This window comes from Equus przewalskii, chromosome 19 (assembly GCF_037783145.1).
Source record: "Equus przewalskii isolate Varuska chromosome 19, EquPr2, whole genome shotgun sequence".
Lineage (NCBI taxonomy): Eukaryota > Metazoa > Chordata > Mammalia > Perissodactyla > Equidae > Equus > Equus przewalskii.
In genome coordinates this window covers 33680445-33791819 of record NC_091849.1, presented here as the reverse complement: position 1 = coordinate 33791819, position 111375 = coordinate 33680445, and the positions used below count along the sequence as shown (strand labels likewise).

At 42.0% G+C, this 111375-nt stretch overlaps 5 protein-coding genes and 2 long non-coding RNA genes across 12 annotated transcripts; 5 read left to right on the top strand and 2 right to left on the bottom strand.

Moving 5' to 3' along the window:
• Positions 1–8316: 8316 nt before the first annotated feature.
• On the bottom strand, positions 8317–23539 carry LOC103540139 (uncharacterized). 2 transcript variants are annotated; one of them, XR_011529680.1, is made up of 3 exons: positions 22400–23539; positions 21086–21166; positions 8317–20742 (listed from the first exon to the last, which is right to left on the bottom strand). It is a non-coding gene; the product is annotated as an uncharacterized lncRNA (long non-coding RNA). The 2 variants fall into 2 exon arrangements; XR_011529679.1 differs by having other exon boundaries at positions 8317–21166.
• On the top strand, positions 22656–23842 carry LOC139077294 (uncharacterized). The gene is made up of 2 exons (XR_011529678.1): positions 22656–22821; positions 23535–23842. It is a non-coding gene; the product is annotated as an uncharacterized lncRNA (long non-coding RNA).
• Positions 23843–27292: 3450 nt separating this feature from the next.
• PSMB9 (proteasome 20S subunit beta 9) lies at positions 27293–53635 on the bottom strand. 3 transcript variants are annotated; one of them, XM_070585838.1, is made up of 6 exons: positions 53113–53321; positions 50961–51028; positions 50096–50227; positions 49321–49450; positions 48948–49089; positions 27293–29067 (listed from the first exon to the last, which is right to left on the bottom strand). In XM_070585838.1, the coding sequence occupies exons 1-6, from the start codon at positions 53170–53172 to the stop codon at positions 29051–29053; spliced, it is 549 nt and encodes a 182-aa protein (XP_070441939.1). In that variant the 5' UTR covers positions 53173–53321; the 3' UTR covers positions 27293–29050. The 3 variants fall into 3 exon arrangements, with proteins under 3 accessions (XP_070441939.1, XP_070441937.1, XP_070441938.1); XM_070585836.1 differs by lacking the exon at positions 27293–29067 and adding an exon at positions 48209–48389 and having other exon boundaries at positions 53113–53635; XM_070585837.1 differs by lacking the exon at positions 27293–29067 and adding an exon at positions 48209–48389 and having other exon boundaries at positions 53319–53445.
• On the top strand, positions 53409–61175 carry TAP1 (transporter 1, ATP binding cassette subfamily B member). 2 transcript variants are annotated; one of them, XM_070585832.1, is made up of 11 exons: positions 53409–54398; positions 54875–54989; positions 55151–55281; positions 56056–56261; positions 56669–56866; positions 57725–57853; positions 58013–58201; positions 58785–58958; positions 59192–59354; positions 59632–59768; positions 60553–61175. In XM_070585832.1, exons 1-11 carry the CDS (start codon positions 53801–53803, stop codon positions 60763–60765), a joined length of 2253 nt encoding a protein of 750 aa, XP_070441933.1. In that variant the 5' UTR covers positions 53409–53800; the 3' UTR covers positions 60766–61175. The 2 variants fall into 2 exon arrangements, with proteins under 2 accessions (XP_070441933.1, XP_070441934.1); XM_070585833.1 differs by lacking the exon at positions 54875–54989 and having other exon boundaries at positions 53611–54398.
• Positions 61176–61787: 612 nt separating this feature from the next.
• On the top strand, positions 61788–65464 carry PSMB8 (proteasome 20S subunit beta 8). The gene is made up of 6 exons (XM_008511507.2): positions 61788–62595; positions 63351–63498; positions 63656–63767; positions 64210–64339; positions 64734–64938; positions 65138–65464. The coding sequence occupies exons 1-6, from the start codon at positions 62449–62451 to the stop codon at positions 65224–65226; spliced, it is 831 nt and encodes a 276-aa protein (XP_008509729.2). The 5' UTR covers positions 61788–62448; the 3' UTR covers positions 65227–65464.
• A 1434-nt stretch (positions 65465–66898) lies between these two features.
• Positions 66899–77572, top strand: TAP2 (transporter 2, ATP binding cassette subfamily B member). The gene is made up of 12 exons (XM_070585834.1): positions 66899–67208; positions 67612–68112; positions 68203–68317; positions 70356–70486; positions 70766–70971; positions 74037–74234; positions 74389–74517; positions 75377–75565; positions 75750–75923; positions 76092–76251; positions 76617–76753; positions 77138–77572. The coding sequence occupies exons 2-12, from the start codon at positions 67620–67622 to the stop codon at positions 77315–77317; spliced, it is 2112 nt and encodes a 703-aa protein (XP_070441935.1). The 5' UTR covers positions 66899–67208; positions 67612–67619; the 3' UTR covers positions 77318–77572.
• Positions 77573–89929: 12357 nt separating this feature from the next.
• On the top strand, positions 89930–102324 carry LOC103544628 (HLA class II histocompatibility antigen, DO beta chain). Of its 2 annotated transcripts, none has more exons than XM_070585829.1 (5): positions 89930–90124; positions 99741–100010; positions 100479–100760; positions 101236–101346; positions 101854–102324. In XM_070585829.1, exons 1-5 carry the CDS (start codon positions 90034–90036, stop codon positions 101874–101876), a joined length of 777 nt encoding a protein of 258 aa, XP_070441930.1. In that variant the 5' UTR covers positions 89930–90033; the 3' UTR covers positions 101877–102324. The 2 variants fall into 2 exon arrangements, with proteins under 2 accessions (XP_070441930.1, XP_070441932.1); XM_070585831.1 differs by having other exon boundaries at positions 89941–90124; positions 100557–100760.
• The last annotated feature ends 9051 nt before the right edge of the window (positions 102325–111375 follow it).

Here is a 111375-nt window from a genome sequence, read left to right as displayed (position 1 = left end):
ATATTTTCTTGCTCTATTGTTTCTTTTTAGTTATATAAAAATCTTTTCTTTTGTTCTTATGCACTTTTATTTAAAATTTAAATCCTATTTTGTTGTGTGTTGAGATTGTCACCCAACCTTCTTTTGGGTCATATTTGCCACCTGGTAAATCTTTTCCTCCTTTTAATTTCAAACTTTCTGTGTCTTCCTGTGTTAAGTGTATTTATTGTAAATAACACATGGTTTTCGTCTTTTTATTTCCTCCGTTACGAGAGCCTCTCTGTTTTAATTGGTAGCTCCTGACATACACTATTTTTGTGACTCATTTTACATTTTGTATTTGTGGTATATTTTTCTTCCTTTTTCTCACTTTCCATTTGATAGACTGATTTTTTTCTGCTGGATTAAAAGTTTCCTATACTGATTCTGTTCTTACGATGGTTGCCTTTAAGACATATGCTCATGTTTACTTACCTTTATTAGTTTCTTAAATATCTTAATATTTACGTCTTGCCCCCAAATTCTTTAGTATACTCTTATGTCCTTTTGATTTCTTTTTTTAATGTATTTATTTTCAAAATTTTCTTCTAACATTATTGAATTATGATTGACAAATAAAAATTATGTATATTTAAGTTATACAATGTGACTTTTTTAAAGGTGTGCGACGTGATGGTTTAATATGTGTATACATTGTGAAATGATTACCACAATCAAGCTAATTAACACATTCATCACCTACCCTTTTGATTTTTTTCTTCTCTCAAATGCCAATCCTCCCACCAAGATTATTATCTAGATTTTAAAATCTGGGGTTACAACCCCCTCCCCTCCACTGCCACTGACCCCTTTTCTTTAACATCATCTTGGACTTGTTGACAAATCTCCCTTATTCCTATATGCCTTGTTGTAACTTCCTTGATTGGACTCTGTTATTTAAGCATTTTCTCCAAGAGTGTTTTTCATATGGGTCTTTGTGTTCTAAGGCTTTATATGCATGAGAATATATTTATTATGCCATCTCATTTGAATAGCAATTTAGATGTATATAAAGTTCTAGATTCAAGCTTATTTTCCTTCACTACTATAAACTATCACTTTTTTTCCTTCTTGTATCCATTGATGCTGTTGAAAAATCTGATGTCTATCTGATTCTTACTCTGTTGTAGATGATCTTTCCTTTCTTCCTGTGAGCTTAGCATATTTCTTTGTCTCATTATAATGAGCTAGGTGTGGAGTTTTTCTTATTGTTCCTGCTTGGTGCTCCTTGAGCCCTTTATTCTGAGGTTGTTCATCTTTCTGCAATATTGGTAAATTCATTACTCATTATTTCCTCAAATATTTATTCTTCTGTTTTTCTCCTGTCTCACTGCGAGATCTCATTATTTCTATTTCTGCCTTCCATTTTGCTGCACTCTCCTTCACATTTTTGATGTCTTTATTCTTTTCCGCTCTTTTCAGGGAGCCTCCTTCCATCTGATCTTCCACTTCACTAATTATTCTTCAGCTCTCTCCAACCTGCTACTTGTCCCATCTGTAGTATCTGTCATCTATACTGTTGTAGTTTTATTATCTAATATTATCTCTTTATTTTTATGAATTATTGGTTTTGCTTTATGTTGTTATCTTCTACTATCTTGTTAACTGTATTTATATCTCATTTTAAGGTCTCGGTTCATCTTTTCCACAATTCCACATTAGATAGTATTTAGTGTTCAATTTGTTATCTATGTTTCACAGTGGTTTTAGTCCTTAGCTTTCTAATTCTGTGGGTCTGTGAGCTCATGTCTCTATAGGGGCAACAGCTAGTTTGTGGCATAATGTGTAGTGGGAAGGATATGAAGATCAGGCCCTGGAGGTCTCTGTCCTTCCAGGTCCAGCTCTGGTAGAGAGCTCAGGAACACTGTGGACCTCCCTATTTGCAACTACTCTATCATCCAACTTTTAGGAAAAGTACAACTGGGAGTAGGCAGACTCTCTACCTTGCAATCCATCAGCTCTGAGAGTTGGGGCAGTGGGGGCAAGAAATGGAGAAGTGAATACCCTAAAGCTCACATCTAGTTTCATCAGTTCCTTGCCTAGCAAGGCACTGGCGCTTCTCTGATTCTTCTTTATGTGTGAAGGGGAGGCAATGATTGTCTCAAGGCAATTGTGAAGGAGATAAGAGTAGAATTAAAAAAGGTCTTTCTGCAGCCTGTCCTCCCACTGCTGCTTCCATCCCAGCATGCAACCCTCCCCACTCCCTACACACACACACACACACACACACACCCGGTTCAAGACAGCAATTCTGTTTCTCCTGGCGAGTTCTAAACACTTTATAGTTTTTGTTTTCATTGTTGCTAGTTCCCTAAATCCCTGCTTCCCTTTGTTTCTGTAGCCTTCCCAAAGTTAATTTTGTGTAAGGGAGCCAGGAGTCTGAACCCACCTATCTGCCATCTCAGCAGGAACAGGAAGCTTTATTTCTGGTTCTCAAAGGACAGAATGACAGGTAACATCCAACAGCTCACACTTGGAAGCTTCCTGATCCCCGGGGTCTTTCCCTTGTGGCCAGGACCAGTGCGCTCTCATGCCTGTTCCAAAGGTCTCTTTTCCTGGAACTAAAGGGGTGGTGAGAAGGAATTCTGACCCATCTATGCTCCAGAGACAGGAGAGGAAGGAGACTTGGAGATTCATGAGGTAGGGGTGTGCGTGGCACCGAGTAGGACAGACATGTACTTGTGTTGAGCACTGACTGTGTACCGCACTGAGCCCTTACTGGGTGCACCTTCAGGGGGTCTCACTTCACAGAATCCAAGAGGAATGCTTTCAGTGGGTCCTTTCCAGGAAGATATTGGCTAGTTTTGGGGGAGGCTGTGTGATGAGGCTACATCAAACTGCTGGATGGTATTAACCTTGTGGTCTTTAAGATGTATCAAGCTGTGTCTTCCTTTTCTCTAATTTAGAAGCATCCGTGTGATTTATGAATTCTTTCAGGTTAGCTCCTTTAGGTCACCCAGCATCGCTATTCAGTACCCTTAGAGTAGTTTGCTGTAGCTGTTCCTAGCTGGTCCTGTTTCTTCCTTTCTTCTCATTGGCCTCTACTCCCACTCCTCTCCTCAGCTGATCTTTTTTTTCCCCTGCTTTTTTCTCCCCAAATCCCCCCAGTACATAGTTGTATATTTTAGTTGTGTGTCCTTCTAGTTGCGGCATGTGGGACGCCACCTCAACACGGCCTAAGGAGCAGTGCTGTGTCCGGGCCCAGGATCCAAACCCTGGGCCACCAAAGCAGAGCATGCGAACTTAACCACTCGGCCACTGGACCGGCCCCATCAGCTGATCTTGACCAGGATGGCAGATGAGTCTTCCTATGTGGCAATGTTTGGCAATAGGCATACAGCAAATGCTTTTTGAATTATGTTCTTTAGATTTGAAGGTTAAAAAAGTTAGAGGGTTTTCCTCTTTACAGGCACCCATCCCAATTTCATCTCCCTGTAATGCTCAGTAGCTGCTACCGGGAAGTGCCATCGCCAGGCTGTGTCCTAACTCAAATGAGCTCTTGAGTGGGAGAAAATAAGATTTGTTGGTGGGCCTTTGGGTTAACAGCAGTTTTAAGCCAGTTTTTTTCCCATGGGAACACACACTCCAGTTTACTTTATCTTTACTGTTTCTTTGGAATGTACTGGGTTTAGATAAATGTGGAATGCCAGCTGTAGTACAAAGCAACACTTTTCATTGTAGAAATGGTCCCTGTTTGGTGAACTCTGTCTGTAAGGGAAGACTGAGAAGACATTTAGACTTTGTGGGCCTATGTGATAAGAAATGGATAAAAGCCTGTTGGGAAACACAGACCTTGGATTCCATGTATGGTGTTTTCTTGAAATGCAATGTGCTCCTTGGCTTGGAATTCACACCCACAGTCTGTTATAAGATATGGTTCCTGTCATGTGTGAGGCTTTCCTATCTTAGGATGGCTCCCACCCACCCCTGCGGCCTTGCCTGTTACAACCAAGGACATTCCTATGAGATAAAAGGGTTGAGAAGCAATACCTAGAGTATTGTAATACTCTATGTAATACTCTAGGTATCCTGATGATCTATCATCCTGATGAAGATGAGTTTAATGCCGTCAGACTGACAAGCTATGTTTCATGTCCTATATCCTGCTACAAAGGTAAGTAAACCAGGTTCCAGTCCATTATTCATTACTGCCTTTTGACTATGTATGTTAATCTGAACCCAAGACCACACCTGAGATGTACTGAGTGGGCATTGCAGGTTATTTTTTTTCCCTACAAAATAACTTTCTCTTCCTTGCTGAAATTTTATCGTAAATAAGCAAGTAATAAATAGATCAGGTAGTATTCTTTGACCAAAGCTTTAAAATTCTTTCACAGCATCCAAATTTCTGTGGACAGATTTGGAACACAAATGAAATCATGGTTCACAACAAAACATTACATTTGTATAATGCTTTGAATTGTCTGAAGTCTCATTTTCTCATCTGTACAGTTGAGTGGGTAGTGGTTTAACCCACTGAAAGAGGAAATACAGGGGAAAGGTGTTTTGGGAGGCTTTTAGGGCATGTTTTATTACATTTCTTAAGAGAGACGAGTCTCCACTATTTTCTCACTAGGGCGTCTCACCCTGCTCCGGGATTTCTTGCGTTCATGTCTGTTGGGGAAGACAAGAGAGCCAGAATATTGTCCACCTTATGAATAAAGGAGGAGCAGCCAGGCTACATGGAGTGGGTCAGGAGGAAAGGAGTCTCAAGGATGAGCGACGGTTTATCAAGTTAAGCAGCTTGAAATGCTCAGCTGGCACATGAAGGAGCAGCCATAGGCCCCAGGGTATCAGGACCACTGTCCACACCCAGTCCTGAGGGATCTGGACCATTTCACTGTTGGGAATGTGATCACTTCCAAAGGAAGAAGACGGACTTTGTTTCACATTTTTGATCACAGTCGGGGATGAGGGATGGCTAGAGTAGTGGACTAGCAGGTGAGCTCTTAGATCTGCTTTCTGATCAAATTCTTGTGGCTGGAGGCAAGACAGAACGTGCTCGTCTAGGACATTTACCTCAAAGTTGTGTCACAGACGACCAGTACTAGTGTCTTCTGGAGTACTTGATAAAAATGCAGATTTCTGGGCCCCCTTAGACCTACTGAATCAGAATTCCTGGGGCCGAAGCCTGAAGATTTGCATTTAAGCCCACTTCCTACTAATTCTTATGTAGACTAAGGTTTAAGAAGCATGGGTGTCTGGGTTAATTATGAGTTATTCTTATCAATGAAAAATTACACCAAATATGAATTAACCGGGGCAATTGGACATCTGTTTGGTTTGCGGATGCTGATGATGACTTTACCTAGTACTTCCCAGTTCCTCTACCATCTTTCAGTATCACTTCCACATTTACTACTGAAGTTTATTTCTCATTCAGTGTTCTTTCTGTCGGTGCAAAGGAAAACATCTTTGTTTTCTCTTTTAGTTTCAATTTTTAATTAAAAATTTCTGAGAAATCCTTACCTTTAATGAAAATGTTTCCAAAGTATGTTCAAAGGGTGGCCACTAGATAGATGGTCTGAATCTACAACATCAGGGACTTTGAGAAGTGTAATATGGAGTGAAAAGAGCAAGTTAGAAAATATCATATGATCTCACTTATATGTGGAATCTTGAAAAAAAAAAAGAAAAAGCCAAGCTCATAGATACAGAGAACAGATGGGCGGTTGCGAGCAGCAGGGGTTGGAGGTGGACAAACTGAACTGTCCATGGAGTTCAACAAATATTTGCTAGTATTTATATGTACAAGGTCCTTTGGACAGAGGAAGAGAAGTGGGACACCATTATCACCTGGAGGAGCATACACTCCAATTATGTAGACAAGAATAAATATACATTTGAACTGTGGTGTTCAAACTTTTTTAAAAGAGCATAAAGCCCTTGCTGTGGTCTAAATGTTCGTGTCGCCCACATATTAATATGTTGGAATCCTAATGCCCAAAGTGATGGTATTAGGAGACGTGCCCTTTGAGAGGTGCTTAGGTCATGAGAGTGGAGCTCTCATGAATGGGATTAGTGTTCTTATAAAATTTATGAGACCCCCACAGAGATCCCTGGCCCCTTCCACCATTTTAGGACACTGAGCGAAGGCGCCAGCTATGAACCAGGAAGAGGGCTCTCACCAGAATGAGACCATGCTGGCAACTTGATCTTGGATTTCCCAGCCTCCAGAACTGTGAGAAATAAATTTCTGTTGTTTATAAGCTACCCAGTCTTGGCACTTTGTTATAGCAGCCCGAATGGACTAGGACAGCTCTCTCAGGAAAACATATTCCAGCACTTATATACACATGTTTATTCATGCATAAATTTTCATAAATTATCCACATGTACTAGTTATATGATTTGATTATACACACTAACACACGCAAATAGAAAATTTAAAAGTTGCCAGAGAAATATAAATAGATATTCTATTATTTCCTTCCCATACTCCCAAGGATCTTTTGTGCATTCCCTGCAGTGCGCATACTCCATTTTGGAAACCAAGGCTTTGGAAAACAAGTCATGCCTGCATATAATCAAGCACTAAGTTTTAGGTTACAGACAAAAAGAACTTTAGAGAGAAATAAGAGCAAACCTGGGGGACTGGCCCTGTGGCTCAATGGTTGAGTTCGCGTGCTCGGCTTTGGCGACCCAGGGTTTCGCTGGTTCAGATCCTGGGCGCGGACATGGCACTGCTCATCGGGCCATGCTTGGGTGGCATCCCACATGCCACAACCAGAAGGACCCAGAACTAAAAATATACAACTGTGTCCCAGGGGGCTTTGGGGAGAAAAAGAAAAAAAAAAACAACCAAAAACAAACCTGGACTACTAGCCCTGGTAAATGAATTGAATCAAGTTCAGAAAACAAAATATATTCAATAAATAGATCAAATAATAGGAAACATTTGCTTTGGGTACATGCTATAGTTATTAAGAGGGAGACATAGTAAACACAGAACAAGAATGAATACCAATCGGAAAGAAACACAAGATAGAAATTGATAAAGACTACTTCCTCAGGCAAAATGTTTTCTTGCCCTCAGGTGGGTCTTTGCTGACATCTACAGGCTACAATTTGCCAGTGATTTTACTTAAGGATCTTAGAGTGTATGCTTCTTTTCTTTGTTTACTTAAAAAAAAGTTTTAAAATTTATTTATTTATTCATTAATTTAAATATTCATTCATTTATTTCTGTTTGTGAGTGACTCAATATTGGGAACACTTCTCTCTATGCCTTTATGGATTGACTGTGCTCCCGAAAGTCTTGAATTATATTTTAAATATTAATCATATTTGAAATAAGATTCATTCACCCCTAAGCTTTGTAGGAAAGAGATGGCATCTGTCTCATTCACTCTTGTATCGCTGGCCCCTTGAAGAGCATCAGGCTCATAGTGGATTTTCAAGAATGTCTTCTGAATGGTTGAAATATACTTGAAAATCTCAGCATTTAAAGGAACTTTGTGACAAATCATTTAACAAAGTTAAAACCAATTAATATTCAGTAAATTATTATTTTGGTGAAACAAAGCTTTTCATACGTGGACAACACTATTCTTTAAGCAAACCAATGGGGACGTCTGAGTGGAATAGTTTAATACAGATTTATATCTGGAAGACACCTCAGACCCAGTCTCATACCCTCTTATCACAGAAAAGGAAAAGCTAGAGCTTAGAGAAACCAGAGAAAGCTTGCACAAGGCCACATCACTACTCAAGGGCAGTTATTTTAATATGTAACAAATTATGTGTGATTGTCCTTTTTCAGAAGGAGTTATTACAGATTTTCTCAAAGTAACAAGCCTCTCTCTGCTATCCAGAAACTGTTCAAGCCCTTCCCTTCCTTCTGGAACACTTACTAAAAGAACTAAGGATTTTTTCCTTATCTATTCTCCTAGAATTTTTGGAGAAGCATAGCAACAGAATTTTGGAATAACTGTTGGTTCCAGGGCCCAGAAAATTTCTACTTTTCTCTATTCTTTTGAATTTCCAACTTCTCCTTTCTTTTCACCACTTAAGAGTTCTGTCTAGTCACCATGTCCTTTATTCTATTCAAACTCATGGGCTTAGCTTTTGAAATAATTTACTGTTTTTATTAAAAGTGATACCTGCTCATTACCAAATATTCAAGCAATATAGGGCAAATATCAGGATAAGAAGAAATAATCACCTTGAATTCCTCCACTCAGAAACAACTATTATTAACTTATTATTATTATTGTTTTAAAAGGTGACTATTACTCCAGGCACCTTTATATGCATAAATGTAATGAGGGATAGATATAGAGACAGACAGAAGTAAATGGGATGAAAGATTAATTTTTACTTGAAGTTATTAGGAAAAAAATGGAATGACACTAAAAGAATCGCTGAAGCTCAGAGAAATTTTTCTTCACTGTTGATAAAACTAGTTTCTAAATTATTCCTGAAGTTTGATAAAAATTTATAACAAAAATTAACCTAGTGAAGCTCTCACAAATGTGACCAAATCGACATGTACGTAAATGTCCACTGCAGCAAAAGTAAAGGAAGTCAAACAAAAGCAAGACAAACACACACACAAAACCAAAGCACAACCCAGAAACGGACACAGAGCCCTCAGTATTGGAATGGATCAATAAATTGTGGTTTGTTTATAAACCACAACTATAAATTGTTCATACACAAATATACATACATAAATAATGATACATAAATACATACATAAATAATAAATTGTTCATACAATGGTACACAATACAGTACTTTAAATGGATGAACTTAAGCTACATCTATCAACATGAATAAAACCAAAAAATATAATGTTAAGCGAACAAAAAGTTGAAGAATACACATAGATAATCTTTTATAAAACTTAAAACTCTATAAAATAATACTTTATGATGTTTAAAGATTCACAAATGTTTAGTAAAAGTATTAAAACATACATAGTAATGATAAAACTGACTTCATGCTGGGCGGTTACATCTGGGGAAGGGGAAGAGGAAATGGGTTCAGAGGTACCAACTGTACTATAGTCATTAATTTCTTTAAAAAAGATTTGAAACAAATAAGGTAAAATATTAAGATTTAATAAAGCTGGGCATTTGGGCAATGGGTGGTCATTAATCTTTGTGTTTAAAATATTTAATAATTAAAAAAACAAATCAGAGAGAGATTGGAAAACTAATGAATTTTTTAAAAATACTAAGCATAGGAACAAAGTCAGCTGTTATTTACCCAAAGAAGTAGACATAATTAATAACACCTGATTCTGTTAGAATTAGACAGAACTAATTAAAACTTATTCTATTATCTTTATATGGATGATGAGAATAAAAAGTTGATCAGAAAAGTTTGATGCTGTAATTGGCAGCATGAAGGACCTGGAGTATAATTTATGTTGTTATAATTAGTATTAAACATTTCTGAAATACATAAAATACAGGGAACAATACCCACGTATCTGCTACTCAAACATGGTTGTGCTGTTTGCACCTGAATTCAGTCCTACTTTTCTTTTCCCTTCTCAATGCAATTACTAGTTTAAAGTTAGTGCATATCATTCTTCATTATGTTTTGAGAATTGTCCTTGTGAAATATGTACATTTAGTTTATTTTAATGGTTGTATGATATTATATTGTATGAAAACAATCCCACAACTAGAAGGACCTGCAACTAAGATATACAACTGTGTACAGGGGGGGTTTGGAGAGACAAAGCAGAAAAAAAGAAAACAACACAATTTTATTTATTTGTTTATCCACTGGTGGACATCCCCTAACAGTAGATGCAGAGCATGCAATGATTGCAAAGAGGCAATGAACATCCTTACGTATACTTTTTAATGCACGTATATGAGAGATTCTCTAGGGCTCAGAGGCATATAAACAGAAGTAGAATTGTTGGGTTGTAGGATATTCGCAACTTCAAATTTACTCAACATTGCATATGTGAAATAAGTAGTTGAAATAAGTGGGGAAAAACTAATGAACCTTTCCACCAAGAGAGTATGCAAATTCTGATTTCTCTACATCTCTCTATCAGCACTTGGTATTGTTAGGCTACCTACTCTGAGGTAATAAAGTTACTCTCCTCTGCTTTCTTCCGATAGCTTTACTTTTTCACATTAGGCCTTCAATTCACCTGAAAGTTATTTTTGTGATGGTGTGAGTTAGAGATCTGATTTTTTTTCCTCATGAAGCTAGCCAGTTTTCTTAGCGCCAACTGACTTGTCCAGCCATTCTCAAAGTGTAATAAGAGGATCCTTGGGGAAGAGAGATGACTGAGATTCTTTTAGAGGGTCCACAAGGTCAAAACTATTCATAACACTAAGATATTATTTGTTGTTTTTCACTTTCACTCCCATGAGTGAACAGCAGAGTTCTCCAAAGGCTACAACGGCACGTGATGACATCATTGCTCTAACAGTTAATGGATTATGTGCTCTGGATTGTATTTTCTAAGGTAGTGAGTTTAGGGCATAAATACATACACTTTCAGAAATTAACTCACTTTGTTCTCAGTACGTCTACTGAGCTCCAACTAGCTCTCTTCAGCAATATCTGTTATAGTCTCTGTAATCTCACCATCTTCCAAGAAATTGCTATTTTTAAATCCCAAAGTTTTTCCTGCTTCTATACAGAAACACAACAAGAATTAAGTTTATCTTGTTTTGCAACAATTAAAACATTTTTCAAAAATACCTAAATTTTCAAAATTTTATATGAAATGTTTTTAGAATTGAATATTTTATTCTAAAATAAAATTTATTTATAATATATTTTCTTATATTTAAGGATGGATTGTTGGCTTAAAAAAGGGAGATTAGGAGACACATTTTCTTAATCCATGTTTATGTTGCCCATGTCTGAAGATACTAAAAAGATGAAACTGACTCACTACCAAGTCCTCTAACTCATTGAAAGGAAAAATATGTTTGAAAGAAACTCAGCAAAATTGTAAATATGAAAAAAGTTCAAAAGGTATCTTTCCTTCAGCTTTATAGACTTTAATAATTTATCTTATTGTGCCTTATGTTTTAGAACATTTTCAAAAACCAATATGGTTCCCCAGCGAGAGAAAGATAATCTGTGCATGACTCCACTCATATGAGGAATTTAAAACTATGGACCAAGAACAGTTTAGTGGATACCAGGGGAAAGGTGGGGTGGGAGGTGGGCACAAAGGGTGAAGTGGTGCACCTACAACACGACTGACAAACATTAATGTACAATTGAAATTTCACAAGATTGTAACCTATCAATAACTCAATTAAAAAAAAAAACCAATATGGTTCCAATTAAGTTGCAGTATGATTTGGGGTCTAATCATTCTGTGTTCAAAGAAAAAGGAATTAAATATTTTAAATGTAGACGTGACAAACTCTTTAAAAACTCCTTATAGGATAAGTTATCGTATTGCATTGGCTGGAGGAGCTCACACAATAGCAGAGAGACTAACAAAGCCTTGTACAGTTGAATGTCTGCTGGATCAAAAGTCAGTATAAGAAAGCACAGTACTGCCACTTTTCAATGACGCAGTAACTTGTCAAATTAAAGATTTAATTGCAAACATCAAGAATGAGCTAATATTTCATCTGAAAAATTGTACCTTTGCCTTACAAATGGACTGATCTGTAGATGTGCCCGGACATGCTGTTTTGCTTGTGCTCCTTTGGTGTCAGCACCAACTAATCATGAAGATCTTCTTCATTTGAATGCTTGGCAACAAACACAGGGGTGCTGAAACATTAACAGCATTGGATAACCTTTTTTGACTCTCATGGTTTCTCCTGCAACAACTGCGATGACATTTGTACTGGTGGTGCAAAAACAATGGTGGGTAATAGGACTGGTGCCTTAGCACGAATCAAAGTAACAGCATCAAATTGTGTTAGTCGTCGCTGTATTCTTTCCCAGTTTTCACACGTTCCCAGTTTCGCACATTCCCAGTTTTCAAAAAGTCAGTTTTGCTAGAGAATGTGCTTGATGAAGCAGTAAAAATATAATTTTTATTAAATCTCAACTCTTCAGTACACTTTACGAAATGCTCTGTGCTGAGATGAGAAGTACCCATAAAGCACTGTGAAATATGGTGATCGTCTCTAGGAAAAACACTTCGAGCTGCAAGCTGAACTTGCTACTCTTTTCAGAGAACACATTTTTTCACTTGGAGAAACAAACAACTGACAGAAAACTGGTTATTCAGACTTGAGTATTTGGCAGACATTTCCTTGAAAATGAACAAAGTGAGACCATCACTTCAAGGAAAACAACTGATTGAATCTGTTGCCAATGGTAAAATTTAAGCTTGCAAGTGAAAATTAGAATTTTGGGAAGCTTGTATCTGCTGCTGTGGGATACTAAGAAACTTTTCTGATGAGATCAGCTGCAATATTAATGAATTTGTGATTTTTTGATATTGTATAAAGTGTACTAACATTTCAAACATCTGCATAATTAAGTGAATGATGTTTTCTAATGTTACAGAATCCTGCCTGGATAAAAGATCCTTACAAAGTGCAAGATGGGCTAGTAGATTTCAATGACGTCCTGTCATTTACCCCCTGAAGTAGGAACTTTACTCACCCTACATTCTTCTCTCTCCCTCTACCCCATTCTTTTATTTCTCAATACTTAGTGTAAATTCCACCTCTCAGACAGCCTTCGGTATATTGTCTCATCTTCACTACAATTTCTGATGCCTTCATTCATAACTTTGGTAATTTCACCTGTTTCATAATAAATGTCAAATCTCTAACATAGCACACGAGGCCTTCCTTTATCTTGCCACTGCCCACCTTGCCTACCTCTCCCCATTTCACTTTATTCTCCAGTTAGCTGATCCTATTACAGTTCTTTATAAAAACGTGCTGATTCATGACTCCCTGCCTCTACATTCATATGGTTTCCTTTGCCTGGAATGTCCCCTTCTCCTGCTTACTTGGAAAACTCCAAGTTATACCTATCAAAATTCCATTCAGATGTCTTTTTCTCCAGGAAGCTTTTCTTGACCTGACTCATACCAGTAAGAGTTAACCACTTTATTTTTCTGGTTTACCTTGAATTTTTTTCTATTGTAGTACTTATCATTCTACAATGTATTTGTTCCTTGTAGAATTCTCGTTACAGAATTATCTTTTGGTTCAATGATGTTTACCTATATTGGACAATACCATAAGAAACAGGCCTGTGAAACTCTGTTGGGTTTCCTAAAACAGTATTGTTGGAGGTTATTCATTTAATTACAAGTTTTCTTTTTATAGAGACTTGAGAAATATATTTCTGGTCCTATCATCATATTAGTTATTCTATGGATTTATTTTATACCATAGCTGCTATTAACACCTTTTTGAGCTGGTTGCTGGAAAATTTTGAGCCAAAATTGTGACCCATCTCTAGCAAACCTAAGCTTTTGTGATCTACAATTAGCCTCATTTTAGACTCTACTGAGGCATCTTGCATCATGAGAACTGAAGTCACGTATAGTTGGTTTTCCCATCACGAAAGAGAATGGGGAAGCTGTATGGGCACCACTAAGGCTGAGATGTTTGCTTTTTCTGATACAGCACAACTGTTGCCTCTGGAGGATAGAGGGGTGATGCTTGGTGCTCGAGAAGCTCAGGGAAGCCCTGTGATTGCATTTGCTTGTCTATTATACACATTATTTTCCCCTTGGGAAGGGTTGGTGGATAATTTTCAACTTTCCCAAGAACCTAATTCTTTCTCCCATTGTTTGATATGAGATATTTTTTCCTTCCTGTGTAAAAACATGGGTTAATTGAGAAGTGAAAAGTGAGGTATCCAAGAGGATTGAGAACCCCAATCTCCAGTTGTTTTGGTGCAGAAGCTGCACATTTTTTGATAAAAGAAAAGGGCTCTGGAAAGATGATCAGGTGCACAGTTTCCACCGGAGGAAACACAGATCAGTTTGCATGTCTTTAGAATAAGAAATTAAAAAGCCTACAGCCTGATGCTTTTTTCTCCAGGATTGGTGTGATCATACTACGAATATCAAAGGAAAGGAGGCTCCTTTGGAAGGTGCCCCTAATTTAGGATGAGGTCTTCATTTGGAGGATATTAGAAAATAAAAAACAACGTCTCAGGGCCAGCTCCGTGGCATAGTGTTTAAGTCCAGCATGCTCCACTTCAGTGGCCTGGGTTTGCAGGTTTGGATCCTGGGCTCAGACCTATACCACTCATCAGCCATGCTGTGGTGGCAATCCACATACAAAATAGAGGAAGATCGGCACAGATGTTAGCTCAGAGCTAATCTTCCCCAAGCAAAAAAAGAGAAAGATTGGCAATAGATGTTAACTCAGGGGGAATCTTCCTCAGAAAAAAAGAAAAGCAAAACCAAACAAGCCAACGTCTCTCATGTTCAGTGGAGCCCTTGTTTTTATTGATTTCAGAAGATTATTACTAACTTACATGAATCCAAGAGAGGAGTCTCAAATATACTCGGGAAAAAAAGAGAAATTAAACCAAGATTCTTAATGTTTTATTTATTTTTTGCTGAGGAAGACTGGCCCTGAGCTAACATCCATGCCCATCTTCCTCTACTTTCTATGTGGGACGCCTACCACAGCATGGCTTGCCAAGCAGTGCCATGTGTACACCTGGGATCTGGGTGGGCGAACCCTGGGCCGCCAAGGCAGAACATCTGCACTTAACCGCTGCGCCACTGGGCTGGCCCCCTTAATGCTTTAAATGTTCATAACATTTAAGAAAAATTTCAGGCAGGGGTAAAATCAAAGTACAGGATCTGTGAACCTGGGTTCCACTGTCACCCTCTTTTAAGAGACTGTAGAGGAAAATTCGAATTGGTAATTTACACAATTAGGCTAAGTAAGTTAAAGTAACTAGCCTTCATAGGATGGAATCTTTTAATGATTTTCTACTTGGAAAGGTTGCCTTCCAAATTAAAAAAAAAGTATATACTTATTATAGAACCTTGATTCAGAAGTATACATTATACTCTGACAAGCGTAAGATGAAAAAGTACAAACCCACGTAAAAATAACTGTTCTTAATGAATGGTCAAACAGTAGTCTTGTTTTCTAATATAAATATTTCCTTTCCCTAAAAAGTTTCTGTATAAGAAAAGGGAAAATATAATTCTGTTTTAATGGCCTCAGTGTCTCTGCTAAATTACAAAATAAAAATCAAAGATATGTAGTTTGACTCTAGGCCAATAATTAGCGGTCATAAAGACTTTAAAAATCCCCTTGCACTAAGAATTTAAACCAGAACTTACAGGATTACTCAGTAAAATAAATTCAAGAGAACTTAATTTTAATCTGTTTAATCTAATTTAATATCCATTATCTGGGTAAACACTTTCATAAATTACATTGTTTTACATATTTTGAGTTTAAAATATGTCCCTGCTCTGATTTCACCATGTATAAAATAAAAATGCAATCATAGCATTTTAGTCCATGTAAAACTATGCCGCTATTTTTCAAAAAATAGACTTTATTTTTTTAAGCAGCTTTAGGTTTACAGAAAAATTGAGCAGAAAGTACAGAGAGTTCTCATGTGCGCCCCACTCTCCTCGCTTCCTCCAGTCTCCTCTATTAGTAACATCCTGCAAGAGTGTGGTGCATTTGTTATAACTGATGAGCCAACATTGATACATTATTATTAAGTAAAGTCTGCGGTTTACATTAAGGTTCACTCTTTGTGTTGCACATTCTATGGGTTTTGACAAATGTATAATGACATGTATCCACCATTATAGTATTATACAGAATAGTTTCACTGCCCTAAAAATGCCCTGAACTCCATCTATTCACCCCTGCCTCCCTCCTTCCCTGTGAACCCCTGGCAATCACTGATCTTTTTACTGTCTCCATAGCTTTGCCTTTGCCAGAATGTCATATAGTTAGAATCATACAGTATGCAGCATTTTCACATGGCTTCTTCCACTTAGCAATATGCATTCAAGTTTCCTCCATGTCTTTTGTGCAGCTTGATAGCTCACTTAAAAAAAATGCTGAATAATATTTCATCGTATGAATGTATCAGTCTATCCATTTGCCTACTGAAGGACATCTTGTTACCTACAAGTTTGGGAAGCTCTTATCTTTTAAAACCGAAATGCTAGATTAAATGGAATGTCCTAAATTTCATTCACTTATCTTATAGAGCAGACCATTTGTTATTTCTTAATGTCTAGGAGTGTGTGACTGCCATCATGGGTGGTCAAACGAATTGAGACACAATATAAATATTCAATATTGCAAATGATGCGCAACCCTCAAGTTACTCCACTTCCAATATCTGGTAAAAGTTAAGCTGTCATATTTCTCTGACAAATTCTTTTTCTTTTTGGGAGGAAGATAGCCCTGAGCTAACATCTGTTGCCAACCTTTCTCTTTTTGTGAGGAAGACTGTCGCTGAGCTAACATCTTGCCAATCTGCCTCTATTTTGCATGTGGGACGCTGCCATAGCACGGCTTGATAAGTGAGGTACGTCCACACCTGGGATCTGAACCTGCCAAGTGCAGGCCGCCAAAGCAGAGCCTGCGACTTAACCATTATACCACTGGGCCAGCCCTGACAAATTCTTAATATCAATGGTGATTACCTTTCTTTAATATTAACCTAATGTAAATTTCTAAAAAATCTCTAATTGACTTTGGGACCTTGGACTGGTATCTTCTGCCTAGATTGTTGCTGCATCTGAGCATGTGTTTCATTTCTCAGATGTCTGATGACATTTTTAATGACTCTCATGACTGGCAGACAACTATAAAAACAGTAAAGGGTGGGGCTTACACTTCTAACAGTCCTTGTGTCACCCTCTGGTGAGGATATTGTCAAATATTTAAATCTGGTTAATAACACAACTAATATTTTCCTATGGGAATTCAAAGATACACTAATAATAGTCATTGGACTGTCACAACAATTCACAAAGACTTAAAGTTTCTAAATGCTGAGGTTGCTTTCACAGTCCACTTACTGAGTGAGGAATCACTGTGACGTGTGAGAGTTAGACAATCTGTCTGGAACAGCTGGGCAGCTGGAGGTGATAACCGCCCTAAATGATCGGGGTATGGAACTGGCCTAACTTTAGGGTATTGATACTTGGTTTCACCTTAGAGAAAAAAATAGAAGTTCCTGCCTTGCATGTAGAATTTACTTGCTCTGCTTCATCCACCATGGCCTGTGTTTGTAACAGTGTTTGAAACAGTCTCCAAGAGTAGCAGTCTTCAAACTAGGGTTCTTGTATTTATGGGATATTAGAAAACTTTCCAAGGGGGATACAGGCACAGAAAGTTTGTTGTTTTTTTTTTTAAAATATTGGCACCTGAGCTAACATCTGTTGCCAATCTTTTTTTTTTCTTTTTCTCTTGCCCAAAGCCCTCCAGTACATAGTTGTATATTCTAGTTGTAGGTCCTCCGGGCTCTGCTGTGTGTGACGCCACCTCAGCATGGCTTGATGAGCGGTGCCAGGTCCACGCCCAGGATCTGAACTGGTGAAACCCTGGGCCGCCGATGAGGAGTGTGCAAGCTTAATCACTTGGCCACGGGGCTGGCCTCAAAAGTTTTAAGGGAATCTAGACTCCCAACATCCATGAGCACACATTTAAAAAACGATGTGCTTAATCCAACGCTTGTTGTTTGAAGCCACTTAAAAAAAAGTGATGTACTTATGACTGCTCCTACAGCACTCTTTCCCATCTCTCCTTTAATAATCATTTTTCTCCCACTTTACAAAAGAAAGGCATACCACTTACCTATCCCAAATATAATTATGGTGCTTTGACTTGGGAATAAAATATTCTGAGTACCAAAGAAAAGAAAAATTCAAAACCAGTGTCCACAAAGCCTCCTTTAATCACAGCTTTGCGTTGTTTTTCGTCATGTGTTTATTTCTGTTAAGAGCAATGATCCCCAATCATCTCCCCGCCCCGCAGCCCCCCACCCCGGAGACATGTGGCAATATCTGGAGACATTTTTAGTTGTCACAACTGAGAGGGTGGGGTCGGGGATTGGTGCTCCTGGCATCGAGTGGGCAGAGGTGGGGTCTGCTGCTAAACATCCTACCGTGCACATGACAGCCCCTACAACGAGGAATGAGTCCACCCCAAATGTCAATAATGCTCGAGGTTGAGTAACCGTATGCTAAGGGTGACATGTAGCATAAGAAACTACGGAGTTTTGGCCTATGTTACAATATTCTGGATTCAGATAATTCCTTGGCAGAGAAGCTGGAACGCTGACATTTTTTCATCTCATGACCTTGATGCTTTCTTTCCTGATAATTGTAAAGAATGAGCAGCTCCTTAGCATTGGCAAAAAATACTGACAGTGGTATTTTTTTAATTTCATTTAGGTGACAAACTCATGGTGAGGTTCCAATCCTTATCTGTCTTAGGATTAGAGTATTCTAAATTTATAAAAATCATGTAAAGAAATACTAACTTGCTACAAAGCACTCTAAGTACTAAAAACGTCCCACTCACTCGTGTCTTATCTCTACCTCACTTGCTTATTCTGCATGGTTTCAAGGCAGTGAAGACAGAAGTCTTGATATTTATTTCTGACAAATCTATACCACATTTTGGAGTAAAATAAATACATATTGGGGGTACTTTAATGTATGTTTTCTTGAACTTATTCAGACTCATAGAAGAAATATTTTCATTAATTTTTACCAAATATTACCAGACCATAGAAATACATTTTTCTACTTGGGCACAGGTCCATGATACACTGTTACTTCTCTGCTCATTTATTTATTTTTATCATATACTTACCAGATTCAGGTTAATCTGATGGAAATATTTTGTGGATTCTGCTCTAAATAATGCACATAGCAATCAGTAATAGAATTTCTGCAAACTTACATTTATTGATGATTTAATACTTTCTCTCCACTTTGCTGTTGATTTCCACTAAGTAGATTAAATTGTATTCTTAAAAGCAGAAATCCACTTATGTATGGATACAAAACAAAATGTTCCCAAATGCAGTCTTGGAGGTAATGCCCTGAACTTTAGAAATCCAGGTTAATTTATTTTGGATTAATTTCTCCCTCTTGGATGTTGACACACTGTTCTATATCTGTCAAATCATGATTATAAAATTAATCATTTTCTACAATGAAATGAAATTACAAGCACACACACACATTAGTTTAAAGTGTCCATCTCTTTGTCATACTTTTTAAAGGCACTTCCAGATGACATAAAAAATGGGGAAAAGTCTTTATTTGGAACCTATTGATTTTTAATTTCCAATTTTGTGGGTTTGTTTGTTTCTTTCTAACCTCAGTTTCATCTAATTTGAGTTTCAGAAACAAGATGCCTCTAAGTGAAAGACTAACAAGTATAATTATTAGTTTGGTAAGAATCTGTAAAGCCTCTTTGGTCTACTTCTAAGACCTGAGAAAGTGACAGAACATAACGTATGTGTACAAATATTTTTGCAAATCAGGTAGTTTCTAATTCTTTGTTTCAACAATATTGAAGAACTCTATACTTGAGTTGTGAGGTTATTAAAAATAGTATTTAATAACAGCTCACTATATAATTTTTGACATATAACTAAGAAGAAATTTTAGAAATTGGATGAAGTTGTTACAATAAAATTCTTTTCATTCCCATATTTATCCTGTTTCCATACTTAGTTATGTGAACAAGATTCTTTTAGTTCTTTCATGTTAAAAATTTTTTAAAGGAATAGAAATCACATAGACCCCAGCCTCATAATATCAATAAGTAGCTTTCATCCTCATAAAGTTGGCAATATAAAGCCCCTATCTATCTCAGTAAGAGATATATTTCCAGATAAATTTTACTTTTTAAAAATTTATTCTTTTATTTACCAAAATCTATATTATTTATATTGTTTGATCAACTGTGTATCTCTAATAATTGTAATATTATCTTAATCCAGATGACTTTTTAAACACTTAGAACAGGAAATAAAAAATTCACTTTAAGAACATATTTTGTTGCAAAAGATGGATCAAGAAAAGAAGTCCAAGAACAAAAATATATTACATGAGGATGCAGCCAGGCTTGAGAATTCAAAAAAAAAAAAAAAATTCTATAGGGAGAATAAAATGAAAATATGAATTCAAAGGAAAAAAAAGGAACAGTGTAAAATTTCCAACTGTTAAGAAAGAGATTGTGCATTTAAAAAATTAACGATGGGTGTCAAAATGTTATGGTATTTAGATTCCATTGGACATGTGATTAACAGTTTTATTTAAACGTGTTAATATATATATACATATAATATGTTGTAAATTACATTCTTTGCAATTCTTTGAACACATGCTGAGAATTTCAGGTCAACCTAAGCCTGTGGGAGGGGGCACATGATATTTCACAATGCTTTTAGGGGAGATGTGAAGGGAAGACCACTGAGCTATTCTTCCCCCATCCTGTGTTACCCTAATAGGAACACGGACATACAGCTGAGAAGAATCTAGGTGTCAGCAGAGACAAGAAGGGGTGAACTTTTTTTTTGTTCTATGCCAGAAAGCTCTCTCAAATGGAGGAAGGAAACACTAAGGGCGAGACACACTAGTCTTGACGCCCTTGGCATTCTGGAAGGCCTGCCCCACACCCCAAATTACCAAACCCAAAGCTTCCTTCAGCTCAGGAGATTGTTCTTTAATTTTCAGCAACTCTTCCCCACAGCAAAGAACCAATTTTTCCTTTGCCTTATAATTTGAATCCCTCCCTTTATTTACTTGAAGACGAGGTTGTTACCCTCTTTCGATACCTGTGAAGAGAGAATGACCTGTGTGAGGCCAGGGTGGAAGAGGGGGCTGCAAGCTCCCAGAGTAAACCATTGGCCTTATACTTGAAGTAGTATAAAAATTTAAATGCCAGCCCAAAGTAGAACCTGGAAACAATGGAAGAAAGGAGGCGGAAGTGCCTGGCATTAGACAATGCACTCTTAGAAGTCTGCCCTGCAGATTTTCCTCCCATGAACTCTAGTCTTGGGACAACACCAAGTTTCTTTGATTCCAAATTTGCTCCTCATATACACACAAGGTAGTTATCCCCTTGACTATCCAATCACACCATTGCGTAGCACCATTTACACATACATACACACTCACCTAGGGTTTTTTTGTTTGTTTTTAATCAAGTCTGGGACCTGGTTTCCTCCCATTGAATCACTGGTGAAAAATCTGGGAAAGCTAAGAAGAGAGTTCTTGGAGTGAATCTCTTGGAGACAAGGGAACCATTTCTCAGGTGCCTGGGTGCCCTTCTGGTTACTCTCCAGGCTCCTGACTTGCCTTCCCCAGCCCCCATGAATAAGCAGGGGAGATCCGAATGCAGACCAGGCACGTGGGGCTCAGCCCACAGGGGCTGGCCATCCCTGGTAGAACCCTGACCTTGGGCACTGGGCCTCCTGGAAAACCCATCCTGCTGCTTTTGCAGTTCTCCTTCTTGACTGCTTCTCAGGCTGAGTTTTCACTAGCCTCTTGCCTCACCTCCTCTGACCCAAGCAGCCGCAGGAACTCCCTTGCACTGTGCTGGCCCCCTAGACGTGACTTTTTGGTCACATCCTCTGCCTCCTAGGCTGAGACTTGCCTGCCTGATGGTCCTACTCTCTTCTATCCTCTATAACACATCTGTGAGTTACCATCTCTGGCCCTAGCATAAGAGTGGCAGGATATTGTGTACCTCACCTACTTAGAGTGGGAACCCACGAGTCAAGCTGAAGAGGCCTAGTATCCTCACTCCCTTTGTACTCAAGTTTTTCATCTATATTATCCAAACTCCACTCTAATAACGAGAGCACCAAGGAAGAGTAGACTAGCAACTGTCTCCATGACTATTATAAGGAGGGAGCAAGATGGCTTTGAGAAGGGGAGAGGAGACGGCTTATGATTAGGCTGGACTCTAGAGAATCCTGCTTAAGGCACCCTGGATGGCTCCTGATTTCCCTGCTCTGAGAAGAGATTCCCTTCCCCACAGTTCCGTCCGTATCCCATCTCAGGCTGAGAGATGCTGATGTGAGGCCCAGAGGGTGGTGCCTGAGAGACAAACCGGCGGTTGCATAAACCGAGGCCACTTCAGGTTAAAGGGGAGCGAGTTCTGTCTATCCAAACGAACACGGTGAGAACTGAAGGGATAAATGTACCACCCGAAGGATTCTCCTGGGACCCTCCCCAAGGACCTGGATTCCTTAAAGATCCCGCCAGAGCAGGAGCACTCGGAGTACGCCTTCCCCAAGCAAAGAGTCTAAAGGTCTGGGAGATCCCCTCCCTCCCTCGTCATGGACAAGACCCATTCTCAGTGCTCTGCCCCACCTAACTCCAGGGCCCCACGGAAGAAACGAGAGCGGAATCTAGAGGTCAGTGTCCCTCCCTCACTACCCCAGCTGGGTGATCCCTGGGGGACAGAATCACCGTCCCAAATCTCACCCTGCAGCAGCATCGTCTCCCGCGCGTTCTCCAGGTATTTGCACAGGCGCGGGACGCCCTCGTCCTCCAGGCCAGCGCTCCGGGACTTTGCACGGTAGGCATCTCCCATTGAGCCTGGGGTTTTGAGTCGCAGTGTCCGCTTCTGTCCAGGTCTCCAGGCCCGGGTGTGGCCTTCCAACGAGGCGCGGAGAAGCGGGACGCGCCAACCGGCCCCCCTCCGTTTCTGGCGCACCCAGAAGACAGGGTCCTCGGGGTCCGCCTCCGCGGGCGCGCCCGGCCCGCTCCGGCCCCACCCACCTCAGGCCCTGAGGCTATGATTGGCTGCGTGACCGCCAATCAGGGCTCGGCTGGGCGCGGGCCGCAGGAACGCAGCCGGACTCGCCAGTTTGAATGCCCGCTGGGTTATTCTCAGCGCTCCGCGGGTGAGGCCGGTTCCCCGTAGTCCCCTAGTGGGGTCCCGCGGTGACCCGAGCTGTCCAGCCCTCGGTCACCGCCCCCGAGGTTCCCCGGCTTGCCTGCGCTGTTCCCGCTCCCAGGACTGAGACCCGCTCCTCCTCTTCGCGCCTCCGGGCTCCGCTCCAGGCGCCGTCCTCCCACCCGCGGCGCCGGCGGCCAGGCCCGGGCTCTGCCACCGAGAATACCCGGACTGAGACCGGAGCGGCTGCGGGGCCGCGACCTGGCTCCCGCCTCTCCGGGCCTCTGCGCCTGCCTTCTTCCACCCTTCCCGCCGCTCCCAGCGCCCCAGCGGCTGCTACGCGGCGAACTGTTCCTCTGCAGGGAGAAAGGAGATGTCGGGGTGGAGGAGCGACCGACGGGGGGAGAAAGAGGGGGGCAGAGTTGGAGGCGGGCGGGCGGGAGTTCTCGGGGGAGGGGCAGTGTTAACAGCAGGAGCCTTTACCCCCCCCACGGTAGTTTCTCTTCTCTCGGTTTAATTCCGATGGCTTCTCGCCTCAGTTTTCCACCCACCTGCTCCCCTCTGCGCTGGCCCGTGGAAGGAGAAAGAGGGGGATTTCCGGTAGTGTTATCGGGTTCCCCAGATGCCACAGCATGAAACTGGAGCTTAGAATCTAAGTCTACTCCAGCTGACTTGGTAAATGCGAGTCTTGACTCACTCTGAGATCTTCCTCATTGGCAGGTGGAAAAGAGGGACGTCATTTGTCCCTAAACAGAATAACCTGAGACCGCTGGTACCATGGCTGTGGACGTGTCGGGTCGTGGGAATCCCTAGCGCTGGTCGCGCTCCTGAGTCCGCTTCCAAACCTCATTCACGACCCGAAAAGGATGCATGCATATATATGTGTGTGTGTATGCACACATATATATGCTTTAGCGGAATGGAATAAATAATATCTATAAAATAACTGTTATATGTATTAATATATAAAATATATCTAATTTATGTATTTTAGTGGAATGGAATCGAATAGAAAATACTGGCCTGCATCACAATGAGTGTAACTATAGTTTCTTGAAACGTTTGTTCCAGTTAAATATATTTGTGTGTGTTTGTGCATTAGCAGGTATATGTATATAAATAAGACATTTCTTTTCCTGCTTTGTGTCCCCAACCCCCTCCCCCCCCCCCCCGTACACAGTTGTATATCTCAGTTGCAGCTCCTTCTAGTTGTGAAGACATTTTGTTAAGAGTCTGAAAAACATTGATCTCTCTCCCTGATCTGCACTCTTGGTGCCCTTGCTCCCAAAGTCACGCAGAGGCCTTCTCCCCTGAACCTGCCATGCCTCCGCCCCTTAGACGCATCTCTAAGGAAAGGAGCCCTGAGCCAGAGTGACCTTCCTTCAGGAGATGGCAGGTGGTGGAAAGGGGCTTTGCTCTTTCCTTCTGAAAATAGCTGCTGGTTGGGTGATCAACTCATCGTTTTTTGGTTACACTGAATCCTTCATTTTAACAATCATCTGCAGAAAAACTTAAATTGACTGTTGAATATCTTCCCACAAAGGAAGCTCAAGCCTTGATTGCTACACCAGCAAGTCGTACCAAATGCTTAAGGAAAAAAAAAATTCTATTCTATTCTTTTTCTCCAGAAGTTCTTACGGAATTTAAAAAGAAAATATATCCCCTACTCATTTTATGAGGCTAGTGTAACCTTGAAACTATAAGAAAGGAAAATTATAAGTCAATCTTACCCATGAATATAGATATAAAAATCCTAAACACACAGTTCACATGGGCTTTCACACCGGGAAAATAAATCTCACACTCAAATAAAAGAAGAAATCATTAACTTCTTGAAGATTGTACAGCAACACTTCCTTTCCAAGAAAAAGAAAGGAGAAAATGTATACATCTAGAAGAGGAAAGAAAAAATCACACAGCATCCCTATTTCCTTTAAAAAAAAAAATCTTGAGGAGCTGCTTGGTGACGCAGTGGTTATGTTCACATGCTTCCCTTCCATGGCCCTGGGTTCACAGGTTCGGATCCCTGAATCGGCCCTACACTCTGCTCATCAACCATGCTGTGGTGGCGTCCCATATACAAACCAGAGGAAGGGTGGCAAGGATGTTAGCTCAGGGCCAATCTTCCTCACAAAGAAAAAAAAAATCTTGAGGTGGTGTGTTGTGGATATTTGTTACTGAGGAAAAGCAACCTATTTGAACCTCTGTGTTTTGCATCATGTACTTAAACCCAGGTTGGGTTATTCTCAGCATTCTCCATGGAGATACGATGCTCCATCCTGGCCTCATTTCTCACAAAGAATCACTCACTTTAAAACAGATGAAATTATAACTTGATCAAATTAGAAAAACGAATGATAGAACATGTAGTGGAATTACAATTCTTCTTCGACTCCAGTGGTTCTCAAAATGTGATCTCTGGACCAGCAGCTTCAGCATCACCTGGAAATGTATTAAAAATGCAAATTCTCAGGTCCCAACCCAGACCTACGGAAATCAGAAACTCTGGATGTGGGGCCCAGGAATCTGCAGTTTAACAAGCCGTGCAGCGATGCTGATGCGCTCAGGTTTGGGAACAGCTGCTCTGGTTCAACTGCTAGCCGTCTCACAGATAAGACCCCCAGGGGCCCACGGCAACAGTGACTTCTGGCAAAAACCTTTGGACAAAAATCAACAACAAAATAAAACCTCGTGACTTTCTTACTTTCTAATAGCTCTGGATTATCAGTACAAATAAGTCTTTTAACAACAAAGTTTTGAGCTAATTTGGGAAAGATCACAGAGGCAGACAGGCTCCTGCTGAGGCCCAAAAAGAGATTCATCTTACTTGGCTTTTTAAAATTAAACAAAAAAAATTTTTCTTTTAATCGTAGGCTCATTTTTAGGCTCAGCATGAAACCACCCTCCTTTCGTCTCCACTCTCTGCCTGGTTCAGTCATCCAACAGTCTCTCACACTTTGTTTAATACAAAATCCAGTGGAGCCATTTTATTCTGATATGAGAAGAGGGAAATGCCAATGATTCTTTTCTGGGTTGACAGAAAAAACTTACAAGTAATTTTACCTTCCTGCAGATGGACATGTTCACTCAACCTCATCACTAGAACACTAAATTATTAAGAAAGAAGAGTGGTCAAAATTATAGGCGTTTTACAGGTGAAGGGTCATTTGTCAGGTCCTGTCCAAAATCTTTGATGTCTAGGGTTTTGACAAATTATCTCTGATAGAAATACTATTTAAAAAGACACTTTTATGTTAAAAAAATAAATTCATTTTTCTCCCCAGCTTCAGGGGCAGGAAAGAAAATTTTTTCCTTCTCATCTTGCTGAGAATTTTGTCCCCAGTGTTTCAAGGCTAAGAGCTGAAATTCCATTATTGGCATTGAAAAAGAGGGAAACCCTTTTAGAAACTAAAATTTTATAATGTGAAATGAAAAATGGCATAATAGGATTACTTAGGCAGAAAACAGGGGACTTTTAACAACAGCCAAAAAAAAAAAAAAAAAAAAGAAAAGTTAGAAGGATAGGAAAGAAAGCAAGCTTTCATTATTCATAGGTGATATGATTCTCTACAGAGAAAATACAAAAGAATCTAAGATATAAGAATTAGTTAGAGAGTTTATCAAGGTGGATAAACACACAAAAAGTCAATTGCATTTTTCTATCAAAACAAAAAAGCAGATAGCCAGCCCCGATGGCCTGGTGGTTAAAGTTTCGCACTCACTGCTTTGGCAGCCCAGGTTTGTTACCCGGTTGCGGAACCACATGACCTGCCTGTCAGTTGCCATGCTGTGGCAGTGAATCTTGCAAAAGAAAAAAAAAGGAGAAAATGTGATAAAATGGTCCCGTTTAATAGCAAACTTATAGTAATCAGAATAAATTCTCAGAAAGAAAAGACATGCAAGATCTTAATGGGGAAAATTAAAAACATTGAAAGACATTGAAGATGTCCTGTATAAATGGAGAGATATACCATAATCATGGTTAGGAAGCCTCACTATTATGAAAATGCCAGTCTTCTCCAATATGATGTGTAGCCTTAATACAATTGCTAGAAAAATCTCTGGAGGGTGTTTCATGGAATTTAGACAAACTGATTCTAAAATGAAATGAAGTAGTACAAGGTTAAAAAGAGGCAAGATACCACTACAGAAAAAGAGGAAGCTGGGGGGATTTCCTGGCCACATGACAAGATACTTTAATGCCACTGTAGTTAAGACCACACACTACAGATGGTAGCAGGCTGTGTAGACAACTAGGCCAGCAGAAAAGGATGGAAAGACAGCATCAATCCCCCTTGTATATGAGGAGTGGGTGTTAAAGACAAGTGGGTAAAAGATGTACTATTCAATAAATGACTCTGGAATAACTGGATATACATTCATTATACATAAAAATAAATTTCACATGAACTAAGGACTAAAATGTTGAAGACAAAACATTAAAACTTTCAGATGAAAATATAAAAGAAATAAGCATATGACAAAGATAGGGAAATGTTTATTAAACAAGATACATACACAATTTTTTTTAAAAAACATAAAAATAAAAGGAAAGGTTAATAAATTTGATCAGGGGGGCTGGCCCCATGGCCAAGTGGTTAAGTTCATGAGCTCCGCTTCAGCGGCCTACGGTTTCGCCAGTTCAGATCCCAGGCACAGACTGCTCATCAAGCCATGCTGAGACAGCATCCCACACAGCTTGACTAGAAGAACCTACAACTATAATACACAACTATGTACCGGGGGGCTTTGGGGAGAAAAAGAAGAAAAAAACCCAAAAAAGAACACTGGCAATAGATGTTAGCTCAGGTGCCAATCTTTAAAATAAATAAATAAATAAATAAATGAATAAATTTGGTCACATTAAACTTAGAAACTTTTTGGGGCCAACCCCGTGGCTTAGTGGTTAAAGTTCGGCACCTTCTGCTTTGGAGGCCTGGATTGGCAGGTTTAGGGATCCCAGGCGTGGACCTACACCACTCCTCAGCCAAGCTGTAGTGAGGACCCACATAAAAGTAGAGAAGATTGCCACAGATGTTAGCTCAGGGCTAATTTTCCTCAAGAAAAAAAAATTAGAAAGTTTTATCAAAGTACACTCTAAAGAAGGAAAACCCAAGAGCCACAAACTAGATTTATTTGCATCACACATAACTTACATAGGATTATAGCCAGAATATTTAACAATAATCCAACAGAAAAATGGGAAAAGATGTGAATAGGCATTTCACAGAAAAGGAAATATAAATGACCAATAAATATGTAAAAAATTTTGCATATCCACAATAGTTATCAGAGAATTGTGAGTTAGAACTGCCTTTGAAATTACATTTTAAAATCACTAGATAGACAAAAATTAAGATGTCTAACATTATCAAGTTTACTTGGCAAGGGACTCAGGGTGCCAAAGTGAGAGAAATGAGCCAGAAAGAAGATGCTAGGTCCAAGGATTGAGGAAAGAGTACAGGAACAAGTAGGGCATCAAATTTGAAAATAAACAGTAAGTGAAAAAATGCCGAGAGGATTGAAATGAAATAACCTAGCAATTAAAAGTAAGTGACCCAGAGACAGAGACTCTTGCATTCAGAAATGGGCTTGGCTTGCCCATTAGTCCTAGTGGAGCAGTGACTCCATTGTTAAAATGCTAAGGATTTCCAGCACTATTTGCTGGGAACTCTGACCAATGATGAAGGAGCCTGACTTGAGCCTCTACTGGAATTGGCATTCGTTAGAATCAAAGAAAATGAAATAAGGCATGGGGGGGAGGGGGTAGGCTGAGAAGTAAGGGTCTTGAGCCAGGGTCTAATAGAGCACATTCAAGGATTAAACTGCTGTCCAGTCCTGGCAGATTTTAGATCCCAAGGGAAGTAAATCTGAGGAGTCATGGTGTCCCCCAGCCATAGTGAGGTGAATCTGGCCACCCATTTCAAAAGGCCTCTGCAAGATGATACAGGTGGTTATTAGAAACCAACTTTGGCCTCCAGGGAAAAGAAATAGCATATCACAAGTGAGAATATGTGAGTCTCACACCTATTGGCTAGACCAGAGCTGGGGCCCGATTCGGGATGGAATAGAATAAAAGGAAACAGGCAAAGACATCGGGTCATTGAGGCAGACGTGTTGGAGGTTAGGCCAGGCTGCTACATCCACTTGTGTTGGCTCTTCCTTCAGAATACTCATGCCTCCTTTTATCCAGGGAGACTTCAGGAGAGGAATGTGTGCAGATCCAGTGCACGTTTCTACAATTGTACTTCACCTAAGGAAAAAGGGTGTATATTTTTGTTATCACTGTGTGTGTCTCTTCTATCATTCTGACCATAATGGACTGCCATCGTTCAATGTCAGTAGTGGTACATCTCAGACCAGATGACAGAAAAGCAGGTTACAGACACACATAACTGGAAAAGCATTGCTCATATCATCTGGCATTCATGAAGAAATTCAACCTTAGACTGAACTAGTTAATAAATATCTGCAGCTATAAATAGGCGACAGCATTTGATTATCAGCTTAATGAATATCTCCTCTTGCCCTTCATTTTCAGACTGACATTGACTGTGATGTTTTTCTACTGCCACCTAGTAGAAATTCATTCATCTTTTTTAAAGGTTCAATTTTTTTTTGTCATTTAAAAAATTCCATAGTAAATTTCTGATTTCACTCTTACTATAAAAGGTTCAAACCATACAGAAAAGCATGGGATAAAAAGTCCCCCTTTGTCATTCTCCCCTCCCCACTCCACTCTGCTTCCTAAAGGTAGCTGTGCAGTGTGGCATGTGTCCTGCTAGGACATTTCCTGCGCTTTTACACACACAGGTGTATGGCAGGGAAAAGTTCTGAGACATCAGCTAAGATCGTTTTGTCCTTCTACTATAGAGGCAGATAAGGCATTTTCCCTTCATGCCTTAGATAGCCACAGCAAAACAATGACGATCAAAAGATTAAGCTCTTCAATTTAAAATTTAACTTTTGAAAACCAAGGAAGAGGAAAGATGAAAGAAAGGCCTAGGCTAGTAAATATCTGAAGTCAATGCTTATGCCATGAATGATAGGCTTGGGAAGGACTCTTGAGAATGTTAGAGCCAGTTTTCCTGCCTTGGAGTTGAGACAGAATCCATGGGCTGAGGAGAGAGACTGTCAGGGACTGGTTTGGGGGTCTTGTACCCTGTAATCCTTTTATATTGTGTCACGTATTATCAGTGCTCCCCTCAACTCAGATAATTTGGGCATGCAAGGGCAGGACCAGAGGCAATATGTTGTCTCTCTTTTACAGAATATTACAAATTTGAACAAAATAAAAATATTTCTGACAGTTTCTAAACTGCTCTTGCTTAATATTCAATAGAATAAGCAGGCATGGGTAATTACTCTGGATAATGGGTAGAGAGGAGCTGACTGCATTGCTGCGCAGTCAGGTGCCTTAGTTTGGTTTCTTCCAGAAGCAGGCCCTGAGACAAGGACGTGAGTGAGAGCAGTTTTTTTGGAGGTGCAGGAAGCTTGGGTAGCAGATTGGAGGAAGTTAGATAGGGAAGGGAGGGCAGCCAATAGAGGGCGAAAGACTGGAGATTAATCCCATGGGGAAACTGTGGGACACATGCCTTAGAGCTATCCCAGTAAGGAATGAAGGAGCCAGGTATTTACACACCAGCTTTCATCAGTCATTGGTTGAAGACTGCTTCCTGGCATATGAATTCCCTGTCCCTTCTAGTCTGCGTTGAGTGGGGCAGAGTGGCCTCCATGACTTTTGAGAAAACCTTCAGGAGAGTGATGCAAATGCTGGTGGTACGAAGTCCAGCCAGTGTGCACTGCAGTGGTAAGGCCGAAGGAATATGGGCAAGCCTTGGTAGAGGCGGCCACACTTGGTCTGTTTCCAGTTGGAAAGCTCTTAGGGTCTTGGGCTGTGATCTCTAAGATCCATAATATCTTCCATCAGAACTGAAGAGTTTCCTGCCACTGTGAAAAACAGTATGGAGATTCTGCAAAAAATTAAGAATAAAACTACCATATGATCAAGCTATTCCACTTCTGGGTATTTATCTAAAGAACATGAGAACACTAATTTGAAGTGATATAGGCACCCCTATGTTCTTTGCAGCATTATTCACGATAGCCAAGACTTGGAAACAACCTAAGTGCCCATCAATGGTGAATGGATAAAGATGTGGTATATATACACAACGGAATACTACACAGCCATAAAAAGATGAAATCTTGCCGTTTGCAACAACATGGATGGACCTTGAGGGCATTATGCTAAGTGAAATAGGTCAGACAGAGAAAGTCAAATACTGTATGATTTCACTCATATGTGGAAGATAAAAACAATAACAACAACAAACAAACACATAGACACGGGGAATAGACTGGTGGTTACCAGGGGGAAAGGGGTAAAAGGGCACATGAGTACAGTGATGGATGGCAATTAGACTTTGGGTGGTGAACATGACATAGTCTACACAGAAGTCGAAATAGAATGATGTACACCTGAGATTTATATAATGTTATAAACTAATGTTACCTCAATAAAAATTAATTTAAAAAAAGAATTGAAGGGTTTCCTATTGTCATTTTCTTCAATTGTGCCCAAGCCTTCAGTAAAATCTAATTAAATGTTACAGTCTTATCATAGCAGTCCCTTCAATAGTAAGGACTAGGCCTACGTCCAAATATTCGGGGATGGATTAGTTTGCTGGGGCTGCCATAACAGAGGACCACAGACTGGGGGGATTAAACAACAGAAATTTATTTTCTCACAGTCTTGGAAGCTAGAAGTCCGAGATCAAGGTGTCAGTGGGATTGGTTTCTTCTGAGGCTTGGAGATGGCTGTCTTCTCCTTGTGTCTTCACATGGCCTTTCTCCTCTGTGTGCCTGCGTCCTAACCTCTTCTTCTTATAAGGACATCAGTCATATTGGATTAGGTCCCACCCTCATCACCTCTTTTTAACTTAGTTACTTCTTTCAAGACACTATCTCCAAATAAAGTCACCTTCTGAGGTACTGGGAGTTAGGACTTCAACATGCGAAGTTTGGAGGGTTGTGGGGGATACAGTTCAGTCCATTACAAAGGACAATAGGACAAAGGGAGAACTATCCTCCATCCCCCTTCCTCTTCTCTCCCAAAGGCCAGGGTGTGGGAGAGCAAATCAGATCACGGGATTTTGGTGGTCCTGCAACTCAAGAGCTATCTGGCTTCAACATGAACAGAGAGCAATAGCAGAACAGAGAATAATGGTCTAGAACTGGGTCACACAAGAGTCCGGCCAAATTTTTGAGGCTTATTTGCAACTAGAGTTCCAGATATAGTTTTGGTTCACTCAAACTTTCCGTTGATCTACTTCCTCAAAATATTTTGAAAAACTTTACATCTTCATACATACTTTTAAAATTAGACCTTTATTTTGAGATAGTTGTAAATTCATGTACAGTTGTAAGAAATAATAATAGATAGAACCCTTTACTATTTGCTCAGTTTCCCACAGTGGTAACATCCTGCAAAACTGTAGGACGACATCACAACCAGGATATTGACACTGACACAGTCCAGGCACAAAATATTTTCTTTACTCCAAGTATCCCTCATCTTGCCCTCTTATGGTCACCCCACCTTCCTCTCACCCCCACCACCTCCTTCCCACAGGCAACCACTAATCTTTTCTACATTTCTATACTTTTGTCGTATCATATTTGTTATACAAATTGAATCATACAGTATGGATGGCTTCTTCTGTCAGCACTCCAACAGGGCTAGTGGGGTGAACTTCATTACTGCCAGGTAGGGGGAGAAGCCCAGGTTCCACATTCAGCCTCCATTGACACTCCAGGGGGGTCCTCATTACTGGAATGGGAATTCTGACTCCCCACTAGGTGTTCACTGTTACCTCCCTGACTAGTTGAGGTAAGGGTGCCTCTTACTACTCTCCACATGGGAGCAGTACTGACACCAAGATGAGGGTGGGTGTCCAGGGTGGGTGTGGTTGCCTGATTAGCTCTGGTGGATGATAAAAATCCTGACTCTCCACTAGGCATTGTCTGACGTCACCCCAGGGGGGCAGGGAAGAGATGCTTCACTCTAAGTCAAGGTCTCCACTGACACTGTCGGGGCGGGGGAAGGGGGCCCGTTTCCACCGAGAACGAAAGAACATTCTGGCTTCCTACCCACTTTCCCTGACACCACCCTGGGGTGTGTGTGTGTTGGGGGGTTGGGCACCTTGTTACTGCCTGGCGAGTGTGGAACTCTAGGCTGCTCAGTTGGCCTTTGCTGGTGGGGATGGAGTCAGATTTTTGTGAGGTTTGGCTTGAGTAGGGCAGTTTGCCTGAAAGTTTTCTGTCTTGCTAGGCTGCCCCTCCTCCCTTTTTCCCTGTGGCTGTTGGTGTTTCTGGGTTGCTGGCTTTTTGAGCTCTGAGTGTGAGATATATAAGGCAAGGGGAAAATCCAGGGAACTCACCATTGTGTGGTTCCTTGGGTCCTGGATTCCCTAGCTGCCTTATTCTCTCCACCTTTTGGAGTCTTATATTTGTTTACAATAATGTCCAGGATCTTTAGTTGTACTTAGCTTAGCAGAAAGAACAGGAAAAAGCACATCTACTCCATCTGTCAGAAGTGGAAATCTTCTCCCTATGCATTTTGAAGCTGACAACAAAATTCTTATCATAAGTTTAAATATACAGAAGTTTATGGCCAGTATCGGAATTTAGAAAATAAAACTGTTACATCATTTAAAAAACGTATCCAATATTTTATACGCACCATCATGTTTCATAAATATAAACATTCAGACATTTTGTGTTGTGTTTCTTTTTCCCCATTTCATACTCAACTTGCCTACCAGAATTTTATCCTAAATTTAAACTTGCAAATTTTTTTGATCACCGTATCATACTTCTCTGCAACAACAAAGTCAATCAATATAAAGTTTCTAAGGCCATAAAGTTCTAAGAGTTAAAATGTTTCTTTTGTTTGACTTATTATTGTATTCAGGTATAGTATACAATAGATCAAAATAGTATAAATTTATTACACATCTTTATAAATAATTGTCAACTGTAAAAAGTAAAATTACATTGGCAATGAATCTCTCAATAAGATAGATGGAGCTTTTTCCAATTAATTTAATATATCTGTGGATGAATAACACTTATTTCTAGAATGAGACAGAATTTAGCATCAGTTTTATTTTGAATTTTCCTTTCATAAATGCAAACACTTGGAAACTTTGTGCACATAAATGAGAAGATGGCAACAGATGGAATTTTGTTAAAGCAATTTTGCTTAACTATTTGAATTTTTGCAGAATTATATTTCCTAAATCCCATAGTGAACTATCAAAAATTATTTTAAATGATGTAATAGCTGACAACTCGATTAGGTTCTCTGTCTATTATGTTGGAAGCAACAAATTGGAAGCTACAAAAAAAGGATTCGTTTCCTGTCATTAGACTCATTTGCTGTCTCAATTTCTGGGAAGCAAACCTAAGTGTAAACATATGCATTTAATCTAATTAAATTATCACACGGGCTGCTTTTAATTTTTTTAACTGTTGGCTCTTGTGAACTTTAGACAATGCTGCAAATCATGTGACTTAGTTACTCCAATTACTCTCTTTGTAAAATTTTAAAATTTCACCTCTGAAAAATTTCTAAGATCAATAGTGATTATGTTCAACTCTGTAGTCTCAACCTAAATGATTTTATGACTTTGGACAAATTTAATTGAGTTAATTAATAAATGAATTTTGATTACCTGCAAAATTCTTAAAAGAAATATTAGTTCACAGAGACAAAGAGAAAAAGTACTGGGTCACCAAGCGGTTTTTATGTATATACTGTTGTCCATATTTACTTTTTGCAAAGCTCAAATTAAGGTGGTAAATTTGGTGTGGTATATATGCTAGTGTATTGTATTAATAAGGTTAGCTGCATTTTAAAGCTGAAGTTGAAAGCTTTCAGTAATATTATTGTCTAACTACATGCATATTTCTCTACGTTTAAACACACACAATGATGAATTAAAATTAATAAGCAAAAAATAAGAGGACTTGTAATTCAAAATTGGTCTTGAAATATTCATTGTACTCTTAAAAACAGGTAGAAAAGTTTTTTTCTTTAGTGTGATTTGCCCAGTTATCAAAATACTCTCACTCAGTATCCTGATAACTGTTAATGCTTTGTGCTGATACTGTCATGTTCTTAAATCATTTTTTAAAACAAACAACAAAAGCCCTTTGCTTCTGAGAGACCTAACACTTTTTTTTTGTTGTTTTGAGGAAGATCTGCCCTGAGCTAACTCTGCTGCCAATCCTCCTCTTTTTGCTGAGGAAGACTGGCCCTGAGCTCACATCCGTGCCCATCTTCCTCTACTTTCTATGTGGGACGCCTACCACAGCATGGCTTGCCAAGTGGTGCCATGTCTGCACCCGGGATCTGAACTGGTGAGCCCTGGGCCGCCAAAGTGGAACTTGCGCACTTAACCGCTGTGCCACCGGGCCAGCCCCTAAAACTTTTTATAATTATTGTATTACCTTCTTTACATTTATTTAAAAAATGTTTTATTGTCACTCTGGTTGTTGGGTTAGCAGAAGCTATAATAATTGCTCCCTCTCAGGTAGCTGTGCACTTATCTTAATTAAGTGACCAGTTTCCTCTGAAAATTCTTTTGTGTTGTTGCCTTCCTGAAGCCCAGACCCTGAATTCAGAATATTTAAACTGTCAAGCTGTCTTTTACTCCAAAAAAGTCTTTTTTTCCCACTAGGTAGCCACTACCCACTTGACCACTAGGTAGCACCAAAGGCTTAATCTTTCACCAGATAAAATGAAGGGGGCTAGAAGCAATTGGGTGCATTTGGCGTGGTTTATGTTTAAAATTAATTCTATACTATCAAAAAAGCTACTCTGTATATCAAACCAACAAAGTGGAAAAAACTGACAAATAAAAAACAGGAAGCTTAACCTTTCCTTGATTAATTTTGTCCAGGTAAAAATATTATTAATGTATGTTTTAAAGACCGTATATGTTTCAGGAAGGGTAAATGCACATTCATGTTCAAATTCCAGGTCTAGCACGGTGACTGTCAGTGCATTCATTTTAAAAAAGATTTTGTTTCTGGGTTTAAAATGCCCTTGTCAACTGGTAGGAATCCTGATCTACACTTTACAGGATAGTTTAGAAGACCATGGAAAGTTGCCAACGTCCTCGCTGTCTAGAATATGTTCTTACCTTTGGACTAGTAAATCTTGGTGAACTAGTGATATATAGAAGATTCTACCCATCTATTCTGGTATTCTTGGTTATTATAATTGACTAAACAGAGCCATCTGCTCTTGTTATAAACAGACACTTTCTGCTTTTCTCTCATGCTTGCCTGAAGGTCTCTGCTATAAGCTATCATCAAAAACTGGGTCTTCTGAAATTGAAAGCCCAGAAATAAAACCACACATCTATGGACAGCTTATCTTTGACAAAGGAGTTGAGGGCATACAATGGAGAAAAGAAAGTCTCTTCAACAAATGGTGCTGGGAAAACTGGAAAGTCACATGTAAAAGAGTGAAAATTGACCATTCTTTTTCACCATTCACCAAAATAAACTCAAAATGGATCAAAGACCTAAAGGTGAGACCTGAAACCATAAGGCTTCTGGAAGAAAACGTAGGCAGTACATTCTTTGACATCAGTATTAAAAGGATCTTTTCGGACACCATGCCTTCTCAGAGAAGGGAAACAATAGAAAGAATAAACAAATGGGACTTCATCAGATTAAAGAGCTTCTTCAAGGCAAATGAAAACAGGATTGAAACAAAAAAACAACCCACTAACTGGGAAAAAATATTTGCAAGTCATATATCTGACAAAGGCTTAATATCCATAATGTATAAAGAACTCTTGCAACTCAACAACAAACATCAAACAACCCAATCAAAAAATGGGCTGGAGACATGAACAGACATTTCTCCAAAGAAGATATACTGATGGCCAATAGGCACATGAAAAGATGCTCATCATCGCTGATCATCAGGGAAATGCAAATCAAAACTACACTAAGATATCACCTTACACCCGTTAGAATGACAAAAATATCTAAAACTAATAGCAACAAATGTTGGAGAGGTTGCGGAGAAAAAGGAACCCTCACACACTGCTGGTGGGAATGCAAACTGGTGCAGTCACTATGGAAAACAGTATGGAGATTCCTCAAAAAATTAAAAATAGAACTACCATACGATCCAGCCGTCCCACTACTGGGTATTTATCCAAAGAGCTTGAAGTCAGCAATCCCAAAAGTCCTATGCACCCCAATGTTCATTGCAGCACTGTTTACAATAGCCAAGACGTGGAAGCAACCTAAGTGTCCAGCAACACACGAATGGATAAAGAAGATGTGGTACATACATACAATGGAATACTACTCAGCTGCAAAACAGAACAAAATCATTCCATTTGCAATAACATGGATGGACCTTGAGAGAATTATGTTAAGTGAAATAAGCCAGCGAGAGAAGGATAATCTGTGTATGACTCCACCCATATGAGGAATTTAAAATTATGGACTAAGAACAGTTTAGTGGATACCAGAGGAAAGGTGGGGTGGGGGGTGGGCACAAACGGTGAAGTGGTGCACCTACAACATGACTGACAGACATTAATGTACAACTGAAATTTCACAAGATTGTAACCTATCAATAACTCAATAAAAAAAAATGGAGATACTAACAACAAAAACAAAAACAAAAACAAAAACAAACTGGGTCTTCTGAGAGAAACAACAGAAAAGGACAATCTCAGGGGCTCAGTGGAAATGAGTCTACCAGGTATTCCGGTTCTTGATCTCGCAGAGAATATAACTAGGAGAACAAACTTACCACTTTCAGCTAACGTTGCCACCTATTGACCCCTGTCAGATGGTACCAGGGGACTTAAAAATTGGAATTGATAGGACATTTTAGTATAGAAGCAGAAGAATTTATTAATGTAGTCTGCTGGCCCAAGATCAATGAAACAAGAAATAAGACTGGCCGAAACTGTTAACTAATTTAATATGATGATTTGTTTTAGAATATTGTTTTAAATGTTATATTTTCTGATAAGCACATGAGAAAAAGTTTATTTTCTTTTTAATTTATCTATTTGTAACCCTCAACTTTAGCCTATGCTCATGGAAACCGAAAGCAAATGTTCTTTGAATGGTGTCTTGTTTCAGTGGAACCTCAGAATTCAGCAAAAAATATCCTATAGCAAATCTTAATATGTATGACAAAGTATAGACACTCAGGAGAAATTAAGGATGATAATAACCCTATTAATTGGAATTCTGAGAAATGCCTTCACAATCTTTTAAGCTTAGAAATCTCAGCATCCTTTGTTAAAGGACATTGAGTGAGATTTTGCTTTTTTAACTACTACACATCTATAAACAATCAAGCTTTCTTTTCTTTTCTTTTCTTTTTTTTTAGTGAGGAAGATTGGCCCTGAGCTAACATCTGTTGCCAATCTTCCACTTTTTTTTCTCTCCCCAAAGCCCCAGTACATAGTTGTATATCCTAGTCATAGGTCATTTTCATTCTTCTATGTGGGATGCTGCCACATCATCACTTGATGAGCAGTGTGTAGGTCCATGCCCAGGATCGGAACTGGCGAATGAGGGTTGCTAAAGCAGAGCATGCAAACTTAACCACTGCCACGGAGCCAGCCCTCAACAATCAAACGTTTTTGTAGATAGCATCACTGGTAGAATATATGATGATTCTATGGAAAAATTGACATACAGTTCTTTTCTGCAAACACTATACAAAGTGCTTTTATGAGTTGCTTTATGTTTTTACGGCAATGTAGTGATGTGCAATGGTTTAACAGTCCTTCTATCTCCAAATTTGGAATCATGACAGAAATGTCTCATTTAAAGGAAAATCTCATTTAGTTGGGTATGAAAAATTACTACTAAAGAGAAGGACTTCAGTTCGAATGTGGAAACAAGGCTGACTAAGTCCTCCTAGCACGCTGAGTCAGAGTTGATTAAGTCTCCACCTGACAGGTGGGAAAAGATGCTATTTCTGAGAAGCCAGGATCACTCCTGAACTTTGGGTGTCTCGGAGAAAATGGGATTTCATCCACAGTCATAGGCACTGCAAACAAAACTCTGAGGAGGAGAGTCAGGGCAGGGTTCTCCCAAGACGTGAGCGTGGCAATAAAAATACTTCTGGTTATAATAGAAATGATGAGAATTATGACCTTATAGGCTAAAGCCTTCCAGACAGATGTGAACTCTCTAGTCTTAAAATCAAAAGACCTTCGTTTTGTTACCTCCACAAAAAGGAGGTCATTAAGTCTTAATCCTAAAAGAGGCCAAATAGAAGAGACATACAACTAATGATACTGAATTAGAACTTTTCTGAAAAATCTTATTTGGTCAATTCTGTACCTTAGGAGTAGGAATTGTGTAGGAAAAATGTTCCAAATATTGGAAATAAGGCAAAATTGTGCTTGCTTGATTATTTAATTAATACCATACCTGAATATTTTCTTATAATCCTGCCTGATCACAATCTGAGTGTTTTAGGGATTGTAATTTGACTAAAAAGAACCCAGCCAACCCTAGACTATTAGAGGTTAATTTGTAGAAAGCTGATAAGGTGTTATGGCTTTGCTTTTTCTCTGGTAAAGAAGATAGTGCCAAGGTTATGATTTTATTGCCCTGTAGTACATTAACCATTTTGAATCTCTAAGACAGCAATTGTTCCTGACTACATACATTTTTGTTTTGCAAATATTTTTGGAATCAAGTTTCTTGCATTCTTCCTGGTTCCCTCATTAATGAGTTTGATAAGACTTTGAAAAGTCTAATACAAGTTTCTCTCAGAATTAGGCTTTTGAGTGGAAATGCTGAAACAACAATGGAAGGCTCTTTATAAATATATCTGGGCTCAGATAAAGGCCCCAAACACACAGAGAACAGGTCTGATAAACCATGCCACTGTTGCTGCCCCACCGCTTCTAGATGTTGCTGTTTGCTCTGTTGTTAGAAACTAGACTTTGCTGCAACCACCACTGAAGACACTTCTAAGCCACTTCTGCTCTAGGAACTTCACCTTTTTTACCACAGCCTCCTCCAAAGTCGCTTACTTCTTCTGTCACCTCTGCCAGTGAAATGAGTGCAGAGATGCCCATTTCCTCCTGTTGCTGAGTTTTGAATTGAAGTCTAAGGTGGATGAATTTGAGTGGCGGATTTAGGTCCCATATTTGTGCCCTAGCTTCAAAGAAGGCCAGGGGAAGTGAGTTTTCTGATTTCTACTATGGGGAGGCAGCACTCATGAGGCAGGGAAATTTTACAGTATTTTAAAGATGTTCAAATCTGATGGGCAGCCAGAAAACATAACTAATGTCCATACATGGAATGTGAGGTGCTATGTGGAGCAGCTGCCGTGGATAAGTGCTCTGGTTTGTGGGCTATATTGGTGATTTTTAAAGCCTGGGTAACCCACAGACTCACATGAGATAATAAAATGATTGTTTTTGTTTTAAGCCACTAAATTTAGAAGTGGTTTGCTACACAGCAATAGATAGCCGAAACATAGAGTATGGTATATATTTTTTGTGTGGTCTGGCTTCTTCACTCAATAAATCTATGAGATTTATCCATATTATTGCATTATCAATAGTTCATTGATACACATTGCTTTTATAGTATTCCACTGTATGAATACACTACATTTTATTTATCCATTTACTGATGAGGAACTATTTTGTTAAACCATTTGAGAGTAATCTGTGGACATTATGACATTTCACCCCTAAATCGTTTGGCATGTGTGTTTTAAGAACAAGGACATTTCTCCTAAATAACCACAATACCATCATCATCCCTCAAGACAGTTCAAATTGATGCAACGTTATCAAATTCACGGTACGTATTCAAACTTCCCCTATTGTCCCGGTAATGCCCAATAGTAAATATTTATTATTTTAAGGTGCTAAGTTTTGGTGTTATTTGTTACACACCAATAGATAACTAATACAGTGGGTATGAGCAGCAATAGATAACCAAGGCAATGGGTCTGCTTCTTCCAGCAAAGATATTCAGGGGGATTTTGTGATTCATAGTCCTCAGACTTCTCTGTGTCTGCTCGTATGTCCCCATTTCCGATCTCAGGGTCCAAATCCATCCCAACCAGCAGCCTTACTTTACCATAAGGGACCCTATGGGGTTCGGTAGTTAACAGTGTTGTACAGCCTCACAACCCTTATCATCAGACTCTAGGCTTGATCCTCATCTGTGTCTGTGCTGGGTTGTAGGAGAAAAGATATCTTTAAAACTGCTGTAGTGGCTTTTAAAATTTTGCATTCATGTCTTGAGTTTGGTTTAAAAGCTTTTAATTTATTCTTTTATCTATGTATGCTCTCTAGGGCAGTCTGAAGCAGCCAGCTTATGAAGTAGGGACGAAAACCTCAACTGAACACCTAGCATCTGCCTGGTACCTATCCTAGTCTAAAATCTTGTGGCATGTTACTTTGGACGTGGGGTTAGTCCAACACTTCGGTAATGATGATTCAGCTGTGCTAATTGGTTAGGACTGAGTCCATTTCCTTCTTCAACACTTCTGCCACATTCATCTTGAAGTTTCACCTTGAGCCTGGTGATGGCTAATTCTATGCATCAACTTGGCTAGGCTGTGTTACCCAGATATTTTAGTACCAGTCTAGATGTCTCTGTGAAGGTATTCAGATGAGATTAACATTTAAATTCGTAGATTTTGAGTAAAGCTGATTACCCTCCATAATGCGGCGGGCCTTCCAATCAGTTGAAGGCCTTAAGAGAAAAAGAATGAGGTCCTCTGAGGAAGATGGAATTCTGCCTCCAGACTGCCTTCGGACTTGAGCTACAACATCAACTCTTCCCTGGGTCTCCTGCCTGCCCTGTGCATTTTGAACTTGCCAGCCACCACAATCACACAAGCCAATTCCTTCAAGTAAATTTCTCTCTCTGTATACATCCTATTGGTTCTGTTTCTCTATAGAACCCTGACTAATACATTTCCTAGAGAAATCTACTCTCTTCTATGTCAACATAGTTTAGATTAAAAATGAACTCCATACTTCATTTCTGAGTTTCTGAGAGCATATATTCTGTATTACACATACTTATGCTACACATAGAACTCTGTCATAAACACTGCTGGGTAAAGTTGAATATTGTTGAACCAATTTCCCATGCGTCTGAATAAGCCCAATGGAATTTAAACATTTTTCATTTTACAATGTATGCCCATAATCAGCCGAGTTAAGAATTTGGTAAAGAGGACCAAAGATAAGCCACATATTCTGGTTTGTTATATAAAATAGAACATATTTATTAGTTGTAAAAGATTTAGAATAAAAAAAATACATATGCATTGGAGAGAGATGCTGCAATGTAGGAAGGAATCTAAATATTCTTAATTCTTATCCTCCATTTCTAAATCCTGACCTTCAATCGAACAGTTTAACTATATTCCCTGTCTGTTTAGTTGGATGGAAAAATGGAGAATTATACAATATTTGTCCTGGAAGTGTAGGAGACATTCCTCTTAGACCTATGATTTTCTTTGAGTCATTGCTTTTGAAAAGTCTTAGATGGAAATCGTAGAATTAATTATATTCCTCAGTTCACGAGACATGGTCATCATTGGTCCATAGAAAATCTTCTCTGTGTTTGTTATTATTTCTTTCTTTTTATCCACATTTTCCACTTCCAATTTCCTTCTCCTCACTAAAGGCAACCATTCTACTGTGTTTTGCATGTATCTTTTTGTTATATGTATTCTTGCAAAATGTGTATCATTTTGTGTGTATTTACTGTTTATTTAAAGTGAGTGGCTTTGTGCTAAATAGATTACTCTGTTACTTGTTTGTTTTCCTTAACCCTCTGGTTTAAAGATCCATCCACATTACTATGTGTACATTTTAATGCATTACTTTTAACTTCTTCATGGTACTCCAGGTTGTGCATTCACAACATTTTTCCTCCCTTCTCTCTGGTAGACATGAAGATTGCCTCTGTCTCCCTGCCACCACAAATACTTAGAAATAACATCCTCAACATCTTCATACAAGTCTCCTCATGGGCCTGCGAGACAGTTGGGTGGGGATGGGGGGTGGGGGGGTAGAGGGGTGGGGGATGTTGTGTATTCCTGGGAGTGGAACTGTTGGATCCTAGAATGTTTTTCACTTACTTTGATCAAGTATCACAGAATTCTTTCCAGAATGGCTACACCAGTTTATATTTTCACCAGCACAGCAGGAGGCTTCCTTCATCCCTATTTCCTCACTGACATTTGGCATTATCTAACTCTCAAATCAAATCACCTGCGATTATATGTGGCATTAGGTCAAGATCTGGTTTTACTTTTCTTTATATATTGAACTCTTTTTTTCTAATAACACCTATTAAATAATCCATAATTTTCCCATTGATTTATGGTGCCAACCTCATTGTATATTAGGTTCACACACATATATGTGTGTGTGTGTGTGTGTGTGTGTCAGCTCTCTATTTCCATACCTCGTTTTGGAATTCTGTTTCCTTGTCAAGTTCTCTTTTTGAAAAATAACTATTGGATTTATAGTGTGTCTTTTTTATACTTATAGATCCATAGAATGTCTTCATGTTTCTGAAGACAGGTATCCCCTTTATCTTGCTCTTTTTTAAAGGTTTGCTTAGCTATTTGAGGACTTTATTCTATCATACATATTTTATAATAAATTCATAAATTTCCTTAAAAAAGATCAAATGGAGTTCCAATTGAGATTACACTCAAAGATTAATTTGCGAGGACAACTGATATGCCCCATCTGTGATCCCATCCAAGAAGACAAAATGACTCTCCATTATTGAAATCGTATTCAATGACTTTTTTAGAGTTTTATATTTTTCTATGAATTCTTAATTACGTTACTCACTGGACACTTTATAGCTTTTTGGTTATTATAAATGATTTCTAATTTTTATTTATTTATTATAATAAGCAATATAATAATATTATTATATTATGAATATTATATATGTTATATATTACATATAATATATATTATAATAAATAAATAATTTTTAAAATTATTTCTTACTGGTTATTCTGGTGTAGGGAAATGCTGTTAACTTTTGTAAGTTGCTCTTATTGCTGAAAACTTTGATAAATTCCTCTATTATTTGAATAGTTTGCTCTTCTGCTGGTGTTGTTTTTCCAAGCAGACGATGATATGATCTGCAAATAACAATAGTTTTATCCAATCTTCTCATCTCTTTCTTCCCTTATGCATTAGTCTGAACTTCAGTGCTGTGTAAACTAATAATTATATCGGGTATTCTTGTCTTGGGCACCTAAGATTTTTCCATTAGGTATACTGCTTGTTATGGATTTTTTGGACTATAACCGTTACCAAGATGAGAAAGTTTTGATTCCTGCTTCCTTAACTTTTTTCAGAAATCAAAAATGGACATTTAACTTTAAAAAATGCCTTCTATTAATTGAGAAAAGCAGATGATTTTTCTTTTTTAATCTGTGAATATGGCAAATCATAGCATTATTTGTTATTATATTGATGCGCCCTTGTGTTCTAAGGATTTTCCATTTGATTTTGATATATTATTATTATTTTTAATACTGTTGAGTTCAGTTTGCAAATAATTATTTATTTTTTTCCATCTATGTTCAAGGTGAAATGGGCCTATTATTGTCTTTTCTTGAATTTTCCATACTTCAATTTGGAATCAAGATTATGACAGCCTGATAAAATTAGCTGAGCAGCTTTTAATTTTTTTTCTATTTTCTAGAAAAAAATGTATAAGATAGGAGTTGCATGTTTCTGAAATACTTGATGGAATTCACCTGTGAAAACATCTGGGCTTTTAAAACAAATATTTTTATCAGACGTCATTGACAACTTTTTCCATTTCTTCAATATTTATTGGTATAGTCAAATTTTGTATTTCGTCCTGTGCTAATTTTGGTAGATTAATTTTTTCTTGGAATTTACCTATCTCACTGAGGTTTTCAGCTTTATTAGCATATATGTGTTCATAATACCCTTTACTATGTTTCCTATCTCTGTTACATCAGCAGCTCTTCCCCTTTTCATTCTATATTTTATCTACTCATTTTTTTCTCCCCTTTGTTCATGACCAGTCTTGTTCCAAGTCTGAATATCTTACAAATATCTTTTTAAGAAGCAGCTTTTGGTTTTGTGAATGTTCACTACATAGCTTTTGATTTCTATTAAGTTGCTTTCTATTCTTATCTTTATAATTTCCTTTCTTCTTATTTCTTTAGGTTTCCTCAACTGCTCTTTTTCCAAATTTTTGAGGAGAATTTTTACATCATTTATTTTTAACTTTTCTTGTTCTAATGAAGGTATCTGAAGCCATAAAATTCTTTCTAAGTACTGTTTTAGCTGTGTCCCACAAAATTTGCTATGGAACGTTTTTATCACCACTTCTAAATGAGTTAATTTCCTTTATGACAGCTTTTTAAATCCATGTTATTTACTAATATTTTGTTAGTTTGCAAACCATGAGAATATTGGGAATCTTTTTGTTATCAAGTTCTAATTTTATTACAGTATGGCTGCAAAACACAGATTGCTTCAAAGATTCTGATAATTTGGAACTTATCAGAATTTTCTTTATGGCATAATGCATATTCTATTTCAATAAATATTCTTTGTGACTTGAAAAATTATATACATACACATAATCTTTTGGATGGCTTGTTTCTTTTGAATGGATCTTTTGAATCTTTTACTAGCTTCATTTCCTTCTTTGCTTTCACTATTGTGTAGCTCAGAGCCAGTTGTTTTTTATCCAACTATAGCCGGCTGATAAACATGTGTTCTGTTAAACTGGCTGTCTGGGGAAAAACACAAAAAGTCCAGACTTGTAGCACTGCTGGTTTCTGTAGGTGAAATACTTCCACCATGGTCAATATTAAGCTATATCAATGGTTACCAACTGTCTTGCAAAATTCCTAAATATTTACCATCTGCTCTTGTTAGCCAGTAGAATACAGCTCTAGCAAAACACCATTTTTCTTTTTAAAGATATTCATGTTGTATATTTGTTTTATCCCTTGGCTTCTTTTCTTTTCTTTTTTTTTTTTTAAAGATTTTATTATTCCTTTTTCTCCCCAAAGCCCCCCAGTACATAGTTGTGTATTTTTAGTTGTGGGTCCTTCTAGTTGCGGCATGTGGGATGCCACTTCAACGTGGCCTGACGAGTGGTGCCATGTCCGCGCCCAGGATTCAAACTGGCAAAACCCTGGGCCGCTGAAGTGGAGCACGTGAACTCACCCACTCGGCCACGGGCCAGCCCCTTCACTTATTTTCTTGACTTTCTCTTTCCCCCATTTCTTCTTCTCCTTCTTTTTATATTGTGTCTGTCCCTATGAGCTGCTACAAACCCTTTTTGGAATGAGGGGCATAAGGACACAATTCTTTGACCAATAAAAAAAAGATAGCCTTCTAATTTTAAAAGGTTTAAAATCTTAGTTCGGTTCTCAGAGTCTTTGCTGTGCTGTTTCGGGCGTGTCACATGCATGTGCAGCTTAGGAGTAACTGCTACTCAGGAGGGCTCATATCTAGAATTAGGGAATCCTCGTCTTCATAGTCTTATTCTAGAGATTCTCCTACACTCTCCTGCCCACAAGGGCCCCTTTGCTAGGTTCCTCTAGTGGGAAAGATGGTATTTCTTTTGGAGAGTTAGCTGGGCAGTTTGGCACCTGAGGCCTGACTTCGGGGAAAAGCCCTGAGAGGAAAGAGGAAAAAAAATATGAAAACCACCTGGGGTGGGTTTCCTCTCCAAGTTTTGACTCTCTTCACAACCCACCTACTTTTGTTTACTTTTCAGAAGCCTCTAGTACTTGCTTCTTGTCTACTTTCCAGAGATTCTCATTGTGATCAGTGAGAGAGACAGGCCCTTAAACTATTATTTTAAACTTCAAAATAAATTAAATATCATGGCTAGAAAGAACTCAAAGCTCTAGTAATTTTAGATTTTTTCCCCCAAAACCAAACACACACTCCCAAGGGCGCAGGATTGTTTCGAGGTACTTTGAATTTGTATGTGTAGCCTGAGATCCAGAAGGAAAAGCAGACAGAAGCTTCCTGGGGAGCATACTAGTATTTCTGTTAAATATATCTCTTAACTGCTCACTTATTAGCAAAATGGCATTGAATGTCAGAGCTGTAAACCATCTTAGAAGTCACTCAGGGGGCCGGCCCGGTGGCTAAATGGTTAAGTTTCCACGCTCTGCTTTGGTGGCCCAGGATTTCGTGGTTCGGATCCTGGGCATGGACATGGCACCGCTCATCAGACCATGCTGAGGCGACATCCCACACAGCACAACCAGAGGCACCCACAACTGGAATATACAACTATGTACTGGGGGGCTTTGGGAGAAGAAGAAGAAAAAGAACATTGTCAATAGATCTTAGCTCAGGTGCCAATCTTTAACAAAAAAAAGAAGTCACTCAATACCTTCATTTGACAGAACAGGAAATGAGGGTTCACAGAAGGGGAATAATTTGTCCGTCGATCAGGAAGTACATGGCATAGACAGGACTAGAACTCAGCTTAATAGTGTTACTCAGGCATCTGGTACCCACTTCCTAAGTGTCAATTAATGTGGTGGCATAATTCTTGCAGATGTCCAGGAGGAGACGATATATGAAGCCTGAGGGAATGGAAAGTTTATATGGTGATAAAGTAAGGGCATAGGGTAAAACTAAATCCCAGATCTCAGCTTTCGAACTTGCTTTGTCTTTGGTCAAGTGACTTACTCTTTCTAAGTCTCCCTGTGTTCTTAAATAGAAGTAGTAATAGTACCTATATAAGATTTTTGTTATCCTTGTTTGTTTGGATTCTAAGGGATGAAGTTCATAAACAGTTAGCCAGTGCCTGGCTCAGTAAATGTAGCTTTTGGTTCTTGTTATTATTCTTTGAAATTCACAAACGTTCCCCAAATATTTAAGTATTTATCATGTATTGGTCTCTACTGTGAATGAATGCATTATGAAAGAAATTTCTTTTTACACGAGTTTGCTGGTGCTTCTAGATAATTCTCATTTGGTAGTTGTCTTATCTACCTATCAGTCTTAGCCTTGAAGGAATGAATCTTAACTCCTCACTTGCACCATCACCCGTTGGGCATCAGAATGAGAATTTCTGTTTTTTCTAAGACTTCAGAATCACTCAGTACATGATGACCTGTCATGTATAGGACTCTTTCTAGTATACTTCCCCCGCTCCTTCTTCTGGGAAGGATGTTTCAGACCCGGGAACAAAGGAATAAAAAGGGTGTGCTGACATCTGGGAGGGAAGAAGCCCACCCCTCCCCCCAGCTTCATCTCCCTGAGCACCTGTTTCCCATTGACCATACCAGGTTCTGTTCCCAGAGAGTTTATTACAAACTAAGGAAGGGAAGTGTGAGGAAGATTCACTCATCATAGAATTTCGGCAGCTCATTGCCCAAAATTACTCGATGGTCCACACCAGCAGCTGTAATAGTGACCAGGTAGATGACACCCCCACTAGAGCCATCCCGGCTCATGGCCAGAGCGATAGCTGTAGAGGGTTTCAAGTTGGAGAGAGGGAGAGAGAATGACTTAGCTTCAAAAATCTTCTCCTTCCCCTCCTGTTCATACGCCTACTACCACCTTCAGACCTCAAAACCCATCTCCTAGGAAAGCATATTTAGTGGTATGCTGGTAAACCAACTTAAAAAAAAAAGCCTTCATGTGTGGCATCTCCTGATGTCTATGGTCTCAGTACTCCCACTGCAATCGATTTAAAGTTACAAATAGCTTAACAAGCAGCTCACAAATCCTTGAATATTTAACAATTGGCTCGTATGAGCTGGCCCAAACCATCTCCAGCACACCGTCAGTTCTTAGAGACCCATGTATGTTAATTTGGTATACTCAGAACAGCCCGGGTATATGCCTTTTGCCCTGAAGTTCCATTTAGTTAAGCATTTATTCTGCTTCCTTTCACTCTCAAAAGTGTTCCCCTTGGACATTAAACTAAATGGTCACCCATGTATTCCTCTTTCTGTTCCTCATACTCTACTTCCTTCCCGTCTTTAAAAACCCTCCCCAGGTACCCATCCACTTGGTCAGTTACCATCTGTGGTGAAGCGCCTGCACTCCTCAGGGGACATGCCTTGTTTATATGCTGCATCCACATAACCGTAGATATAGGTGCTGCCAGAGCCACCAATGGCAAAGGGCTGTCGGGTCAACATTCCTCCCAGGGTTCCGTATACCTGAGGGAAGCATCCTTAGGTCAGACTATAGAAGTATCAGTCCTCTCCTTCCAAGTGGTCTCTGCACTCTGCAATGAAACCCCAGTATCTCATATCCCCATTGGTTGAGACTGTACTATGCCTTTAGAGGCACTGTCTTTGGAACTCATTGCTAGAATGACATATGACCTCCACCTCCCTCTACATGGGAGTGGGGAACCCAAGGGAGGGAGTACAATGGGAGAGACTCACCTGGCCCCCTTCACGTTGGTCCCAGCCAGCTACCATGAGATGTGCAGACAGATCCTCCCGATATTTATAAGTGATATTCCTCACCACATTGGCAGCAGCCAGAACAAGAGGAGGTTCTTCCAGTTCCATCCTGAAGGAGATGTTAGGAAGAGGGGTCAATATAATTTCCTGAGATTCAACCCTCCTGTGGCATGACCGTCATCCCTGCCAAGTGACACCTGAAACCTGTAGCTGTAATAGTTCAAACTCCAGCTCGCCTCCCACAAGCACAGGGGAACCAGAGTCTCATTCCAACAATTGATAAGAAGATTTCAATTGTTCCCCTCCTTTACTCTGTCTCACCCACTCAGCCCCCAGTGATATAACTCTCTTTTGGCTGCAAGGGCCCTGCCCATGTGGGTAAAAGCAGGTAAGCTTTGCTTCCGCCCCAGTGACCTTGGTTTCTCATATGGTAACTGCCTGATATTATGGTGGGCCACATCATCATCCTTCCTCATTATTTATAGTAGGATAATGATTTGAGGTTTTCAAACTGCCTTCGCATATATCATTTTCTTTGCAAAACAACCATCTGGTGAGGTAGGGTAGGTACTGTTACTTCCACTTCACAGAAGCAGAAACCAGCTTAGAGAGATTCAAGTGCCAGTTCAAAGCTAACAAAAGCAGGAGCTCAAACAAGGCAGTTCTCCTGGAACATGACACAGTACAGGGGTTCACTAGCTGGGGGAGCTCTAGCAGGTGTGGAGTAAGGACCCGAGAGCTTCGAGTTTCATACCCATGGAGCTCCAGTTGGTAGGCGGCCATGTCGGCCACAGCCTGGGCATCAGCAGCCGAACCAGAGAGAGCACAGTAGATGCGGTGGTGTAGGGGAGACAGCTTGTCAAACACTCGGTTCACCACCGCCTCTCTGTCAGGAAGGAGTCAACAGACATCAACGTTAGAGTCGCCGGAATTGTTGAGGTTAATTGTCCAGTGTTACTCAATTTTTTTGACAAGAGGACAGCCACGCAGTGCATGAAATTTAATGCTTAGATTAAAGCAGGGAGCAAAAATATAACCTCAAATAAATGAAACATTGCAAGTAATAATCAAAATTAGACTTATTTTCAGCCTTAGGTTTTATAATAAACAAGAAATACTGAGTTAAGAATAATACTCCTCTTAGCAATTTTTCTTTGCTATCAACCATCTTGAGGAAGTTACGTGTTTCAGGGAACATAAAGTAAGCAATACTGACTTAATCCCGTATAGTTATTTTGCATGTGAGGAAACTGGCCAGGAAGGAGAAAGAGGCAAAATTAGTTCAACACGTGAAAGATGAGAAACCAGAATATCTGCTTGGCAGATTCATCTTTTCTATCTCTAAACACAGACGGAAAGAGGGCCCTTCAAATCTCTACCTCCCATCCCCTTCTCAGACTCCAGGGACAGGCCACATAAGCACTCAGGCTCCAGATGCTCCTCCATGAATTCAGAGACCTGGGAACCCACCCAATATCTTATTATAGTGGCCTTTCTGAAAGGTCAACCCCATTTCTCCAAAGCTCCAGTTCACCAGTCTCTTCAAGAATGGGTAAGAAAAGTGTGTATTTGGGACCATTAGCTTCCTTCCAAAAGCAGACACCTTAACTGATACTTACCCTGCAGAAACCCGGGAATCAGAACCCACCACAACGCCCCCATCAAACTCTACTGCCATGATGGTTGTCTGCAGAGACACAGAAGATGAAATGTCAAAGCGTGAAGATCATTGACCCCTCATGTTATAGATGAGGAAACATTCCTGGAGAGGAGAGGTGACTGGCTCAAGGTTATTCAGTAATTCAGGCCAGAGCTAATGTCCACTTTCTAGGATTTTTTTTCTCCATCTTCCCATTTTCTCTATTGCCTCTCCTGTCTGCAAGGGAATGTCACAACCTGGCTGTGGTACAACACAAAAAGAACCACTTCCCTAAGCCCCAACCTTCCTGCATGGAATCCTTTCCACTGTATGCAGAGAGGCGGGGATGAAGCTCCTAGGGGCATAAGTGTTTCTTTTTTTTTTTATTTTTTTAAAGATTTTATTTTTCCTTTTTCTCCCAAAGCCCCCCTGTACATAGCTGTGCACTTCCAGGTGTGGGTCCTTCCAGCCGAGGCATGGCCCGATGAGCGGTGCCACGTCCGCGCCCAGGACTTGAACAGGGGAAACTCTGGGTCGCAGCAGTGGAGCGTGCGAACCCAACCACTCAGCCACAGGGCCAGCCCCATAAGCGTTCCCTTTGAGGGAAGGGCTCAGGAGGCACTTCTGAGTTCCAGTGAGGCAGCCCCACAAGTGAATTACCTCCACCACATGTGCTTGTTGTGTGTGCAAATGTGGTATAGACGATGCAGAGCAAGTTACTGTGACCTTGGGAAACAGCTCACGTCTTTTTTTGGTCCTAAATCCTCTACCCCCTCTCCCACTTAATCAGAAGCAAGCTCTTTCAGTTTACTGAACAACGAAGAAAACATCGAGGGGCTAAGTGGTTAGTATGGCCATGTGTTAAGGACGGAGGGAAGCAACAGGGAACACACAAGACGGTTTACAATAAAAGTTTCAGGTAATGACTTCTGATCAAGAGGAAAACAGATATCCCAGGAGATAGGGAAGAGAACTATGCCAAGACGGGATTTGACTGGAGAGTCTGAGCTGACTTTTCCGGGTCAAGAAAAGAATTAAGGAAGAGTGAAGGAGGACAAAGCTACACTTTTTCTACTCCTGTTGAGTTGGAAAGAGCCTTAAAGATCCTTGGTTCAAATGAGGAAACTGAGTCATGGAGAAGGCAAGTGATTCATCCAAGGTCACACAGAATTAATAGCAGACTGGGACAAAACCGAGGTCTAACTTCCATCCCTTGTTTTGACTTCTACTTCCTACTTTCGACTGCTCATCTGGCGGTGGGGGGAGATTTTCTAATTTATCGGTGGTTTTACTGCTATCTCTCTCACCACTCTTTAGTTACTCTGGCGCCCAGTGATACTGCCCTGAGCGTACTTTCTGACATACTGATTTACCACGAGCAGAGGACCAGAGGACAGGGGCAACCCCATTCTGCAGACTCCATTTGTCTATGACAAAGCTGCTCCCAAGCCAAGAGTGGCAGCAGTATTCTGGGAGCAGACGCCAGCCAGCCTTGGGCCGCCATCCTCTCCAGGCGCCCAGCCTGGACAAAGTCCCCCAACAGGCATGTGGGAGTAAGCAGGGAAGACACAGGGAAGGGAGCATGGCAGCCGTAGGGCCAAGCAGGGGGCTTCCTGGGCCAAGCTGGGGAAGGGCACCATCAACTCATATGGAACCCCCATGATCGGTGCTGGGCTTTGAGTTATCCAGGGGCCAGTTTATCAAGTCTGTGTGATGACTTGTCCCTTCTCAATCAGTGCCCTCTCCCAAGTGTTGGCCCTACTTCACCCAGAGCACCATTTTCTCATCTCTTTGCACCTTCTCCAACCTCCTCCCTTGATTTAACGAGCCCCTCTCTCCACTTCAGAGTGAAAGCGAAAGCGCTTTGGAACAGCTTCCCCTTGACGCTTCCAGCTAAGAGCCAAAGCACCCCCTTCTCCGGTAGCCTCGAGTGCCCAGCCCCTTCCCGGACCCCTAGATGATCCCCTTCAGAATACGGATGTCCTATATTCATTGTGGGGTGCAAGTACTGGCTGCTACAAGCTATCTCCGCGCTCTCGTTAGTCTCCGCATTCACTCCCTGGACCTTCCACGGTCTCCCTGTCGCTCTACATTCTCCACCCCTCTGCTAAAGCTCCAGCCCAGATCATTACCCCAGTGTGGACTTCTCCGGCCCGGGGTAAGTCCCCGGTTGGTGCTCCTGCACGCAGCATCCCGGCGCCGCGCTCTTCGCTGCCCGGGGCACTGGTTTCCGACCTGGGACAGCGCGTGGTGCGCAGCCTACAGCCCCGCCCCTTTCACCGTGCCCGCCAGGGGGCGCCTGGGTCCTCTCCCGGTGGCCTCGCTCGCGAGCGCTAACCTGTGTGGGGCAGATCTGCCCGGAGACAGGTGACGAAAGAGCCCCGCCTTGAGGCTGGGGTACGAAAGCCCCGACAAGTGGATCTCGCAAGAGGAGGCAAGGAAAGGAGGAGGGACGGGTGTGCGTGATGGAGAAGATGGAGCACCGGGGCTGCTCCCCAGAACCTCAGATCTGATTTCCCTTCGCCTTTTCTCCAAATAGGCTGGGCCGGCTGCGTTCGGAAGTGGGTGGATCTAGCGAGCGGGCGGCCGCTTTCGTTTTCCCTTTCCCCTAAACGGCTCGGTTCTGGCTAAAGCGGCCAGGCTCAGCCGGTTCCTGGGACTTTCCTAGAGCCCCGCCCCGGCCCGGCCTTCCTCCCTCCCCCAGCCGCCGGTCCCCGCGCCCGCTGAGGCACCGACTCGGACGGCACCCAGAGACTGCGGCCCAGCGGGGACGGCGGTGTCCCAGGCCCGGGCGCGACCCCCGACAGCGCCCGCGCGCCTATGGCCGGCTCAGGGTCCCCCGCTCCCTGCGGGCGCCCCTGCCTCTCGCGGGCTTCCCTCGCGTGGCTGGGCGCAACGCTGCTGCTTCTCGCCGACTGCGTGCTGCTCCGGCCGGCTCTGCCCAGAATATTCTCCCTGCTGGTGCCCGCCGCGCTGCCGCTGCTCCGGGTCTGGGCGGTGGGCCTGAGCCGCTGGGCTGTGCTGTGGCTGGGGGCCCGCAGGGTCCTCAGGGCAACCGTTGGCTCCAAGAGCGAAAGCGCAGGAGTCCAGGGATGGCTGGCTGCTTTGGAGCCGCTGGCGGCGGCGCTGGGCTTGGCCCTGCCGGGACTTGCCTTGTTCCGAGATCTCGCTTCCTGGGGAGTCTCCAGGGATGCCGACAGCACCAGGCTCCTGCACTGGGGAAGCCGCTTCGACGCCTTCGCCCTCAGCTATGCAGCGGCCCTGCCCGCAGCCGCCATGTGGCACAAGCTCAGGAGACTTTGGGTGCCGGGAGATCACGGGGGTTCTGCAGAAGCGGTGCGTCGGCTTCTAGGCTGCCTGGGCTCAGAGATACGCCGCCTCCCGCTGGTTCTTGTCCTGTTGGTCCTCTCCTGTCTTGGTAAGGGGAACGCAGGGGTAGAGGCACGGACCTAGGGTACTGGGCAGGAATCAAGAGCAATGGTCAGTGAGATAGATTAGTGTACATTCTGGGAAATGTGGATCAGGCGAAGGCAACCAAGCTCAGGTCCAGTGTGGAGGAAAGAGCCCCGGCCTGGGTGGGAGTCAGGAGTCCTGCACTCCGGTGGTGACCCAGGTGTCACTTAGCTGGCCGCCTTGGGCAAGTCCTTTCCCCTGGGGCACACATCCTGAACTCCAGCCTTCCTAATTAGACCCCTAAAGGTCTGGTGGGGCCACAGCGTTGTGAGTTCCAGGGTGGCCTGTTCAGGTGCATGGTTGTGTCCTCTTTCTGCCACTGACCTCCAGGATAATGGTGAAGGGTGAAAGAGGCGTGGGCTAGGGGCAGTCTGGCTGGAGCTGACTGACCTGCTTAGACTTGATATTTGTGACTGATCCATCTCTCCTCTCATTCCCCAGGGGAGATGGCCATTCCATTCTTTACTGGCCGCCTCACTGACTGGATTCTACGAGATGAGGCAGCTGCTACCTTCACTCAAAACATAACTCTCATGTCCATTCTCACCATAGCCAGGTCTGGGGGCTAAAGATGGAAAGCTGAGAATGGGGGACCCTGAAAAAGAGGGAGTTGGAAGTTGGGGGTGCTGTCCAAAGTGCACTTCTGCCGGGATACCTGGGACCTTCCGTCTGTCCCCTGAACACACCCTGACCCTCCTTCTCTCTGTCTCTCTCCAGTGCAGTGCTGGAGTTCATGGGTGACGGGGTCTATAACAGCACCATGGGCCGCATGCACAGCCAATTGCAAGGAGAGGTGTTTCGGGCTGTCCTGCACCAGGAAACAGAATTCTTCCAACAGAACCAAACAGGTTTCTCATGAAACTCTTTTATGACATGTCCATATATGTACTCTTTAAATGCCCATACATCCTGTTACTTATAACCTTGATCTCTCTCTCACCATACACATTGTCATTTCTTATTCTTGTTATACCTCAAGAGCAAAATATGGTACTCTTTACCTTCTGAAAGACCTAGTTTTTCCATAATTGTATCTTCCCTATGTGTGTGTTTAGATAGAAACTACAGAATTTCAAGCCTGGAAATTTTGAGATCACAGAGTCCAACTGCCTCATTTTACAGAGAGGGAAACTGAGGCCTAGACCCTAAATGCTGAAACTTGCATGGTCACCTACGGATGGAGACAAGCCTGGGGATGGAATTCGTCTCTTGATTCTCAATCCAGTGCTCAGTACAGCTGCGTGGACTGCTTCCTAGCAGTAGCCTCTGTTTTTCTCCAGCTCTGTTGTATGACCAGCTCAAGCTCTTCCTGCCTATGTGTATAGCATGGGATATACAAGTTATTTAAGGAACAGAAATCTGCCAGAGAAAGGGAAATTCACATGGGCATCAGTTTCTTTATAATTAAATTGAAGGTCTTTGGCCAGGCTTTTCCTCTCTAACACTCCTTCTCCCTGTGCTGAGATCCCCAAACCTCCCTATAGCCCTAACCTTGTTTTCCCCAGCCTCCTTAGAAGACCAGTGTTGACACCCCTCCCCCTGGCACCCTGGCTCATTGCTAGTCCCTCCCATCACTCTGAGCCTCTCATTCACTCCACTCTCTTCTCCCCAACCCCTGGCAGGTGCCATCACATCTCGGGTAACAGAGGACACGTCCACCCTGAGTGAGTCTCTGAGTGACCAGCTGAGCCTATTGCTGTGGTACCTGGTGCGGGGGCTGTGTCTCTTGGGGCTTATGCTCTGGGGGTCACCGTCTCTCACCATGGTCACCCTAGTGGCCCTGCCTCTGCTTTTCATTCTGCCTAAGAAGCTGGGAAAATGGCACGAGGTATGTCTGGGGAGTTGCCTCAACCTACATAGACCCTCATCTCCCAAACTTGGAGGACTCAGATCCTCTCAGATTTCTTTCCTGGGACCCTCACTGATTCTCCATCTTCGTGGGATTGCTCAGTGTTCATCTTCATATTATCACTGTCTTCTCTTCTAACTTCTGCCCACAGTCTGTCTTTTAAAATACGATCATCAATCTCAAGAATATGATCCTCTATGACCTTTCTGAGTTATTTTTCTCTCATCTGTATCCCTTTAGTATCCAGGGCGTACACCTGTGTCCCTTTCTCTTCTCTCCTGTCCCTCTGCCTCTTTTCACCTTTAATCTCCAACCAGGTAACTCAGGTACTAGGGACCCTTTGGTCTGCTAACCCTGTGTGACATCTCTCGTCCATGTCTCCACAGGTGCTGGCAGCACAGGTGCGGAAGTCTCTGGCAGAGTCCAGCCAGGTAGCCATTGAAGTTCTGTCCGCTATGCCTACAGTCCGGAGCTTTGCCAATGAAGAGGGTGAGGCCCAGAAGTTTAGGCAAAAGCTGCAGGAAATGAAGACACTCAACAAGAATGAGGCCCTGGCCTATGCAGTCAACCTCTGGACCACCAGTGTGAGCACCTGGAGATAAAAGCCTATTCCCTTGTCCCCGTGATGCCTCGATTCCATTCCCTTTTGCGTGACCCTGCTCCACACTCCTCCTCCCCTGGGCAGTGGTTGGTTCAGTGCTCTCATCCTAGCCACCTGAGGCTCAATTACCCTACTCAGTGTCCCCAACCTACCCCTCCCCCCCCCATTTTAGGCATGCTAGATGGCTTCTTTCCACTATGGTACAGAAAGTCCACCCACCCCCCTTTTTAGGGAGATGCCATGTCTTCCAGTTCTGGGGCCTTCCTTTGCCTCTCATGGGGTGCTAAGGGAGTCGTAAATTCCTGCACCTGGGCTCACTTCATGCTGGGACTGTGTGGATGTGCCAGTGATAGCCATGAGAATAGCAGAAGCCAAGAATGAGGGGCATCTGTGATGTAACTGAAAGAGAACTAGACCAGCAATCAGAAGTTCCTGGCTTGATGCTGCTAGTTACTAGCTCTGCAACCAGGGGCTAGTAACTTGTCTTCTGTTAGACTGTTTCCTCATTTAAAAAAAAAATGGGAGTGATATAACTTTGTTTATAGGGATCTTGATATGAATATGGATGACATTACATTCATGAAAGCCTGTGGTGAAGAGCAAAATGCTCCCCAAACAAGGCAATAATGGTGATGGTGATGATGATCATGATGACTCTATCGTCATTGAGTAAGACTCCGTGGGGTCTCTGTGGTTCATTCTTCCTTTCTACCTATCGAGCCTGCTGCTGTGACTTGCAGGAAAGGGGCTTTATATCTCCTTAATGCTAACGATTCTGGTTCTTTGCACCCCCTCCCGGTTTTTCTACCACAATCCCTTTTTTCTTGTGGACTCTCCACAGATCTCAGGAATGCTGCTGAAGGTGGGAATCCTATACATTGGTGGTCAGCTGGTGACAAGTGGGGCTGTAAGCAGTGGGAGCCTTGTCACATTTGTTCTCTACCAGATCCAGTTCACACAAGCTGTTGAGGTGAGGTCCTTCCAGTCTCACTCCCCATCGCTTTTCCTACCCTATCCCATCACCATCTGTGTCACTTTCCTTCCATTCTTTACCCTTCTCAGATCACATGACCCTGGCAAACAAATGAGGTCTCCCCACCCCCTCTGACTCTTCATACTTCCCCTTCAGGTACTGCTTTCCACCTATCCCCGTGTACGGAAGGCTGTGGGCTCCTCAGAGAAAATATTTGAATACCTGGACCGGATCCCTCGCTGCCCAGCCAGTGGTGTGTTGACTTCCTTAAACTCGGAGGGCGTTGTCCAGTTCCAAGATGTCTCCTTTGCCTACCCAAACCGTCCAGATGTCCCAGTGCTGCAGGTACAACCTACTGATCCTTGCATTCCACCAACCTCACTCTCAACTCTACCATCCTAAATTTTCTTCCTGCCTTCAGCCTGCTTAACACCAGGTACAGGTAGATCCCTCCTAACCCTTCAAAGGCAAAGATGTGCATCACCTATTCCATAAAGCTGCTCCAAACTCAAGCCAGTTTGGATTTCCAAGGAGAAAAGGAGAGGAGGCACTCAGGGAGAAGGCTCTCACATCCTAGGGAATTGCTGAAGCAAAATCTGTGTCTCAAGTCTTCCATCTTTCCTTTTTCTTTCTGTTTGGGATTTGGAATATGATTTTTCTGTTTTCTCATGGTATCTGATATCAAGTTTGGCATAGTGGTCTTTAGTCTTTTCTCTCGTCTTTGCTCATCTTCCATCTCTACTCCTTGGGGAGGTATCATCCCTGAGAAACAGAACTCTGTGCAAGTGGGAGAATAAGGGTTGCTCTATTTCCATATTTTTCTCCTTTCTTCTCTGGGGTAAGACATCATGCTGTGTAACAAGACAATGACAGTCTCAGGGTTAGGGCCCTCAGTCTGCCTCTTATTGTGTGATTCTCTGGCTTCCAGGGGCTGACGTTCACCCTGCGTCCTGGTGAGGTGACGGCGCTGGTGGGGCCCAACGGGTCTGGGAAGAGCACAGTGGCTGCCCTGCTGCAGAATCTGTACCAGCCCACAGGAGGGCAGCTGCTGCTGGATGGGAAGCCTCTTCCCCAGTATGAACACCACTACCTGCACCAATGGGTGAGCAAGAAGTGGCATGGGGGAGGGTGGGAAGCACCAAGTATAAAGAGCATTCTCACTGAGCACTCTGAAGGCAGGGTTAGGGAATGATAGGGAACAGTGGGTGGATATGTGGGTGTGGTCTGCAGAGATGGTGTGTGATTTTGTGATGTGCTCTCAATAAAGATTTTGAGTCTTCAGTCTCTAGATAGCCACTCCTGTGTTCCTTGTTCTATGACTTTTCATCATCCCAGGTGGCTGCAGTGGGACAAGAGCCACAGCTATTTGGGAGAAGTTTTCAAGAAAATATTGCCTATGGCCTGATCCAGAAGCCAACTATGGAGAAAGTCATAGCTGCTGCAATGAAGGCCGGAGCCCATAGTTTCATCTCTGAACTCCCTCAGGGCTACGACACAGGTGCTCTCCCACTCGTTATCACCACCCAGACATCTTTACCTTTCCTGAAACCCCAATAGTCTTGCCTTTAATCATCAGTCTCTCCTGCCCCACTGACATCAGTTTGAAGTCGTAAGATCTTGTTCTTGTGGCTCCTTCATCCTCATGTCCTCAGGACTCCATTCACTTTCCTGGAACCTTCCCTATCCAGCTGCATCCATCAATCCTTGCTGTGTGTGTGTGTGCATGGGGTACACTTGTGGTTATCCAGCTCTCCCCTTGGCTCTTGTCTCTGCAGAGGTAGGCGAAGCTGGGAACCAGCTATCAGGGGGTCAGCGACAGGCAGTGGCCTTGGCTCGAGCATTGATCCGGAATCCATATGTACTCATCCTGGATGACGCCACCAGTGCCCTGGATGCAAACAGCCAATTACGGGTGAGAGAATCATTTTCTTAATGCTTATCTCCCACCCCATCTTCCTTTCTTCACTCATCCTATGTTAGTTATATGAACATCATAATTATCCAAACCAGTGCTCACAATTCTCAGTTCCCATTAGCTACTCCCCAAGATGCCTGGAACCATTTAAAAGAGACTATCTACAGACTCTGAATCTCTGAAGCCAAACATAAGGAAAATACCGTCCTGATAATATTAATATCAATATTAATTGAGATTTTACTATGTGCTAGACATGCTTCTAGACCCTTAACATGCGCTGTCTCACTCATGTATTCGTCATGAATGCTTGTGAGCTGGTTTGTTACCCTCATTGTACAGATGATAAAATGGAGGCTAAGAGAGGTCGAATAACAATGTCGTTCGGCTGTTGAATAGCAGAGCCTCGACCCAAATTCAAGTCTACCTGACTTGAATGCTTATTCTCTTTACCACTAAGTTACATTTCCTTAAAACAGAATATAGAGATTCCTAGTCCACAGCTACAGAGGAGGGACTATTCAACACTTTTCACTCTTTGCTTATGGGTTTCACCATAGGATGCTGACTTTTATTCCACTGTTGCCACCTCCTGTACACAGTCCTTAATAAATCAAAGGTTTGACAGAGAAGCACTCAGAAAGAGAAGCTTCAATCTCCTTGGGGTTGTTGGCAGAGGCAGCAGTGATCCTGGTGAGGTCTGTCCAAGCTCTGGAAACACACATGTCTGCCTGGGCTGGGAGAGGTCCCCAGCTCTGACAGATTCTGCGTCTTTTCTCAGGTGGAGCAGCTCCTGTATGAAAGCCCGGAGCGCTACTCTCGGTCTGTGCTTCTCATCACCCAGCGTCTCAGCTCCGTGGAGCAGGCTGACCACATCCTCTTTCTGGACGGAGGCACTGTCTGTGAGGCGGGAACCCACCAGCAGCTCATGAAGAATAAGGGACGCTACTGGGCCATGGTGCAGGCTCCTGGCGGGTCTGGTGCTCCGGAATGAATGACTTCTCAGACCTGCACACTTCATCACCCTCCCTTTTTTTCCTCCTCTCTATAATGGAGAATTGGGGGACAGAGATCTTACAGAGCTTCAGAGTAGGCAGCTGCTTCTAGGAGGAGTTCCATCCTAACTGTAACCCCCTATATGGTGCCTGAAATTCTGTCATGAGCGTTATCTCCTCTCCAAGCTCCTCTTGATAACACAGACTTTCTAGAAGAAAACATAGACTTTAGAACTCCTTAGTGTAACTGGGTTTAGGGTCAGGTTTGGACAGCAGCCTGAAAATCAGGAGAAATATTTAGAATATACAGAAAGGGAAAATCAGCTACCTTCCAATAAGACCAAAGGCATATGCTGGCCATAAATACCCTGTGGATTCTTGATATTTATAATAAAATTGGTGTTTTGTACTATGGTTTCTCGCATTTTCAGCCCACCAAATGTCTCACAGACCTTTTTAGCACACTTTTCAGGCACTAGGTATCTCCCTCCTTTAGCATCCTCAATGTTTCACAGCCTTAAGTGAGCTATCTTCTTTCTCCCTTAAGGTTTCTGTTGCCTACGGCGGCTCCCTCCTCTTTTCCATCCCCCTTCCACCTCCTACCCCTATCCCCCCATCCCCACCCCTATCCGATGCTCGTTCCCAAGGATAAACCCGAACTGGGACACAGCTTCCTCCACGGCACCAGCAGCTGCAGCTGGGAGCCAGGGCCTTTCTGAGGTCGAAGATGGAGGGCGAGCGCGGCTAGAGGAAGTGCCAGCGCGCACGCTGAGGAGCTCGGCGCGCCTCACCCTTCCCCACCTCGCCCGCCCTGGTCCTTTCCTGCCCGGCTCACTCAGCTCAAAAGTGGCACCTGCCGGGATAATCTCAGCGTAGTGGGCAGGGTTGCTAGTAAATTTCTTCCACTCAGGGGAGGCCTTGGTTTGTGACGTTAACAGTTGCTGGGCAGATTAGGCCAAAACAGGTTGCAACGGTAGGCGGAGTTGAGAGGAGTTAAACTCAGCAGTCCTCCTTCAAGCAAGAATTATGCGAGGGGGTGCGGGCAGAAAGGCAGTTCTTGTGGATGGCTACAGGTTAGGGAGACCGTTGAACCGAGAGAGGCCCTAGGAAGGACCACGTGGAAAGATTCAGAAACCGCGCCCTCTCCTTGGTGCCCCTTCCCCCACACGCCGTGGTTATATTCTACTGCCGATTGCCCCAGGACCCGTGCTCCGTGACCCCATGCACTCCTGTTCCAACCCTACTTTTACAAAATGATGCTCATATGAACACCCCGCACCCCCGACGGGAGACTGCTCCCAGCTTCTTGCGCACTTCCAGCTTTCTGGTTGAGGCTACGCGTTTAGATGATACCGCCCCTACCACTCCGTGTCTGTTCCCAGAGGACGCCCGGCCTCCTCGTGTCTCTCGCTGTAACCTCATTGCCAAGGGGGCTTTGGAAGCCCCTGCCTCTCTTCTTTTTCTTCGGACAGTCTATTACCCACTGTTTCCCCAAACTCCAAGAAGGCGTAGCAGAGAAGTCTGTCCCCAATATGATATCCCTGGTCCCCAGACATCCACTGGTCTCTTCTCGGGAAGGGCAGGGGGATGCGGAAAAAATTCTGGTTCCCTCCCCTTAAGGCTGCGGGCTTTCGCTTTCACTTCCTCCTCCGAGAGAGCCGATCTCTGGGTGCCAGGCGATCATGGCGCTGCTAGAGGTGTGCGGAGCCTCCCCACGGCAGCGGGCAGACTGGGCTCTCCCCGCCGCGGGAAGCGGGCATCGCTCGGTCCCTGGACACTACAGTTTCTCTATGCGATCTCCGGAGCTCGCCCTCCCGCGGGGAATGCAGGTCAGGGTTGTAAGACGACCCCGTGGGAGGCGGGGAGGAGAGCGCAGAGGAATGGAGGGTCTGTCTTGAGAGTGCCCGGAGGTGGGGAAATGCAGAGGGGGCCATCCTTTATTCGAGGAGAGCCACGTCCAGGGCCCCCGAGCTCGGCAGGATGCCACGTGGGAGTCGGAGGCTGACCGCCCGAGGGTGAGGAAGTGCAGATTAGAGCAGAGAGGTGAGCTGGGGGCTCCTGTCGGAAGCCAAGAGAGCTTTCCTGCCTGTTCTCCATCACACACGCATCAGGAAGCCTTTCTCATGGGGCTCTCCTATCGCAGAGGGGCTGTCTTCGAAAACCTGTGAACTTTGGCGTTAGCCTCCCCTCGGCCACTCACTGTTGTGTGTCTTGATCAGCTCACTTTGTCTAGGTCTCCGCCTCTCTTCTGTAAAATGGGGATGCTATTAATAAAATGTGGTTGTGAGGGTTAAATGACCCATGCATGGAAAGAACATTAAAGTCACCCTCAACATTTTTAGCTGTGGTAACATTTATTTTCTTTTATTTCTATTGTGCTGGAAAACGTTGGTGTGGTGTGCCTTGTCTTTTCCTTCTCCCAAGCCATTTCCTTGTAGAGATTAGTTATTAACTGTTCCTTTTATTGACGGTGGGAGAGTTTCTGCATGTCTCCTCACTCCCACTCTTTCTAAAATCCTCTCCTGGAGCCTCCCTGCTTCAGAAATTTTCATGGCCTCCTTCTCTGCCTTTTCTCCCTCATTAGCCCACTGACTTCCTCCAGTCCCTGGGTGGAAATGGAGAAGGGAACGTTCAGATTGAGATGGCCCATGGCACTACCACGCTCGCCTTCAAGTTCCAGCATGGGGTGATTGTGGCGGTGGATTCTCGGGCCTCAGCCGGGAGTTATATTGGTGAGTGTGCATCCCAGCAGGTAGAATCTGGGGAGCTGGGCCCACCGCTCAGCAGGAGCCGGACATCTGCACCAAAGCAGAAGCAGATTTGGCTTTAGGACACACAGGGAGAGCTGTGGGGACATTCCTCCTCTCTCAAAACTCCATCTTCTTCCAGCCACCTTACGGGTGAACAAGGTGATTGAGATTAACCCTTATCTGCTCGGCACCATGTCTGGCTGCGCAGCGGACTGTCAGTACTGGGAGCGTCTGCTGGCCAAGGAGTGCAGGTAGGCGAGGCCTCTCCTCTCCCTTCTAAGCCTGGTGGTCACCCCTGGAACCTGGATCCTCCAGATCACTGCTCCTCACCCTTTCTCCCTGTGCTAACGTAGCATCTTACTGCTAATGCAGTATTTCCTAAAACAGCCTTTTGGTGATAAAAACCTCCCAAATCTCAGCTTGTGCTCCTGCCAATAAGCCAGATAATTTGTCAACCTATTTAGCACTGACTCTATCAGCCATGGTGGAAGAGTATCATTTACTAGGATTTCTTTATATGGTTTAGATACTTTAAATTCCAAATCTTTCCCTGATCCATAGATCCTACAAAACCACTCCTTTCAAATGCTTATCCCTTCAATCATTTCCTGCTCATCCAGTGGGCTGCTCAGAGAGCTAGCCTTCTCCTGCCTCCTCTAAGTCCTCTCCCCACACCGCCCTGTCCTCACCCAGGCTGTACTATCTGCGGAATGGGGAGCGCATCTCTGTGTCCGCAGCCTCCAAACTGCTCTCCAACATGATGTGCCAGTACCGGGGCATGGGCCTCTCCATGGGCAGCATGATCTGTGGCTGGGACAAGAAGGTGAGTGCTCTCCACTCTCCATATTCCCCCACCGTGGGTGAGAGGTCAGTTTCCCCATTGTACACTCCCCCTCACTCCCCTACAAGATGCGTGGCACATAGACGGCTCGGTTATAGAACTGTTCCAACATATCCATGGGCTATTTCTGGGACCAGATATGGACTATTGTTTCATAAGCTTTTCCCTTTTGATAAAATAGCTGATTCCAAGTTTGTTTTTCAGTCCCCCCCCCCCCCCCAAAATTCTATGATTGCTATCAAAGTGTTGTCCTGGCTCAAATGTTCCTGTGGTAATTCTTATTCTTCTGTCCACTTTTTGTGGCTCACACTTGAACCTGTATGTTACCAACAATCCCCTTTCCAATTCCAATCTGGAACCTTCTTGCCTCCTATAGGGTCCTGGACTCTACTATGTGGATGAAAATGGGACTCGGCTCTCAGGAAACATGTTCTCCACTGGTAGTGGGAACTCCTACGCCTACGGGGTCATGGATAGTGGCTATCGGAACAATCTTAGCATTGAAGAGGCCTACGACCTGGGCCGCAGGGCTATTGTTCATGCCACCCACCGAGACAGCTATTCTGGAGGCGTAGTCAATAGTAAGAGACCAATGCTCCCACCACCACGCCCCTGAGTGGGGAAGGGGGGTTTCAGATTGGGATCTCTTCTCAAGGGCATTGAAGTCCCAGTAATGAGGACTTTGAGCGTGTGTGTTGCTGTTTGCCTTCAACATAACATTATTAACAGGAACTTGCTGAAGGGAAAGGTGACTCCATGTTCTTTCTCATTTGTCCACAGTGTACCACATGAAGGAGGATGGTTGGGTGAAGGTGGAAAGTACGGACGTCAGTGACCTGCTGCACCAGTATCGGGAGGCCAGTCACTAACAGTGGTGGCGGCTGGGCTGGCCTCTTCTGGGAAAGCCCACTGACTCAGGGACCTGGGCCAGCTTAGGCCCCAGGAGAAAGAGGGGCCTAACCTGAGCCCAGAGAGAGAGAACCAGGGGCCAGTGGGGGCAGGGCAGAGTTCATCCTTTTGCACGTTCTCTGTTTCATCTCCGCCCACCCCCCCCCCCAACCTCCTGGGTGCCCCATTCAGCGCAATAAAGGAAAACGGTTATAAACACTTCTGTGTTGTAGCTGAGTGTGGTTGGAGCTGTGCTTCTTGAGGGGAAAGGGGCAGGAAATAAAGAGAGGATTTCTTGAGACGAGAGACTCAAACCTCTACCTAACAAATGGAGCCTCACCAAATATTTCTCCTGGGTTTTCCTTCCCCACTCCCCTCTCCAGGACCTCAGGCAGGCTGATCATCATTGCGTGTGGACACTTACTTGCAGTTTAATTTAGATTAGAGTCCTTTCTATAGGGACACAACCTGGAGACTCCTGTGTGGTCCACCGTTAATGGTTTGGATGTCTGGGAGTAGGGCGCCTAGAACAAATGCTTTCAACCTTGTCCAGTCGGATGACAAAGCTTCCACCTCACATGTGTGCGGTAATTGTAAACATGGTACTTTGCCTCAAATAACACTTTGGAGGTATTGGGTATTGAAGGTAAAGATGGACATTAGGGGTTCCATTTCATGATGTGTCACGCTCAATTGCAAGATGGCAGGACCATGACTGAAGAGGAAGAGGAGACGAAGAGGACTCCCTGAAGTGCAGAATATGAGGAAAACGTGGCCAGGTTAGAAAAATAAGACAGACATAATGAGATTTTCTGAATCACGCTGGAACTGCAAGAAGGAACATGGACAAAGTCACCTCTCAAAGGAGAATTAGTCAAAGGGAAAGCTTGCAAGTAGGAAGCAGCTGAGCATGGAGCTTTTTTTCACTAGAGATCCTTAAAATCCCACAATGGACGCCATTGGAGGAATTTTAGTAATCCCCTACTTTAAACCTCTCCTCTTTCACCCACAGTATTTTAAACTTGAAGTGACTTATTTGCAGTCACATCAAAAAGGCGGTTTGGCATCCAAGTGATCCTCCCTTTGGGGATATTTTGAGTTTGGGAGGTGGTTTCAACCTGACGAGTTATTTCTGGAATAAACAAATCTGCATGTTCCATAGATAAGCTCTGAATCAGGCAGGACTATAGAAGCCTGATTACTGTTTTAATCAGTGTTAAAATAGACCAAGAAACAAAGTCCACTTCCCTCCCACGCGGACAGCACTCCCCGCACAGTTTGGAGCGCAAATTCAGAGGCATCTGACCAGTGCTCTGCTCAGCGTGCTCTGTTGATAAGGACGGATGAAGATAAAGCGTCAGGGCCTTCTAAGCTCAAAATCTGTAAGTGGAAACCCACTCAGGCCGTGGTGAGACTGGCTGAACTCTTCTATTTAGGAGAGGTCCTGCGTGTTTCTCGTTCATTGTCTGACTCTGTTTTTACCCTAAGACACGAAAACTGGCGCTTGGATGGGGAAAGAGGGGAGTTCTCAAAACAGATTCAGAGCTTGAGGTAGCAAGAGCTTGAAGGAAGAAAATCCATTGGTTCTCCAGTTACAAAGTATCCCAATCCTTGAAACAGCTTTATCTTACTTAGTGACAATTTAAAAAAATTGCAGTCTATCGCAGAGTAACTGCTGCGAAGGATGAGAGACTCCCGCGGGCCTGGCAAGCGGGAGCGGGAGCTGGGGGCTCGGTTCGGCGGGCTGCAGGTCTCGCGCGCCCCCCGCTGGCCGCCCCGCCTGGCGGGGAAGCGAAAGCAAAAGCGAAAGCTGCAGGGGCGCGGAGGTGCCAGCTGGGAGAGCAGCGCTAGCGGGCGCCGGGGGGAAGACGAAGTTGAGACCGCGGGAGGGAAGGTCTCCACAGCTCAGTCTCCAGCACTTAACGGAAAGACCTTCGGAGCTGTGGTTCCGAAGCCGCCGCTGGTGAGTTCGTGCGGCTGGAAACCTGGAGCGCTAGCAGAGACGCATCGCAGCCCGCCCGCCGCTCCACGCCCCTGCTTCCTGTCCCTCTCGACCCGGAGTTCAGGGGAGCGGGGCAGGGACCGCCTGGCTCTTTGGAACTCTGCGGCGGCAGACGGGGGAGGGGAGTTACTGGAATTCTTTTTAAAGGATGGGGCTCCTGTTGGTCAGGCTTCCCAGCTGCCTCTGACAGGCCGAATGCCTTCTGTCGCAGGAGGGATGTACTAGCGAGCACAGGGTGCCCAGGGGATCTTTCCGGGTAGGACTGGATAAAATGAGAAGCCGATGGACGGGTTGGCAGAGTGGGGTGGGGAGGATAGGGGAGAGGAGTGGGACGTCTCCGTAATTTCTCGTCTTCCACCCGTAGATAACGCCATGCAGCTCCCTGACCTGAGACCCTGGGCCTCCCTGCTGCTGGCGGACTTGGCCTTACTCTGGCTGCTTCAGGGGACCCTGGGGGATCTGCTTCCCCCAGGACTTCCAGGCCTGTGGCTGGAGGGGACCCTGCGACTTGGAGGGCTGTGGTGGCTGCTAAAGCTGGGAGGGCTGCCGGGATTTGTGGGAACAGTGCTGCCCCCACTCTGCCTGGTGACCCCCCTGTTTCTCTGCTTTAGGGCCCTGGTCCCAGGGGCCTTGAGTGCTCCCCCGCTCAGAGTGGCTTCAGCATCTTGGAGCTGGCTGCTAGTGGGGTACGGGGCTGCAGGGCTGAGCTCTGCAGTATGGGCTGTGCTGAGCCCTCCAGGTGCCCAGGAGAGGGAGCGGGGCCAGGAGACCAACAAAGCCTTGATGTGGAGGTTGCTGAAGCTCTCCAGGCCAGACCTGCCTTTCCTCGCCATCGCCTTCTTCTTCCTTGTTCTTGCGGTGTTGGGTGAGTCAGGAGAGGGCCTTGTGATCTGGAGGTGGGGAAAGGCCCTTGTCACCAGCACAACTCATCTGTTATCCTTCCTGCCTCTTTCAGGTGAGACATTGATCCCCTACTATTCTGGTCGTGTGATCGACATCCTGGGAAGTGATTTTGACCCCCATGCCTTTGCCAGCGCCATCTTTTTCATGTGTGTCTTCTCCATTGGGAGGTAGGTGATGGGCCATTGGGTCAGTTTGCTAGCCCCAAATCTTAATAGGGGCCCTCACTTTCCTAACTCTGTTTTCAGACCCTTGTGTGCACAAAGCACAAAACCCTTGAACTAAAATATGCATGTATTTATTCATTCACCATTCTGTTTCATCCATCCATCCATTCATTCCTTCGTTCACCATATTTATCTAGCATCTTCCAAATTTATAGTACATGATTATAGATACATGTATGAGTGAGTAATATGAAAGGAGTTTATGTGTCAAATGGGATGTCTCTCGGTTCCCTCCCAACATTTCTATCGCTGTGGAATTCCATTTCTCTTTTCTGCCTCCTACCTCCCACCCCTAAGTTAGTTTGTAAAGTTATCCACTTGTCAGGCTGGGCATGTTTCTTCTATCTTACTCTGAAGCTTATCACCTTTCTTTCCAGCAACTTCACTCTTTTCATCTTCATTTGCTTTTCCCTCTCATTTTAGACATACTCAGGAATCTTCTTTCTACAAACAAACTAACTGCTTTATAGGGGCCGGACTAGGATGAGGTGAGTGGGGCACCTGGGTGCCACGCATTTAAGGAGGTGCTCACTCCTAGGGTGGTGCAGATGCCTCACTTGCCTTACCCTGGTACCAGCTCACTGCTTGATGCCGCCCCTTTGTTATGGTCATACTTCATTGAGAATGCCTCAAAAACCAATTCTTCATTGTGCCTTCATTCCATATTTGCTACTCTTTGCTGAAACTACTCAAAAGTGAACTTCTTATTGATCAATCCACTGCTTTTAAAAAAAAATATGGGTCCTCAATTCTCTTTGCTTCTCTGTAGCATTTGGCATTAGAATGAACTCTTGTTATTGATTTCTTTCTTCAGTTAGCTTTTATGAACTCCCTTTCTACTTCCCAATCCACTCTACCTCCTCTGGAGAACTTTCCTCTTCTGGACCCTTAAATATGGACTCTCCTCATGACTCAGTTCTTTGATCTTTGAGAGTATTTTTCCTATTGAGCTAACGCAGTGCATCTCTGCAGATGACTCCCAGGTCCATATTTCCATGCCCAGCACCAGTCCTCTAATCCAGTTGCCTCCTTGACATTCCCATTGGATAGCCCACTCTCATCTCACACTCCACCTACCCAGAGCTCCAAATGCATTACTCTCCCTCCTGGTCTTCTTGAAAGTGGCTCCCTTATCTTATTCCCCTTCCTGAAACCATCAGTATCCTAGGCTCCAAGCGTCAGCATCATTGATACCTTTCTCATGTTCAAACAGTATCCCTGTTATTTTCTACTTTCAAGGTGTTTCTCCTTTGGCTCCTTTCTCTCCATTCCCACTATGATGACCAAAGTCCAAACTTGCATCATTTTATGTCTGACTAGCCCAACAGCCTCCTAACCATGGTAACTAGATTTCTACTAAAAACACACATTTTGTAAAATACCTGGTTCTGTGCTTTCACATTTTTCCTTTGTTTTATTGTTTTACAATCAATTAGTTAGTCTAAGAGGAATTCTCCAACTCCAGATGGGGGAAAAGCATGACTCTAGGGCTTCAGGGAATGAGAGTTCATTGCTGCAGTTCTTACAATGAATTATCTGGGACTAGGAAGAGGGACTTTGGGGGGGTGGGCCAGGGGTGGTGAGGCCAAGACAGAGAGGAAGCCTGGAGGCAGAGCACTGAGGGAGGCCAGGTCAGAAGCAAGCCATGGGCTATTTCTTTTCACAACATCTGTTCACTTCTATTGTATTCTTCCCTTGTGTCTAGCACAGAGTGAACTCTGTAAATACTCCTGAATTTCTGCACGTCAGGATTGTGTTCCCACATCTAGCGCACCAAGTCCTCTCTTTCCTTCCGCTGTTCCTTCCTGCCCCTCTTGTCTCCCTCTCTTACTTGGTTCTCTTCTGCCTCTTGTGGTATACCTCTCCCAACTTTGTATTTTCTTTTCATTCTGTGAGCTCTCCTCTGCGTCTGTCACTCATTCCCTCCTTCTCTACCTCTCTCTCCCCTTCATCCTCCTATTGTCCCCTCCCTACCCTGCAGCTCACTGTCTGCGGGCTGCCGAGGAAGCGCTTTCACCTTCACCATGTCCAGAATCAACTTGCGGATCCGGGAGCAGCTTTTCTCCTCCCTTCTGCGCCAGGACCTTGGTTTCTTCCAGGAGACTAAGACAGGTGGGGCCTGGAATCCAGGTCTGGGCTTCCTCTGGGCATTCCTTGCCCCTCAGTCACCCTCCACCCGCGTGTACACAGCCTCTGCTGCCTGCGTCCGTAGCACCGGGGCCTGGAGCTGTTTTTCTCTCTTTTGCGACAGGGCAATGAGGCAGCTTCCACCGGTCTCGATGCAAGTGAGGGAGGGCATTTAGAGGAGGGGGCTGTGCCAGAGGAGGTCAGGAGGGGGTTTCTGGGGTTCTGTGTTACACATGGTTTCCTCACCTGCTCTGTCCTCCCCAGGAGAGCTGAATTCACGGCTGAACTCGGATACCACCCTGATGAGTTGCTGGCTTCCTTTAAATGCCAACGTGCTGTTGCGGAGCCTGGTGAAAGTGGTGGGACTGTACAGCTTCATGCTCAGCCTGTCACCTCGGCTCACCCTCCTCTCTCTGGTCGACGTGCCTCTCATGATAGCAGCTGAAAAGGTGTACAATGTCCGCCATCAGGTATATGTGGGTGTAGGGAATCACCAAAGAAGAATAAAGCTCTCCTAGAGGTCATCTCTTCTCAGCCCTTAGAGCAGCAATTCTGACAGGCTTAGAAGGTCCATGACTCCCTGGGACCGTATGCAAGTGTGTGTGTGTGTGTGTGTGAGAGAGAGAGAGAGAGAGTGAGAGAGAGAACGAGTAGGGGAGAGGGAGAGAGAGTGAGAGGGAAGGAGACCAAGTGTGGATTTCTGGGGAGAGGATAAATTTTCATCAGATTTTCAAAGGAGTCTGTAGACACCTTCCCCACAAAAGATTAGAAATGCCATCTTACGAGGTTTTAGGTAAAGAGTTTTCTCTTTTATAATCAACAGAAGGAATTCGGCTGGAGTGTAGAGAAAGTAGAACATGCAGTCAGGAGGTCCTGAGTCTGAATGAATGTCAGCTCCACATTCTCTCTCCCTTTTTCAAAAACTTGTGGTAAAATGTACATAACATAAAATTTACTGTTTAACCATTTAAAAATTTTTTATTTTATTTCTATTATTTATTAAAAATGATTTTATTGAGGTCAGACTGATTATAACATTGTATAAATTTCAGGTGTACATTATTATATTTCAGCTTCTGTATAGACTGCATCGTGTTCACCACCAAAAGTCTAGTTGCCATCCGTCACCATACATATGTGCCCCTTTACCCCTTTCACCCTCCCTCCACCCCCTTTTTCTCTTGTAAGCACCAATCTGTTCTCCTTATATATGTGTTTGTTTATCTTCTACATATGAGTGAAATCATATGGTATTTATCTTTCTCTGACTTATTTCGCTTAGCCTAATATCCTCAAGTTTCATCCTTGTTGTCACAAATGGCACTATTTTGTCTTTTTCACGGCTGAGCAATATTCCATTATATATGTATATACCACGTCTTCTTTATCCATTCATCCAATTGTGGGCACTTTGGTTGCTTCCAAGTCTTGGCTATTGTGAGTAATGCTGCAGTGAACATAGGGGTGCATGTGTCTTTTCCAATTAGTATTTTCTTCTTCTTTGGGTAAATACCCAGAAGTGGAATAGCTAGATGGTATGGTATTTCTATGTTTAATTTTTTTTTTAAAGATTGACACCAGAGCTAACAACTGTTGCCAGTCTTCTTTTCTTTTATTGCTTTTTCTCCCCAAATCCCCCCAGTACGTAGTTGTACATTTTAGTTGTGGGTCCTTCTAGTTGTGGCGTGTGGGGCTTGATGAGTGGTGCCATGTCTGCGCCTAGGATCTGAGCCAGCTGAAGCGGAATGCATGAACTTAACCACTCAGCCATGGGGCCAGCCCCACTATGTTTAATTTTTTGAGAAATCTCCATTCTGTTCTCCATAGTGGCTGCACCAGTTTGCATTCCCACCAGCAGTCTATGAGGGTTCCTTTTTCTCCACACCCTCTCCAACAATTGTTATTTCTTATCTTTTTAATAATAGTCATTCTGATGGGTGTGAGGTGGTTTCTTGTTGTAGTTTTGATTTGTGTTACCCTAACAATTAGAAATGTTGATCATCTTTTCATGTGCCTGTTGGCCATCTGTATATCTTCTTTGGAAAAATGTCTGTTTATAAGCTCTGCCCACATTTTAACCATTTTTAAGTGTGCCATTTCAGTGGCATTAAGTACATTTGTATTCTTGTGCAACCATCACCACCATCCATCTGCAGAACCTTTTCCTCTTCCCAAATTGAAATTCATGCCAATTAAAAACTAACACCCTATTGCCCCCACCATTCTACTTTCTGTCTCTATGAATTTAACTACTTTAGGTGTCTCATATAAGTGGGGTCATACAGTATTCGTCCTTTTGTGATTGGCTTATTTCACTTAGCATAACGTCTTCAGGGTTCATTTGTGTTGCAGCATGTGTCAGAATTTTCTTCCTTTTTAAAGCTGAATAATATCCATTGATGCATAGACCACAATTTGTTTAACCATTCATCTGTCGATGGACACTTGCTTCTACCTTTTGGCTATTGTGGATAATGCCGCCATGCACATGGGTGTACAAATATTTGTTTAAGTCTTTGCTTTCAATTGTTTTGGATATAAAGAATTCCTGGATTATGTGGTAATTTTAGTTTTAATTGTTTGAAGAGCCACCATACTGTTTTCCACAGTGGCTGCCCCATTTTATAGATTTTACGTCCTCACCAGCAGTACACAAGGGTTTCAATTTCTTCATGTCCTTTTCCAACACGTATTCTCTGTTTGTTTGGTTGGTTTTTTTTGTAATAGCCATCCTAATGGTTGTGAGGTGATATCTCATTGTGGTTTTGATTGGCATTTCCCTGATGATTAGTGATGTTGAACATTTTTTCATGTGCTTATTGGCCATTTTTATATCTTTTTTGGAGAAAAGTCTATTCAAGTTCTTTGCTGATTGGGTTTTTTAAAATTGCTCAGTTGTGGGAGTTCTTCATATGTTCTGGATGTTAACCTCTTATCAGATAGATGATTTGAAAATATTTACTCCTGTTCTGTAGGTTGCCTTTTCACTCTGTTGATGGAGTCCTTTAACGCACACAAGTTTGGAATTTTGATGAAGTCCAATGTATCTATTTTTTCTTTTGTTGCTTGTACTTTTGGGGTCGTATCCAAGAAATCATTGCCAAATCTAGTGTCGTGAAGCTTTTCTCCAGTGTTTTCTTCTGAGAGTTTTATGGTTTTAGCTCTTTTGTTGAGGTCTTTGATCCATTTTGAGTTATATCTGCATTACATCTTCAGCGAGCTGTGGCTTCTTAGGAAGACTACCCGTTCTTTTTTCATTCAGACACTGAGGGTGGTGTGAATGACCTCAAATGAAGTTAAAAACAAATAACGTGTGTTTCTTACACTACCTATCCCTGAGAGCTCAGTAATATTTTGTTCCTTCTCTCCTTCACTTTCGTTATTCCTTCCGGAAAGAAATGTAAGGGAGATGGAAAGAGGACAGTTTGATACTTTTAGGTAGATTGGGGGAGCATCCCAAGTGCTGGAATGAGAGATGGGGGTCTGCTGTCTTCTGCCAAACCAACCCCTTGTATCCCCTGCCCCACTTTTCCAGGCAGTGCTTCGGGAGATCCAGGATGCAGTGGCGAAGGCGGGGCAGGTGGTGCGGGAGGCCGTTGGAGGGCTGCAGACGGTGCGCAGTTTTGGGGCTGAGGATCACGAGGTCTGTCGTTATAAGGAGGCCCTTGAACGATGCCGGCAGCTGTGGTGGCAACGAGACCTGGAGCGAGCCATGTACCTGCTTCTACGGAGAGTGAGGAAGCTGAGTGGCAGGGACAAAGGGCCAAGGGAAGGGGGCCGGAAAAGCCATGGGAAGCCTGCAGCTGGTACTGAGATCCCTGCTGCTTATGTCATAGGGGAAGAGTGGGGAGACTCTTTCTGAGCCTCGCCTTCTTCTCCCCTTCCAGATGCTGCACTTGGGAGTGCAGGTGCTGATGCTGAACTGTGGACTGCAGCAGATCCTGGCTGGGGACCTCACTCGGGGCGGGCTGCTCTCCTTTCTGCTCTACCAAGAGGATGTGGGCCACTATGTGCAAGTGAGTCAGGAGCCCATGTGTGGGTTTTTTTTTTTTTTTTTTTTGGTGAGGAAGATTGGCCCTGAGCTAACATCTGTGCCAGTCTCCTTCTATTTTGTATGTGGGACGCCACCATAGCATGGCTTGATGAGTGGTGTGTAGGTCCCGCCCAGGATCCAAACCCCCAAACTCTGGGCCACGGAAGGAGAGCACACGAACTTAACCACTATGCCACTGGGCTGGCCCCTCATACGTGCTCTTTTTTCCCCCTTTCTTTTTCTTTCCGGCCTTCTGGGCCTTGGGCTTTATTTGTTTTCCTTAATTATACAAAACAAAACAAAACCTAACTCATTTTTTTATGGAGAATTCCAAACAATGGCAAAACAGAACCAAACCAAACAAAAACCTATTATCAACTTATGGCCACTGTTTCATCTGTGTCCCCACCTACTTCCCCCGACCCATATTATTTTGAAGCAATCCATGATATAGTTTCATCTGTAAATATTTCAGATGAGGTAGGCACAGGGTCTGCTTTAAGGAGTTCCCTGTTTAATCAGGCAAGACAGACCTGTGCACAAGTAACACAAAACCGTAATTGAAAAGGTCCAGGGATAGAAGTAACACTGAAGGCTGTACAGGAGGGAGGAATATGGACTTCTCCATCCTTTACATTGCAAATTGGAACACTGGGGTAGGTATTGGTGCTGCTTTTAAATTCCATCCAAATGGCACATTTAAAGGTAGAGAATCTTTTTTGGATGAGTGAACAAGAAGTGTGGCTGGGGTGGAGTGTGGCAGAGGTGTGTGTGAGGAGTTGGGAAGTCGGTTTCTGTGGAGCTACATCTGATTTGATGACCCCTCCACTCCCGTCTTCCAGACCCTGGTATACATGTACGGGGATATGCTGAGCAACGTGGGGGCTGCTGAGAAGGTTTTTCACTACCTGGACCGACAGCCAAATCTGCCTCCACCCGGAACACTGGCCCCCCCCACTCTGCAGGGACTGGTGGAATTCCAAGATGTCTCCTTTGCTTATCCTAATCGCCCTGACCAGCCTGTGCTCAAGGTATCTGAAGAGGCCATAAGGAGGGAACTTGGGCCCTTTGTTCCCTGCTGCTTATGTGTGACCAGGCATCACAGCCTGTGGATCATTTGCCTCTGAGAAGCAGATCTTACCTGTGATAGAAAGCGAAGGGGAGGGGACCTGAGGGAGAAGAGGCTGGCCCCTAACTCTTTCTTGGCTTTTCTAGGGGCTCACATTCACACTACGTCCTGGTCAGATGACCGCACTGGTGGGACCCAATGGGTCTGGGAAGAGCACAGTGGCCGCCCTGCTACAGAATCTGTACCAGCCCACGGAGGGCCAGCTGCTGTTGGATGGGGAGCCCCTTCCCCAGTATGAACACCATTACCTGCACCAACAGGTGGGTAGGTAGGAAGAAGAGAGAGAGGAGAAAGCAGAGAAGAAGCATGTGTGGAGAGAACATGGGCGATCCATGGGAAGAAACACAAGGAGTCCATTCTGAGGGAGGAGGGAGGGACCCTGCCATGGGGCTTTACACGCTGTCCTCTGCTCTCACCCCTCTGTACAGGTTGCTTTGGTCGGGCAGGAGCCTGTGCTGTTCTCGGGTTCTGTGAGGGACAACATTGCTTATGGGCTGAAGAGCTGCAGTGACGAAGAGGTGATGGCTGCTGCCCAGGCTGCCAAAGCGGATGAGTTCATCAAAGAAATGGAGCATGGACTACAAACAGGTACCTTCACTCAAAACAGAACCTGGAGCTTATTCTTGGGGTGAGGGTTGTGTCCCTGTAACTCAATGTTTCCTGTTTCCTTGCCTTTTCATTGGCTCCCACTTCCTCTCCTTTCCCAGCACCAGGAGCTGTTTAGCCCCTTGTCCTGCTCAGGAGTCTTTGTTCCCAGAGAGCAACGTAGAAGTGGTGCTCCCTCCACACGGGCAGCCCCAGCAGGTCTCCACCCCACCACCCTCCTTAGCCAGGCCCTCATACCTCCTAACTGGTGCTAGTGGAAATACCAGTTGTGCACTTGTTCCTGTTCACGGGGAAGATGTTGTTGTGGTCACTTGTGTCTGAGGAAGGCTACTTCTTGGTCTCTTCAGATGTAGGGGAGAAAGGAAGCCAGTTGGCTGTGGGACAGAAACAATGTCTGGCCATTGCTCGGGCCCTTGTGCGGAACCCACGAGTCCTCATCCTGGATGAAGCCACCAGTGCCCTGGACGTCCAGTGTGAGCAGGCTGTGAGTACTGGGGTGGGAGAGGCGGGGGCCAATGGGACCTGAGGGGTCACGTTTGAAGGATCAGCCTGTGCAGAATCTGGCAGTGGGAGGATGAATGGCTCACTAGTGGAAAGAGTATCTGTGTCTTCTTAGGGCTGGGAAATGGAATGGAGAATACGATGGTCTGGGGACATTCCTGATTCCTCCATGGCTCCCCTTCCCATCCAGCAGCTGCAATAATCCAGCTGAGAGAGAAGGGCAGTGCAGGCCTTTATCTTTTACTCCTTCCTACATTCTCATGTTTCACACCCTCTTTACCCTAAGCCACAAGAGATGATGCCCAGTTGGGATGTGGTATCCATCCCATTCTTATCTCTCTGAGGCATTATAATCTGCTCCCTTCAGCTGCAGGACTGGATATCCCGTGGGGACCGAACGGTGCTGGTGATCGCTCACAGGCTGCAGACGGTTCAGAACGCTGACCAGATCCTGGTGCTCAGGCAGGGAGAGCTGGTGGATCATGCCCAGCTCATGGAGGGGGAGGACCTCTATTCCCGCCTGGTGCAGCAGTGTCTGGAGGACTGAGGCCGCAGGGACACTGGGCCCTTCTCATGGCTGTCTTCATGACCTGGAGTAGCTCCTGCTTTGAGTTTCCCTGGGGCTGTTCCCCTGGGTAGTTTTTCCTGGAGTTGGAGACATGATGGAGATTTGGACCATGTGTGCTTTCATTGGAGCTGGGAGTGGAAGGCGGGGAGTGCTGCATGTGTCCATGAACCTTATTTCCTTGATGAACGTGGTACTGAGTAGTATACTGTGGCATAATAAATATATTTAAAAATATTTTTTCCTTATTATATAAATAGCACACATTCATATAGGAAAGTAACACTAACCTTTGTTTCACTTTCCAGAGATAATTATGGTTACTGTTTTGCTGGCTATCCTGTCAGTCTTTTATCTGTTCTTTGAGATACACATTAGCCAGTATGATAAATACTCATGAGGTTGCTTTTCCGTGTCCTTTCCCATTCCCACCAGTGTCTGATACTTCAGGTGGAGCTAAGGAAGGACAGAGCACAGTTCCCTAATTAGCAGTGTTAATAAAACATTGATAATAGCTACTGTTTATAGACTTTTAATATAAGTAGGAACTATGCTATGCATTTTTCTTTTTAATCCTTACCCTCAGTCCTACAAGGCTGGTTGTTATTATCCCCATTTTATAGTTGAGGCAACTGAGTCTCAAGAAACCAAATAACTTTCCCAAGGTTACACAGTGGTGGGGTTGGAGTTTGAATCCAGGCCTGAGCCCAGAGTCCATACTCTGAAGCAATAACTTATATGGCATCTTGTGTTCATAATCTCTAATTCATAATCAGATCAAGTAAAGCTGTTTGACTTCTAGTGCCATGTAGCTCTGAATCCATTATCTTCTCTCTCGTTTTGTTAGGACTTTCATTCTGTCTTGGATGATCTTATCTCCAAAGAAGTTTCCTACCATTGGTTCACCTCTTCCAGCCATTCTTCACGAAGTCACTTTTCTTTCTAGAAGGTTCTTAGGATGATGTCACTTCTGCAAAACCCTTCAAGTGCTCTTCATCCCTTTCTGTCAGATCTTCCTCAGAGCACACAAGGGTTTCCAGCCCCGTTGTCATGCCCTTTCCTGTTGCATTAAGCTCCAGCCCGACAAACTTCCTGCCTCCCGATGCCTTTGTGCCTTTGCAGGTGGTGTTTCCTCACCATTCCCTGCACCACCCTCCCTCATGTACCCTAAGTTCTCCCACACGTAACTCCGGGTTCAGGTCTCCAGGAAGCCTTCCCTTTTCTCCTCAGTCTGGAGGAAGTGTCCTTTCCATGTTCTCCTATTGCTTCTGGGCTTGCCTCTTTCACAGCTCTCATTAAACTCTCCTCTCCACCCTCCTTGGTCCTTCCACTAGACCATGAACTCCTGCCGGGGAGGGCCGTATGTCTTATTAAGCTTTATATCTACTGCCTGGCACAGGGCTCTATCCACAGTCGACAGTAAGTAAATGTCTGTTGGATCAATGCATAAATCTCCCTCCTGCACTGTCCTTATTCTCAACCCTCCCTACACACACCAACCACTGCAAACCCAAAGTTGTACATGTTGCTGGTAACTGGGAGGGACTTAGCTTTGAAGGTTCCTATTCCAGGAAAGAGAAACTTTCATAATCCCAGAAATAGCAGGTACTTTCCAGCACTAGCCATGAACTAGCCAGACTTCTGCTGTCTTGGACTTTTTTCTGCCTGGCAACTGTTGGGAGCAGAGCCAGATGAGAGTAGGGAGTTTGTTATGCAGATAAGCCTTTGCCTCATTCTGCTGGCTGCTGCCGGGTGCCCTACACCCGTCTCTCTCCCAAATGTCACTGAGGGTGAAATATGCATTTGGAGAGAGAGAAGCCTGGCCTGACTCATCCTTCTCTCCGCAAAATGTCCTTTTTCTATTTGTCATATGGTAATAATAATTCCTGTATCTCCCAACCTTATGGAAACTATAGCCCTCGTGAGAAGATGATCTGGTAAATTTCTTTGATATCCTCAGCACAATTACATCCATAGATTCATAGGCATCTTAAAAATAATGCAGCAGTCAAATCTTACTTTACAGATAGGGAAACTGGCTTGAAATCACACAGCCTATCAGTGAGAGAGCTGGGGGGAAAACTCAGGCATCCTGATGGGCAGGACAGGAAGATGCAGCAGACCTTGGGATCTTAAGATGTCCCGAAAATTTATCATCTCAGGGCCAACACCCAGGTAAGCCTTACGTCAGGGACACAGAAAAATGTTCCCTGATGGTCAAAGTATTCAACCCAGACAGACTGATCCCCACAAGTGTGGTCTGTCTGGTATTTACAGATATTAGTAATTCTGGTTTGCCCCGGAGTTCTAGTTCTTTCATTCACCTCTTCTACCTGCCAACACCATTTGATGTCCCTGCCCCTTAATCTCCCTTTCTTGTCACTTGCCTTTAGTATCTTTCCCACTCAGTCATGTTTTTTTTTTGTTTTTTTTTTTGGAGGAAGATTAGCCCTCAGCTAACTACTGCCAGTCCTCCTCTTTTTGCTGAGGAAGCCTGGCTCTGAGCTAACATCCGTGCCCATCTTCCTCTAGTTTATACGTGGGACGCCTACCACAGCATGGCTGCCGAGCAGTGCCATGTCCGCACCCGGGATCCGAACCAGCGAACCCTGGGCCGCCGAGAAGCGGAACGTGCGAACTTAACCGCTGCGCCACCGGGCCGGCCCCCCAGTCAGTACTCTTTCCTAAGGAAGATGTGAATGGAGAGGGGGAACCTTAGGAAACTCTGATAAATTTCTTCGGAACCCCAAACCATGCCCCACCCTGTCTGCCCTGCCCAGTGTGGAAACAGCCTTGAATTTCAAATCCTTTATGCCCCAGCCCAGTGGGGTAGCCACTTGCAGTCCACATGGCAGTTGTGAATCAAGAGGAGGAAGAGTGGAGTTGTCAGAATTTTGGGAGAAAGAACTAGGGAATAAGGAAAACTGAGATTTCCCCTGTTTTGGGTGCTGCGAGAAAGAAGCACCCATTTGTTTGAGTCTGATGCCATCTAGTGGTCTTAGGAAACACTGGGTTTTCAACCTAGAGTTATGGATTCTAATAATTCAGTAACAATAATAATCATACACTGAGTGCTTTCTGTGTGCTACTATTGTGCTTAGTGCCTGATATGTATCTTCTTACTTTATCTTCAAGATGATCCCATGTGGCAAGTATTACTATCCCAGTTCTAAGAAGGAAAAAATGGAGATTTAGAAACATTTACTAACTTACCTGGGTCACACAGCTAGGAAAAGGTGGACTCTGCCCAGCTTTACTACAAAACTCCTCAAAAGAGCTGCCTATACTCCCTGTATCCACTTACTCTCATACTATTCTCTTTTTTAAAGATACAATTTATTTGAACAGCCAATATATTAATGCGGCTTAAAATTCAAATGGCACAAAAGTTGGAAACTAGGGTTAAAGAGGAAAGACGACTCCCATCCTTCTCCATGGTTGGCCAATACTCCTCGCATAGGCATTCATGTTCCGAGCTTTATGTTTACCCTTCCAGAGAAATTTAATGTATATGTAAGCGTATGTGTATACATAGTCTTGCTCCCTATTTTACAAATAGTGGCTTCCTAAATTCCCTGTTCTGAACTTTACTTTTTAAACTTTAGCAATATATGACTATACGGTATTCTATTTTGTGAAGGTACCATATTTCATTTAGCCTGTTTCCTCTTATTGATGAGCGGTTAAGTTATTGGAAATCTTTTGCTATTGTAATCAATGTCTTGCATAGACATTGTAATACACATGTGCAAGAATATCGCCAGGATAAAATCCTAAAGGGGCAGTCACTGAGTCCAAATGTATATATATTATTAATATTGATAGATATTGCAAAATAGCCTTCATAGAGATTGTATTAATGCACAGGTCCATTAGCAATATATGAGTTTATCTATTTCCCCACATGCTCATCAATGTAGAATATCGTTAACTTTTCAGATTTTGCCAATCTTACGGATAAAAAGTGGCATTATATTATAGCCATCGTTTGATTTTCCTTTATTGCCACTTAAGTCAGAAGGATACTGAACCCAGAAAGAAAAACTGGGATGCAAGAAGCAAAGATGAGAAACACACAAACACACAAAATGATGAGAAAAACCTGTCTAGAATATTGGTAAATCAGAATAAAGGATGAAAAATGACTATAACTATAAAAATCACCAACAATGACTATTAAATTTAAGAACAAGGTGGAATAATTATAAATAATATGAGAACAAGGAGATAAAGTAAAGCATTCTAAAGTCTTTTCCTTGATTGGAAGGAGGGTGGAGGTATTGATTAACTTCCGATGTTGCCAAGTTAGGTACTCATGTTAAAAATGTAGGGGTAACTTTTAACTAATAGAATTTAAAACTCCTCAGCCAGGAGAGGGAAATTAGAGATTACTTTAAAAAATTAATCAAATTAATATGAGTTGAAAAGAGAAAAAAAAAGAAGCAGAGAAAGAACATAACAAAATAGGAAGCACAATATATGATAATAGAAATAAATCCATATAATTTAGTAATCACAATAAATGTAAATGGCTTAAATTTAAAGAATAAATCTCAGATTAGATTAATAATATCACAAAATCTAGTTAGATGTCCTTCATGAGAGTCCCAAAGACAACCTAAAGACATAAAAAGGTTAAAATCAAAAGATGCAATATAATACACAAACTAACATAAGATGACTTGTGTAGTTACATTGATAGCTAAAAATATAATCTAAGGGGCTGGCCGAGTGGTGTACTGGTCAAGTTCAGTGTGCTCCACTTCGGCAGCCTGGGTTCATGGGTTCAGATCCTGGGTGCAGACCTACACCACTCATCAAGCCATGCTGTGGCAGATGAAAGATGGGCACAGATGTCAGCTCAGGGCCACTCTTCCTTGAGCAAAAAGAGGAAGATTGGCAGCAGGTGTTAGCTCAGGGCGAATCTTCCTCACCAAAACATATACATATATCTAGTCTAAGATCGTAGGCATTTGGGGCCTACCCATGGCTGAGTGGTTAAGTTCACACACTCTGCTTCAGCAGCCCAGGGTTTTGCTAGTTTGGATCCTGGGCGTGGACATGGCACCACTCATCAGGCCATACTGAAGTGGCATCCCACATGCTGCAACTAGAAGGACCACCACTAAAATACACAACTATGTACTTGGGGGATTAGGGGAGAAAAAGTAGAAAAGAAAAAAGAAGATTGGCAACAGTTGTTAACTCAGGTGCTAATCTTTAATAAAAAAAGTAAGATTGTAGGCATTAGTAGAGACAAAGATGATCTTAACAATGATAACAAGCAGTCACCAAAACATACTAAAACTGAATCAGTATGCACCTAACAACAAAGTCACAAAATATATAAGAAAATATAGACAGAACTACAAGAAGAAATTGATAAATAGAAACACATTTCTCAGTCATTACAGATTAAGTAGAAAAATAAGTAAGGATATAGAATAAGCTTGCTGATGGCGTTGTCCAGGAGTCAAAAAATATCCCTTAATATTATGTTAAGTGAAATAAGCCAGATAGAGAAATACAATCTCTGTATGACTCCACTCATATGTGGAAGTTAAACATGTAGACAAAGAGAACAGATTAGTGGTTACCAGGGGAAAGCGGGTGGGGGGTGGGCACAAAGGGTGAAGTGGTGCACCTGCAACATGACTGACAAACCATAATACACAACTGAAATTCCACAAGGTTGCAAACTATCATAATCTCAATAGAAAGTTAAAAAAAATCCCTTAAAACTGATAAATCAGGGGGCTGGCCCCGTGGCCAAATGGTTAAGTTCATGCGCTCCGCTTCAGCTGCCCAGGGATTTGCTGGTTCAGGTCCTGGGTGCTGACATGACACTGCTCATCAAGCCATGGTGAGGTGGCATCCCACATGCCGCAACTAGAAGGACCCACAACTAAAAATATACAACTATGTACCAGGGGGCTTTGGGGAGAAAAAGGGAAAAAAAATCTTTAAAAAAACCCCAAAAACAAAAAACCAATAAATCAAGTAGTTGCCTTTTGAACGTGTTTAAGAGTACAAAATTAAACACAAAGAAAATGGAAGAGGAAAAAAGCTAGTTTTATGATGTTCATAGTGGAAAACTAATAGGAACTATCTAAAGAAAGAGAGAACTAATTGTATTATGTAAAAATAAAGTTATGAAGACAATTCCAAAATAAACACCTTCCTAAATATCTGAAAAACTGCAATTTTAGAAAAACACAAAAAAGGCATAGTAAACTATTTTAAAAAGGAAATGCTCACATAAACAACATATTTAACAGAAAATAATTATCTCCAAATTACACTGAGTCTATTTGCCATATTAATAACTGTAAATGGGCTTATCTCATCTATAAAATAAAAATATTTTAAGGTTAGATTAAAAGAAAAATTCTGCTGTTTGCAATATACAAAAGACACACATAAAATAGTTATTCAGAAATATTTATTCACTTATTCAACAAATAAAATGATGGGAAAAGATGCAACAAGGGAAAACAAACAAAAAAGAAGCAGAGGTCACAATCTTATTATTAAACAAGGTGAAATTCAGACCAAAAAAAATTGAGTGAGATGAGAAGACACTTTATAATATTAAGTGTAGAATTCCTAATGGATATTTAAAAGAGGCATAAGTTCTAAATAGCATATCAGCAGTGCTTATTAAGCAGAAATTAAGGTAAATACAAGGGGAATATTCAGAAATGAACAACTTATTAGACTTTAATTCACTTTCCTCAGTACTAGATTGAGTAGACAAAAAAGTATGAACACAGAAGATATTACTAACATAATAAAAATTGGATATGATGAATCTATACTGAACTTTCTTCATTGAAAATAGAGAACACAATTTTTCAAGTCCCAACAAAACATTAATGAAAATAAATCACATATTATGGAACAAAAAACCCTCAAGTTCCCCAGAGTAGGAATGACATAGATACTATTCTATGACCATAATGGAACACGCTAGATAACAGAAGAAAGTCAGAAAAGATACACGCTCTTCCACATAGAAACTTAAAGAAATGGTCTCTCTCTTGAGCCAGAGAGAAAATAAAAAAAAAAAATTGAAAAACTTCTCGAAAAATAACAAAAATCACATATTAAAACCTTTGAGATATAGCTAAAGCAGTGCTCAGAGGAGAATATATGACCTTAGTTAACTATATTAGTGAAAGGAAAGAATGAAACAGGTGAATTAAGTGAAAAGAACAACAAAATCAATCACACAAAAACAGGAGCAGATAATAAAGATAAAAGCAGAAAACTAAAACAGTAGAATGCATGAATTCAGAAGCTTAAAACATTTTTCAGTAAAATAAATAAACCGCTGGAAAACTTCATCAAGAAAAAAGCAGAGAAGTTATGACAAGGACAAAACTAACACAGGAACAGAAGAAAAATCGGAAGAGACTACTTTGTTCAATTTTACAAAAATAAACTTGGAAACTTGGATTAAATGAATAATTCTCTTGAAAAATGCAATATACCAAGCACAACTCCTATAGAGGTAGGGTATCTATATAGAGTAATTTCCACAGAAGAAATAGAGAAAATCCTAAAAAAATTACCCTCAGAAAAGCTCCAGGTCAAGATATTTAGAGGAATGTAATAAAGTCTTCAAAGAAAAAAAAGATAATTCCAACCCTAATTAAATGGCTCAATAGTATAAAAAGTGTTCTTTTAATGAAGTAAGTATAATATTTATGTTAAACTATGATAATGAACAAAAATAAAAACTATAGATGAATTTACTTATTAATATTGACGCAAAAATCCTAATAAAAATATTGCAAACAGAATCTAGCACAGATTTTTAAAAACCTATCAGGACTAAGTTGGGCTTGTTCTAGAAAATCTTTTTGAAGTTCATAATATTATAATTTCAGTGACTATTTCCTAGGAATAATGAGTTCAGATGTACAAATTAGCGGAGAAAAGAGCACCAACATTCACTTTTCCACGATGGGGTGATAGACAAAACTATCATAGTCTAGAGAATGGTGTCATACCGAGACGCATAAACCAATACGATGGGTGGATCCAGCCATCCAGACGTCATTATCAAACAAGTGATTGCTGATTAGAGCCCAGAGCTTTTAGTTCCTCAGTTCCCAAACGGCTTCTCACTGGGTGGAATCACAAGGTTGCTTCAGACACCCCAAATTCCACCTATTTCTGTTGTTTCTCATATCCTTTCCTTCTCACCTTTCCCGTCATGTGACGTCTCCCTCTAGTCTGGGACTACAGTCACCACTGAGGGAGAATTAAGCAAGCATTTCGAACTGGCAATGTTCTTAGCCCAGTATAATCCTTTCAGTTAAACCGAAACTCAACACATAGTGTTCTCTAAAAATATGTTTTAATTTTCTGTCTAGTATCGCAGAATAATTTTCTAACTTCTCTAAGGCAGCTTATGTTTCCGGTGATAGAAGGGAGTAGAAAGAGGAAAACGGACAGTTTATTCCAAATTTAAAGTCAACAAAACAGCAGTTGAAGGGGTATTTGCGTCAGGTAATAGGGAGAATGATTTTCTACCACCCTCAAGAAACAACCACATATACCACACCCAACTTCTTTCACTCCTTAGAGAAGGGGAAGGGAAAGCGGAAGAGGGATGCAAAGTACGGGCTTGAGTAAAAAATGACAGAAAAGCCCGTGTCTATAATAGGTCTGTCCATATTAGGGCTCTTGGCTGAGGTCAGGCAGGAAGAGAAAGATGAAAATGCACCTCTCTTATTTTTCAAGCTCATACAAGTGGAACACAAAAACAAAAACGTGAGAGAAAGGAACCAGGCCACAGCCTTTCCCTTTATTAGCTGTCTCCCTAGAACTGTGTAGTCTCTCTGAAAAGCTGGGGGAGCCCAGATCCTTCTGTCTGTGCTTGACACTAAGCACAGAACACAATTCAACAAAGCTTCCAACTGGACGAATCACATGCTTTGATTTATTCAAGATGTATCAGAGGCTATTGCAAAGGGAGATTTACAGGTTGGTCTTGCTTTCTCTTAGTTCCTATAGATGGGCTCTACGCCCTTCCTTTCTTGTGATATATGAGACCACCGATGTCCTTTTGTGAGATAAGATGTGATGGAGATCTGTCCTGGCACCAAATAGTTATCACAAAATTCTTCAATTATTTTGACCTTTTGTGCGTCTTATCATTACAGGGATGCTGAAGGTGTAGAAATAATGCTTTCCTGGGTTACCAAGTAAGAGATATAGTACAAGGGAAAAAGCACAACCTATGGACTTACTAGTTACGTGACTTTTGGTTCATCCTTTCATAACTTCATCTATAAAAGGGAGATCATGATACCCTCCACCACACACACACACACACACACACACACAACACATTTATATAGTGCTTAGAAAACTGACTTATAGTAAGAAATTGACAAATATTAGCTATTATGATCATGATGTAGGCAAGTCAGATTTTAGCTTTTAAGGGTCTTACGCATATTCATGCTAGAAGTAAGAACAGCTCTCCTCCCTTTCTGGTTCAGCATCCATGTCCTCCAATCTTTCAGCACCCCTTGCCATCTAACAACTCCTTTTCTTCCCGCTAAATCCAAATACAAGCTCCCATTTAATCTATATTCCTTAGGCTCTGCTCTCTCTCCTCTCCTCAGGGTCTGTCTCATCTCTGAGGGAAACTGCAGAAGCCCAGCCAGGGTACTGCCTGCAAAGGAGGGGAAACAGGCTCAGACTTATGTCTCTCCTACCCTCTCGCACTTTTATTCCTTCTGATAACCTCCATGTCACATCCTCATTTATTTAGCCTCAAGTAAAATAGGATGAGGTACACGAGAAAGACTAGGTAGGTATGGGTAAGAAGAAGAAAGGAAGTTAAACTCAGTGGCTTGAGCTCCTGATTGTCACCTTTTTACTCAGCTTCACACACGCCCTCCCAAATGGGAGCAAAACAACTATCCACATCTAGAAGAAGTACTCACAATCATGGGTCATATGCTCTGTATACAGAGTCTACCATTTTCTGGCCTGTGATAAGGTTTCTAATTCATGAATACTATATTTGAATCTACTTGAGGGATGTGGAGGGGGTGGGTTGACATTCTTGCTCCTGTCCTATGTTAGTTAGGTTAAGTTAGGCCAGGCTGTGGTAATAAGCAACCCTCAGTACCTTAATTAAGCAAAAATTATCTCTCATTCATACAGTGTATGTTGTAGGTTTGGGTGTTTCTCTAGGGGCAGCTACCCTCCATGATGACTCAGCTAATTAGACTACTTTTATATTCTGATTCCACTATTTCAACACAAGCCTTTCTTGGTTGATTTGGTAGGGGAAGAGGAGAAAAGTCATGCAATGGTAGTTGAATTCTTCGACCAAGAATCTTTTGTTCACTAACCATTGGCTAGAACTAGTCACATAGTCCCAGGAGACTAGGAGGTATAGTTTTCCATGTGCCCAGGAATTAGAGGAACTTGGTGAACATTAGTGATGTCTTCCCCACCTCCAGATCTTTTTCTTTACTCTGTCATGATCTCCCAGGAGAAGAATCTATTATTCTGATTGGTCAGATTCCAGGGCAGAGCATGTTTAGTAAGAATGAGGATCATAGTGCATTAAAAGGTTACATAGTTGCATTTCACCCTTCTTTTCTGAATCCTATTTCCGCCATCTTGAACACAGTCCCTTTGGTATCCAATCATCTTTCTTCTTCCCGCACTATTACTCATATGCTTGGAAGTTCTTAGTCCTTTAGGATTTATAGCTGGCTACCGGTACATGTGGGATTTAAGAGGGAACTTGAGACCTTGCTTGGGGTCTCATGCTTCAGAGAAGCTAACCAAAAAACTCTCTATTGAAGTATCAGGGATTTGACCACTTAATAATGAGTAAGCCTTTGATTTACAATTTGCTATTACTATTTATGGGTAGTGCTTTCCTGAGGGCATCCCAGCATATTTAGTAAGGCATAACTCAAGTATTCCTCAGTCTCCTGGTCAACTACCAACATAATCTCACTGTACATACCCATCAAAGCATGTGTTTCTTTAGGAAAGTGAAGAAGTAAAAGTAAATTCTATTGTATCTTCTCCTGGTCAATGAAGTAGTTCGTTTATGTTTATTTATTGTGGATAATCAGTAACTTTTAAGGGATTCCAGATAAACTTTTGTTTCACTGTTTATCTCTTTTCTATTGTCCACATATACTAGGTATTCCAAATTCTGAAATTCTCGGTTTGTTAGGCCACTAGTATCAAATATCAACTTCATCATGAACTCTTTGTAGACGAAGTTAGAATTTACTCTCCTTATGTGCCCAAACATTAAAAAGTTAATTTCATTCTTCCTGACATTATGGTGGATTGTTACCTTGTCATTCCACCTTGGTTACACATTACTTGAGGACAAGGAACATGTCTTTTTCTTCATTGTATGGCCTGTAATACTGAGTATGGATGGCTTTATGCTAATAAAGATAATGCACTTATAGACCACTTTGGTGAAAAAGGAGTCTTGGCTCCTTAGTTATCAAATATATTTTCTTCCAGCTCGTTTTTAGCAGAAGATCTTGCCTTGTTCTAAACAGAGTTTGTTGAAGTCATACTTCATGAGGAATGAGACTTCCTCATTTCCTCCCTTTCTCACCCCAAATCTTCCTGTCTTCATTCTTGCATCTCAAGAAGTGTTCCTTTTTATTGCAAAACCTGACAATCTCTCTCGTTCTCTGGATTCCATTCACCATTTTGGGGGTAACTTCTGTTTTATTCTCCTTTTTATCTTAAATTTCTCTTTTCTACAGATGCCTTGTACTTGACTCAGAAACTTGTAAAGGTCTTTCCTGTGCTGCAAGTAGCTTTCCCTTAGTGTTGTTTCTCTCTCAAGTGAGGGCCTCATCTTTTCCCTTGTTTTCACTTCCAAAATTCTTGAAGGACTGTTTACACCTGCTGCCTTCCTTTCCTCATTTCCAATTCACTCTTTACTCTTCAAATACAGCTTCTACCTTTGACACTCTACATTTCATTGAAAGTTATTGGTGCCCCACTAACTATAAAACACAATAATGTTTTCTTATACTTTATTCTCTTGAACAGTTTTGCAGCATTTTATTCTCTTGAGAATCCTCTCTCCATGTTCTTTTTTTGTGTGTGTCTGTCTATTGGTTTACAGGAAATCATACCCTCCAGATTATTCTCAATCTCTTCTACTTCTTCTCTGATAATTCCTTCACTAACTCCTCTTAAGGCATATACTTTAAAATGCTGTCTACTTTCTTTTTTATTTGCATACTCTCTGTTGGCAATGTCAACTACTCCATAGGAAGGGAGACCTACTGGTCAGACTAAACCAAAGACAGTGCTAAATGAGGATAGCAGGACACATAATTAAACAATCTACATAGTTCTTCTGGGACCACATAGTGTGTAGAGAATCTTTTTTCTCCCAGTCCATTTTCCATGTACCTAAACTACTGTCAGTGATTTTGCAGGTAAACGATTCTTAAGTGATATAACACAACTTTATAAGAGTGTTCTGCCCAGCACCTAATGATGCAAAACTCCTCTATCCTGATTGGTTACAAATCTGAGGCATTTCCAATCCTGGGGAGGCTAGAAAGGTATGTATATTCTTAATGAGTATTTTTTGACTGAGTTGTGTGAGGACAGATCCCATTCTGAAGAAGCTGACGATTTTACTCTCTCATTTTCTTTCTTCCAGAATGGGTTCTGGGTGGGTTCCCTGGCTGGTGGCTCTGTTAGTGAATCTAATCAGGCTTGATTCCTCCATGACTCAAGGCAGAGACTCTCCAGGTAAGAACAGAACAATTTTTTTCCAGTGCGTGTGCAATAATTGGCATGGGGGAGGGAGGCCTTTCCTTATAGGTCTAGACTACACAGCAAACTGGAAATAGCTTCTGGCTTCAAAGAGGGTGTTCTTCCCTTTGAGAGAAAAGTATTCCTTCCTTCTTTACTACACACAATTTGGACTGCTGGGAAAAGACACTTCCTGTACCATAGCCAAAGAGTAGGGAGGCAGGAAGAAGGGAAACATGTCATCTTGTTTAGGGTCCTTATTGTATCAATGCCAGTCTGGAGAACTGTAAAAAATGGAGGCAGACTGAGAATAGATGCCATTGTAGAGCCAGAGTTTGCTCTGGTGACTGTGACAGTTTCTATATTTATCCAGTTAGAGTATATATGGACAAAAGAAATTGGGAACAAAGGTTGCTTCTTTTGGCATTTAAGCCCCTACTATATGGTCAGAATTGTACCAAGAAATTTTGAGAAATAAGAGAAATTGACATTATCCATGTCCTCAGGTTACTGGGTACATGTATTTATTGCTATTTTTCTAGCCGAGGAGATAGGCTATGCAAACATGAAGCAGTGAACATGAAAACATACTTATCAGCAGAAAACAGGATATAATGTGTTAAAAACAGAACCTCTTTGAACCTCAAAGTCTCATTAAATACAAAAGAGGAACAAACCTGGGGGGAGGGTAGATGGGAGAAGATTGTTGTTCTTAGAGAATAGAAACCTCCATGAGTTTATAACATCCCTTTAACAACACAAATGGAAAAAAAATCAGCTGAGATCTTAAACCTGACACAGATCTGAATAAAAAGTTATTTTTGTGATATAGTCTGTGAGAAGGGATAGAGAATTGGCGGTTACAGCTGCATCTGAAATCAGCTACTGAGTGAGACATGAATATGGCTGAGCCAGGAAGGATGCTACCATCTTTATGCTCAGCTCAGTAGTTTGTGGAGGAGACCTCTGAACTTAGAAATGAAAGCAAATTTACAACTCAAGATCAGTGACAATTTTCATTCAAGTCTCAACTTAAATTACATTTCTTCAGGGAGATCTTTCCTGACCAACCTGCATTATTAGCCCATTTTAATTGTTCTTTTATTATTGTTTTTTCTTAAGTGCATAGAATCAAGTTAATCTTACCCAATGAGTTCACAGCACATTGTAACCTTTTGTCAGAACAAGGACTCTCTCATCTCTTCCCTTGTCTCCATTCTCACTCCCTCCCTTCCACAGATACACATTCTAATGTGTCTGGTATGTCTTTAAGTATGAGGATGGCCTTTAAAAATACGTAGCATTGTTTTTCTGTGTGTATTTAAAATTTTAATAAACGTCATTGGGCATTGAATCACATTCTGTTTCTTTTCTCACTTAACACTATGCCTTGAGCTTTGAAATACATTGTATGAAAATAATATATAGCTCAAACTAATCACTATCAATATTAGTAAAATACTTTGTGAGTAGAAAATTATAGTGAACAATGGAATTGAAATTTTTTATTCCATTTTCTTAACCTCCAGAGTTTTTTGTTTAGAAGGTCTTAGATGAAGCTAGAATTGGTATTTTATTTATTATTGAGGTTATGATAGTTTACAACATTGTGAAATTTCAGTTGTACATTATTATTTGTCAGTCGTCATATAGGTGTGCCCCTTCACCCTTTGTGCCCATCCCTCACCCGTCTTCACCCTGGTAACAACTAAGCAGTTCTCTTTGTCCATGTGTTTGTTTATCTTCCACATATGAGTGAAATCATACAGTGTTTGCCTTTCTCTGTCTGACTTACTTTGCTTAACATAATACCCTCAAGGTCCATTCATGGTGTGGTGAATGGGACAATTTTGTCTTTCTTTATGACTGAGTAGTATTCCATTGCGTGCGTGTGTGTATGTGTGTGTGTGTGTGTGTGTGTATATACCACATCTTTATCAAATCATCAGTCGATGGGCATTTGGGTTGCTTCCACATCTTGGCTATGGTGAATAATGCTGCAATGAACATAGGGGTGCATAAATCTCTTTGAAATTGTTGATTTCATGTTCTTTGGATAAATACCCAATAGTGGGATAGTTGGGTCATATGGTACTTCTATTTTTATGTTTTTGGAGAAATCTCCATAATGTTTTCCGTAGTGGCTGCACCAGTTTTCATTCCCACCAGCAGTGTATGAGGATTCCCTTTTCTCCACACCTTCTCCAACATTTGTTATTTTTTTCTTGGTTATTATAGCCATTCTAATAGGTTTGAGGTGATATCTTAGTGTAGTTTTGATTTGCATTTCCCTGATGATTAATGATGTTGAGCATCTTTTCATGTGCCTATTGGCCATCTGTATATCTTCTTTGGAGAAATGTCTGTTCATATCCTCTGCCCATTTTTTGATCAGATTGTTTGTTTTTATGTTGTTGAGTTGTGTGAGTTCTTTATATATTATGGAGATTAACCCTGTGTTGGATATATGATTTGCAAATATTTTCTGCCAATTGGTGGGTTGTCTTTTCATTTTGATCCTGGTTTCCCTTGCCTCATAGAAGCTCTTTAGTCTGATGAAATCCCACTTATTTATTTTTTCTTTTGTTTCCCTTGTCTGAGTAGACATGGTGTTTGAAGTGTCAAAGAGTGTACTGCCTATATTTTCTTCTAGAAGTTTTATGGTTTCATGTCATACCTTCAAGTCTTTGATCCATTTTGAGTTTATTTTTGTGTATGGCATAAGATAATGGTCTACTTTCATTCTTTTACATGTGACTGTCCAGTTTTACCATCATTTATTGAATAGACTTTCCTTTCTCCATTGTATGTTCTTAGCTCCTTTGGTGAAGATTAGCTGTCTGTAGATGTGTGGTTTTATTTTATATCTGTTCCATTGATCTGTGTGCCTGTTTTTGTACCAGTACCATGCTGTTTTGATTACTATAGCTTTGTAGTTTATTTCGAAGTCAGGGATTGTGATGCCTCCAGCTTTATTCTTTTTTCTCAGTATTGCTTTAGCTATTTGGGGTCTTTTGTTGCTCCATATGAATTTTAGGATTCTATGTTCTATTTCCGCGAAGAATGTCATTGGGATTCTGATTGGGATTGCATTGAATCTGTAGATTGCTGTAGGTAGCATGGACATTTTGACTATATTTATTCTTCTGATACATGTGCAAGGAATATCTTTCCATTTCTTTATGTCATCATCAATTTCTTTCAGTAAAATCTTGTAGTTTTCATTGTGTAGGTCTTTCACTTCCTTGGTTAAATTTATCCCAAGATATTTTGTTCTTTTTGTTGTGATTGTAAATGGGATTGTGTTCTTGAGTTCTCTTTCTTTTAGTTTGTTAGTAGAGTATAGAAATGCAACTGATTTTTATAAGTTGGTTTTATACCCTGTGACTTTGCTGTAATTGTTGATTATTTCTAACTGTTTTATGATGGACTTTTTTAGGGTTTTCCATATATAAAATCATGTCATCTGCAAACAGCAAGAGTTTCACTTCTTCCTTGTCTATTTAGGTTCTTTTTATTTCTTTTTCTTTCCTAATTGCTCTGGCCAAAACCTCCAGTTGAATAAGAGTGCTGAGAGTAGTTACCCTTGTCTTGTTCCTGTTCTCAGAGGGATAGCTTTCAGTTTTTTCCCATTGAGTATAATGTTGGCTGTGGGTTTGTCATATATGGCCTTTATTATGTTGAGGTACTTTCCTTCTATACTCATTTTATTGAGAGTTTTTATCATAAATAGATGGATCTTGTCAAATGATTTTTCTGCATCTATTGAGATGATCATGTGGTTTGTGTTTCTCATTTTATCAATGTGGTATATGACATTGATTGATTTGTGGATGTTGAACTATCCCATGGTGTCTGATCTTTTTTCTGTGTTGCTGTATTTGGCTTGCCAATATTTTGTTGAGGATTTTTGCATCAGTGATATTGGCCTGTAATTTTCCTTCTTTGTGTTGTCCTTGTCTGGCTTTGGTATCTGGGTGATGTTGGCTTCATAGAATGTGTTAGGAAGTGTTCCGTTTTCCTCAATTTTTTAGAATTGTTTGAGAAGGATAGGTAATAAATCTTCTTAGAATGTTTAGCAGCATTCTCCAGAGAAGCTGTCTGGTCCTGGACTTTTATTTTTTGGGAGGATTTTTTTTTAAAGGAAGATTATCCCTGAGCTAACATCTGCTGCCAATCCTCCTCTTTTTGCTGAGGAAGACTGGCCCTGAGCCAACATCCATGCCCATCTTCCTCCACTTTATATGTGGGACACCTGCCACAGCATGACTCGACAAGTGGTACGTAGATCCTCAACCAGGATCCAGATGGGCAAACCCAGGGCCGCCGAAGTGGAATGTGTGAACTTAACTGCTGCGCCACCGGGCTTGGCCCCCTTTTGGGAGGTTTTTGATTACTTTTTCAATTTCTTTACTTGAGATTGCTCAATTCAGATTCTCTATTTCCTCTTGATTCAGTTTTAGGAGGTTGTAAGAGTCTAAGAATTTATCCATTTCTTCTAGATTGTCCAACTCGTTGGCATATAGTTTTTCATAGTACTCTTTTATAATCTTTTGTTTTTCTGTGGTATCCATTGTAATTGCTCCTCATTCACTTCTAATTTTATTTATTTGAGCCTTCTTTCTTTTTTTCTTAGTGAGTCTGGCTAAGGGTTTGTCAATTTTGTTTGTTTTCTCAAAGAACCAGCTCTTTGTTTCATTGATCCTTTCTACTGTCTTTTGTTTCAATTTCATTTATTTCTGCTCTAATTTTTATTAATTCCCTCCTTCTATTGACTTTGGGCTTTGTTTGTTCTTCTTTTTCTAATTCTGCTAGGTGTTGTTTGAGATTGCTTATTTGAGATTTTTATTGTTTGTTAAGGCGAGCCTGTATTGAACTGAATTTCCCTCTTAGGACCACTTTTGACACATCCCATATGAGTTGGTATGGTGTGTTTTCATTTTCACTTGTCTACAGATATTTTCTGATTTCTCCTTTAATTTCTTCAATAATCCATTGGTTGTTCAGTAGCATGTTGTTTAGTCTCCACATCTTTGTCCCTTTCCAAGCTTTTTTCTTGTAGTTGATTTCTAGTTTCACAGCATTATGGTTGGAAAAGATGCTTGATATTATCTCAATCTTCTTAAATTTATTGAGGCTTGCCTTGTTTCCCAACATATGGTCTATCTTTGAGAATGTTCCATGTGCACTTGAGAAGACTGTAATCTGCTCTTTTTGGATGGAGTGTTTATATATATCTATTAAGTCCATCTGGTTTAGTTTTTCTTTTAATTCCACAGTTTCCATATTGACTTTCTGTCTGGATGATCTATCCATTGGTGTAAGTGGGGTGTTGAAGTCCCCTACTATTAGTGTGTTGTTGTTAATATCTCCTTTTAGGTTTGTTGATAGTTCCTTTGTGTACTTTGGTGTTCCTGTGTTGAGTGCATAAATATTTATTTATTTTGTCTTCTTGGTGGAGTGTCCCTTTTATCATTATATACTGCCCCTCTTTGTCTCTCTTTATCTGTTTTGTCTTCGAGTCTACTTTGTCTGTTATAAGTATGGCAACACCCTGTTTTCTTTTGTTCACCATTAGCTTGGACTATCACCTTCCATCCCTTCACTCTGAGCCTGTGTTTGTCATTGGAGCTGAGATGTGTTTCCTGGAGGCAGGATGTTGTTGGGTCTTGTTTTTTAATCCATCCTGCTACTCTGTATCTTTTGACTGGAGAATTCGATCCATTTATATTTAAAGTGATTATTGATATATGAGGGCCTAATGCTGCCATTTTATCACTCGTTTTCCCATTCTTCTGCATTTCCTTTGTTTCTTGTCCCTTGTATTTCAGACTATCAATTTGATTAGGTAGTTTTCTATGCTGGTTTTCTTAGTTTTCTCCTTATTTATCATTTGTGTCTCTGTTCTAATTATTTGTTTAGTGGTTACCATGATGGTTGTATAAAAAATCTTGTAGATGAGATAGTACATTTTCTGATAGCTTGTTATTTCTTTAGGCTAAGCCGATTTCATCCCTCACCTCTTTCCCTTCTAAATTGGTATTGTCACATCTTATTCCATCTTGTTTTGTGAGTTTGTGGTTAAAATGACAAGATTATATTTATTTCAGTGTTTTCCTTCCCTTTATCTTTAACGTCATAATTGTTTTCTAACCTGTTCTGACAGAGAGCTGTAATTTTCTGATTTTGTCTATTTATCTCCTTTCTCAGGGTTTTGTAACCCCTTTCTGTTTTTTTTTTTCAGGTATGAGGGCCTTCTTGAAGATTTCTTATAGCGGGTGTATTATGGCGACGAACTCCCTTAATGTTTGTTATCTGGGAAAGTTTTTATTTCTCCATCACACCTGAAGGATATTTTCTCTGGATAGAGTATTCTTGACTGAAAGTTTTGTCTTTCAGAATTTTGAATATATCATTCCACCTTCTCCTAGCCTGTAAGGTTTCTGCTGAGAAATCTGCTGAAAGCCTGATGGGGGTTCCTTTGTAAGTTTTTTTCTTCTGCCTTGCTGCCTTTAATATTTTTTCTTTTCATTCACTTTTGCCAACTCTACTACTATACGGCTTGGAGAAGGTCTTCTTACATTGATATAGTTTGGAGATCTATTGGCTTCTGTCACGTGTATTTCCAGCTTCTTCCCCAGGTTTTGGAAGTCCTCAGCTATTATTTCTTTGAACAAGCTTTCTGCTCCATTCTCCTTCTCTTCTCCCTCTGGGTTACCTATAATCCTTATGTTGCATTTCCTAATTGAGTTGGATATTTCGTGGAGAATTTCTTCATTTCTTTTTAGTCTTAGTTCTCGCTTCTCCTCTATCTGAAGGATTTCTATATTTCTGTCCTCCAGACTGCTAATTCTGCCCCCCATAATATCAGAACCTACTGTTCAGGGAGTCCAGATTTTTCTTTATCTCTTCCATTATGCTTTTAATCTCCAACATTTCTGATTGGTTCTTCTTTAGAGTTTCAATCTCTTTTGTGAAGTAGCTCCTGAAATTGTTGAAGTGTCTATCTGCATTCTCTTTTAACTCATTTAGTTTTTAAATGATAACTCTTTTGAATTCTCTGTCATTTAGGTTATAGATTTCTGTGTCTTCAGGATTGATTCCTGGGTACTTGTCATTTTCCTTCTGTTCTGGAGATTTAATATATTTTTTTTCATATTGCTTGACAGCATGGATTTGTGCCTTAGCATAGAGGGAATTTGGTCACAGCTCCCACATGCCACCATCGGGGGAAAGGGGCAGGAGCTGTGTAATCTGAGCCCACCAGGATCCACATCAGCTGTGCCTGTCTGAGCCTGGGCCACTCCTTGGGATTGCAGCAGCCCTGTGGGGTCTCCCATCAACTGGAAGAATAATCACATGGGGGTTATGGGCTGCTTCCACCTAATCCCACAGTCCTGCCCAGACACATTCTGCCCTTTGGGACTGCAGCAGGTCTATGGGTGTTCGTGACAGCCAGCGGCACTTTTGCCTGGGCCACAGATATGCTGCTGTCTGCTCCTAGGTTGCACCAACATTTGTGCTTGGTGGGTGGGACCACTCCACTGGATCTGAGCCAGAGCCACTCCCTGGGTCTGAGGTGGGACTGTGGGCTTTCCTACTGGACCAAAGAGTGATCATCTGGGGACTCAGAGCCTCTGCCTCCTGCTCCCACAGTCTTGCTGAGTTGCACTTCCTCCTTTGGGACTGCAGCAGTACTATGGGCATAGGAGGCAGCTGGGGCTTGTTTGCCTGGACTTGCAGCTGCACCACTGTCTGCTCCTAGGTCACACCAGCCTTTGTGCTTGGTGGATGGGACATCCCCACTAGGATCGAGCCAGAGCCACTCCCTGGGACTGCAGTGGGACTTTGGGCTTTCCCACTGGACCAAAGAGCGATCATGTGGGGGCTCAGGGCTGCCTCACCTGTTTCCACAGTCTCGCTGAGACACACGCCCATCCTTGGGGCCACAGGTGTGCAAAAGCAGTTGCATGTGGGTACTGGGCTGCTGAGGGGGCAGGAGAATTCTCACCTATCTCCACCACCTCCACAGGGGTGGTCCATCCACCTTCAGATGTATAGCAGCAGGAGTCTCTCAGGCATCCTGAGGTGCTACATGTGTATCCTCCATTGATCAATGAATGTTCATTTAGTTGTAGTTCAAAGGAGGAGAGACAAAGGGAACAGCTTACTCCATCATGTTGCTGATGTCGCTCTCTTTTTATTTCATTTTTAATGGCAACATTTAATATAAAACCTCCAAAAGAAGGTTTAAGTTAAGCTTATATTCCGCATCACCATATTGTTGCAACTCATTTAGTTTTTAAATGATAACTCTTTTGAATTCTCTGTCATTTAGGTTATAGATTTCTGTGTCTTCAGGATTGATTCCTGGGTACTTGTCATTTTCCTTCTGTTCTGGAGATTTAATAGAATTGTAGGTGTTGACCTTAAAAATAAAACAGCCAGTTATTCTATCAGCAAAACAAATTTATTTAGGAATAACCAAAGGATTGAAATCCAGGATGTGCATGCTGTGACAGACCATAGACAAATCTAACAAATGAGGGAGAGGAACATTGTATTATATAGGAAAAGGAGGAAATGGGGGGGAAGGTTTGAAGGAAAGTCCATTGGAGAAAAGCAAGAGTTCAGGATGGTGATGGTTTCTCTCTGGCTGAGTTGCTGGGGTAATCAATTTCTGTTTGGGATGCAATGTAAGTTTCTTCATGTAATTAAGTATTCTTTCCTGTTGAGGACTTCTGTCAGGGTCTGTAATGACTATCTTTGCTGTAACTGACCTTGAGTGGTGCTGTGTGGGAGTTCTCCCTTCTGGCCTCCTGACTTCATTTTAAATGAGGTTTCCCTTTATTAGTTTTCGCATAGGTATAGTGCCAATGATGATAATGATAATGATCATGATAAAAGGCATCTTCAAGCCACAGATTAATATTATTTTACCAAACACTAACAGAATTAATGAGCTCATTACCTCACTAGAACCAATGGAGGGGATGAGATCCCTGAGTAAGACTGCAAAGGAAAAGATCAAAAAGGAGAAAACCCATACTGAGTGGAAGGTAGAAGGGGACTTTATTTCACAACTAATATGTACCTATTCTGCATTTCCTTTACCCATCTCCATCATTCCTTCACTTTACTCCAGAAGGAAAACATAGAATGAACCTACTAAGGGCAAGAGTACTATTGAATTATTCCACATGGGAATGGATCTTTTTGACTTGATAATAAAGAGAGTTAAGACCCTGGGCTTCTGAAAGCTTGGCTTGAAGAAACCCAGAACAAGTTGTCTGGCAAAAGACAAATAATCAGTAATATTTGTCAAAGGAATGAATGGACAAATATTTGTGGAATGAATCTTTATGTCTCTTGGGACTCTCTATGGCTTGTTTCTTTGGGTGACATGTCTCTTATTGGGCTGGGCTAGTAGATGGGTCTCAGGCTTCTTTCCACTGTGATGTGAGGAACCAGGGGGAGAGGCTACTTTTGCCTATTTCCTGAGGTCAAAAGGCCTCCTCTCAAGTTGATGTGGTCTGGCATAATTTACCAGGTATGGGTTTCCTAAAGATAGTGGCTGGTTCCTGGTGTTCATAGTCTTATTTTGGTTTTCCAGAAGATTTTGTGATTCAGGCTAAGGCTGACTGTTACTTCACCAATGGGACAGAAAAGGTGCAGTTTGTGGTCAGATTCATCTTTAACCTGGAGGAGTATGCACGTTTCGACAGCGATCTGGGAATATTTGTGGCACTGACAGAGCTGGGGAAGCCTGACGCTGAGCGGTGGAACAACCGGCCGGATATACTGGAGAGGAGTAGAGCTTCTGTGGATGCGCTCTGCAGACACAACTACAAGTTGGGTGCACCCTTCACTGTTGCGAGAAAAGGTGAGGTGGAAGATGAGGTCTGCCAGAGTTCAGGAATCTCCTACATGTGAACCTGGCCATGGATCTTCTTCCTTATGATAGGGAATGTCCTGCTTCAGGATAAATGGGTTATGAGCAGGGGAGTCTGTGTCTATGTTCTGTCCCCACTTGTGACTCACTCAATATCCTCACAGGGCAGATCACTGCGGTCTTGGTTTCAGATCTCAAAGGTTCTCAGAGACTTTACAGACTAGTTGGTCCTCAAATAGAAGGAGTAATTGTGGGAGTGTCTGATAAGATCTAAATCCTCTTTAGGGTCACTGACATCCCCAGTTTCTGAGTCTTGGGGGCTGATATTTTCCCAGAATTTCAGTTTCCACTTGGGTGATCTGGGAAAGAGATTAGGGGCTGAGATAGTCCCTAAAGAAATTCCTGTCTTGGCTTGGTGGTTTTTCCTTCACAATGTCTCATTATTCTGTTCATTCCTAGTGCAACCAGAGGTGACAGTGTATCCGGAGACGACCCCATTCTTGCAGCACCACAATCTGCTACTCTGCTCTGTGACAGGTTTCTATCCAGGGGACATCAAGATCAAGTGGTTCCGGAATGGGCTGGAGGAGAGAGCAGGGGTCATGTCCACTGGCCTTATCAGGAATGGAGACTGGACCTTTCAGACAATGGTGATGTTGGAAATGACTCCTGAACTTGGAGATGTCTACACCTGCCTTGTTGACCATCCCAGCCTGCTGAGCCCTGTTTCTGTAGAGTGGAGTGAGAATCAGCTTCTTGTATACCCTGGGACTGACTTAGGGTTATACTGAGTCTATATGAGGCCTGGGTTACTTCAGCAATCATCTTGGTCACAACACTAATTTTTCTTTCCCTTGATCTGAGGGAGTCATAGAAATTGGAGTCCTTGGTCTAAGTTGGGAGAAAACATGGCAGACATCTATCCTTGTATCTTCCAGGAAATAAGGAGGTCTAATCACCTCTTCACTTCCTTCCAACTTTGGGAACTAGTGTCCTCTAATACTTTGACCTTAGTATTCAGAGGACATTCCCATGGGCTATGAGAATCAGCAACAGAAACTGCATGGGTGCAAACCTTGGCCTCAACAAACCATTTCTAAACTTATTCCTTCTCTAGATAGCATTGAATTTGGTGTCCAGTCCAGGCTCTGGGATTTCAGGAAGGCACATAAAATATTGGGAGCTTTTGACTAACTTGAAGACCTGTTTCCCATAGGAGCTCAGTCTGAATATTCTTGGAGGAAGATGCTGAGTGGAGTTGCAGCCTTCTTGCTTGGGCTAATCTTCCTCCTGGTGGGGATCTTCATCCACCTCAGGGCTCGGAAAGGTAATGAGCCTCTGAGAAGTCCCCTGCCACCTGCCTCATGGCTTCCCCCACTTCCTACTTTTCCTAACATCTAAAATGTAGAAGGCTGGGCTACCAGGGAAGATGTGGAAGGCTGTGCTATCAGGGAAGGCTGATTGTACTTTTCAGGGATACGTGGAATAGTCTTTTCTGAAGCCAAAAACATTCTAGGGGGTAAGCGGAGATGGAGCTCTGATACTGCAGGTCATCCCCCATCCCTCAGGATAACGACAACATTTGGTCCTATTGGGGCATTCTATTTCTTTACTCTCCCTCATTCCAGGATATGTGGAAACTCAGTCGTTTGGTGAGGGGGTAACGTCTTCCTCCTTGTGTTTGGGTGGCAGATCATTCTCTCAATCCGATGGCCAGAGGGAGATGTCTTGGGGATAAGACGTAAGCGTGACTCTGGATGAGTGGCACTGTCTGCTGAGTCCCTGAATGGGAGGATGGTGGTCCCTTACGAGACTTTTATCACTGTCCCTGCAGGTCTCCCACCACAGACATACTAAGGTCCTAACTGAAGCTTCTGCGCCTGGAGCCTGAAGTAGTACCAAGTGGCGTAGGCCCCAGACTAAGTAAAGGACATTCATGAAGTCAATGTTGTGGAGTGACTCTTTTTCCAGGAGGCCTCAGAGGAGTCCTGAACTTATTCTAGAGTTTGTGTTCTGAGATCATGCATCTGTCACCCTATGCCCTTCTTCCTTCTACTTGTCTGTGTCATTAGTCCCCATTTGCAAGAACAGTGTCTAGAAATTCCACAAAGACCTGACTCCTTTCAGCCCTGAACAGTTTACTTTTCTATGGTCCAGCCAGCATCGTAAGTATTTATTCTGTCTCTCTCTCTTCCATCTGCAGTTTCCACAGTCTTCAGAAGACAAATGCTCAGATAGTCACTGTTTCCTTTTCATCATTTTTGAAAACCTTTTTCATTGCAAAATAAAACTGAGATACACTTCATGTTCTTGGTTCCTTTGTTGAATATTAGCAGTCCATAGATGTGTGGGTTTATGTCTGGGCTTTCAATTCTGTTCCATTGATCTGTGTGACTGTTTTTCTGCCAGTAGCATTCTGTTTTGACTACTATAGCTTTGTTGTATCTTTCAAATTCATGGAGTGTTGTACCTTCAGCTTTGTTCTTTTTTCTCAAGATTCCTTTGGCTATTTGTGTTCCACATAAATTTTAGGATTCTTTGTTCTATTTCCATGAAAAGTGTCATTGGGATTCTGATTGTGACTGCATTGGAGAAAGGAAAATCTCTTCAATAAATCGTATTGGGAAAACTGGACAGCCACTTGGAAAAGATGAAAGACAGCCATTATCTTACACCTTACAGAAAAATAACTCAAATGGATTAAAGACTTGGGTGTAAGACCTGAAACCATAAAATTCCTAGAGGAAAACATATACAGTATGCTCTTTGACATCTGTCTTAGCAGCGTCTTTTCAAATATGATGTCTTCTCAGGCAAAGGAAACAAAAGCAAAAATAAACAAATGGGACTACATCAAACTAAAAAGCTTCTGCACAGCAAAGGTAACCATCAAGGCAATGAAAAGACAATCCACCAACTAGGGGAAAATATTTCCAAATCATAGATCTGATAAGGGGTTAATTTCCAAAATATACAAAGAATTCATACAGCTCAATAACAAAAAATCTACCCAATTAAAAAATGGGCAGAAATTTTTCCAAAGAAGATATACAGGTGGCCAACAGGACATGCACATTTGTTCAAGATAACTAATTATTAGGGCAATGCAAATCAAAACTACAATGAAATATCACCCCAAGCCCATCAGAATGGCTATGATTAAGAAGACAAGAAATAACAAATGTTGGAAAGGATGTTGAGAAAAGGGAACACTTGTACACTGCTGGTGGGAATGTAAATTGGTGCAGGCACTATGGAAAACAGTATGGAGATTTCCCCAAAATTAAAAATAGAAATACCATATGATCCAGCTATTCCACTTCCGGGTTTTTATCCAAAAAACATGAAACACTAATCCGAAATGATATATGCACCTCTATGTTCTTTGCAGCATTATTCATAATAGTCATGACTTGAGGACAACCTAATTGCTCATTGACAGATGAGTGGATAAAGATGACGTGATATCTATCTATCTATCTATCTATCTATCTATCTATCTATCTATATAATGGAATACTACTCAGCCGTATAAAAGAGAAAAGCATGCCATTTGTGACAACATGGATGGATCTTGACGGTATTATGCTAAGTGAAATAAGTGAGACAGAGATAGACAAATATCATATGATTTCACTCATATGTGGAATATAAGCAAACAAACAAACAAACACATAGATAAGGAGAACAGATTGGTGGTTACCAGAGGGGAAGGGGATATGGGAAGAGTGAATGGGGTAAAGGAACACATGTATGGTGACGGATGGACACGAGACTTTTGGTGGTGAACATGACGCAGTCTATACAGAAACTGAAATATACTGATGTACACTTGACATTTACACAATGTTATAAACCAACGTGACCTCAATAAAATAATAGAAAGCAAAAAAATTTCACCCTTAACCTACCCCCCCCCAAAAACCCCTCAGATACCAATAACCACACAAAATGTATAATTTAATGAATTATTTAAGGCAAAACTCCTGTAATCACCACTCGGGTACAGAAATAGAACTTTGCAGCCACTGCGAAGTCTCCATGTGCCTCAGGCTAATCCAAACCCCCTCCCTCGTCTCAAAAGTAATCATGTTCTAACTTTCATAGTAACCACTTTTTTGTATTTCTTCATAGTCTAGTCACTCAAGTGTGAAGTCCTGGACACTAGAACTTAGTTGTCTTTTATGTCTCTTGTACGTTACAGGTTTCTTCTCTACCCCTTTATTTTCCTTATGATTAATATGTTGAAAAGCCTGAGCCATGTAACCTGCAGAGTTTTCCACAGTCTGGATTTTGGTGATTGCACACACAGTGCAGGCTAACATGTGCCTCTGTGCTCTGCCTTTCCTGAAAATTGGCTTCTGGATGCATCCACTTCCTCACATCTCTCTGCCCCCTTGATCACCCTGACCCTACTTTAGTTTTGGCTCTATCATGTCTGGCCTATGTTACTCTAATATCATTTAACACTTTCTCTGTGTCCCTCTAACCCATCCTTTCCACCAGAGTATTCTCTCTAAAATGTGAAACTGCTCATGGTACTTTCATTATTATCAACCTGTGTAATGGCCTTCTGTCTGCAGAATAACATCCTAAGTCCTTAGTCTGATGTATGAGACCTCTATTCCTAACCCTTTAGCATCATGTGTCCCCCTCCTGCTTTACCAATCCCAAACTACTTTCACCTCCCTCAAAACCCATGTCTTTCCCTGTCTCCACGCCTCTCGAGCATCATTAGACTTGGAAGCCATTCTCCATGTCCTTCAGCACAAGTGTCTTTTCCACTAGAAAGTTTCCTAGTCTTTGTGACTCCAGAGTATTTTAGGCTTTCCTCTGCCGAGCACCCCTGTCTGTGTATTTTCTAGATGGTAAGCAGGGCTCTACAGCTTATTTATTTATTTTTATCTCTCCAGAGCTCAGCTGACTGTCCGTCACACAAGTGCTTAGTAATGAATGACTATACTTCATTGCTCCTGCCTTGTTTGTTACCAACTTCCACCAATAAAAACAATCTCTCCAGTTCTTTTCCCTGTTGCCACATGACATCCTCAGGGAAATAAAGTTTATTAAGTTTCTGAACCTCTTCTACCTGGGGCAAGGCTTTACCATTTCAGATCTTGTCCCCCATCCTCCTCCATACCTGCTCTGATTGCAGATTTTAATTTTTGTGGCTCTCAAGGTCATGGAGTCTCCATGTTTGTTATGTTCTGATTTATCTTGATCATGCCAATCCTACTTGTCTCTACCATTCTTTAAGTGATTTGTCCTCAATTTGAAGACCCAACTTTTGATGGATTGTCAGTGCAATGGTTTTCTGGTTCCCCCTCCGTGTCCAAAATCGATCATTTTTTCAGCTTTTCAGTTTTGATTGATTGTGCCTTTGTGAATTCTAAGAGAGGAAGATTCTAAGGAGTGTCCCTGACAGCAAAGATTTCACCCAGAACTTGGCCTGAATCTGCCCTTCTGCCACCTTGCTCCATCGGGAAGGCTTCTTTGCTTTCATCATTGTCCCAGGAAGGTGTGGCGACCTCTTACTGTTGGGCCCCAGAATGTGCTGTGGGAGGGGGAGGGTAAGGTGGGAGAAGCAGTCACAAGTCGGTGAGTTGGATTTTTGGGGCAGAAAGATCTCCTCATTTATAGCATCCTCAATAAACCAGGGATGAGCGGAAAGAAGACTGGGCTTTCATGTCAAAGTGAGGAATACTATGAAGATGCTATATTAACCTTCAAATAAAATTCCAGTTGGAAAAAGTTCAGAAATTTAACAATCTTAAACTTGAGTCCGGTTTAGTTACGGAAAGATCAGGGTCGTCGCTTCAGGGATGTGATGTGCCCTTCGACCACCAGATGGCGGTCGAGACTGAAATGTAAGTTGATTTTTCTCAACTAACTCTGCCGTGGGGATCCCCGTGGAAAAGGGGACGTTTTCTAAGGGGCTTTCCCCACGTAGCCTTCCCGTCTCCTTCTTGTCTCACGTTACCTCAATCTGCCAATGTTTGAAAGGAGTGATGGACGTTAAAAAAAAATCGAAGGAAGGGAGAAGAGGTGGTGGGAAGGTTTCCAGACCAGCAGGGAAGCCCTCCTGCTGGTGTCCATCACTGCCCGTCTCCTTTCCCTCAACCCCCTCTCTCCTTAGGCTGCTGTGCTGAATTACCCCACTCGCCCCCTCATCGCTGAAGTCTCCAGCTGTAGCAATAGGGACCTGGGTCAAAGACAAACTGAATTTAATATTCTATAAAATGGTCTCACAGATACCAAACAAAATCTGTTTAATTAGAATTTGAGTTACAAGAAGCAAGTCCGTTTGGCAAGTTGGCTATTCTGTGACCTCAGGGCTCTGGCCAGCTTCCCAATGACCCTGAGATGTTCCCAGGGACCTAATCACAGGGTCCAAGGCAGAGAAAGGACAATGGAGATAGTTCAGCCCACGCGTTTGCTGCGTATAGTGTGGCCCTCCGAGAACAGAGCTCCAGTAGGGCTGCTTTTCCCCCTGATGTTTGGGTGCCTCGAGCAGCGCCACGCGTTAAATATTTGTTCAATGAAAAGATGAAGTGGAAAAATCCATATCATACTGGTCTAAAGAACTTATCTAGGGTCATACAGCCTGTGAATGGCAAGGCCAGTTCTAGAACTTGGGTTTTTTGACTTTTAGTTTGGTTCTTCTTTCAATAATTTGTATGATACCAACAATATTTTCATTTTGAGGCATTTGGTCCTGGTTACTGAGTGAACGTTTTCATCCCTTCTTAAAGTAATATAGTACCAGACAACTGGAGAGATTTTCTTCCTGTTGAAAGTATCTAAACGATATACGTTGTTCTTTAATCTTGACCATGTTCATTAGAGTCCTCTCTTTCCTTTCCTATCTCCATCCTCAGATGAATAGTTTTGTTAGCATTTACACCTTATCTGAATCTGAATATTTACATATATATGCACACTGTATATACATATACATACATATGCATAGATAGATAGATAGATAGGTACACTCATACACACTAACTATATGGTGTTTCTTGAGAGACATTAAAATTCTTGTCCTTATTTACCCTAGACTATGTTACGTGAATTCTTCATGTGAATAACAATTTGGCTGTACACTACTTTTTGCAACTCTTTGATTTAGAGTTTGTATTTTTCTTACATTAGTGGCTTATATTTGAAACCACCATGTGTGTGTTTATTACCTGACCAGGATGTCTTGCGCAGAGCAGCCACACAGGTCTCCAGTCTAACTCACCGCCATGCAATGAGCAGAGCAGCTAAAAGCCGCCTGGGTGCTCACTACGATTGCCTGAGTGGTTGGCCCAGGGAACCTCTTCTGCCAGCTGAAGGGGCTGATATGAGACCAAGCTTCAACTTCCTGTCATACCAGAGGATTTACAACTTCCCACGGGCTGAAGGTCTCCAGATGCTGGCAATGGGTGTTCCCAGACAACTCTTGTAAATATCTGTGCCCAAATCCTCTCTTCTTGGCACCAGAGAAATCTGAATATCCCCACTGACATGGCTGCCTTCTTCCATGTGCCCTATAAAAGGGGGAGCAATAAGGAGGTGAGATCCCTGCCCTGGAATAGATGCTCGATGCTTGTCCAGGCTCAGATCACCTCTCTGTGAGGGGGGAGGGTGGTGCCTGTGCCTTTCCTCTGTAGTTGACTCCTGGCCTTAAAAGTTTCCCACTTCTCCAGTGAATCCTTAACTGGTGCAGGGAGACCCTGTGCACAGTAGCACTAACCATCACTGTGTTCCACATTCACTTCCACCTTCTCTGGAGGAAGACCGCCCACCTCTGTGAGCCCACACTCATGCTGGGCTACAAAGTGAGTTTTGGTTGTTGATGCTTATCAAACCTTTGTGCTATTTTTGTGTGGTAACAGAGGAGCCAAGACACCAAAGTATATAACCCTTTCTTCTTCTTTCTCCCTCCCTCCCTCTCTTCATAAATCTATGAGTCTATCTATCTATCTATCTATCTATCTATCTCTCTATCTATCTCTCTATCTCTTCATCATCGTCATAATCGATCATTTGTCTATCTGTCATCTGTCTCTGTATCTGTCATCTATCTGTCTGTCTATCATCCATTGTCTTTCCATCAAGAGATAGTATACCATTGTTGTTTAGAGCACAGACTCTGGAGTCACAATGTCTGAGTTTAAATGCCAGCCCTGCCATGTAATGATTATGTGAACATAGGCATGTTATTTGACATTTCTATGCCTCAATTGCTATGTCTGTAAAATGAGAATGATAATAGCATGTGATCTTATATGATTTTTATGAGGATTATTATTTCTTTTTTTTTAATTTTAAGATTTTATTTTATTTTTTTTTTTTTGAGGACGATTAGCCCTGAGCTAACAGCTGCTGCCAATCCTCCTCTTTTTTGCTGAGGAAGAGTGGCCCTGAGCTAACATCCATGCCCATCTTCCTCTACTTTATATGTGGGACGCCTACCACAGCATGGCTTGCCAAGCGGTGCCATATCCACACCAGGGATCCAAACTGGTGAACCCTGGGCTGCCAAAGCGAAACGTGTGCACTTAACCACTGCGCCATGAGCTGCCCGGTAGTTCTATTTTTAATCTTTTGAGGAAACTCCATGCTCATTTCTATAGTGACTGCAGCAATTTACATTCCCAAGAACAGTGGACAAGGGTTCTCTTTTCTCCACATCCTCACCAACATTTATCTTGTGTTATTGAGGACAGCCATTCTAAGAGATTTGACTTGACATCTCATTGTAATTTTGACTTACATTTCCCTGATGATGAGTGTTGTCGAACACCTTTCATGCACCATTGGCCATTTGTTAATCTTCTTTGGAAAACTGTCGATTCACTTCCTGTGCACATGTTTTAATTGGGTTGTTTGCTTTTTTGTGTTGAGTTGTATAAGTTCTTTGTATATATTCTACCCATTTTTAAGTAATATTTCTCATGTTTTCACTGTTAAGGTGCATGAGTTCTTTATATTTTTGGATATTAACCTCATATCAGATATATGATTTGCAAATATTTTCTCCCATTCTATAGGTTGCCTTTTCATTTTCTTGACAACTTCCTTTGCTGTGCAGAAGCTTTTTATTTTGATGTAGTCCCATTTGTTTACTTTTGCTTTTGTTGCCCTTTCTTTTGGTGTCAAATCCAAAAAATCATTGCCAAGACCAATGTCTAGTTACTTACAGCTTATGTTTTTTTCTAGGAGTTTTCTGGTTTGAGGTCTTATGGTCAAGTCTTTAATTTATTTTGAGTTAACTTTTGCGAATGGTGTAAAATGGTCTACTTTCATTCTTTTGCATGTGGGTGTCCAGTTTTCCCAACACCACTTATTGAAGAGAGTTTCCTTTCTCCATTATATGTTCTTGCCTCCCTTGTTGAAAATTAGCTGTGAAATATGTGTGGCTTTATTTCTGAGCTCTCAATTCTGTTCCATTGATCTGTGTGTCTGTTTTTCTGCCGTTACTATGCTACTTTGTTTACTATATCTTTGTAGTATATTTTTAAATCAAGGGGTGTGATACCTCCAGCCTTTTATTCCCCTCAGGATTGCTTTGGCCATTCAGGGTCTTTTGTTGTTCCATATAAGTTTTAGGATTCTTTGTTCCATTTCCATGAAAATTGTCACTGGGATTTTGATAGGAATTGCATTGAATCTGTAGATTGCTTTTGGCTATGTTAATTCTTTCAATCCATGAGCACAGAGTATCTTTCTATTTCTTCATGTATTTTTCCATTTTTTTAAACAATGTGTTATAGTTTTCAGTGTAAAGGTCTTTCCCTTTGGTTAAACTTAGTTCTATGTATTTTATTCTTTTGTTGTGATTGTAACTGGGATTGTTTTCTTTTTCTGCTAGCTCATTTTTAGTGTATAGAAATCTGATTTTTGTATACTGATTTTGTACCCTGCAACATTACTGTATTTATTAGTTCCAACAGTTTTTTTTGGTGGAGCCTTCAGGGCTTTTCTATGTATAATATCATATCATCTTCTAAGAGAGACAATTTTAACTCTTCCTTTCCAATATGGGTGGCTTTTATTTCTTTTTCATGCCTAATTTCTCTGACTAGGATTTTCAGTACTATGTTGAATAAAAGTGGTATGAGTAGGCATCCTTGTCTTGTGTCTGATCTTGGAGGAAAAGCTTCCAGCTTCTTACCATTGAGTGTGATGTTAGCCATAGGCTTGTCATAAATGGCCTTTATTATGCATAGGTATGTTCCCTCCATGCTCTGCTTGTTGAGAATTTTTATCATGAATGCATGTTGAATTTTGTCAAATGCTTTTTCTGCATCTGTTGAGATGATTATGTGATTTTTCATCCTTCATTTTCTTAATGTGGTGTATCACATTCATTGATTTGTGGTGTTAAACCATTCCTGCATCTCTGGAATAAATCCCACTTGATGATGGTGTATGATCTTTTTCACGTAATGTTCACTTAGGCTTGCTAATATTTTGCTGAGGATTTTTGCATCATGTTCGTCAGGAACGTTGGCCTGAAATTTTCTTTTCTTATAGTATCCTTGTCTGATTTTGGCATCATAGTAATGTTGGCCTCATTAAATGAATTTGTAAGTGTTCCCTCCTCTTGCTATCTTTTAAAAGAGTTTGAGGATTGGTATTAATTTTTCTTTAGATGTTTTGTAGAGTTAACCAGTGAAGCTGTCTAGTCCCGGACTTTTGTTTGTTGGGTGGTTTTTTTTTAAAGTAAGATTAGCCCTGAGGTAACATCTGCTGCCAATTCTCCTCTTTTTGCTGAGGAAGATTGGCCCTGAGCTAACATCTGTGCCAATCTTCCTCTATTTGACGTAGGATACCTGCCACAGCATGGCTTTCCAAGTAGTGTGTAGGTCCGCATCCAGGATCTGAACTGGTGAACCCCAGGCTGCTGAAGTGGAACCTGTGATCTTAACCACTGTGCCACTGGCCTGGCCCCTTTTGGGTGGTTTTTGATTACTGATTCAACCTCCTTACTATTAATTGTCTGTTCAAAATTTCTATTTCTTCTTAATTCAGTCTTGGTAGGTGGGATGCTTCTGAGAACTTACCCGTTTCTTCTAGGTTGTCCAATTTGTCGGCATATAATTGTTCATAGTAGTCTCTTATGATCCTTTGTATTTCTCTGGTATTAGTTGCAATGTCTTCTCTTTCATTTATGATTTTATTTACGTGAGCCCTTTCTATTTTTTTCTTAGTGAGTCTAGCTAAGTATTTGTCCATTTTGTTTATGTTTTAAAAACATCAGTTCTGAGTTTCATTGATCTTTTCTATTGTCCTTTTAGTCTCTGTTTAATTTCTTTCTGCTCAGATTTTTATTATTTTCTTCCTTCTACTAACTTTGGATTTTGGT

Bases quoted from the DNA above. Each gene is read 5' to 3' on its own strand.
- LOC103544628 (XM_070585829.1), top strand. From the start codon at position 90,034: ATGGGTTCTGGGTGGGTTCCCTGGCTGGTGGCTCTGTTAGTGAATCTA. The intron at 90,125-99,740 runs GTAAGAACAGAA...TTGGTTTTCCAG, and splicing joins TCAAGGCAGAGACTCTCCAG to AAGATTTTGTGATTCAGGCT. The intron at 100,011-100,478 runs GTGAGGTGGAAG...GTTCATTCCTAG, and splicing joins CTTCACTGTTGCGAGAAAAG to TGCAACCAGAGGTGACAGTG.
- TAP2 (XM_070585834.1), top strand. From the start codon at position 67,620: ATGCAGCTCCCTGACCTGAGACCCTGGGCCTCCCTGCTGCTGGCGGAC. The intron at 74,235-74,388 runs GTGAGGAAGCTG...CTCCCCTTCCAG, and splicing joins TGTACCTGCTTCTACGGAGA to ATGCTGCACTTGGGAGTGCA. The intron at 75,566-75,749 runs GTATCTGAAGAG...TGGCTTTTCTAG, and splicing joins CTGACCAGCCTGTGCTCAAG to GGGCTCACATTCACACTACG.
- PSMB9 (XM_070585836.1), bottom strand. From the start codon at position 53,172: ATGCTGCGTGCAGGAGCACCAACCGGGGACTTACCCCGGGCCGGAGAA. The intron at 50,228-50,960 runs GTAAGTATCAGT...CCTTCCTGACAG, and splicing joins GATTCCCGGGTTTCTGCAGG to AGAGGCGGTGGTGAACCGAG. The intron at 49,090-49,320 runs GTGAGTCTCTCC...TGCTTCCCTCAG, and splicing joins ACCAACGTGAAGGGGGCCAG to GTATACGGAACCCTGGGAGG.
- TAP1 (XM_070585832.1), top strand. From the start codon at position 53,801: ATGGCCGGCTCAGGGTCCCCCGCTCCCTGCGGGCGCCCCTGCCTCTCG. The intron at 56,262-56,668 runs GTATGTCTGGGG...ATGTCTCCACAG, and splicing joins AGCTGGGAAAATGGCACGAG to GTGCTGGCAGCACAGGTGCG. The intron at 58,202-58,784 runs GTACAACCTACT...TCTGGCTTCCAG, and splicing joins CAGATGTCCCAGTGCTGCAG to GGGCTGACGTTCACCCTGCG.
- PSMB8 (XM_008511507.2), top strand. From the start codon at position 62,449: ATGGCGCTGCTAGAGGTGTGCGGAGCCTCCCCACGGCAGCGGGCAGAC. The intron at 63,499-63,655 runs GTGAGTGTGCAT...ATCTTCTTCCAG, and splicing joins CTCAGCCGGGAGTTATATTG to CCACCTTACGGGTGAACAAG. The intron at 64,340-64,733 runs GTGAGTGCTCTC...TGCCTCCTATAG, and splicing joins TCTGTGGCTGGGACAAGAAG to GGTCCTGGACTCTACTATGT.